Source organism: Poecilia reticulata, chromosome 16 (genome assembly GCF_904066995.2).
Source record: "Poecilia reticulata chromosome 16, P_reticulata-male-v2, whole genome shotgun sequence".
Lineage (NCBI taxonomy): Eukaryota > Metazoa > Chordata > Actinopteri > Cyprinodontiformes > Poeciliidae > Poecilia > Poecilia reticulata.
In genome coordinates this window covers 23,399,240-23,521,135 of record NC_088845.1, presented here as the reverse complement: position 1 = coordinate 23,521,135, position 121,896 = coordinate 23,399,240, and the positions used below count along the sequence as shown (strand labels likewise).

General features: G+C 38.6%; 3 protein-coding genes and 1 non-coding gene across 5 annotated transcripts; 1 reads left to right on the top strand and 3 right to left on the bottom strand.

Annotated features, from left to right (window-relative positions):
* Positions 1-697: 697 nt before the first annotated feature.
* LOC103478371 (terminal nucleotidyltransferase 4A-like) lies at positions 698-9,426 on the bottom strand. Its single transcript, XM_008432172.3, has 11 exons — positions 8,444-9,426; positions 8,197-8,320; positions 7,529-7,575; positions 7,065-7,185; positions 6,843-6,950; positions 6,635-6,763; positions 5,372-5,585; positions 4,729-4,852; positions 4,285-4,388; positions 3,961-4,142; positions 698-2,985 (listed from the first exon to the last, which is right to left on the bottom strand). Exons 1-11 carry the CDS (start codon positions 9,124-9,126, stop codon positions 2,404-2,406), a joined length of 2,418 nt encoding a protein of 805 aa, XP_008430394.2. The 5' UTR covers positions 9,127-9,426; the 3' UTR covers positions 698-2,403.
* A 1,138-nt stretch (positions 9,427-10,564) lies between these two features.
* Positions 10,565-20,747, bottom strand: ice1 (KIAA0947-like (H. sapiens)). 2 transcript variants are annotated; one of them, XM_081597213.1, is made up of 20 exons: positions 20,489-20,747; positions 20,281-20,339; positions 19,362-19,473; positions 19,170-19,246; positions 18,666-18,703; positions 18,502-18,584; positions 18,331-18,407; positions 18,177-18,214; positions 17,967-18,049; positions 17,837-17,873; positions 17,598-17,648; positions 17,409-17,492; positions 16,957-17,312; positions 14,444-16,792; positions 13,191-13,359; positions 12,848-13,008; positions 12,338-12,528; positions 11,571-11,671; positions 11,365-11,463; positions 10,565-11,228 (listed from the first exon to the last, which is right to left on the bottom strand). In XM_081597213.1, exons 1-20 carry the CDS (start codon positions 20,576-20,578, stop codon positions 11,047-11,049), a joined length of 4,437 nt encoding a protein of 1,478 aa, XP_081453339.1. In that variant the 5' UTR covers positions 20,579-20,747; the 3' UTR covers positions 10,565-11,046. The 2 variants fall into 2 exon arrangements, with proteins under 2 accessions (XP_081453339.1, XP_008430395.2); XM_008432173.3 differs by having other exon boundaries at positions 14,444-16,795; positions 20,489-20,746.
* Positions 20,748-21,413: 666 nt separating this feature from the next.
* trnae-cuc (transfer RNA glutamic acid (anticodon CUC)) lies at positions 21,414-21,485 on the top strand. The gene has a single exon. It is a non-coding gene; the product is annotated as a tRNA-Glu (tRNA).
* Positions 21,486-25,156: 3,671 nt separating this feature from the next.
* adamts16 (ADAM metallopeptidase with thrombospondin type 1 motif, 16) lies at positions 25,157-74,039 on the bottom strand. The gene is made up of 24 exons (XM_008432174.3): positions 72,970-74,039; positions 72,734-72,821; positions 68,335-68,693; positions 60,087-60,507; positions 58,963-59,165; positions 57,837-57,920; positions 57,252-57,411; positions 53,330-53,435; positions 52,733-52,870; positions 49,661-49,814; positions 45,986-46,081; positions 44,388-44,536; positions 42,577-42,749; positions 42,333-42,463; positions 41,899-42,022; positions 40,957-41,201; positions 40,734-40,875; positions 39,362-39,488; positions 28,329-28,533; positions 27,795-27,989; positions 27,621-27,677; positions 27,286-27,501; positions 26,737-26,884; positions 25,157-26,649 (listed from the first exon to the last, which is right to left on the bottom strand). The coding sequence occupies exons 1-24, from the start codon at positions 73,057-73,059 to the stop codon at positions 26,534-26,536; spliced, it is 3,927 nt and encodes a 1,308-aa protein (XP_008430396.2). The 5' UTR covers positions 73,060-74,039; the 3' UTR covers positions 25,157-26,533.
* Positions 74,040-121,896: the final 47,857 nt, after the last annotated feature.

Genomic DNA, 121,896 nt, shown 5'->3' with positions numbered 1-121,896 from the left:
TTCAGACATCAAGCCACTCTGGTCTTTATTTAATGGATGTGTTTTGCGCAGAATATTTCCTTTGTCATGTTTGCTGGATCCTGGCGTCGATTTGATTCCGTTGCAGCAGACCACGCTCCACTACTGCCCCCCTCAGTAATAATGAGGTATTACAATTGAAAGCACAGCTTCTCAGGACCCATGACAATGCAGATTTTCAAAGATATAAAGTAGATAAAAACTGAAATTATTTTTAAGAATATCGTTTCATTCATTTGTTCTTCTAATAACACTATTTGGAAATGTGTAGTTTGCGACATCTACCTACAAGGTTTTATAATGACCTACTTTTATCCTTTCTTCTACTTTATTAGAAATTTCAACCAAAAACACCAAGTTGAACACAAATTGGCATCATGCATTTGTCAATTGTGAAATCTGGCACCTGCACATTGCAACAATGTTTCAACTTTATCCAGAAAGTCAAGTGCAGTAAGACAAAGTTCATACATACTCACACAAACAACCTTGCACTTCTATCAGTCCAAGCATAAACTTCCGTTTACCAACTGGAAATAGTTTACTGCAGCTGTCCCTGTGAAAAAGTGAAATAATTCAATTATTGTAAACTCTTCAGCAGTAAATCATTGCCGCTCTTAAATGTAAAATTAAGTAATGAACATTGGTCAGATAAAAAGAAATTCTAACTTCACTCAAATTATAGCTTTTTTAAAAATGTTTATTAAAAAAATAGAAAACTTGCATTTAAAAAAAAGTTATGCAAAAGTTATGCAAGTTGTTTACACATTATAACCCATCCGTCATACAGAGATCTGGAGATTTGGTGTGATGCAATGTGGTAATAACCCAGATAATGGCTTGAAAAGCAGCGTTGAAAACCAAGGAATATTAAGAAAAGCATGTTGAGTTTGATACACAGGAGGCACATTCGACTTTCAAAACAAGTTCTCAAATGTCACTAAAAAACTTCCTTATTTCAGTAAACCGATGTGTAAACTGTAAAATATAAAATATTCAGACCTACAACCATTTCGCAAATTTACTTACCAGAATAATAAAAAATAAAATAAAAAAAAATTACATGATGGCAATACTGACATTTACCAACAGCAATAGTAGTCTGCTCACTGAGCTTGCACCTCGATAACCCTGGCAGTGCTTAATGAAACGTGTACAAAAAGCTCTGGCTTCACACGAGAAAAAAAAAAAAAAAGAAAAAACATTTGGTCAGTTAAGAAGGCAGTTAACCTGCTGCTTTAACAGAATCAGCGCATTCATAAGGCAGAAAACAAGCACTTTGCTGGTATAAAATAGCACCAACTACTTCTGAAATGTCATGAGACAAACATGGCTGAAGATGATTTTGAGATCTGCTAAACAGTACTGGGGCTTAAAATAAAAATGAAAACATTTTTGGACAGGCAGTTGGCAAAATTCAAGTGATAATGTGGAAAAATTCAAGAGGGTAAATGTTGAGTCAAGGGTTTTTGGCACATGTCTAATGTTATACCATACCATCTCCTTTTACAGGAAGGTCTCTCATACACACACAAACACACTTGCTTTGTCTAGGCCCTTGAATCAATCTATTGCACACATCAACGAAAGTTAAAAAATGTGAAATAAAATCTTGCAAATATTGCACATTGTTGCAACAAAAACATAAGGTGGCAAAGTCTGCAGTATTGATGGTACCAATGTGAAAACAAAACACTTTAAAAATCCAGGTGGGTCTTAAAAAAAAAAAAAAAAAAAGTTTATGACCAATATACCCACTCACAAAAAGTGTACATTCAAACCAGTCTTCACAGTGTATAAGCACTTGAGACAATGTCCGTTTTGTGCCATCGCGTCAAAAAACATTGTCAGCATTGCGCTGCATAGGTAGAAGGAAAGTGTAGTGCTTTGCTTCGGTCCAGAGTACAATTTCTAGAAGAGACGCCAAACTTTTAAGAGCTCCGAATAAGCATTAGAGCTAAAGAGGGAGACGCATTCAGAAGACCAAAACCTAATGATAAAAAAAGGCTCGATAAAAATCAAAAAGTTCAAGGAGTGTCAGGCTTAAATGAACCACAACAGCACTATGGCACATGATGTTCAAATTGCATGGACACTAAATACTTAACGGCTCTGTAATCTGGAGATGAGGCCAGTGAGGCAGGCCCAGTTGGCTGATCACCAATTCATTAACGGAGTTTATGCTGGTGGGAGGGCCACTGTGTTTAGACTGATAGATCAACATGAGCATGGTTAAGACCTTAAGAGTTTTTTCTGTTGTTCTTCTGCATCGTCCTAGCAAGCAATGGGGTACACGCCTCATACCAACTTGTGAATTGTAGGACAAGTGCAGATGCGCTTTTGGGGACCCTTCAACAGCAGAATGTGTGCTACGACTGACTTCCATCATTGGCTCTGATTCAGAGCTGGGAGCATGTCTTTCTTCCTGCGTCGCCACGTGTTGCGGTTGTACTGGTGCTGGTTCCTGAAGCATGACACCACGTTGTGAGCTTGGTGAACCAGCCTGTGCTGCAGACTGAAGTTGCCTTGAGAGATATTATGGCATTGGATGTTGCCAGTTTGGTTGTGCTTGGGGCCAAACTTGTGAGGCTCTATTGAGCCTTGGGAGTAGGATCTCTGGGCGTACGGGTGGCGCAGCGGCCCACCCATCTGAGAGTGGTGGAGGTGGGCGAGGAGAGGGCTTGGTGGCTTAGTTTGTTGGGGGAATTGTGCGGCGTGCGTCACGTGACGGTGCACAACGCCAATGGAAGGAGGGTTCTCGTGGTAGAACTGGAAATTGGAAGGAGGGATGGTGAGGTTTTCCGGGAAAGGCATTTGAATATGGGTTGCGGGGTGAGAAGAGTGCAAAAAGCTCACGGGATGTGTGGCCCCCAGGTCAGCAGCCACCTGGATCACTGAATGGATTGAAGCCAAGGTCAGAGGGTGGAGCTGGATAGAACTGTTGCTACTTTTTGGAGAGTCAGACTCCTAATGAAAGACAGAAAAACAGAAGGCATTGATGCTCAAATAAGGTGAAATTGAAGGCGGCATCTATAAGTGTTTCTCAATCAATTTGAATAACATCATCAGTAACCCAATTTAAAAAGTGAAACTCAGATTTCTTATAGTTACTCAGTTTTAAGCACACATTTCTGTTCAGTTTGATGATTATGGCTTAAAAGCTCATGAAAACCTATTGTCCTCTGAAAATCTGGATATTTTCAGAGGGTTTTAAACAGAAGTGTTACTGCCACTGTATAACCTCCAGACTCCAAGATTATCTGTGGAGGAGTTCAGAAGTTTGGAAAAGATTCGCAATGTGCGAACTGTGGCAGGTCTCAGTACTTCAATAGCTACCACAGACAGATGTATTAACTTATAGGCTACAACTTCTCTACGGTAGTCCTTTTGTCAAGTCATTTCTGAAGTAGAGAGATGTCTAACTTGGGTCAAGGAGAAAAATGTACAGACAAACCTATCGCTCAGTGGTTCAATGTTCTCTTTTCAGGTGCAGGTATATTGTGCATTTTATTGGGAGGTCAACAAGTGCAATCACATAAGTGTTTTCTAAAGGTTAAACTGGAATTGAGAGGTAGTGCCAACAAGAAAGGCCCTACCTGATCAACTTCATGCAAAACTGCTTTGCAGCAGAAGTTTGTGCAAAAAGGAGTCTGGACCACGCACCCACTGAAAATACTGTTCATTACATGAATGTAGTTTTACATTTCAGGATTAAAACTATTTTAAGAATTAAGATTTCAGCTTTTACCCGACTTGCATGCTTTCATCAGATGTAAGCCTTAATCACTTTACAGAAATGAGCATTTGAAATAAATCCGAGTTTCAATTTCTGTATTGAATTACTAAACCATATCAACTTAGTGACAATATTCCAATATATAAAAAGTGGTGCTAGCATTACATTTCTTCAAATAAAAACATAAATGGATACTGCGGCCTTACAATGTCGCTCCCAGAGGAAGAAGATGAAAGTGAGCACGCTGAGGAAGACGAAGAATGGTGTTGAGGGCTGGGAGGAAACACGGGAGAAGGTGAAAGGGAGTCCGAGCTCAGAGGAGAGGAGGAGTCTCTTTGATCCTCAATCAGCATCATTCTGGCCAGCTCCTGCTCACAGGTCTCCAAATCTTAAAAAAAAAAAAAGCACAAAATCATCTAGTTAAGAGATGTTCGTTATGACCAGGCAACTTGTGCAGTCCAACAAAAATGTCATCTTACAATAATAAAATTACATTTTCCAAACAGAACATAAAAGCAATCCATACTTACCATTGTTTTCCAGCGTGGCACTTTGTTTGACTCCCCACTTCTGGATTATCCATTCCCTGTAGGACAGCACCTCTGGGCTAACTTTAACAATCCGTCCTAAGGTGCTGCAGCAACCCCAAAAATATAAGAAAGGGCAGGTTACTCCCACACACTAAACCATGTAGATGCACAGGTGTCAAAGTCCAGTCCTCAACGGTCAGTGTCCTGCAGCATTTAGATGCGCCACAGATGCAAAACACTGGAATGAAATGGCTTACTTGCCTCCTCCTTGTGTAGATACGTTCTCCAGAGCCTTGCTAACGACCTAATTATTCTATGCAGGTTATTCTATTCAGGTGTGGTGCAGCAGAGGCACATTTAAAAGTTGCAGGTCACTGGCCCTCGGGGACTGGAGTTCGACACCCCCGATGTGGAGACATTAGTATTCAAATGCAGTTCACCAACCTGTCGTACTCTTTGTTTGGGTAAGCATACAGAGGAGAAACACCATGGCTCAAGACCATATATGCAAAATCAAAGACCTGCTTGACTTGCAGGACTCCGTATGAACTCCTTCCAACGTCGTTCCCTGTGAAGATGGGAACAGGGAGGTCAGCTATGCATCAGTAAGACAACATAAATCTGTCTTAGGATTTAAGTGAAGGCCATTCATTTAATGGCCATCACTTGAATGAAGGCCATATAACACTTAAGCAACTTAAAAAGTGTTCAAGCACTTTCTAAGCATTCAAGCAGCACTTTTAAAATGAAGGATTCAATCGGAAGAATTTCAAAAAGAAAATCAATGGTTAAAATAAGTTCAGAATCAAAATGGTTAGCTGCAAATGTTCAACTCCTCCTCCCCCCCCCCCTAATACTCTAAAGATGAATAATCCCCCATGTTGAATCTCAGAAATACTTAATTTTCAACTTTTTGTAACCGAATCACCCTGCAAATAATCACAAAACTGATGTTCATTTAGTTGCATATTTTAATTCCACCTTCAATCTGATTGCACTGATAACACTTTGACAGGGTTGATTCTGTCCAACTACAAGTCTAATTTCAACACTGCAGTTAATTACACTTTTTCTGTCCAATTCTGACCTGGCTGCACAGGATCTTCTATGCAGAGCATGGAAGGCCGGTTTCCGTGGTCCATCGTTTTCTGCATCTCTTCCTTGGACAGGTAAGCTCCTCCATTCTTCACTCGGATGCCCGTTTTCATGTAGTTGAAGTCACGACCATAGAGCTCGAAGAACTCAATCAGCAGGATGCCCAGGTTAATGTTGGTGCGCCGCGTGTCAATCCGAGGATGTAACTAGTTGACAGGATAGCAACAATAACAGTTAAAAGTAGAAAATAAACCTCACAAATTTGAGCTCATGTGCTGGGGAAAAAAACAAAACAAAAAACTTTTTATTGTTGCAATTTTCATTATCCCTGCTGAACCACTTTGATTCAGGAAATCATATTGTGAAATGTCTAAAATGTATTTCAACTTAATTCCATGACAAAATGAAAGCTCATATTTAAGCTGCCTCTGCCTTTCACAAATTGACTTGACCACACCAGTGTTAACCTACACAGTGACGCTGAGAAGAAAGCATCTGATGCTTCAGCTGAGAAGTTTCTTCCAAGTGCCTTAAATTTCTCCAGCATAATCTTTCAAAAATATCAGCAAAATGTATTTGCAATCTAAAGAAACTACATGCATTTGAGTATTTAAACTAATTATTCTGCTAGTCTGCACTGAAAACAGCTCTATAATATCAAAAGCGACCGTCAACTCTTTTCCCAACAAAGTGCTCTGTTGACACATTTGCTTTAAATGCTGCCACGTCTCCTTCCAATGCTGGTCAGAAATTAGCCCAGCTGGGTTACATTTGAAAATTAAAATGTCATTTTTATTAGGAGCTTTGTCACAACAAATCATTTTCCACTGTGGAAATTTTCAAGCAAACTGGAATCCCAAAGGAGCATTTTCTTTTTTTTTAGTTGATCACTAGGTTGGGTGCTGGGCTGATCAGTGTCCAAAGTAGGCAACATTTATCCTTACTCACTCAACCTTACCAGACCATATAAAAACCACTCGGTGTAGGCCACAGCATTCACAATAAAGTACCCCCATCACCATCTTCTTGGGTGGTTATTGAGATAATCATCATCAACTCCTGAGCTTAATCTTCTATATGTTATAGAGACTTGAGCTCCCTTTCTTTGACATCTTTTTTTACATTACATTTTTAATAGTATGACATTTTCCCTCAATAGATTATACAACTTCACAAAAACAGCGAGTCATTATTGGCATGTGACAATGGAAAGGCACATTTTTGTATCATGAATACTGCATGTGTGTTTGCGCACCTGCAAGAAGCTGATGGCCATTAGTATAAGGCTGTATGAGCTGATGCCTCCAGTAAAGACTTCGTTCAGATCCCTTTGCAAGAGAAACTGCTTCAGAACGAAGATCAAGGGTGGAAGAACTGTGTATTTCTACAAAACCAAAAGGAAGTGTTACAAATCCAAACATTTATAATAGCCCCTTTAAAAATATGAAGTACCCGAAACTGACCTTAAGGTAGCTTTTGATCAACTGTGCCGCTTTCACTGCAGTCTCCACGTTAAAGCTGATGTCCACTTTGACCTTGGTCTCATGATCAGTGAGTTTAATAATTGGAACCTGAGATCAAGAATTAAAGATTGAAATAATAAAAAAAAAATTGTGAATAAACTCACTTGTCAAAGTTAAAAAAATAAAAAAAAAATGTTAAAAGAAAATCTTTAGACTACTCACCGTAGCTTTGTCAAGGACTTTGATAGGATAATTGCCGGCCACATTGTGTTTTTTAAGAGCTTGTTCGAGATCCTGAAGTGGGGGATGATCCCACTTCCCAAACACCACAAGGTCAATGTCACTGAGGAGATAAAACATGCAAACATCAGCTACCTAAAAGGTTTATCTCTACCTGAGGTAGATATTGATACACAGATCTTATGGTGCTTCAAAGCAAACAACTGCACAAAATGTATATCATCTGTCTCATTTCATATCTCCACCACCACTGTGGAAAACTATATTATATAACAAACATCAAAAGTCAACTTTCTACTTCCATGCAGACCAAAGTGAAACAAGCAAAAACAAATGACACTACTTTTGGTATATCAGGATTTTGTGATGTCCCACTTCCAAAAACATAAAATTGAAAAAACAAAAACAATATTTATTCAGAGATGCAGAGACAAACAAAAAAATACCTCGTCGGAAGATATAGACCTGTGCTGAAGCTGCCAAAAATTTGCACCTGCAGAGAGATGAAACAATACAAACCGGATTTAAATTCTAATACATTTAAATCAATATAGACGAAGCTGTCAAAACATGCAAAGGCTTTCAGGCAGTGGGAAAGTGCATCACTAATAAAATATGCCAGTCTTGAAACCTATCAATTTCTGAAGCTAGAGTGTGGAGAATATTCAGGCATACAAGAATGGCTGGAAATCCAGACAATGCTAGAGAAAAGATAATTCAGTGGCATTGGTTTTAAAATCATTTATCAACACCGGTGGATAAATGAAGTGTTTTTTTCCAACAAAATTGACTTGTGATTTGCAAAGTTACATTTGTACAAAGCCATCCAAAATGAACTCTTGCTAATGCTCAAGAAGTCTTACATTAGTGTTATGATGACACCGTGATTGTGGAATGTTGCAGGTGAACGCTTAGAAAACGTTGAAGAGAACAGGTTAAAAATGGGAGCCATGTCATTTGCTTAGGATGTGAACAGCCCTACTTTTTGGTGATTAACTAGATAATTTTGTAGAGCATTTCAGCGTAATATGCCTCCCAAACGGACGAATCAAAGCAGGAATCACCAGAGATACTTCCAGTATTCAACTGTGCTACACTCTCCCGTCCCACTCACCCGAGCTGTAGGCCACAAATCCTTGATGACACCTTCTATTCTGTTCACTACATCCCTTCTCATGGCCTCCTCCTCGGGTCTTGGGGACATGAAGTTGAAGAAGTCCACTATTTCCTCGTGTAAACTGAAAAAAAAGGGGACAAAACTCAATTTAAACACGTTAAAATGCTCACATGAAAAAGGAGACAACGTGTTCCGTATTCATTAATACGGCAGCTGATGACGATAAACCATTATGTTCTCTTACCCATTAATGCCCGGGCTGTAGCGCCGGGTTTTCCACAGGCTATAGGAAGAGTCTACGTAGTGGCCATTGAAGCCGTAGGAGAGGAGCGGGTTGAAGTCGTGGAAAGTGTTGGCCCTGTTCAGCTGCCTCCTGCGGCCGGGTGGATGTGATTGATAGTGGTGCTGCTTGCTCCCTGGATGGTTCTTCATCCCTGTGGGGGTGTGGCCGCCGGGCTGTTGCATGCTGCGACAATGTTGCTGAAAAGCGTGAAAAGGCTGTCGGAGGCTGTTCTCGTTCACCTTCCGCTCACCGTAGTGCAAAAACTGCTCGGCCTCGTCCGCCGCGCTCAGACAGTCAATTTGAAGCGAGGAGCCGTGGGGAGAGGAGCTGTCGGCCTCCGAGTCCAGAGAGGAGGAGGACGGTGACAAGGAGCCCTTCCTCCGGACACTTCCCCTCTCTACGCCGCCGCCGTTTGCCCGCGGCAGTTTACCAAACACAGTCCCGGGTGTCGGCACTACATGCCTGCAGCTCTCGACGTAAGAGTCCAAGTTTGCATTTTGTACCACAAAGTTGCGCTGGTGGTGAGGTTGGTTGTCGAGGCCGGAATTTGCTCCGAATGCCTGCGAGGTCTCCCAAATCTGCATCCACAGGGAATTGGCCGGTCCCGTCTGCTCTGGTTGATTCCAAAGGGTCCTGGGATCCATTGGACTCGAGTTTACCGAGAACCGTCCACACAGAAACGGAGAAATAACCAATGCAAGCAACTTCGCAATTTGACACTTAACACTCTAGGACACGAAAAAAAATCATGCGGTACCGTTTTACAAGATTTTTCCACAAAGCTTCATGTCTGGAGACTGGTTTGGTTTGCCAAGCGGCTCGGCCAAACTCCTCTCCCCTTAAAAGGCAGGCAATATGGCGCAAGCAACACCACTACGGTTCACCAACCGCTCATCTGTGTGGGATTTAAATCTTTGAACACACCCCCTCTACGCTGGAGGAAGTGTCAAGTTACACACATGTAACCAGAAATACCGGAAGTTAGACTATTAAAGCTTCTCTTTACAAAGGCGCACATTGGTGTACCACTAAAATAACATTGATAATAATAATAAATAACAGTAAACTATAAAATATGCATAAGAAAATAAATTGGCAATAAGGTTACTTCTAAGCAATTTATTTTTTTTCTACTTATTTTGGCAGTCAAAACCGGAAACAAACCCGTTTTCTATGTGACAAATACAGGCGGTTGCATGAGCTTAGTGTCTGTTAACATAGACTTATGAAACCTAGATACAAGTCTGTAAGCAACGACTTCGCAGTTCTACCCTTTATCAAAGCTCAATCATAATAATTCACACTAGGCACATTTTTAAATGTTATTTCATTGATAAGAGTTTTGTCCAAAACTCACCAGATGACATCGCAACTACCTTTCAGAAGTGTATTTAGAACTCTTTGCTTTGCAGCTGATTTAGTGGGACCCTGGAGAGCAAGTTTCGTTTTTCTGTAAATGTTAAGCGTCAAATTCAGTTTACATTCACAACCTAAACCTCCCATAAACAACGAAGGAAAACCACAGATCATACTGGACAGTTTCCAACAGCTCATTAAAAAAACTTATAGGCTGAATTATCTACACTGATCACATCTATGGTTTGATCATATTTAAAATTAGAATCAATACCACCCAAACATTATTTTAATTGCTGTATCGGACAAAAATAAACAGTAAAAAAAAAAAAGAAACATCACATGGGCAGGGGTTTTATCCATTTTGTCAAATAATTTTTCCTTATTTCTACTTATTGAGTGGTGTAGTCAGTCTACCGGCCTCTAAAAAGGTTTGTTAGGATTGTCAATTCTCTATCCTCCATTGGTTCTTTAAAACAACATGTAGCTTGTTAATGCCTAAAGTCATAAAACACCAAAATCCTTGCAAAATACAAAACTGTATTTTTCCTCCTATTATTTGAGGGCATGGCTGGAAGGGTCAAACATAAAAGCACATCAAGAACATACTAATTAGAAATTACAGCAAAAACATCAATTTATACAAGATGTGTTCATTTTAATTAGAAAAAATAAAAGCATTTGAAGAAAAACTGTACAAAACATTTACTTTGGCAAAACAAGACGTTCAATATTTCTAATTAATATACACCAGCTTCACAGTTTAGTACACTGTACATATTATAATGTTTTATACCGTACTTTGTTGCCTGAAAATTGTACAGTGTCAAATAGTTCTATTTGTAGTTCTAGTGTGTTTTGCAGGATGTAGTAGACTAAACTTTAGGAAATAAAAATTCTTAGACTGCCCATAAAAGAAAATATTTACTCCAAAGACTTACAAATTTAAATTCAATTTAAAAACAGACAACATTTCTAAAGTCTGAAATTATTTGAAACAATCTTCTTTAAATGTGGACAAAAGTATTAAGATGGATTTCAATACACCCTGTAGCATTACAAAGAACACAAACCTTTTAGTTGCCACTCCTGCTTACATGGTAAACAGCTATATCAAGGATTCAGGTTGTAAATCAATATTGAGGTATTTGTCTTGTCTTAAAAATAGTTACATACACAATTGATGGTCGATGTGGTTTAGTACATTTTCAGCTCCTGACGTTTCTACAAATATATGCTATTTGATTAATGCAACTTGTGACAGCAGGAGGGACGTTCTGTGGAGTCTCGCATCTCCACTCAGCCAAAGCATCCAGGGCTTGTTTGGGATTGCAGGGAGACAGCTCATAGATGCAGTAAATAGCTGCTAACTGGACCGTCCAAGGCACCCCTGCAGGAAATGATATTGCATGATTAGAACACTTCTGAGAATCTTTCGTAAACCGTTTCTCTTAAAGTTTTTTGATCTGTCTGACTATGTTACTATAGCTGAAAAAAATTTGTCAGTTTTCGCTGAAGCCCCATACCTTCAGCTTGTCCATGCCTTCCAAATGTGTTGATTATATTGGCCACAGTGACCAAAGAGGAAACAGAACCTTCTTTAAGGCCCAGCTGACCGAGCCGTCCTGTTTAAACACAAATGTAATCAGTCTCTTCTCTGTCTAGTCATAATCCTTTTTAAACATTACGTCAAGTTGGCATTAATATACAAGCAAAGAAGCAAACCACAGACCTATGAGTCGAAGTACAGTAGCAACAGTCTCATCTCGAACTGGTTCTTGCTGATCTCTTGGCTGCAGAACCCAGGCGTTCATTAACGGCCACAACTCTTTGCTGACAGAATGAAATGAACAACAGCACCCATAAATAAGAATATCTTGAAAATGTATTCTTTCATGAGTATGTCTTATTGTCAAGTATTTATTTACTGTTGTGATTTTGGTCAACAACAACTAAAGGAACCCAATATTTTCGAAAACAATGTAACTAGATTAAATGCTTTGGCGCTTTTCTACTCATAGCACCCACTCCTAGCACTTTACGCTATTCATATTCACCAAACTGCACTCACAACACTTACATATTCATATACTGATACAAAGAAACACATCTTTGGGTTAAATACCTCACCCAAGAGCATATTGACATGTGGTGGCGGCAGCTGAATCGTCCATGATTTTGTATGCCATAACTGTCCCCTATTAAAATTCCAATTTCAATGTTTGTTTTTTTTTGTTGTAAAATTGTAATTTTCAGAGAAATAAAACTTGAAGTTTGATGTTTTATAAACATCAAAATAAGAAATAGATCCCAAATATATATATATATATATATATATATATATATATATATATATATATATATAGTCATTACACACAAGTGAAATATTTACACACAAGTGAAACAAATAATACAACAAAATATGTTTTTTTTTACTTAATGACCCTAGCCACTGAAATAAATACAATTTTAAAGTAAATTCTAATTCTAAGAGCATACCCCAGGATGTGTTCATAGGTCCATTTCCACTTTTTGTGTGAACACAGGAGGGACAGTGTGAAGATTTGTTCCCAGGCTCCAGCACAAAGGTCTTCTCCATGGTACACATGCTTCGTAAAAGACTGATTGTTTCCTGAACGGAGTTCCGTCAGAGTTCTAAGGATCAGCTGGTCAAGGTCACAAGGAGGATTCTGTGTTGATGACAGAAGGGGAGACATGGTTTCATTAAATCACAGAAGATTTGGATTGCCTAACATCAGACAACTAATGATGCCATCACTGAGCATCACAACTGATGTTATGTTTTTAACAGAAATGTAGTCAAATAAAGAGTGAGGCTCCTCTACTAATTAAGCCACTAAAAACCTCCAGTTATTATTTGATTAATAATAACTGGAGCACGGGTTAATTCTAAAATAATTGCTTACTGTGTTTTTATTTGATCATGTACAGGATTTTAAACTTGTTTGCAAAAGAACCCAATTGCATAAAGTAATTTAAGCAGTATACCTTCTCCCATCCAAGGAAAGCTGACAGGCAGCCAAGAAGCCCTTCTGTTGCTTTCAGTTGGGTAATAACATGAATGGCCTGGCACAGTAAGCTGCTGTGTGTCAGAACATTGGGCCATGTCGTCACCATAAACAAGACCAGTTTTGCCGAATCTGGGAAATCTGAAAAGGTAAAACAGCATAAAATAAATCATCACAAAATTTGAAAGTTAGATATAAAAAGACAAGGAAAAAAGATTTTAGGACTCACTTATATGTTAGATAATTTAAACCTAATTGTGTTTTAAAGTGGAAGTAAACAAATATGAATATTAGGTGTCTGTAGGGGGCGGGGGACCGCCTACCTTCAACAAGAATGCTGTAGGCTAGGATACGAGCCTTCTCCCAGTACTTCTTCTGTCTACAGATGCCTATGTAGACTCGACAGAGGGCTTGTAAGTAGTTTAGACAAAGGGCATTCTTTTCAGTCTTTAGTTTGGTCAATATGGCCACAATCATTTCATCCACCTGGAGCTGGTGAGAGGAAAGACAACATTTAAAGTTTGCATAAGAACAATATCTTTCTTTGTTAAAGGGGCAGTGTTATGTAAAGTTAACTTTTTTATTTTTTTTTACTTTATATCACGTTATAAGTGTTATTCCCTCATAAAAAACACACCTGGAGTGTTGCTGATTCTTTCATGCATGTTTGAGAAATCCCTGAATCTCCCGTTGTAGCCATTCGGGGGAACTTATCCGCCTGCTCATACAATGTATCGCCTGTTTACTCCACTTCTAAACTAGCGACAGCAGCAAGGTCAAACAGGAAGTGCAATCGCCATTTGTAACTTCGAAAAGAGCGTGCATCGTTCGGACTCTTCTCTGTGTTCTCTGCCAGACACTCAAAAACTGAAGTACTGCTACCCTATATATTAGGTTTTTATTGGGCATATCAAGGACGATGAAACTATTTTAAGAATTAATTTGAAAAAATATATGAATAAGGTTTCTATCTTTTAGAAAATAAAATAACTAAAATTGTGTTGAATCTAGGAGTGAAAAGATAAATTCAGCTAAAGAGATGAGACAAAACACTATAATTGGGAGGGACGTACTGACATGAACATTTACTCCGATACTGATATTCAATATTAATATTGTAGTTGTGGCCAATCACTGATTTTTACCAATATTAGACATGCATATTTCTCTATGCTTTTCGCACCTTGAGAAAATGACCCAAAAGCTGACTTTGCTCCCCTGCTTCAATTAAAACACGCCACAATCCTGTGCTGTATCACTAGCACACAACCAAACAAATACTATATGACCAACATCCTTCCCCTGCAGAAACTCAAACAAAAAATACCAACAAAATGGAAATAGACATTATTAATATCATTCAAGGAGAGTTTAAATTTGCTCTACATGAAACGGAGTAAACTCACTGCATGTTGCAGCTTGTTTGCTATGAACCCTAATTTAATTTTGTTGATTAATCACGGATTCCCTAAAACTGTGGCACCTCTTTCATCAAAAATGAACAGGAATAGAGCATTTAAGAAATAGTCAGCATCCCAGGCGTAGCCAAAGTCAGCCAATTAACGGGTATACTTACCAAGCTACATCTGCATATGTCAGAGATGACCTCTTTCTCCTCGTCTCTCAGGATAGGCTTTTTGGGCAGATTACCAACATAAAGGTGACTCTGGACAACAGGCAGCAAATCGAAGCATTGTTTTTTAATTTTGTTTAAATAGTCAACAATGAGATCCTGCTCAGCTGGTTCTTCAAATTCTATGCATGGAGATGCTGTATTGCTTTCTTTCTGATCTTTTGCCACAGTACTGGAAGAGGCTGCCTCATTGTCACTGTGTAAGGAGAAGGAAGACTCCTGTTTGTCAGTAACATCTGCAGAACTGCTGTCAAGCTTTGGGAATTTACTGTTTTTGGACTGGGACGAATCACCAGCAGGTCTTTTTTCTCCCCTGGTCTCTGTTTTTGTGAAGGCTGTGGAAGCGGAGCTGATGGTTTTGAAGCCTGATCTCTGATTGTCCGTTGTTTTTGGTAATACTCCATTCTCTGATGAACACATGCTAAGATTGACATTACCTTTCAAAATGTTAAGAGTCCAGGTACAGGCAGAGGAACCAAGGTCCATGGTATTTAAAATACTCATGGAGTTTTCTTGAAGTGGACTGTTTGAAGACGAAGGGGAAGAATTAACTGCTTTGGCAGGCAAGCGACCAGGAACTGGCAATGCATGTTTTGGAGTGGCTGAGCTAAACTGGAGCGGTGACGAGGGGACTCCATTTGGATGGGTTGGACTGGTCAAGGAAGAAGAACAGCTGAGCTGCTGACTGTTAGGTGTTGAAAGGAATTTCACTGGAGTGGTAGAAGCAGAGCTATCCATCGGTGAAGGGAATGAAAGTTTTCCAATTGCGTGGCTTGGGTTGATTGGCTTTACTGCTTTAGGAGGTGTTGTTACAGGGGTCAGGACAGGGGGAAGTGGAGGACCCATTTCCAAGAGAAGATGGCTGATGGACTCTGGTGTTTGAGTTGCTGTTGGACTGCCCATTGGTGTAACATTTTCCTCAACATTCGTATGTAAATCTGGCTGTTCATGGACTGGTGTAAACGTCTCCAAGATCTGGTTTTGTTCTTTTATGGCAGAATAAATATCATGGCATGAAGTAGTAGGATCAGAGTGAAGTTGGTTGACAATTTCCTTTTCTGAGGTGAGTAGATTGTTCTTTGCAACTTTCTCTTTGTCCTTAGCTTTTTCAGTGATTGGGTCAGTTTCCACAGGAAGCAGTTTTACTTGAGATAACCGACATGAAGGACTTAACTGTCTACAAGCAGAATGCATTTTGTCTTCCAAAGATTTAGAGTCAACAGTTATTTTTTCTGGGGACAATGAAGAAGCAGTATCAGGTGAACTGGTACTTTTTGCTTCCTCTTTGTCAAAATCCTTTGGCGACAGAGCTGTAGAATTTGCTTCTTCGTGTTCCGGGTCAGGACGGGGCCCCTCAACTTCTCTGTTCAAAACCGGAGAGTCTTTAGGAGACAAAGGTTTGTCACCGGCATTCAGGTCTGAGGGTGAAGCTGTCACATCAACGTCTCTAGGAACTTGCACTGCATTCCCTTCGTTCTCCCCAGAGCAATGGACTCCAGCATCTACTTCCATTCCCTCTTCAAGGTTTTTATTTAAGCCACAACTCATGCTGTCACTGCTGCTTGGTGGGGATTCCTCTAGCATTTCTGAACCTTTGCAGAGAGCCCCTGAGGCAGTGAGATTTGCACTGTCCTGACAAGAATCCACATGACCTTTTTGGTTGTCTGCGACACTGGTGTCTTCCAAAGATTCTTTGCTTTTAAATTGGGCAACACATTGTTCATTTTCTGCTTCTCCAGAGTTTGCAGTTGCATCTCTTTCCCCATAAGAAGCAACTGTTGTGACATCAGGAATGTCACCTGGACTCTCAGCTACATCCATCTTTGTAGCAGTATCCAAATTGTCTTCTTTTGCCTTTTCAAAAGCCGTTCCAGTATCACAGATATCCGCACTTTGATTGTTGGGATTTTCATTGTGGGAATGCTCCATATCTTCATCTGGTAATGGGAGAGCTTCTTCTGAAACATTACTATGTAATAATAAAGACTGTGGCAGTTCGGGCGGGGACATGTTTTTTAGAGAACTGTTGTTCTTGTGAGCTTTATCTGCGCTTTCATTCAGTTCAGCACCACCGCCCAACCCACAGTGTCCATTGTCTTTTTTATCTGAAATGTGTTCCAGGTTGTCTACATTATCATTTTTGTAAAGTGACAGAGATTTTGGACTGTTGAGATGTAGTTGTGATGCTTTAGAGCTTGAAGGCTGATCTTGTTTAGGAAGTTGAACATCCTCAGAAAGTTCAGGGCTGTCAGTCTTTTCCTCACCATCCATCTCAACATCTTCTACACTGGTCTGCTGAAAAATAGAAGCAAAAGTATAGCAGTGAAATAAACTTTATGTGTATAAAAACAGAATTATTTAATAGGTGACTGCATGCAAAAAGGGTGACTTCAGTTAGTAGAAGTATATGAAGCAGCTCATAGCTTAAAAAAACAAACAAAAAAACAACTTCTCACCGATTCTGAAAGCGGAGATATGCAGGGTGGCAGTGGTTTCAAAAAATCCATTATTTCATCAATAGATACACAAAGGTTTCCTTTGACGGGAGACGACTCATTATGTTTATTTTTCTTGGGTGACTCTTTCCTCTTTTTCAGTGTGTTGTCTTGATTCAAGTGGTGGGTAGATGCTTGGTGTCTGCACGTGTCCTGCACCCGAGGACAAGGTCTCAACTTTGTGAGAGCAGATTTGGTTTCGGCATGAAGAACGGACGATTCCCTGATGGTCTCAGAAGCAGAGGCTGACATTCGCCTTTCATTAGCCTGCAGTTTGGTTTGCGGCGAAGGAGGAAGGGCCCGTCTGTGACCAAACTCTAACATAAAAGGCAAACACGACTGTGAGCACATAAAAAGATGTGCATTTCTGTTTTATCATACAAGTGCAGAAGAGATGTTAATGATGACCTCACCTGGTGACAGGGATATGTTTGACGATTGTTCGTGCTCTGGATCCACACATTCCCATACACTCTGCAGCAACAGCCGCAACTTTCCTGTAAGGTATGTAGAGATTTTTTACAAAGACAAATTAATTTTGGTTTTAGGCTTACTCGTGGTGCAAATCAAACGAATCATCATGAAAAGTATCGTCATCATACCTTTGTCAACTATTGGTGCTGCTCTTGTTTGAGTTGTAGAGCTCCTATAATCTGTTTTATTTTTTTTTAAAGACACAATTAGATTATTTACAATGTTTTCATTTGATATTTCTTTACTTTATAAGTGAAAGTTAAGCAAACACTATCATACATTTGTTTTGCTTCTTAATTCTCAAAAAACAGTAAAAATGAAATGCCACCACAAATTAAAAATAAAATACAGGTTATGCATTCTGTACCTTTACATCTTTCTCTTTCCAGTTTTATCAGTCTCACCTGCAAAAAATGTTTAAAGACAAACAATCAGTTTGACTACTTGCCCCCCTCTCGTCCCCAAGTCTGCAGTTTCCTTTAGTGCTTTCACTGTACCTGGAGGTCACTAATGTTCCTTTCGAGCAGAATCTTCTCATTGGTCAGTTGAGATATTTGATAGTTCTGTTTGCAAATCGAGTCTGAAATAAGTTTAGAAGAAGTAGAATTAAGAACCCGCCCAAGACGAAAAACAAAATGTCTCAAACCAACAGACTCGGCAGATAAAGTTTCAGCTCATGTCAGAAAATACTAATGTCTAAAACTCACCTTCAAGCACTCTAACTTTGTTTTCCATTCTATCCTTCCTGTTGATCAGAAAAGAGCAAGGCGTAACCATTACCCACGACAACAAAAATACACACCAAGTGTGAGTAGCATGGAAATAGTTGTTCTTCAGTAACAAAACAAACTGAACTCTTACATGTTTGTCATGATGGCATTCTCCTTTGTCAATTTATCAATCTTCTTTGCTTGTTCCTGAGATTCCTTTAAAGATGCCTGATTTGAAAAAAAAAAAAGTTTACACAGGTATTGAGGAGATTAATGTTTTGGTCAATAAAATAACCATGAATTTTTAATGTTTATGTTTTACCTGAGTTTTTAATAAATCCTTTTCAACAGCTGCTTTCTCTCTTTTCACACGTGCATTTTCAAGATTTTGTCTTTCTGTTAAATCTAAGAGTTCAACACACACACAAAATACTTAGCAAAGTGTTAATATCTTAGAAGAGTTTACCGAAAATAACAGCAATTTACCTTTCAAACATTTCAGCTCATCTCTAAGCGTCTCATTCCTAAGAGATAAAAAGAGTTACAGTGAGTTTTTCCACCATAATGGAGACCCTTTTATACATACTCCCTAACAATACGTCAAAATAGTTGTTGGACCTCTTTGCTCATATTCTATTTTATTAGGATGTTATGTGACAGACCAGAAGAAAATAATGCATAAATATGACATGAGAATTCAGATTTTTTTTGTTTTGCAATAAACTGAAATTATAAAAACTATAGAGTGAGTTTATTTTTAGTTCTAGTCAAACTCCTTTATAGCTGCACTTATCGCTGCAAATCTTTTGGGGTATATCTCTCCCAAATTTACAAATTACAAGTCTGACATATTACACCCAAATGAATGGAAGCAAATAATACTTTGTGGTGATCAATCAGATACAACCCCAGTTACATACAATCCAGTTTGTGTATGCCACATGACACAATATGGAAAATTTTGGACCTGAAACTAAAACGGTCACTTACTCAGCCAACATGTTGCTCTTTTCCTGCTTTAATTTGTCCATCTCTTCAGACAGCTGTTCATAGGCCTTAAGTGCAACCTATAAAAATAAAAAAAATATATAGGTGAGTTAAGTTCTGTACATTAGAAGCAAAAGGCAGATTAATTTAAGGAAAACTATTTTCTTAATTTTTTTGAGGAGAGTTAAGATCTACCGTCTTCTCTTCCAGTTCGGCCTGTACGGATTCATAATCTGCTGTCTTTTTCTCCAGTGTAAACAACCGCATCTGCAGTTCCTCCAATTGCTTTCGAAGCCTGATGGAGTCACTGCAAACATTAATATGTAATGAAAAAAATGGAAGCTTTTATCAAATTTAAGGAAACAATGAAATGAGTTATAGTAAAAGCTGCTTTTCACTCATTATTACGATTATTTATTTTGAATGCTTTCATTATACATTTTGTTTTTAAAAGTTTTGATTTTTGTCTGCTTTTAAGTTCATACTTGTTTATTTTACTTCTGAGATGTCAGGTAACACTACTGTATTTATTCATTGTTGTTTAAACTTTATTGGTCTTAATTGTTTAATTCAACTTAATATTTTCTTTCTGTGGTTTATTCACATTTCATTTTGTTTTTTTTTAATTATATTTCCATATAGCTTTGGTAAGACTGTCTTTTCCGTAAGTTTTATGGATTCAATAAGAGTGTGTGTATGTGGTTTGTGTACAATCATTTGGTGAAGTGGGCTGGTTTGTTTTAATTCTTGTATTACCTTAGGCTTCTCCATAGCAGTTTGTGCCACATTTTCTTATGAGTAGTGCTGCTGGTAGACTGGCCGATTTTAAAAAGCAAAAATATTTATGCAAAGTAAAACTATCTGCATTAGCTGAGTGAAATATTAGAATGGAATCTCTTTTTTCCCCTTAAGTCTATTTTTGACTATAATTATGAAAGCAATGAAACATGTAATACAAGAACAACAATAACAATAGACAGAAATAATTTAGTCACGATAAGCTTAGTCTATCTTTTAAAACTTTTAACTCGGCTCCTGTAGCAAGCGAATTTATTTGCGTTTGGCTGTGTTAGGAAGTGTCACCATGACAACTCATATTGAAGCCGATACTCACTCGGTAGCTGCTATTTTCTGTTTCAGAGCAAGAAATGATGCGACGTACTCCGTTAGGCTCTGCTCAACAAAATAAGGGACACACAAAAATATAGAGGTGTAAGTATGTGTAATCATCAACGTGCTGAATTCAGATTTGAGACTGTTAACGTGGTTAATGACTAGAGAGTCTTTGAAGAGTATTTCCTGTCTACGAAACCAAGACTAACCTGGTGCAAAACAGAGCAGTTCTGACAACTCCCAACCGTCGCATCCGCGGCTATTGCTGCCGTTTTGGCCTGACTGTCTCCAGGCATCATGGCAGGACCATTAATTCCACTACGACGCACAATATACTTAATGAACAGTCTTCCAATCAAAGAGTCAACGCTCGGTGTCACATATTCCAAACGGCATCAAAACAACTTCACGTTTTCGCGTCTCCCACGTTGATCAAGGCCCCAGTTCGGACCTTGCAAGGAAGAGGAGCTTCGGAAAACGCCTGTAAAATTTGTAACTTAATTTTCCTCTCTATGAGGTATATTCTTCCTTTTTATTGTATAAAAAGAACAGTAGCATCCGTAAACAGGTTTAACGTTTTTTGTGCGTTAGTTCTGAGTGTAAGATTTGTTTTATGCCATGGTATTTTGATTCAGGCAGTTTGTTGTGGCGAAAGACTCTACAAGATACGATTGCGACTCAACATGTACCCAGTAGGGGTCGCATTAAAGTTTCATTTTACCGTGTGATTTATAATTTGCGGCGCTTAAACTTGACATAGTGTTTAAAAAAGAGATTCACTGTTTATATTAAAACAGCGGAAAGTATGTTGGTGTCAAACGGTATTCTTCAGTGCCATAATGCATCTCTCTGTGGCGCTGGTATACATTCGAAAAAAAATGTCAGCTATGGTTTATTTATTATATATTTATTGTTTTACTGGAATGAGAAAATATGAGGGAAATAAAGAACATATTGCAACTGTAGTTGCGGGTTGTGTTTAACTATGCAGTATTCGACAATGATGGTTGACTGTTTTCATGTCAGGCCGACTTGAAAGAGATGCTACCAAATAATATACTACAAAGGTGAAGTTGTACTACACTTGATATATGTCACCTGACAAAAATATCGAGAGAACAATTTTTATAACTGTCCCTGGTGGTCTAGTGGTTAGGATTCGGCGCTCTCACCGCCGCGGCCCGGGTTCGATTCCCGGTCAGGGAACTAATTTTTTCCCCAACACTGTGTGTTGTGTTTACGTTGACAATAGACAAAGTAAAATGAGCTAAAATAGGGTCCAGGATAGCAAAGAGTGCTGATAAAATTGAAAAACAGTTTAACATTTTTATTCTCCCTCACTCATTTTTCACAAGTTCTGTGAGAACGTTCTCAATGTGTTCTAAAGTCTGTACTAGAACATGCATAAAGAACTGTTTTAACCCTGTGATTACAGCAGATTGTTTTTTTAGTTCAAATTTCATTTTGAAGGTGACTCTGGCGCAAAAAAGTTTTAGACTATTGTGACATTAAGCATCCACCAGTGGGATACATGCTGAAAATATTGTGAGCATGGTAGAAAAAAGGTGGCATGTCTTCTACAGGCAGCAGACTTATAAGAAAAACTCTTGGTTTGTTCTTTGTTCAGTCTTGTTATTTGTCTATAGAGCTGTTACCAAATCCCAAAAGGATGCTCTGGGTGAGGAAACTGTCGTGGAGCAATGGCAGAAGAACAAAAGTTTTACTCAAAGACTGGCACTCCTTAGTCTTCTCAGAAAATACAGCCCCAACCTTATGCTTCATAAAAATTTGAATCAAGCCACCTTTATGTTGCCTTCTGGTTTATATGCAAACCCTAGTCTACATGATCATTTCTAAATACCAGTCATATTTTGTTCCATATATTGTTCCTTTGATTTGCCATTAGAGGGTGATATTGCATCGCTTACGCCCTTCTCCAACTCTCAACCTCTCTTTCTAAACACACAGGATCTATTATTGCATGGAATTATAATGAAAGACTAACACTTTGTGTTTAGATGTGCAAACAAGCCTAGCTGAAGGTAATTTCCAGTTACTAAACAACTATAATATAAGGTCTATGGCATTCTTATTTTGCATAATTTTTCCTTCCCACAAAGACAAAAGGCACTTTGATTCATGATTCCTAGTCTTTTTTTTTTTTTTTTTTTTTGGTTTTTAAAATCGGGTCCAGACATTTCCCACAGCATTTGATTTAGATGTACTCTACAGCAGCAAACTGTCTGGGAGACATGTTCTTAATGTTGTGAATACTGCAGAGTGGTACCTTGGGGAAGAACAGATGGGAGACGTTGCATGAAGAAAACAAAAGACACCTCAATTTCTGTTTTCAAAGGAAAACAAAAGGCTGAGTTTATCAACATCTGTCCCTGGGGTTTTGATATCAGCTTCTCATAATGCAAAGATTAAAATTAGAGCATATTGCTAAACCTAATGCAGACTAGCCAGATTAAGTGAATATAACAGTTTTGTTTCCACTTGCAACTCATGTAGGCAATGTGGAGAAAATGTCAAGACCTGCATTGTCTGTGAAAGTGAGTCATGTCTTTGTAACCCGGCCATATGGAACGATGTGTTGTTTTTCATTGATACTGTGCAATCACTGTAGGGGTATTAGCATGGAAAAATCCCAAACTTTGTGGATAGGGTAGTGACCTATGGCAAAAAGAAATAGGTATTAGCGCAATTTTACCTTTGAGACTAAGATTTTCCTATACTTTCCAAAATTGTTTAGGATGTGAGTTAATCGTGTTTTAGAAATAAAGGGACACATTGTCTTTTCTACCTGCTGTTGCTTTTTCCGCTAAAAGTTTTGAGTAGAAGGTTTGTCAGGTTTGCTGTAGGTGCATCCTGATGGAATGATAATAAGCCTGTAACTTCAGATGAACCTTCTGAGTGTAGCCTGAAGGCTAAAGAGCCACCTCTCTCTCCAAACAGATGCTGTTAGAGATAGTCCGGCTTCTTTCAAGTGGAAAGGTGAGTGCTGTGTAAGCTTCCTATCTTCCCGTCTGTCTCTCACAGATAATCTGTTGTGCTACCTGACATGAGTGAGGTAACATTTTGAATGTGGCCTGATTGGTATCTGTCAGCTTTGTTACCTACAGGAAGCCTTTATCTGACCACTATCTCTTAGTAAACACACATGCTTCAGCCTTCTCATCTCTTTCTTTTTTGGGTGGTTTGGTTTTTATTTTTCTTCCTTTTGGCTGACTATGAAAATAACAGTTTCTGCTTAAGAAGAGTCACAAGAAATACTTTCAAAAAGGTTAAGGAATTACAGAAGCGATATTTAACTAAGGGTGAAAAGCTACGTAGTTCTCCTACAAATTACCTGCTGAAAGAATCGGACGACTCAGGTAAATCGGCACTTTTCCAATCAGTGAGCGCTCGATAGAAAAACAACAGTGTGATAACCCCACCAGCTAAACCTCAAAGTTATCTGCTTTCAGAACCAATAAGGCGTTTAAAGATGAAGCAGATGGAAGCAGCACAGAGCTAATTAAACGATACTGCTTTTTCTATGACATGCCCACACACGTCTGCGTTTCCTTCAGGTTACAGTATAGGGGAGACTTGTTGTAGCAGATAACAGAAAGGCTAAATATAATAATCCAGAGATGCTCTGTTTTATCCCTTTAAGCTTTCAATATGTCTGACATGGAATATGATGAATTTATTACTTTTGGCCTTTGGGAGGTCTCAGGTTGTTCAATTAATCTATATTCTCTAGGACAGAGATGATTGCATTAACATGACCAATTTATTCAAAGTAATAATGTTCGAGCAAATAAACATTTTAAACATGTGGGACAGGACAGTCATAGCTACAACTGAGCATCCCTAGGGAATGCATTTGGAGATAACCGTTTTAATAACAATAGCCATGCTAGCCAGAGTATTACGTTTGGAGAGTTGTGTTGCGTTGTCAGCAAAATTTAAATAAAACCTTTCTTTTTTCACTTAAGACAATTTAGCAGATGGACACATGAAAATGTCTTTTTTAGTTCATAGGTTGCCTCCTCCTGGTTAATTCATCTTCATCTATGACATCACTTCCACTGTTTCTTTCTACATTCTGTCATCTCCTACTTCTCTTCCTCTCTCGCTCTTCATCTAAACGCCTCAGGACTGTGCCTGCAGGTTGATGACAATGGCTATTTTGTTTTAACTGTCTGCGTTTCTCCGACTAGAGCTGAAATGAGGAAAGAGCAGGGTCCACTCCAGACACAATATGTCATAGGTGCTGAAATTCCCAAAACCACATTGGCATCACCGTTAGTCAGAGTCCTGGCTTGGACATCTGCAAGTCGCCACGCTGAAAACTAGATCTAAGCATTAGGACTGTCCTGGTTTTGGGGTTTGCTGGAGAACACAAACTCTGGTATGGAAGTTTCTTCCCCAGTATCACATTGTTCGAGTCCCATCGAGAGGCTTAGACCAGTGCAACCAGAAAATATATATTTAAAATAAAAATGTCACAGAACCAATGGCGTTGTATTTCTAAAGCTCTGTATGATTTTGGAAGATCCCAATAAGTCAGCGCACCATGTCTCACCCTGTCAGCCTAAAGCAATAGCAGGATGTATTATATTAAACATACACTGCTGATTAAAATCTCAAGAGACAAAAATCAGAGTAGGCAAATGACTCAAAACTGCATTTAAAGTCAAGTATGCTGTTCATCAGCTGATCAAAAAAAGAAGACCATGGAGAAAAAATATCAACTGAATGTGTGCATGTAATTTATGTATTTCAAAGCAAAAACGAGATAACACGAGGGGTTTTAATGTGTTCAACGTGCGCCGCAGTAAACAATTACAGTGAATTGCAGGAATTCAAAATTAAAGAGACAAAGAGAGAGTTAGAACATGTTTATTTATTTATTTTTTATTTTACAAACTTAAAATACAATTGTCGAAACCAACTGGTAAAAGCAGAGTATTAAACTATGAAGTACAAAACAACAGACTAGCCCCCTGGGACGAAGATAAAAAAACAGACAAAAACTTCAACCCATTATGAGGGCAAGGTGACAGCACCCTGCTGTGTTTAAAACATAAGCCAAAGAAATATAACTAAAAAGCTCACATTTCTCTCCTGAGTTTTTCTCCACATTGCATCTGTCCACTTAGAGATTCAAAGTTTATACTCCCTCTAGGAATACATTCAGTCCCACTTTCAGCTAAACAGGATGACATCAGACATCATGTTATGGCACACAACTATTGATGTTATTTCGTTTTAAATGCACAAAGTCAGACAGCCGGATCATTAACCATTGCCTAATTGCTTGCAGACCATAGTGACATGTAATGCATTGCTGTGCCATATTTAAGACATATCAAATGTCGCAAGACAGTTTAAATAATATGCCAACAAACTACCGTTGAAGATTGAACTTAGTTGTTTATGTTAAACACAAGTTAGGATATAATGAAAGGCTAAAAGTTGTTGTTTGGTCAGTATGTGACGAAACGCATGAAAGTACACAGCTTTAGGTATTGTGAAAGAGTGTGTATAGAGCTTGATAATACAGTCTTTCAACAACGCTGTATTGTAAAGCAAATAAATAAAACAAACAATACTGTACACATGTAACACAATTCTTTCCTGAATCCTAAGGATATCACTGTTTCTGTGAAATCAAAGTGACAACTTGTAGCACCACTAAGTATGAAGGCCAGTTCACACAGATATGTCTTCTTTCAAAGTAGCTCTCTGATGTATGACGTTTGGTACTTGACTGAAGAAATTTGAACTTTTCGCCGGATGTTTTTTGACGTCAGTATTTGGCTACATTTTTAATTGTAAATGCATCTTTGAAGCATCCTTTTTTTCCTCATAAGACCATGTGTATTTCCAAGTCAATAAAGAAAGACTCCATAACACTTGTTGACGCCTTGCAGTGTTTAAAACCTCATCTTGTCGCTTTTTGTCCAGGGGATGGTGAATCTTCTAGGTAGGAACCATTTCTTCTGTTAGCTTGCATCTTAATATTTCCTTCCCAGAATTCTGTTCTCCAATGCATCCCAATCTTTCTGTCAGAATCAGGTCATTCAGATGTCCGGCATCACAGAGAGAACCAAAGCCACAACATCTCTTTTGCATCTTTAAACCTTTTTCAGTGCTCGCCACATGCTTCTGACAAAAACCATATCTTTTCATGCATGGGCATCAATATAGTCCGTTGACTATTCAGCTACATATGTACCACCGACAGTCGCTTTGAATGGTTATAGGTTGGAATTTGAACAGGAGTGACAGCACTGCTTGCCATAGAACTTGTGGTTGCAGACTCCGTGTTGAGGCACTAGGTAGCACCAGTTGAAGTAATCCCTACAAGTCAGATCTGTGGAAAAACAAAACAAGAAAACAAATTGTTCAGTCTTGTTTCTGTCACATTTTAGGGAAGGTTAATAAATTAGGGCTTCAGTACCTTTCTTCTCTGGTTGTGGGCAGAAGTTCGTGTTGCAGGCCTGGGACGATGAGGGTCGGAGGTGGAGGACACAGCCAACAGCAGGCTTTCCCTGGATCTGACACTGCACTGTCCTGACTTGCACTCCTCCTCCACATGTTACTGAGCACTGTGCAAGAAAAGAAGTCCCTTAAAATGAACACAATGAAGTAGACTTTTGCACCAAGTACAAGTTCCTTTACTGTCTTGTCTCTTGTTAATCCTCAACTGCTCATTTGCAAAGCATATTTATACTGGAGATTTACCCAATGAGATTTACCCAATTGGATTCCGATTAAGTCAGCCCTGATTAATGACCAACTGGTCATAATATTTCAAAGAAAATTCCGATCTTTTTAAAATCAGCAAACACCAATATGCAAACGCCAAATCCCGCTCTTCAGAGTGGGATCTGTTACTGACTGAAGGAGACTTGCGGTTAGCTATTTTAAGGCAATAATCCATATAAGCAAGTCAAAATTAGGATACCAAACTCTGATCAGTCCGTTTCTAATCTTTATGTCATCTTACCCGAGACCAAGGAGATGAGTCCCACTCTGGTGACGGTGCAGCTTGAGGGAGAGGCTGAGGTGGGTAGAGGTGATGAGGCGTCCTCCATCGGTAGAGCGGTGGAGTAGTGCGGGTTGGACACTCGGCCAGGAGGCAGGGCCTTTGGAGCTCCATTTTGGGCTTGGGGACATGGTGGCACTTTTTGGCAGTAAGTTCTCTGTACTTTCCTGCTGTGTCCTTCGTTAAGAAAAATGATATTGAAGTAGGGTCATTTTCAATAATGTTCGTGGTGAGTGAACTTAAACACGGCAGCGACAATTTTGTTGCTCACTAAACTAAACGCATACAATACATACCTTTTCAGCACACTTGATGAAGCGTGCCTGATAACCCCGGCCACATGTTGCCGAACACTGAACGTCCGCAACAAATCACAAAGAGAAACAACAGACCACGTCAGCACAAAATTAACAAAGTTTGCAAACAAATACAACAATCTAAAGAATGTTCTAAAATCATCGCCACTGTACCTCTTGCCATGTGGAGACAAACCACTGGGTCTTACGTTGTTTCTGACAGCGTTTGATGAAGCAGGATTCTTGAGTGGCAGGTTTCTGCAGGCCTGCACACTCGCTGTCAGGCAGCGTGTGCGTCTGAGCACCTGGGTTGCTGCTCGTGCACAGCACGCCCCTCTTCTTCAGACCGTGGCCACACTTGCGTGAGCACTGCCGAACGCAAAGCAGCGTGAACATGCTGTGTGTGCTATTTAAGATCATGTGGCAATAAATGGAAAACTTTATCAGATGTAGATTTTATTCGTGACCCAAAGATGGGAGGTCTGAGTTTGTCGTCATCACAAATGTAAGAAAGTAGGTTCATCAAACAACAGTCATGTTATTTTTATTAGGGTTGCACAGGAGTACTAGGTGCAGACATTATATGTTCCTTAAATGTGGACTAAAGCTTTATGCTATAAGAAAACTTCTTTATATTGACAGACATCTGTCAAAAAAAAAAAAGAAAGAAATGTCTTTCTCAGTGAATGTTATATTTTACATACTCACCTGAGACCATGGCCCAGGGCTCCAGACCGGTGGACAGCTGTGTGTGTTGCAGGTTTGCCTCGTTGCTGGAGCTGAATGTGGACACTGAGAATCTGCCAGGGTGTCTGCGTTGGTTTGACTGGTTTTCTGGACACACTGAACCTGCCGTGTCTGCTCCCCTCCTCCGCAGCTCCGGCTGCATGACCCCCACTCCCCTGCAGACCAGCTGGAACAACACAACACAACACAAGTCCACTGAGTAAACATGCGCAGCTCCTCAATCACTTACTCAAGACAAGCCTGAAGGGCTTCATGAATGAGAGCATGATCGCTGTACGGCAGCAGTTGCTGAAGACCACCTGGGGTGCTTCAAATACTTATTTTCCATTTTGAGAGAATAACTCAAAGGAAGGGTGACTGTAAATCTTACATGTGGTGCTTTATGCTTCTTGCAAAGCATATTTAGTACTTTAGTAGCAGTTTATAGTCATGTACAAGTCCAGATTTAACTCTGGAGGGCATAAAACAAAATATAGCAGTGTATGTCAAAACAGCATCCTAAATCCTAATTCAAAAACTTTGACCCCCTGCTTGTCCAAAATCAGCCTGCACTACTGCTGAAACTTAAACATCAGCAAATATTGCTGCTGTTATAACCTCCATTTGTGCTGAGCACGTTTAAGCAAATGTACACAAGACAGAAAAACATTTTCTGGCTTTAAATAAACAGTTTATTTAGCTCCCTTCAGTCTACTGTTCCTCAGTTTCCAACAGTGCAGTTCATGCTCGAGTCGGAAGAAATAAATTGCACAATCCCCAAGTGCTCTCTCTTAAAGTTTTTTGCACCTCCCGCTGACCCCAGATGCATGGTTCAAGCAGCTCAATCGCTGACCTCATCACGAATGTACCCGTACTGTTTCATACCTTTCATGCATGCTTAACCACGTATTTGACAGTCTGTTGAAATACACGGTTAAGCATGCAGGCATAAAACAAGCATGTAAATTCAGTAATGTGTAATGTTTATTGGGTTGCAATCGGGCTTTTGTGGAGGTTAAACAACATCAAGAATTTGATTTGATTTTGTTTAAGCTTCTTTTGAACTGGCTGCACTAAGATCTCTCTCTATATATTATGGCCTTTATTAACTGGCCACTTTCACCCCTTTTGGCCTTCAGAATTGCATTGATGGCAAATATTCCACAAGGCATAGGAAATATTCCTCAGAGTCCATGTTGATGTGAGACCATCATGCAGTTGGCTGCAAATTTAATCATTGCACTAAATCCCAAAGGCACTCCATTGGAAAGAGGTCTGGTGACTGTGGATTGGAGTACACTGTTCATGTTCAAGAAAGCAATTTGAGACAGTTTGAGCTTTGTGATACATTAAGAAACTGGGCACACTCTGGTTATCAAGTGATGAATATGGTTAGCAATGACACCGAGATTGACTGAGGTGCATAACCGATGTCTGATTGCTTCAACTGCGCATAAAATCTTCCAAGAGGCAAAAGCATTAGGTTGCTACCATGTGACTGGCTGGGTTATAGTTTCCGTTAACCATTTGAACAGGTGTACCTAATAAACCGGGCAGTGAGTGTATATCGTAAGCTCTCTCACAACACTGAGACAACATTTTGCAAATCGATTTAAACTGTGGCTGCCTTTCAAAAGGAATGCCATTCATTTCACAACATTTCAAATACCGTGGTACGTGCAAGTTCCAGAACTGGAGTGAAAAACATGAAATTTGAGCTGAAGTATTATCATTGGAATACATAAAGTGCATAAAGTAAGTAAACAACTGGAGATCATCTCATTTGAATTATTAAAGTGTTTGTAACTTTTTTTATGTTAATAAAATAAAACTCAACAATTTAATTGCCAATTAGCTGGTGACCTAAAAGTTGAAACATACCAAAATATTGAAACCTAATCACAGAACTTTAATATTCATTGAAGTCATTTTTCTTATTTTAGTCTCAGCAGCAGTCTGTAAGCGTGATCTAACCATGAGTAAGGGTCAAACTCTCCAGACAGAACCACAAGGGTCAGATGTCCAGTCGAGAGTGTGTCAGGTGCCTCTGAGGAGACGGACCGTAGTGGCATTAATAACTGCTAACAAGTGTTTATAGCTCTCCTGCTGTGTGTGTGTGCGTGTGTGTGGTTGGGGGTATGTGTTGGTCAACGAGGATCAACTTTCACGAGTGGATATCAGTGTTGTTTTTTTTTACCTGTGGTAGTCCAAATGCACAGCCACACTAAGAAATAGTATGATATCATGTCATAATTATAAATGGGCATCGAGAACCATTCCCCATGATGTAATGCACATTATGTACAAATCACTGGGAGCAGACAGCAAAATTAAATAGCTACAATGTCTCAAAATAGCATTACATGTAGAGATGACTACAGCTGGCTTGCTTTACCCAGCATGTTATGGTCAGCACAACATATGTTTAATCTTTGCTCTCAGTTCATCCAGGAAGGGGTCCAATAAATAAGAAAAAAAAAAATATCACATCGCAAAAGCTGTCCAAATGTTGGCTGCTCAAAATGAAAGTTATACACTTTTACAAAAACAATTGAAATTTAATTGCCTTGCAATGCATCTTTTCTACTTAAACTTTTTTCGGTTGGACCAATGTGATGCCATAAACTTGCAGTGCGGGGGGTTTCTAAAAATTGTAACAAAAAAAAAAAAAATCTGAAAAGTGTGACATGTTCAGTCAGTGGAACTGTATTCAGTTCATGGGAAAACGCCTGGACTTAAATATCAGGTAATGCTGAAAAAAACAAAAACCTGCTCAAGGCAGTAAATAACTTAAAAACACAGGGGAATTTTACTTTCTATCATGACGGCAACCGCAAACATACAACCAGAGCCACAATGGAATGATTTAGAGCAGACAAAACTTGTTTATACAACTGAAAAGGGATTAACTTGAGAACTGTTGTTCACAGATGCTCCACATCCAATCTGACTAAGCTTGAGTTATTTCCTAAAAAAGGGGAAAAAAAACATTTTGCCTTCAGATGTGCAAAGTTGGTACAGAGACCTACTTGAAAAGACTTGCAGTTGTAATTATTGTTCCACAAAATGCTAAGTCAGGAGGGCTGATATGAATTTGTAATTTTTTTTCTTTTCTGTCACTGTTGCCAATTATTTTTTTTGTGCCATTTCATTACATAAAATCCCAAAGAAAATATAAAGGACTTTGTGATTGTAGCGTGACAAATCCTGTAAACGTTAAAGGGCTATAAATACTTTTGGAAGATCTTGTCAGTTCAACAACTGAGGATAAAAGATTTATCTTGATTTAGGAGAACTCTTGTAGTATTATGTTACAGTAGTACATGAAATAAGTACAAAATATCAGGGTTGAGAAATTGACATATACAGAATTACAATTCATCTATTTTACTAGAGCAAAAGTTATGTCACGATATGTGAACTTTGGCTTATAATATTCACTATTGACTCTTCACTTTGATTTTATTTTGACAAATTGTAATACAATAGTTAAAAAATATGGGTGTCATTAAAATAATGGTCTAACCAATTATATAAAAAAAGCATTTCTGAATGCAATAAGTCATTAACCAACAATTAATTGTCTGTAATTGTCTTAATAATCTCTGGTTTTACAACTGTTTACATTCACACAAACACTATATAAATAGAGATGCATGTGTAAGCACACCTAAGTAGCAAATGGTGGAGATAATGAAGCAGAAATAGCCCAAGAAGATGACTGTAAACAGTTGTGGGATTACTTTACAGGCACTATCACTGCTTCCCAAAGCCAGTGTAAACACACCGGTCCATTAGTGAGTAAATCCTGATCGGAGCTGTGAGCGTCTAATGGCGGGGATGTGCCTAAAGAGAAAGTAGACGGCAGAAAGGAAAATAAAGTGGAAAGAAATGTGAGAGAGGAACATCCACATCTAAGATAAACACCAGTAAAAAGGCGAGAAGGGGTGTTGGTAGATGTAGGTGGAGGGGAGGGGAAGCTGTACATAGTTACGGGTGACTAAAACAATCCAGACAGTGGGGACAAGCACAGCAGCCCGAATGTCAAAAAGCCACAACACCACTGGGAGATTAAAAGTGTAGCGACGTGATCGCGACTAAAACTGAATGACAGTTATCCTTGGCTGAGCGCCAGCTGGTATAAGTTTGTGTACGCAGCTGGACAAGGCTGGACAGGTCATAAAGGGAGAAAAAAAAAAAGACAACATCAAAGGGCCCAGGCCATTAGACTTATGTTTACAGCCGAACCTAAAACCACCAAGATAATGGACACAGCAGCGGGGGTCGTACAACAGATTGTGTGTGTGTGTGTGAATGAATGAAGGTGGTTAAGTTCCTCATACTGATCTTTGAAAGTTTCTCTGTGGGAGAATCACAAACTTAATGCTTGCGTTTTCTTTTCCAAACACATTTAGTTTCAATGCTTCACAGTGATTCATTTACAAGTAAGAGCCTAATTCAATGTTCCACTTTCACTGTGGCACTGTAATATAATCCAGTATATGAACTTGCTCCGTGTGCACACAACATTCTTACACATTAACATGTCAGTTTGCATTATCTGATCTACTCAAGGACGTAATCTAACAACATAGCTAAAATAATTCAATCTGTTTTCACAGAGTTCTTTTAAGGATGTAATTTATAAGCAGTTTAAGCTTAGATAACGCCAAACTAAATGGCACGTATCAAAAGCTTTGCTGTGAACATCTTTTTTAATTACCCTCTGATTCTTGTCTGCTGTGGAGTTCAAAAGATTTTTAAAGAAAATCTACAAAATATAATTCAATATACCTACATAGGTAAAACTAACCAACAGATAAATCACTTAGAGTACAGTGAGCTCATGATGTTCGAAAAACACACTCATTGCATTTTATTCCAGGCTAATAGCAAGTAAATATAGCTCATCATGTTGTATAGAAAGCCTTTTATCCTTCCACAAGGATAAAGTGTTTTTTGACATTGGAAAAATCTTCGTTAATAGAAATCTCCCAAATACAGCCCTGCAGTTAATTATGTAGACAGCAGAAAGTAGTAGCCACCCTCGCAGATCATTCTATAAGCATTTTCACCCACAGTGCCTGACAACGCTGATGTTTGTCATCCTGCTGGAAATCATCTGTGCAGTTGGCACATGTGGGTAATGCTTAAGGCATCATTTTTTTTCCTCCCTTGAATTAGCTATGAAAACAAGCTGGTCATGACTACATGTCATACAACATATTACTACACATGATGCAGTTAACCACAAACCTGCCACCTTTGCTTAAGGTCTGACAAAAGCTCTGGGGAACACGTGCCACAGTTCTGAGTAAGCAATATAGTGAAATCAATAATTCATAGGTCATTTGTTTCTGTCACAGAGAATGACAGAACTCTGTGGCTACGCTTCATTTTCCTAGGATACCTTTTCCAAAATGGAGATATACAACACTAAGGACGATGGAAATATCCAGCCAGTCTCACTGCTATGCAGAGGGGGGCAATCCCCTTTGAACAGCTGTTTGTTACTATAAAACATGCTATAAATTCTAATATAACAAGATTCCATGATTTCATGGGTAATTACATAATATTGGTACACCAAATAATACTGCACATATCACGGAGAAAAACAAAAAAAGCAGTGGACCTACTGGTGTATTCAGGAAAATGATTTCTCTATTGGAATGCCTTTTAAAAGGAAAGTGACAATTCATACATTGAGACTAAAAAATTGCTGCGGTTGCAGTCTGCTGTGATTTGGAAGCGGGCTGCTGTTAAAAAATGACAGGAGAGAGACAGATGAGGGAATCAGAGTAACTGAACACCACTGCCATCTCTTCACTATGTTGCTCTCTTTCCACTTGTGTGTGTTCATGTGTCAGAAAGGAATTTTGATTTTGGGAGCAGCAGCAGCAGCAGTGTCACACATTATGAATCTGTTGCATTACACAGGCATCCGAACACAGACCAAACTTGTATTTCTGGCACTTGTTTCAATTTTGTGGTCATGTATGTCTCCTTGCATCATTTAACGCATCACACAGTTCAAATGCCTTTTTCCATTTTACTTCATTAAAGGCATCAATACAGAAAATAAGACATGATGGATTATGCACGAGTCACACTCTTCCACCAGCTAAGATGCACCAAAGCCTTTTTGTACCTGGTGCTTGGCTTTTTTCTTTTTAAGAAATGAGAAAGATTTTTACACAAGAGCAAAGATCACTATTCACTAATATGGCAGTCTACCTAAAATGAGAATCTGAACAAGGAGAACCAAAGACAGGGCAATTGTAGTAAGGAAGGACAATCTAAACGACAACTATTAGTAATTCACTCCACAAATCTGGCTTTTTTAGACAGTGCCAAGAAGAAAGCCATTGTTAAAAGACATAGGCATTACCTATGCAAGAAATGCACATCATACTATAGGTATTTATATGCAAATAAATAAAGCACAATCATGCCCCACGTTGTGTTAATCTGTCTTTTGAAATCAGAAGAAATACACCCAAGACTTTGGTTGCAATGTAATAAAATCTCAGGACTGCGAATACTTTTACTAGATGCTGTATCTTGGGATCCAGCGCAGTTTTAAAAGCAGGAAGACAAAGCCCCATTTGGACAAACTTTTTTTTCTGGACATTGCTGCTCTGAATCAAAATTACGTCAGCATCTCAACTTGAATCCCTCTAGGAAATCAAGACAAAACTTGTCATGATTGTCCCTTTCATTTAAATGAAGCTGACTGACATTTCATACCGCTTCTAAGACATGATATTTAGAAAAGAGACATGTACGAACTCTAGTTTCAACAACAACTGTCAAATGTTTTTTTTAGATAAATTCCCAATCGATGAAGACTAGAATCTACATTGCATCTCTAACATACACTAAGTGGTGACTTCAGCAAAAAGTACACATTTATTCGGCAAAGAAGCTTTCAGCTGGAATCAGTCAACTGTGTATTGTATTGTTCTGAATTGTGGTGCAAAACAATTCAACACTTCCTTGTAATATGAAACAACAAAATACAACAAAATTAGTATAATGTGGAATAGATGTCCTACCAAATACAGACGATTGCAACAACGCAAATTGCAGAGTGGCTTTTGTTTATATGTGGAACCTCACTAGAAAGGGGCACAAATCTTGCAGTTGGCCTTTCTGTCTAGAGTTTACATTGGTATTTCTCTATACAGTACAATTTCCCCAACACACCACTGCATGACATACATGCTAGACTGATTAGAAATTCTGTTAAAGAGTATCGCACATTTAATTGGACCGCTGACCTGTCCAGGGCAAACCCCGCCTTTTATCCCGTAACAGCTAAGACAGGTTCCAGTCTCCTGCAGTCCAGGCCATGATACAGTGTGTATACTTTAGAAAATTAATGAATGATACATTATATGCCTAAGAGAGTTCACCATTACTCACCTTCCCCATATGTTGCACTGGTTAAGCTCTTACACGAGTTCCAAAGGTTCATGATATTGGGTCGTATCTTGGGGATGCAATACTCTGAGAGCAACAGCTGCTTTACAAATGACATTCTATATCTCAGCTGGTTCCTGCACATATTTAACTGGGACGGTGCCAATAACCCGATATGAGTGTTATATACGCAATTGTCCAACCTCAGTGCTCTGTATGAGGTATTTTGGCTTTAAGAGCAAAACAGAAATGATCAAATTTGCTCTCTGTTAAAGACCACTGTTTTCCCAAGTGCGTCTTTCATTCATATTTTCTGTCCTTTATGCTTCCCTTCTTGACACTGTCCAGAGTGGTGTAGACAAGGGAGGAACATTCTTCTTGTGTGTGCATGACTTCACTTGTGACCTGTTTGTCATTGGGAGAACCACTCCCTATGATGTCCGCAACATCAGAACCCATTGACTGATCAACTGTCTCGTCCCTGACTGTTAGGAGTGTACGTCCCGTGACCAAAGCAATAGTTAAATTTGCCAAGATCCAACATAACCCCACCCTGAGACCTGAGGAGTTCTTGCGCCGTACTCTTGCTCTGTCAGGCATTGTTGTTCATCAAAGAAACTCAGACTGACACATACCAGTGACAGTTTACAAAGTAGAGGAACACCTGGTTCCCCACAGTCATTTCAACAGAAACCTCAACATGTCTGATCGCCAGCGTTTAGAAGTGAATCAACATGTCCCATCAGATAAACTGGCTGTGAGCACATTTCTAAAAGAGCGAGTTCACAGAACGATTGTTTCCGAAAGAGCTTGCAAACTAATGTGAATTTAGACACACAACTCCTTAGTAGGTAGATTTTGAAAAGCCACAGAACCTTGTCATCACTGTGAGATGCCATGCCGACATGATAAGAACATCTTATGAAAGTTTACTTTGTTACATCAACTCTGCACATATTTTTAACCAGAATGTAAGTTGCTTTGAAATACACAGCAGAAAATTTCATTCTCACAGAACATGTGCTTCACCTGCCTGACAGCTTTCATTTGCTTTCATGAGATAGCGTGGGAAGACTGGAATTGCCCAATAAGCATCTCTTTTGATACACCAAATCAAGAAACTACAGGTGTGAAGGTGTTGCAGGCAAATAATACACAGCAGTCAAACAGAATGGGGGAGAAACACTGTACAAGAGGACAGAAAGACTAAATGTGATACAATGAGGAGGGAGGTTCAAAAAGAAAAGTGCTGATGTCAGGAAAAAACAAGGACAACTTAATTAGGGATGAAGAATAAATAGATAGCTGTAGCAATCAAGTAAATAGAGTAACTCAAAAGCTGTGAATTGAAAGGATGAATAAACTACTAAAATTGCAACAGGACTAGCAAAGCACAAATTGAGATATAATGGATGAGTGTTCAATAAAAGGGGAACATGCAAACCAAAAATCAATATCGCTATTATTACAAAAACTTTTACAGGAATTAGAATATGGATTAAATGAATCGATAATGTAAATATAATACATCTAATGCAAATGATAGTAAAATAGCAAAACCGATGCTGATAAAATAAAAATGTTGATCTAAAACCCGATGACTACTCTTCAAATGGATATTTACCTGACTGCCATCATGCTAATTATGTACCTTCTTAACTTAGAAGACAAGTATAAACAAAACATAAAATAGTATGGCTGCCAGACTTTAAATTGAACCGCAAATGTAATGGTCAATCTTAAAAATCTAGAGGGACCACTGGATCTGTCTAAGTATATCAAGAAGATTAGAAAAATATTAACACAAATCATATAATGTTTTAGGCATGTTTTGATAGATGGAAGAAGTTGGTTAAAACTTCAGTTTTTCTACAAAGATTAAGTAATTGACAGTGTTTAGAAACTTTGTACGTTGCAGATTAGCAAAGATGAATTAGTGTAACGATGTGGGATATCTTGATCGCATAATACTGTAATGTTTTGGAGGTGTTTTAATATGTTATGTCCTGTTATTATCTAAGAATGTTTTATTCTTGAGCACTTATGATAGCTTTCCTTCTCCCAGAACAATTATCAGATTGTTATCAATGATGCAATTTCCCCATTTGTAACATAGTTACCGCATATTATACTCTTCATTAGTGTATTCCCTGTGTTCCTTGAGTTAGTTTCTGCCTCATGTCTATTGGTTTCCCTCCCTGAGATGGTGCCATGAAGCCTCAGGGTACACTCTGAAATGGTATCTAATGGTAATTAGTTAATTTTTGTATCACCTAATGAATTTGTAGATGACCCGAATGGGACCCTGGTTTTAACTTTATGACCAGAGGTAGGAATCTGGAGCAGTTACATTCCTAAAGATATTTTATCTCTTCATCCACCAATAAATAGCAGACAGTAATTTTGGATATTTTCACCTATCAGCTATAATATTAAAACAACTCATGTCTTTAACTAATCTTCAGTAGTTCCACCTTTTGCCAACACAACGTTTCAAGGCTTTCATAACAACTTGTAGAAAATCTTGCAGTGCTTGTTACTCTGACTTTAGCAGTAGATTAATTTGAACATAAAATTATGTCCTTTTCCAGAAATGCCGTCGGAAACCATGGGACTGTAATTGCAAAAGTTTGGAGGTTGAATGATGTGTTCTTTGGTACCTTCCTGATCGATATTGATTGGGACTTTGAGCTAGTTTAGTTGGAACAGTGGCCAATCGGGTAACCATTTTGGAAGGTGTTCATGTATGTATTATCTATCTATTCATGGTCTGTACCCATTTAGTATTTGTGTGAGTTGCAGGGGGCTGATGCCTATTGTATGCCTGTATAGCATTGTCAAAGTAACTACACGTTAATGTCAAGAAGGAGTGTATTAGAGTGATCAGTATTTTCTTTACCAAGATTTGGAGCCTGCTAGCATCTCTCGTGCTTGACTTGTTGTTGATCCATACCCTGTAGACCATCCATCCATCTGCCCTTTCTGAACCTGCCAGGTGCCCTATAGCTCAGGTTTCCAACCTTCTGTGAGGTGAGATTGCAGTCATGACATCCAGTGCCCATTTTTCCACTTCACCACTAGCCTTTTGTTTTGCCAGTGGAGAGGTTCTGCTTTGAACAATGACGTCTGGTCTGACTGTGCCTGAAGGCTTTACTTGATGCATTAGCATTTTCTGCCTGTTTACTTCTTCTATACATTGAATAGGTGGAGGAACGTATATATATAGGGTTAAGATGAGAAATGGCAGTAATTTTGTTGGTATTTATTTCAAAAACAAATCTTTATACACGTCATTAAGAATACTGCATCCATTAGATCATTGATAAGTGAGTTAAGTGGTACACAATCACAATCCTTATGTAGACCACGTAGTACTGATGTGATGCAGTCTTATTTTACTGCAACGGTTTTCAAACATTCACATGAACTTCACTTCACTGCAAAATTGGGACTTGGCATCAGCAAATCCTTGATCTTAAATTCTTACAAGGCACAACATTCTTTAACAAAACAATCACAGCTTATGAAACAACAACTGTATTAACATAACATGAATTGTATACCACATAAGCACTGAACACAACACTGACCTGGCAGGACATGGGTGGGTATTGCAGGGCATCATTCCAATTCCTGGTCTAGTTCTGGGACTGCAGTACGTCACATTAACCTGCACTCTCAAGTCTTTGTAGCATGCTGCCTTGGTGTTCATATGTCCTGTTTGGAAGCATAGACCATTAAGTACACATTTTTTGAATAACAAGTTTAATGTTTTCACAGATAAAACGAACTAACATTGAAGCAAAACTGTAATGTAGAACTTTACTGTACATTGCTCAAGCTTAGCCAGTAATGTATGTTCATGAAATATTCAATTATAATATAAACTGCACAAATGTATGCAAGTGAACATGCCACATGATTGTAATACTGAGAAAACAATATGTTTCCGTTTGACAAGCTAACTGTTGGGATAGGAGAAAAGAACATAGGCGCTCATTTCCCATATCTCGCTTTGCACATATGCCAAGAGAAGAAATTATTTTATTAGATGTTGGTCAAATTTTTTCCATTGTAAATGTGACTCTTCTTTATTGAAGTTAAACTACACAACATTTGCAAATGCTATGCCCTTTGCTTTAGTAACTTTTGTTGAAGGTAAAATCCTGGTGTTAAGTGTCCATGTACTCCAGTGTTGAGATGTTATTCACCCTAAGGCAAGGTCACTCTGCACATCTTTACTCAAAAAGGCCAGTTAGTCAGTCACACCCTTTAATAAAGCAGCCAGCCATCCACCCAACCCATCACAGCCTCCAATCAGGACATAAAGAGGTGGAGATGGTTAGGAGTGGACTGCAACAGACAAGAATGGGAACTCTAACCTTCAGGGTCAGCCAGTCGGAACGCTACACTGGGGGCTTTGTTCACACTTATTGAGCTAAGTAAGTGCACGTGCACATATATATGCACATGTCCAAGGAACTCACAAAGACAAGTGTATTTGAGCAAACACGCATGACCATGCAAAAACGCTCACCAGTGTCCCTTAACCTTTGCTCACATATTATTTGCCTAAGCAACAACATCTACTTGCATTCATGAGCATGTGTGTGCATGGATATTTGTGTACAATACCAGGCCTTGATGGGACTAACTGTAGTAAAGATAGAGAAACAAGCATGTGCATGCTTGCTTTGAGAGTGTGCCTAATAGATGGTCTCTAGTAGAGGAGCTCACTACTTCTAATGTCTTATCAATAATGATGGGGATACTCTCCTCTCCATTTAACCTGCAGGTAGAAGCCTTATTACATGTTGGCCAGGCTAGACTTTTTATAAGCTCATCTGTTAATCCTCAAATTGTTTTTTTTATTTTTTTGAGCAAGCAAAGATTCAAATTAGAATTAAAGTGCCTTTGAAATCTGAACTTTATCAAACTCGGCATTCAAAAAGTTAAACATACCTCCTGCGCAAGTTGCTGAGCAGTGGGAGCGTACGATAGCCCACGTATAGCTGTGTTTAATGTGGTTCTTAGCTGTTTTTTCATCTATTTTGTTTAGAGAATATTCCCAACGTATTCCAGGATTCCAGCCCTGCAGCAATACCTAAAAGAGGAATCATTTGTTGACAATCAGGTTTAATATCTGCAATCAAAACAAAATGTCCTTGTTCGCTTATCTGCTTACCTCAACCACCAGTGTCTCATTTGTAGGTCCTGCTGATACGAGACTCTCTGGTCTGTTATATGGTCTCTTGTACTCAAAAGTTGTTCCAGCAATGGGGTGGCGACCTGGCCAGTCCACTGTCCAGCGACCATTGAGATAGTATTGTCTCTGGGTGTCTCTGACAGCCAGGTAGGAGCTGGAAGTATTCATTTCCATGACACGGATACTCCGTGCTCCTGCTGGGATGGTGACGACCCCGTAGTACTCTACAAAACAAAATGCAATCTTTAAGCATATAAGCTGGAAACAAATTAGGGCTCCAACTTAAGAAGAGTAAGGCACAAAAACAAAGCTGAGAAATGGAAACAAATCCACAACTAGAAAACAGTTCATATAATTGCTCATTCCGTTAAGATGCCAAATGGAAAACTAATGGCTTCAAAAGTAATGGGATGGATTTTCAGTCAACCGATTGGCCAACAATGTTTGCAAAACACATGTGAAGTGTGTGAAGTTTTAAGCGAGCATCTGCTATTGATTTCTGCAAGCAAAGTATTTTCTGTTAACATTTATTTGTTAAACATTGTTGCCGAATTAGTTTACAACCAACCCTGAGCCTGGATTTTATAATCCTTGCAATATTAAGCGTATTCCAGTCAAAATGGATGCTTGCTTTTAACGTGACATAATTCCTTGAAATCCTATTCCTACGTGTAGTTTAGCAGGGCAAAAATGCCCAGCAGAGTCTGACATAAAAAAAAAATTTCCGGAAAAAAAAAAAAAAAAAAAAATATATATATATATATATAAATATAGAAAAATACATCTAACTTAAAAAATAAAAGCTGCTGCACTGTACTAACACAGTACGAGTACAACTGAAATTAAGAGGGTAATAGTGACCTTTTTTAAAAATAAAAACATCAAATGTAGTCAATGGAACAGTTTATTGGGTCGACCTACGGTTAGTATAATGCTGCTTTGTGTACTGTCCGTTATAGATCTTGCAGGTGGAGTTGTCTCCTTTACACACACCACAAGCATCAGGCACAGCTGCTGAGCCCAAGACACGGTCACACCCCACTCTCTGTGGAAAAAAAAAGACATACATATATATTTTTTAAGGCTAGGGACATAAAATGTCACGTTACATGACAGATGAAAATTGTCTAAAATGACAAAATGTATTCCGGAGCTGATGACATGTCAACATTTCATGTACATGAACATGAAAGTAGCTGTGAAACAGGGACACCGCCTACGTCTTAATCCTTTCGTAAAATTTACAGCTCAATCTAAAAGACCTCACTGTTGAGCTCACTCTTTCAGTAAGAAATACTAAACCAACTGTAAAAACTGAAAACTGAATTTCTGCTTTAACCTTAAAACAGCATTACCTCACACAGCCCATCAATACAGACATTGGAACTATCCTTTGAACAAAGCGTCCCGTCCCTAACTTTGCTGGCCAGGGCAAAGAAGAAATCGAAGCCCTCAGCAAGGCAGTAAAGCTTGCATATGTCTTGGTCTAGAAGAAAATGGAATAACCACAGGAGGACAAAAATACACATAGTGTTTTGTTGGTACATCTAATATTTCCTTGAGTACTGAAACAAAACTGGGGAAAAGTAAGAGTCTCACCATCCACTCTAGTGTACGGTCTCCAGGTGTAGTACCATCCTCTGAATTGCTTGCTGTTAAATTCAGCACACTGTTTTGCTCTGTAATCAGCAGCGTTGGTTGGACAATCCACAGTGTTGCAAAGTTTGTATGATCTAGTGGAGCCATCACAGAACTTCCCACCGTTGGTAGGTCTGCAAAGACAAGTGAAAACACATGGTATGTAGCCAAGGTTTCCATCGCTTGTAAATTATTTCTGATCAGACGTTTGGCATAGTCCTGAAGAGGAAAATCCTTAAGATGCTTCTGACGTGCACAGTAAGCAAAAATCTAAACTTAGGAATTTCACAAAGCACACTGGATTTCATTGTCCTGTAGTGACTAGTACATGAGAGTATATCTCCATCTGTGTATGAGTGTCTGTGAGAGTGCCTTTGTTGAGGTTTCTATCGCAGGTGTATATCCTGGGGCTGCATTTCCAAAAATCCCTTCCAAGGTACAATTACACTCTCTATGTGTCTTTCAGTTCACATTTTTGCTTATCTATAACTCAATCGCAAACTCTATTATTTCATAGCTTAACATTACTTCCTTTATTTTCTTAATCCCCTCTATGTAGACGTACCTCTTGTTGCCTGTCTGGCTTATTCTTGAGGCCTGTCTTTGTGCATCTTTCATCAGCTTTCGGTCCTTTGAATGTCTTTCTTCCCATCATTCTCAGTCAAAATTAGCTCACCACTTGTCAGGATCTGGGCCTGATAAAGACTGGGTCGTGACATTTGTGAGTGGGCTGACTGACTGACTGCCAGTGCAATTAATTATGTAGTTGATGGATAAGTAAGGGGACGGGTGAACCAAAAAGCAATGAAACACTTGTGAATGAGTTTTACTATTTTAATAACATACACCTATACGTTCTTGGTCCTAAACTGTGGATATTGAGCCATCAATATGCAGGAAACCAAAACAATGCTAAGCCTTATAAGTCAGGAACATCACAGAAAAGGTTAATGTTGAGAGGATGTTCTTTTATTCCCGTGCTAAAGCTGTTCAATCAATTTTACATCTCTGTAATACGGTGAGGTAAGATTAGCTTAGTTTATCACATTTTTTGCCATGACATCAACTTCAGTCATCTAAACACTCTCTGTTAGTGCCCCAAGTGGCCAAATAGGTTTTAGTTAAATTACTTAAAAGAAAGGGGCGTGTTGAAAGATGTTTCAGCAACTTGAAACAGCCTTTTGAGTTGAATGACTCTTTAATGATGCAGACAGGGCATCTGTAGAGAATTATTATTACTTTGCATTTCTTTTGGAGTTATTACTATGCCATTTCCTTTGGACTGTAGCATTAGATTTCCATTAGATGTGACACCTTTGGCTTCCAGTTTTCTCCCCAGGCAAATTCAGACAGTCAGTTTCTAATTCCAGTTTATGGGGATGTTTAGCTACACTCACACACAGAGTCTAGACTTTGAATTCATAAAGCAAATAAATTGTTCTAGAAACGGCATTTTCTTTCTCTTTATAATCACATTCCATATCTTGATAATCAAATAATTTTCTCATTTTATGACTGACAAAGACTAAACATGACGTCAAAACAAACGAAAAGATGAGAAGACATCGAAAAACCTCCAGGACATTTGAGATAGCTGAGGCATATAAATCAGATAAATTCAATGGTCAAATGTTTTTGTCTTTTAAAAAGTTACACGTATTCTCATAAGCCTTAGAAATTCAATTATTCAATTGGCACTCAAAGGTGTGACAGAGGGAGGGAGGATACAATACTGTCTCAAATTAGAGACCAAAACCTTGGATTTGCTTTACCTGGGGTTGTTACACTGCCTCTCTCGATAGGTCACACCACTTTCGCAGCTTCGAGAGCATGTAGACCATGATGACCACTCGGACCAATGCCCATGCTGAGGTCTGGGGCCTTCATCGCCCTGCTTTACACAGTGACCTCTACGACACCACTGAAGACGACGGACAGACGGAAGCAAAAAACAGAAGTTAGGGAATCTCAAAGTTTCTTATGGTAATGGAACATCCAACTTGGAAGGCTGTGTAATGCCACTATAAAATTGTTGTACAATATGCAAATAATTACCAAAGAGTTAGGTTATAAAACTCGCAGAACTTCTCTTTAAATGTCCTAAAATATGAACACACATGCACGCGCACACACACACGCAGACAAGCCTCTGAAAATATTCTCATGGTTCCACTAATCACTAGAACAGCTGATTTTCCCCCCACAGGTTTTTCCCTACAGCTAAGTGCCATGGATTCCTATGCAAGACTGTCATTGTTTGTGTTCACTTAATTGCATTGTGAGGGGAAAGAGCAGGATTAAAATTTCAAGTCTAAAACTATGAGCAAACACAGATGATGGGCCGTCAGGACAGGGACTCTTGGGCTTCACTTAGTCATGAAAGAAAGAGGCACAATTAAGGCATATGTAAGGAACCCAGTGGCATATGACTCCAGCAGCAGCTACAAACCAGCTGCTCCTTCAGATAAAGAAAAGTACGGGTGGTTTTTTTCTGTTTGAAGCAATGATTTAATCTTCCGTCACCGTCAAAGCGAATTAAAAAGTTCACCCTAGAATATAAGTGCGGTGTCACTAAGTTCAGGGCTTTTGTCTCTAAATGGCAAGACTCTGTGGAGGTATTAGCACCATATAACAGTAAAACACTCAATAAATTTAGTCTTTTATTATAGCATAGATGCAGGCTGTCCACAACGTAAATTACTGTTGCTTTTTGTCTCCTACAATTTACTGACTCAGGGGTCTGCGGTATCCTTTGGAGAAGGAATGTGTTTGTCTCTGTATGAGAAATCACTTTTTACAAGCTTTACCCCCAACTGAACGCAGCACAGTTCATAACAAAAGAAAAAAAAAAAGAAGTCTTGTCACAAAAGGAAAATTTACTCCTGAATCAGCTCAGTCTATTATTTCTGAGTGGAGACCTTTAAAACCGTCACTTTTTATGTTCTCGTTTAATTGGTGTTTTGCTATTGTACGATTTTCTTTTTTTTTTACCCAAACCACAACGCAATGTGTCTTAGAGGCTCTTGTTTGGTGCCTTTTGTTTGCCGATTTATTTAGTAAGATGTTGCCATGGAGCGATGGATTGACCCCAACAAAAATAAAGTAAAGAAAAAAGCTGACCTGATTTGATAAAAATTGAGTTTTCCCAAACATATGTCAAATGCAAGTTCGTTTTGGGTCAACACAAAGAAAAACGCATTTTATTTTCTTTTGGTATTTTTTCAAACAAATTTGATAGCTGTGCTCTGCGTCTTTTCAAGATGAATGAAAATTATGGTCACGTGATGTGTTTTTATAATGAAAAGACCTTTCAAAGTATGACTGAATTCCTCCTTACGCTCATGCAAACACACTAAGCATTTTCAGTCACCATATTGGGGCCGCAGGCAGAGCCTTCAGCAGCTGGCATGAATTTGGTTTCACATTTCCTCCCAACGCGATGGCACCAGAGAGCCTTGCAGATATCCTGAAACAACATTACAGAAAAAGAACAGAGATGGGATGTCCGGGATTCTCCATCCAACAGTGTTAAACAAAGCTAGCACCTGGAGGAACGATAATTCATTACTATGATATTTTCCCCCCTGGGTGCTTTTAAAGCATGTTGATAAATGCTTGGTAAAATAGAGATTGTGTGAATATATTATCATTTGGCAAGCTGTGGCTCTGCTGCAATCATGTATCTTCTAAATATTTATGCTTCTGTAGCAACGATAGCAGCAGAGTAGTGCATGTGAACACTTCAGAACTGACCTTTCACCCACAAGAACACGTTTTTCTTTCGTCTAGAACTCTAGGAACAAAATGTCCCCGAAGTACCCTTAGATATAGTCATACCTTGTTATTCCACACAAGTACTATCTCAGAAACTCTAAAATGTCAGTGTTTTTTATGACGCCAAAGAGTTATGCTCCAGAGTAGTTTGAACAAATTCAGAAAGTATTGAAAATAATCAAAATTATTTATAACTTTGAATATTGCTAAACTCTGAAATGTGATGCTGTCTTAGAGTCATAGACTCTCTTGTTCATATGAGTGTATTAAACTTATTAAAAATTGACTTGTGAGTAAATCTAAGCTTGATTTATAATGCTTTTATTTATCTTATTAATGTCCAAATCCTGGTGATTTTCTGAGCCTCTTTCTGTTTAACTTGATGTGCAAAAATTCAGGTATTGATCCTGAATCAATCCTAACCCTGAGAAATTCATAAAAATCTTCTGATCTTTAATGTGTAACAGAAATTGCTTAATGCAAAAAGAAATTGATTTTAAAAGAATATGAGACTGACTGCTTTTTGCTGACTAAGGTTTATACACAGTACGTGAGTATTGTCCCTCCCAGCCCAAAAAATGCTGTAAAAAATCTAAAAAAAAATTTCCACAGAACATAAAAATAACAGAGTTGCGCTCTGACAAAACCTTCATGATGTCATGGCTCAAGGTTCAGATGAGATCAACAGGTGGCTTTTCCTTGCTAATATTGCCTGAGAAATCAAGCCTTCTACTTTTTAACATGTCCACTTTGTTACTGTCTGAATGACTATATCAAATTTTGACAACTTTCTCCATATGTTGACAAGCACCTTGGCCTTAGCTTGTTGCTGCCAAGAGCCACCATGGAATTCATCCCAAGGCATATTAGTCCAGCTGTTTTGCTTGCTGAGGGTTTTTCAGGCCATAAAACTTACAGACAGGTCCAGTGATTGAATGAGGACACAGACAGAGACAGGGGTAGATGATAGATTAAGTCTGACAGAACCTGAAAAAGAAAGACATAACAACTACAGGGAGTCCGTTTTTTTGCTTTTTGTTTGGGAAACCCTTCAATATTTACCCACATACACCATGGAAGGTATTATTTATCTCCTCCTTATGTGTCATAAAAGGTTCAAGAGCATATATTACAAATGAATCCCATCAATCATCAAAAGACCCAACAATGAGCATAGAAAGTAATAAAAGGTTGCCTAGTCTGATGAAAACTAAGTGTAATGTATATTATGTATATTATGATATGATATATTGGTCACCTGGGAAACACATGACACAGTGATGTGACATGGGAAGAACACAGACTAGTGGAGGTGAAATGCTGATCTGGGTGATGGTTTACTGGAAAACCTTTGATTCTCGTCATCCACGTGGAGAATACTCTGACATGTACCTCTTTCCTAAACATTGTTGAAGACCATCTACAGCCTTCTGTATTCCCTGACGGCCGGGATCTCTTCCAGGAAGACAATGCACCCTGGCACAGAACAAAGATTGTTTCGGAAGGATTTGAGTTCGGTTGGCTAGCCATCATCCACAGCTCCTAATCTAATCAAGAGCTCGCGGGAATTGGTACATAATTGTATAAAAAGGTCTAACATACAGCTTTCAGGCCACTCCAAAACCTTGCTATGTGTTGTCTGTTCAGAGTTAGAGTCGCTGGTGTGCGTCAGATTATTATGCTGCCCAGTTTATGTGTGCTTGAGTTTAAGGTGTCAAACCAATGGCCAGACATCCATTGGTGTTTTCTGTGTGTCTAGAGAGTAAAAAACTGGAAGTTGCATTACTTACAACACTACACACTGCAACAACCATTTGACTCTTTGGGTAGAGTAGCCATCTTCCAATTGGAAAGTTGCACCTTTCGTATGTTATTGATCCTTGATTGAAAGCCAGTTAACCCTGATTTGCCTATAAATCTGATTATCAGCATAAGAAAGAGGGCAGGTTTGTGGCTCTGTGTAACTACAGAAGTGATATATGACTCTGTTCCATTTATAAATTTTGATGGTCAATATGATGATCTTTTTCTTAAATGTGTAAGTTTTGTTGCAAAATTTAGTATGACGATGCACAGTTTCTAAAACAATATATTTTTTTCTTATTTTATCAAAGAATATTTTCCAAAATGTCATGGGAATCATCAAAATGTTTTTGGCAAATGTGAAATGGGCCTGTGTGTTCTTTTTGTTCAGCAGTGATTTTTACCTCTTCTGTGAAAAACTGTTTTTTTTTCTTCCCCAGACTCATTTCTCATTGCTGAAACATGAACTCTTATTTTAACAGAGGCAAGTGAGGTCTGCAGTGCTTTAGATGTTGTACTTGTTTGAGCCATGGATGAGTCATTGATGCACTTTTGAAGTCATTTGCGTAGAAACCAGCCACTCCTGAAAAAAGCTCATCCCTATTTCATGTTTTCCATTGCTGCGTGATGGATTGCAAAAGCATTAAAACAGCTTTGTAACCACTTCAAGACTGCTATATAGTTAAAACTCGTCTCTCATCTATGGAATTCTTATTAAAGCAGGGCATGGTGTGTGTTGGTTATCCCCCCAAAAAAGCATATAGGTGCACAATGGGATTTATGGCAAACGTTCGTCATTATTCAGCACTCAGTTACTAAATAAGAATAACGCCGCTGTTTAGGGAGTAGAAAGTGTCCACCTACACCTTTTCCTCAACAGAGAAAGGTAAAAACTGTCTAAAACCAGCTTTCTGTTGAGAAATATGGTTTTAGACAGATGCAGAAAATAGCACAACTGACTATTTAATAGTTTATTGACTATATAATAAAATCAAAAATTGTAATTTACTGAATATGTACAAAGGTCAGTTAAATAGCAACATCAGCAGAAGTGGTACAATGGGAGAGCAACAAAAAGAGATTCCCACTGGCAATGTTCCAGAGTACATTTAGTCATCTTTCCCACAGAGTAAGGGGAGCATCTTACTGTTTGCATTGTGAGTGTGTGTGTGTGTGTGTGTGTGATTGCCTGTGTGTTAGAGATATTAAAGTCAAAGCGTACGTGTTTATAGACATGAGGACGTGTAATCCTAACCAGTTATTTCTTGCCTTTCATCTCCTTTTTACCTCTTCTTCATCTGCCTAATTCATCCCATCTCCCCCTCAACTTCTATGCATTTCCTGAAACACGCTACATAAAACCTTTTTTCTTTTTATGCCCTTGAGGTGCGTTGCCAAAAACGTGCTCAGGAATCACAGATTAGGTAATGACGTCAAGCACATTAGGTGTACACAAGATGGATTTTACCTTCTTGAAATCCAGGGTGCAGAGTTTGGCCTTCTCTCCAAACTGCCATTTGCACTGTGTGTCTGCGTCGTACAGTTCGCCTGGCAACTTTTCTGGGTACCGGTATTCCTTGACCGCTTTTGGTTCGTCTGACAGGCAGAAAGCCTGGGCGGTGCTAGTTGTTGGAAAATGGGAAAACACAGAGAAAGTAAGTCAGGGTATAGGAGATAAGGGAGAGCGGAAGAAACTAAGAAGATAAAGGTTTCCAAGAGGTGAAAATAAGAGTACGGTAAGATGAGACAAGAAAAAAAATGAATGTAGGACAAGATACAAATTACAACCCACAAAAGGCTTTCATGTCAGTCAAGGGTCCATGCGGACACATGACGGTTAAGCGGTTTTAAAGAAGAGACACTAAATCAAGCACCGAATTGTTCAACTCCTCCTAACACCAGGGGCAACTTTAAAAATGTTGCCATCGTAACATAACATGCTGCCAAACCTGAGAGACCATTTTAATGCATCAGACACTCAATTATGAGAGACATACAAACCCTTTGCTTATATTGCTCATATTCTTCCACGACCAGACTGGTTTCCAATGTTAACTGATATCAATGGTTTCTATAAAGAAATGTTTTACAGCTCAAACACAGCTGTAAGGGGAAGCTGATGCAAAAATATGGTGGAAAGAGGTTGAAAAGGCAAAAATATGTTGGAATATTGTTAGTGAGTGGTCCTGATTGCTTTAACAGAGTCATTGTGTGTGTGTGTGTGTGTGTGTGTGTGTGTGTGTGTGTGTGTGTGTGTGTGTGTGTGTGCGTGTGTGTGTGAGTGTGTCTACACGAGGTTATTCCAGGGCTTTATGAGTCCTATGTGTCTGCAGAGAACAATGACTGCTCTGCACATTTGATATTCTGATATTCTGTGATGTTCAATTAAAAGGGATCATGAAAAACAGATTACACAATAACCACGGACAGGCATGAATGAATTAATTCATTTATACAGACAAAATATCCCACAAAATGTTATTTTAAAAGGACCTCATGACAAAAATCACATTTTCATATTCACCAATGGCTCCACATGATCCTCAAAATAAAATGTTTGCCCCAAACTTTCAAATTTAAGAACACTGGAACACATTATGTGGAACATAGAGAATAATATTGAAAAAGATTCTTTCTTTTTTTTACATTCTCCACAGATCTTTTGACTCATCTCTGCCTGAGGGAATCGACTGGGCCTCTCGCACTCGACACAATTTGCTGGCGCAGGAAGCCAGATGCCAACAATGTCTCGTTAAATGGCAAATCAAAGAGCCTGAAAGATCTTGACAACAACTTCCAACCACAAAACCACCATAGGGAACACTGGCAAACACTGGTGCATTAGCTCTGTAGACCCTAATGCAGCCAATTGATGTTTGTTTGACATCAATTACTTAGCTGAGTCAGTAACTGATTAGCTATTTAGTAGCTTCACCTGGGAGCTGTTATCAATACAGTGATTTCGTTCAAAGCGTATTTATGTGATTTGAATGGACCAAATGACATAAATAAATCTAATTGAAAATCTATGAGATCTTGAAAAATGTTGCTTTTTAACACTTACATGATTTGAAGAAGAGAAAAACACATTTACATTTCTATCTGTGCGAAACTGGTATCGGCACGCTCTAAAAGTCTCCCAGCTGTACATAATGCCAGTGAAATTTGGAAATAAAACTATTATGGAGAGGATCAAAAATAAGAGCATCAAGCAAACACTTTTGACAAACATTTTCTCTTCAGTTGGCACATATGCACTACCTTTACTGTGCATAAATGTACGTTAAAGGCAAATAAATACCTTTACGAGATACTGTACTTATATTGAAACCTATGTTGAACTGAACACCTGTTTCTTAGCTAAACAGGAATTTCTACAGCACTAACGTGTGAAGGAACATGTAGGTTTTCATATTAGCCTCTGACAATTCTCGACATGACGGACTTTAATTAAATCTCCACACTTGCTCAGACCTCCATAGCAGCAGACTAATGAAACTAAGATTTAAGATGTCACTATGGTTCCTTCCATAGCACAGGAGGAAAACAAAAACATTAAGAAGTCTTACAAAACTCAAAGAGACTCATATATCCCAAAAATATTTATATATCACAACTTTCTGTTGATTTCAATAAAAGGAAAATGTTGAGAAACTCAGAAGTTATACAGGAAGAAGATCCTAAGCATTCGGTGATGTTCGGGGTCATTTTCACGTGGCTTGAATGGGTGATGGGAGTTTAATATAAGGCTGACAGGCCTAACAAGGTTGAGGTCACCCCAGCTCTAATAACTCAGCAAGGAAATACACTGTCTGTCTCCACCACTCAGAGAGGGGAGACCTGACAGGTCAGTTAACACACTGGTAAATTTAGTGCGGGGCACTGCCTCGGAGCTATCTAGTTTCAAGTACACACAAACATTCACACACGAACACGCTCACGCGCACACACGCGCTCACGCACACACCAGGAGACGCAGAAACACCGCCAGACATATGGACGCTATGTCAGTGGTGGTTGTTTTCCTGCTTTGGTGAGCACAGCCCGTTTGCCTGGAAATGCAGTCACTGCACTAAAACACACATAGCTCAACACATAATAAATATTCTTTGTGCAAAACATCACAAGCGAAGACCGTCAACGCATTAGTTCATATAGTTGCTATGCCAGCGTAATTGTGTACTTCAGCTGGATCAGATGCAACGATCCGGCTCGTCTAATAGCTATTAGATGAGTGCACGTCTTCACATAGACACACTGCCTTCCAGTTGGAGGATTGACAATTTTTTTTTTTCTTTACAAAAAGTACTCAATCAATGATGCATAATCCAAATGAGTGTTTATTCCCAGCTTAATATGACCTGAGACCAATGCAGTGCTGTGCATGTGCCACGTCGACACAAAACGTCTTGTTACACTTCCACTGCAATGTTTTGGAAAACTACAAAGCCTCTAACAAAGGAACATACCTTTAAATGTACATTTTAATGTTAAGAACTTCTTACATAGATCGGTAGCATTAAAGAGTAGAGCTACTTACTTTAGAAAGCGACTGAGATACTGGCGACTGCAAGGAGACCAAGAGAAGATACCATTGTGACCGGCTAATGTTGGAGACATAATGTTGCCCTCTGACTTTTTACAAACGTTGCCCTCACCGTCATGGACCATTCCAAAGCTGGAGAAATGACAAGTGCACAAAATATTTCCTTACAGGAACATCTGTGCTCTATAATAGAACAATGTGGAACAGAAAAATGCCACAGTTGGTCAGTAGAAGATATTTGCATTGTTGCAACAGCAAAGACCAAACAAACAAAAAAAGCTTTTCGTTTTTTTTTAAGCAAATCGTAGAGGGATGTAGAACAATAAGAATTTACTATGCGTGAGGAAGCACAAGTACAGAGATTTACAGTAAGTGAGAAATGTCATAAACGTCAAATATTTGTTAATATATTCCTTGTTTTATTCATTATGAATGTTTTTTTTTTCAAATGACTTATTTACATTACCACCAGTACTTTCCTTTTCATTGTATTCAAAATGAGAATAAACACGATTTTACTTCAGCTATTGACATATGCATTTTTCCAGTTTTTGAAATAATTTAATCTGAAGAGGTAATGGCAGTTCTTACTTGTGTCCTGATTCATGTGCAATGGTGAAGGCCAGACCCAGGCCAGTGTCCTCATTAACGGTACAACTGCGGTACTTGCTGCACATCCCACTGATTGGAGCAAAGCCTGCAAAAGAATAAAATCTGTTTAATTTCTTTTTAATCCACTTTATGTTATTATGATCTAATGTAATCTTTAAATACAAAAGCATTTGACAACATGAATGTCTTCATCTGATCCTAAGTATCAAAAAATGATTCCAGTTGAGCTAAGGAGTTCCTGACTAAGTTCAATTTACAAAATCTATTATGCGGTTCGTGACATTCCTGAGGCAAATTCTAAAAAAAAATCTCAGTCTATTTACAGATACATGGTTTACAAAACTATGACAGGTTATATATACTATATTGTCGGTTTAACAAATCTGTTCAAGTGTTTAGCTGTCTTCACAGTGAAAGAGAGACTGCATTAGCTGCTACAGATTTTCAGGTGACTTGTTCTGGACGAGCTCTACAGAGAGCAGCTAAAACTTTACTGAATAAATGTGTCAACACTCAACGCAAAGTTCAAAGCTAATAAGGTAAGAGTGCAACTTTTTTCGACAAGTTTTGCTCAAGCATGATGAAATAGAAACACACTGAATGTGTTCTGCAACATATTAGTAAGAACTCAGAAACAAAATGTGAACTAGCTGGTTTTAGCTTAACGCTTTAGCAAACTGCTCTAAATTAAAAAAAAAAGTATGCTGGAGCACTATCTGATTAGTTTTGGAAGATTGGATTTCTAATTTCTCATTGAGAAATTAGAACATTTCTCGATGAGAAAGCCATGGCTGTCAAGGTAGACAAATAGGGGATAATCCAGAATTCAGTGAGTTAAATGGGACACAATCACAATACTAATTCAAATTTTATAATACTGAAACGTAATGTGATATTTTACCGAACGTAAAATCTGATAAGTCTAAAGCATGTATAAGATTTTTATTTTCTTGGAACTGGGACTCTGCAGGCCTATGGATACATTTTAAATAGCTTTTATCTGTCTTCAAGGACAAATTAAAAAATGCAGATCCGAACATCCCTCATTGACAAACTGTGTTTCTTAGCTCAATTCACAAAGAAACATGACTTCCAAAATTGTAAAAAGAAATCTTGCACTAATTTCTACTGTCTATGAACTGTATGTGTAAGAAAATCAAACAAGAATTTTCTTACACAACAATCCCTCCCATATGCTACTTTTTATTCCACTTTAAAAAAAAAACATCCCAACCTCTTTCTTCTATGTCTCATTCTCTATTAAACTGCCTTTGTGCTCGTCTCTGTCCACTCTCCCTCCGTCTCTGCTTTCCTGGCAGACGCATATATGCCTGGCCGTGAATCAAACAGGATAATGCATATGGGGGCCCCCTAGCTGTTTTTGTCTCGGTGTTTCTTGGAGATATAGTTTCATGTTTTACTTAATTTATGACTTAGAGCCATTTGCCACGAAGTGCAAAACCCCAAAAGTAATGTCCTCATGTATATATCTCTACTGTGAGTAATGATATTAAACATAACTAGGCACATTGACTGTGAGAACTATGAATTAGTCTATGTCAGTGTCAGGAAAGGAGCAGGTCATGTATTATATACTGCTTTTGAAATATGGCCGAAAACATTGAGGGAAAGTGATGTATTATCAACACAAACAAACTTTGTTATATGATGACTGCTTTTATTAGGGGCCATGTTATCTTGCACCCTTGAGAATCTGACAGCACTAGCCTTTTTTGATTGACAAAAAACAGACACCTACACACACAATCACATATATAAAACCTTCAAAGCAAAAACCGAAGCAAAAGGTAAACATAGGGGTGTAAAGTTTGAGGAGCTGTTTGCTGCACTGAGGTCAGAATCAGGCTTAAAATAGGCGACAGAAGTCTCCCTTCACTAATAATAACGGACAAACTCAGTCCAGCTATCTTTTAATTGCCCGAGGAAATTCTTTAGACTTAAATTGTATCTCTTCTGCTTACTCTGCCAATCGAAAAGGATTTCTGGGGTTTGTTTACGCTTTTAAATCCTGCAGCTGGTTGTTCACAAAATCCTACATAATCTCCATACCACTCCTTCAATCTGCAAAGCTGAACTTCTACAAGCCAGCCGGTGTGCGGCTGTGACGACCTGAGTCAGCGGTGTAGCAAAGGTTGACTTCTACTATGCTAATTGCTTTGGTGCAACACTGCAAAGACACCCCTTAGTCCTGTCTCTGGGTTTTATAAAAAAGGATTTCAACACTAAAATTACATTTTCTTTTCTTTTTTTTCTGACAGCAAGGAAGACTAACAGTTTCCCCTTTCATATCATCCATTCATTTCTTTATCTATTATGTCTCTCGATCAGCTGTAAGGTCCCCACTTGAAATGGGGGTCAAAACTGATCCAACAATGTTACTCTAATGATCCATCTCTGGGGGCTGTAATAAACATGTAATCACTACCAAATGCATGGGGTGAGATGCAGTTGCAGAACAAGCTGACATCAGCTTGTTCTGATTCCAGCAGAACATCCTCCAGTTTCCATCTGATCTGAGAAAAATGTTGGTCTGCTCACTGATTTTAAGACTAATTCTGTCCTCGATGTTTTTTTTTTTTTTTTTTTTGGTTATTGTGGAACTTTGATGTGAAAGGTGTCTCTAAAGAGACGGTCCCAAGCCCATTTTTGGGTGTTGTGATTAGCATAATATCTTTCATTATGTCTAGTGGAAAACCTCACATTTATTCCCTCCAAGCCTGTAAATTGTTACCATCTGGTTTGGAACGTGCCATGCCAGGTCACAGATTGAGAGGTAACAGGAGCATCCTGGCAGATCACATCAGAGCAGATTTGTAATAGTAGGCTGGTGTGACACCATACTGTGCTGTGTATGTTTGTGATTATTTTAAAAGTACAGTCAGCTAGAATATAGCCCTAGATTTTTTTTCACTTTAGCTTCACATTAAAATCTAAAACTCTAATTATTTTATTACAATAAGATGATTTTTGATTGGATTTAGGTCAAATGTAACTTCTTTTACCGTTTTGTAAAAACGGTGGCTTTCTTCCTGCCACTTTTTCATGGAGACTAGATTTGTACATGACTAATAGTTGTCCTACCTGGCTAAATTTAGGATCTTTGCAACTCCTCGAGTGTTACTTTTGCCACCTTAGCTCCTTTTCTGATTATTACTTTCCTTACCTTTCTTCCTTACCTGTTTAAAAAAATATTTCCAGCTGGCCCACACCCTTTGCATTTTCAGTTTATAGATTGCCCAGTGATTTAAGGCCTGGGATCTTGATTCATAACCTAACCCTGCTTTAAACTGCTATGCTACTTAAACTCTGATGTCTTCGCTTTGTTTTAGTCTTTGTGATGCTGTTAGGTCACTAGTATTCTCTTACAAACCTCTGTGGCCATCAGCTGGATTTATATTTAGGATGAAACTACACACAGGTGGCGTCTAATTACTAATTAGTTGACTTCTGAAGACATTCCCTTGCACTGTTTTGTTTGGGAGTAACAGAGTGAAGAGGACTAATACAAATTCAGGCTACACTTTTTTTTTGTTAGCTCAAAGTGCTAAAAAGCTAGAGGGGTACGACTACTTTTGCAAGGCATTGCCTTGTTGTATTGTGGCCTCTGTGCAGCACACTGCCTGGCTGCCAGACGTCTCAATGTGGACAGCACATGTTTCCATTACACACAAAAAAAAGGCTGTCAGAGCATTTCTTTGACTTGAGAAAAACTTGTGAGTTGAAGTACCGATGTTTGTGTTAAGAGTGCATATTACGTCCTCTAGAGTTCATCGCCACACTACAATCATTACAATCACTACTCATCAAAATTTTAAAGTAAGCATTTGCTATTTTTCAAATTTTGAGCACTCCAGCTGCAATCAGGGCAATGAAGTCATACCAAGGGTATCGCAGGGCTCATTCTTCCAAGAGCAGATGTCGAGTCCCGTGAGGAGGATGGCATGATCGTGGTGTCGGCCTTCTCTGCCCCCGAGAGTCGACTGCCAGTGGCAGAAGCTGTTTAAAGTGTGGTCAGCATGGTGATTGATTACCAAGCCATCCTGAGAAAGACAGTAGATAAGACAGTAGAACATAAGACTGTATAGGCTTCACTGTTTTATTGCAACACTCCCTAATTCCACCAGTATGATCTTTGGATGGATATTAAGGTTTCATCCTTCTATTTTCAGGGAAGGATGACAATCCATTCCATGCACTTTTCTGTATGCGTGATGTAAAACGTTCTTCTCCCTACAAATGCGACTACAGCATGCGTTTCTATGCCTTTTGATGTTTATTTCTACTCCTGCCCTCACTTTTTCCTCATAAAACTTACAGCAATCCAATGAAAATAATCCTAATATTTACCCTTTTAGATTAAGAGACCTGACACATGCAGTCTTTTTCTTTCCAAGGCTCCATGCTACTTTTACGTGGCTCAGTTTTGATGATGTGTGGTCATTTTACTTGGCATGTATATCCTCACCTGCTCTTCATCCAAGAGTACGAGACCCACTATAACTATGTTTATATTGCCTCCTATGGTGCCATCTTTGAATAGACTGGAAACCTACAAGGAAGAGCACACAAAGAAGACAACACTTATTGACACACCTTGTTCGTGCTTTCTTTTGTCTGTGACTTGCTTTTCAGTGACGCGTTATGGCAGAGCAGCGGAGTTTGACAGAGGTTAAGATTTGCACATCCTACTCTGATCAAAAGAGTCCCGGTGATTCAGTATGTTTTGGCTGCCACCTGAAGGAAACAGTTTCCATGGAGCGTCTGTGTTTTCAGGTACACAACATAAAGTACAGTTATTTTAAATTAGTGATTATAAAACACATTTGCCTTTTCATTCTGCCTCAGGAAAAAACAGAAACCTATGTGATTACTTGAGTGATGTATTTAATTACCTTTTCAACAAATACCAAATGTTCTTCTTAACACTCCAGAGAGCTGGCAGGTAGAGTTAAGGATTTGGGTGTTTTCTGTGGATCTTCACTCTGTATTTAGGTGACTCCTCCGTGGCGGGCCTACTAGACAGAACTATGTTTTGCAAATAGAGGGATTATCTTTGGATTTGTCAGTCAGTCATTAAGTAGCAAAACGAGCATGACGGACCTCGCTTGCAGATGAGCTAAGATCAGCAGACGGACACTGAAAGCCGTTCCAATGACCTCACTCCGGATCAGTTTCATGTTTGTAGATGTGTGCTTTCTGATAGCTGCCTGTGTCTTTCAGGCTTTATAAAAGACATGGATATCCAGTTACTAAACCCTAAGCCTTCACACCTCAAATCAACTGCATGTTCAGCTAAAGTTACAATCTGTGCATTGACAACACATGAAAGGTCTCTTGAATAAATATACCCAAAAAAGAAAACAAACCGCTGCCAGCTCACAGCCTCGTATTTTAAAACTAGTCGACTGTCTTGATCGTTTTGAATATGATAGGCTGCCATGACTATGTTTTAAAAAACATATGACGGAATGGTCTCCATTTGAAGGTTAAATACTTCCCGTATTACAGTGCTATGATTATGTTGCTTAGTATCGATTTAATACATCAGTTTTAGTTTTAAGCTACAAGAATAGTACAGTAATTTCTCTCACCATGTTAAGCACAGTAAGAACATATGTAGTGATGTTCGAATGGCCGTGGTTGTCCATCATCTTTTTATCAACTACAACCAGCATCTCCACATTGAGCTTCTGACTGGGTTGATCCTTCATCAGCACTGCCCGCTTGTTCCTGGGGACAATCTTATACTCATCTGGAAGGATAAAAACGTCCTCCTCTGGCGGTTTAGGCATATCTGTGAAAAATAATTACAAGACAAAAAAGAAAATATATATGAGTAATTAAAATTAAATAACATTCCAATTTTTCATTTTGTCACATAATGTTAAGTAATTTGACTTAAGAGTCCTTATTCAACATTTACTTTGGTGAGCTATTGCAAATAGCTGCTTACTGATCTTCATACGCAAGAGTGGGTTTTGCATGCCAGGTAAATCCTCCCTAATTCCACATGCAAAACCTTCACACTGACTGTTTGTGTGTGTGTGCGTGTGTGCGTGTGTATGTGTGTGGGTGTGTGTGTGTGTGTGCGTGTGCGCGTGTATGCGTGCGTGTGTGTGTGGTTAAATTCTGGGCCTTAGTATGACAGAAGAGTTTGTTGCGTCTCGTGTTTGTTTGGTGATAGAAGACCCTGGTTCATGTCTGTTCATGTGGATGACATGATGCATATTGAATAACTAAACCTTAAGTCCTTAACGCCTCAAACAAGCGTCATGTTCAGGTAAAAATTACAATCACCATGGAATTTATGAACACTTACACCAAATCTTTAAATAATGATCCTGGAAAATGAAAGCAAGACACTTCCAGTGCAGAACCTTGTATTTTGAAGCGTTTACTGTCCTGATAATTTTGAATATTACAGTCTACCATGGCTGTGTTTTTAAATTTGTGAATGGAATTGACCAGTATAGAAATACACACAACTTAAACGTGGGGAAGAAGGTTACACATTTTGACCTAGTAGTAAATTTACTTACATCATAAGTGAAAAAAAAAGAAACGTTAAAGTGGTATTTCTGCAGTACTTCCTTCCAAGTCCTTCGTATAACATGTGGGCACAAAGCAATTGTAGAAATTCTAAATAGTTCTAAACACAACGAGGAAGATGAATGTTGCTGGTTTGGAAAATAAATGAGAAATTGCCCTTACATACATTTCTTCCTTCTGCCACAGAAGTGTTGCCTCTGCCTCTCCCCGTGTCTATAATCTCTGTGGTGACGGCTGCTTTCTCGATGCTTCAGTCGGTCTCCGGGACTCGTGCCGTTAATTTTCTCACCCGGGTTTACGTGGATGTGACTTTTTTGCTTTACGGGTGGTCTGTATTGATCTCCTTTATATGCCGTGTAGGTGGGTTCTGTTGAGGAGAGGAAGCTTCTGCGTGGTTTGTGATGTGATGCGTCAGTGGATCTCTTCTGCAGCTTGTGAGAGCTCTGCATTGACCAGGAGTTTCCATCGCTCCTGTAGAGGATGTGTGGCTGGTGGCTGACAGGAGCGGTGAAGTTCTCCTTCTCTGCCAGGCTACGTGACACCGGTCTTAGAAAGTAGTCTGCGTCCTGCGTTCGGATCAAACCTGACTAGAGACAAAACAAAAAGTTGACTCAGCTTATTCCATTACTTTTGGGCAGGCCGTGACTTTTCAAAGAATCCATCAGCAGTGAATAAATATGTCAGACTTTGGTGATTTTTATCATCAAAAAAATAGTTAAAAATGACAACAAGGGCGAAAATTATCCTGTCCTGCACACTTGGGAGGTAGATTTTTTTCTTCTAACGAACACGGCCTAAGGGCTGAACTCACTTAATAGCTACAACATGTTGCTTTGCTTCTGCTGTTGGTTGAGCTCCTCAACTTGTCTTGGTCAGCAATTAGACAGAATGTGACCTTTGGTCACTCCAGACCTGAACCCATTAAACTTCTGTGCAGCTCAATTATTAGCCTAGGCTCTTCACTCCTAACATCTGTTTTCACGTTTTAGGTCAGTTGCTACTTATCAGCAAGACTTGAGTAGTGCAAGAAACATTCACTCATTCACAACTCACACTCTTGTTTACAACTCAGCTTAGACATGTTTACTGCTTTGGCCGTGTTAAATGTTTCAAATTAAGTTCCAGAATACATTTTTTAAATAACTTTGCAAATCTTTGAAAGCAGCAGGGTTGTTGGAGCCAGATATGCTAGTCTGAGTATTACAAAAAAAAAAAAACAAGCTACAGCGATTTCTAAGATTTACAGAAAATGGTCTGAGGAAAAGAGGATGTCCAGTTATGTGTGGATGAAAATGCATTGTTGATGTCAAAGGGAAAAGGAGAATAAGGACCACTTGCTATAACCAGGATATGCAGAACACCCTCTCTGAGTGCACCGCATGCTGAACTTTTAAGTAGATGGCTTACAACAGCAACAGCCCGTATCGGGTCCTCTGTCAGCTAAGAACATTAAAGCTATAATTCCCGCCAGCTCACTAAAATTGGATACTAACAGATCGGAAGAATTTTTCCTGGTGTGATGAATTTTAATTTCCGATGTGACATTTCAATGGTAGAATTTTGTCGTAAAACATGAAAGCATGCCTTGTATTCATGGCTCACTCTTGTGGTGGGGTAATGCTGTGGTGAATATGCTTGGCTGTAGGCCTTTTACTACTAGCTAAGCATTGTCTAAACATCATAGCCTAACTGAGCATGGCTGCTGGCCATGTTTATTCCTTCATAACCACTATGTACCAGTCTTCTAATGGCTACTTCCAGCAGTATAATGTGCTACGTCACAAAGCTCAAGTCTTCCCAAACTAGTTTCTTGAACATGACAATGAGATCATGGTACTTAACTGGCCTCCAGATCTGAATCCAACTGAGAACAATGAGGATGTGGTGGTATAATGGATTTGCGTCACTGGTGTGTGACAAAAAAAAAAAAAAAAAAGCAAATGTTTGGCAATTAGCTCATTTTTTTTATCGAGTTGGCAAACATTTTAACACCCTATTTTCTACATCTGTGATTACAAGTTTCCTTGTTTTAGGATTAGGTAAAGAGGAAATGTTTAAGTTTTAGGTTTTGAGGTTAAATTCAAATTCTTAATCTACTGGCAAATTTTAGTGTTTGTCTTTTTCTGAAAAAAGAAAAATCCTCTAATGACTACTGCAGAGTCAGTGACTTGGATGCACTTTTCTCTCCTCTTTCATGTTTGTCTCTTTCAATCTCTCCAAAGATGCAGCATATTTGTGCTGACAGTCAGCTGGCTTTGGAGCATTAGACTTAACACATTTGGCAAATTCTGCCATTTCTTTGAAACACATTTAATTGACTGCAGTCCTTTTTTTTCCCCCTTTCTTTTTGCTGAGCAGAGTGTTAGGTCTTTTTGTCACTACAGACAGAAAAATGGGCTGAAACAGATAGTAAAACGTCTGACAAAAAGAGTGTTTGTGTAAGTATGAAAGTCTGAACACAGCATAACATTTATGTGCATCTGCGAAAAAAAAGAGGCAAAAACATTGTTAGAGTTAGATGATGTTTGCAAGTATACATGTAAGTGCATACTTTTTGAAATATGTACATTTTTATGCCCATAAAAATGGAAAGCAGTTCCTGTTTGCAGGTGTTTCTTTGTCAGCTGCAAGAGCAACCATAAAGTTACTGTTGTTTCCTGACAAACATAATCATAAACATAATCAGCATGACAGAAGAACGCATTTAGAGAGACGGAGCTGGAGACAATCTTGGACTGAAGCCTTGTAAAAAAAAAAAAGACCTGTAGATGGTAACTTCTCATTAGCGTCTTAAGTTTTATTTTTAAAACATTTCCTTGTCGCTACTTGAAAATGTAAAAAAAAAAAAAAAGTCTTTCAAAATGAATAATACCCTTATGCATATATTTTCACTTTCTTGCCTCAAAAAACCGAGAGCCACCTCAGCTTTCTCAATGGCTTAATAGTTTGCACAAAAGTGACTTTTTGTGTAACTCAGGAGACTGGGTCACACTGGTCCCAGTTCTACATTGCCAGAGTCATCAGATTACATACAGTCTTCCACTAGGTTCAAATAGCTGTCATAAAATGCTGAAACACTACTTGGGAGGGCGCAAACAGCTGGGCTCTCCAGAGTCAAGAGTCACATAGACAAGCAGCAACAGGAATGGGGGGTGGGTGGGTGAGAAAACTATAACGGAAAGGAAGGCGGCATTACAAGGTGCACCTGAATGTGCAGTATGTGTCTCTCTTATTTAGTTCTCCAAATTAATTGGGGATTTCCACCAGGACACGACTCTGATCCACCTGAAATCTATTTTACTTGACTAGGGAAACAATGATTGATATTCACACATGATAAAACAGGTAAGGCTGTTTTTTTCCCCAGATTTGTTCACGAATGGTATGCAACACATTGGATATAGCAACATGTCAAGACCACACTATTCTCTTTTCAAAGCTCTATCAGATCAGTAGAGCATCCCTCATATAATCCTGGAAATCCCAGAGGAGGGACAAGAGTGCAGCATGAAATTATCACTGCTTCTGCTGGCCTCAGGGCAAAAATAATACACCAGCACTTTTGCAGAAGTAAGAAAAAAAAGAGGTTTGTGGTAGAAGTGGGAGAGAATAACTTTGTACAAAGACTTACAGAAGAATTTCAAGGGAGAATATTCAAGAGAATTTGAAAAAAAAATCCTTAAATGCTAAATTTTCTACTCACATACCACTATTACTTTACACTATACAAACTAAATCCTATTTGGGGAAAAAAAAAGTTGTACATCAACTATTGATTTGTATAAGGGTTTTATTCCCAAAAATATTCCAATACTAGACTGATATCCAAGTTACAATATTTCTTTGTCATAACCAGTGTCAGATTTAATTATTCCAGTCTGACACTGGTGTTTTTTTTAGAAACCAACAACTCCAGCTGTTAACCATTTAGAGTTTTGTAAAATAACTACTTTTAAAATTCCTATTTTATTTAAAACATTTAAATAAACAATTTACAGTCTGTAAATGTATGTAAACCAGATAAAAAAAATATTTAGAAACTTCACCACACAGGAACATAACTGTCACAGCTGCTCTTCCCTCCTCACATTCAGTTAAATGTAAAATAGTTTTTTTTTTTCACTTTTCATTAAAGACGTAAAGAGTTTCCGTCTTCTATCTTTGAATATGGCCAAACTCCACGCAGAGGGACTATAAGATAAAAACTAAACAAAAAAGATTAATGTTGCTAAAGTGAAAAAATGTCTGCAAAGCACTTTGCTGACCCTGTAACACCCACCCCAATAAAAGCCAGACAAGACGCAGCAACATAAAGCCGACACAAAGGAGGAACAGAAATATGACGTTTCCTTTCACATGTGTGCGACCATCCAGAGTATGAAAATATTTGGCAGGTGGATCGTGAGCTTAGTGAGACTGACATGCTACTTTTCTTCCACCAATGAATCGCTTGTGAGAAAAAGGACTTTCATGGTTGATCTCTCTACTGTCATCAAAGCTGGAATAACCACTATCAGGGCTGCCAGAAGGGGAAAGTTGAAAAGGCGTCTTTTACTTTACTCCCGTAACTCGGCCTTGTAGGGATTTATTGTTGTAAAGACCCTTAAAACCTTCATCTCTTGATCTTCTTTTTTAAACTATGATTTCTTATGCTTTCTTTTTTACATTTACCAACGAGACACATCTGCGCTCCGTACGGGCTTTGAACCAACAATATTTTTTTTTAGGACAAAAGACCCAACAATGGTTAACAAAAAGCAGATCAAAGTAATAACATGGTAAATTGAGGATCACTACGGAGAGTCTGTTGCCAGTATTTGCTTGTTGCCAAAGTTCATCCATAATGAAATAGACTGTTGCTAAAAAATATAATTTATTTTAGTAATTAAATTTAGACAGAAGATGCAGATAGACTAAGGTTTTAAGGAAGCCTCAGTTGCTTTAACAATGGCGTTTGGCTCGTTTTTTGTTTTTTTTATAAGTCCAGTGTCCCATAAATTTCATCACTGCAAAGATATTTGATGGGGTTTTATGCCAGTCCAACAAGCATGATAATCTTGTTGTCATTGATTAATTCTGATATTTGAATCTTTGGCAGTTTGAATATTTCCCCAAGTCCTGTTGTAAAATACAAACAGCATCTGGACACAGTTTGTCAGCAGAGGGAAACAATAAGTGGTCTAAGATTTGCTGGTTGATAGCTACTTTGACCTTGGACTTAAAAAAACACGGTGAACCAACACTTGCAGATGAAATGTGGACGCCCCACACTAGACATCAAGCACCTGGTCCCAGTACTATGAGAACTTTATTTTGACATGAAATAGAAAATGTACAATCATGTCAGTCCTCCAAGTGTAGGGGCTGGCACAGTTAGAGCAGGAAAAAATTATCAATTTCCAAATAAAATCTTTGCATTTCCATGTCATAGTGCATGGCCCCCTGTCTTGTGCACAGTGCAGCAGTACCAGACAATTTGTCTGCAATGGCTGATGATCCAATTTCAAGACTGAAAAGACATTAGACCACCAAGCAACAGGCTGGTCCTTTTTTCTCCTTAACACAGATAAGACACCCCAGATGTTGTCTATTGCCAAGTAATTAAACACAAGAAACACAACAGTTGTAACCCATGTCCGTGCCACATCTTTGTGCATTAATTGTTAAAGTCCTGGCACCAGTTGCAGACCAAGCCAATCTGCTTAAAGGGCTTTGCATAGCACACCTCTCAGTGTTAGAATTATCCCTGTTAATCATGCACTTTGTAAGCACACTTTTTCCTTCCACTAATCTTTTTGTTGATATGCTTCAACATAGTCCTCTGTAAATAACCAGCTTCTTTACAAACAAACATTTAAGACTAATTCCTCCAAACAAACAGAAATAAATGATTGAAAAAGCATTACTTTGTGTGTAATGAATTGATGTTAGTGTCATGTTTTGACTTGAGTTGCTAGACTAAAATAACTTGTGGTTATGCTCTTATTTGTTGAGATGTACTTGTACATCAAGGAGCCACAGCATTAGAAGTAAAAAAAAAATGACCAGAAAACCCCCAAAACTTAACTAATGACTCTCTTATGGACTATTGTCAAGTCAGCAGTCTTCTCATTGCTTGTGTGGGCCGTGGCAGTATCTCTCTAATAAATGATGAGTAATGAATTAAAAATATATTCACTGCTTAATTATTGATGCTGATGTATAAGACATGCATCTATGCATTAAGACATGCTAATATAATTTCCTTCTAACCTAAAACTAGCCAAATCTTCTTGACACAAAAAACCCCTAAATCTAAAAATAATTAAAACTTGTGTTATAGGTACTTCTTTAGGGGAGTTTAATGGCTAAATTCATGTTAATACTTTTCTTACAACCAGTTGCTGTTGGTGAGATAATGTTGTGAAAATACGTGTTTATAAAAACAAAACAAACATGGTTTGGAGCCTGTTATGAGACATGTGGATATTTTGGGAACTTTATCCTTATCTTTCCCCTGAAGCTTTAATATCTTTGATTGCAGACAAATAATTGCAGTTCCCCAACTTGCACCAGAAAAATTCCAATTCCCTTTGGATGCAATGGCCCACTTTGTCCTGGCCAATATCAATCGTGAGAACCACATTTATGGGCACTGCGGCTCTTCATGGCTACATTTTTTTTTTTGGAACTCCTCTGAGCAGATACACACGTACAGATGAACAAGTGTCCCCTGAGATGTGTCATTCGAAACCTCTAGTTTCAAAGGGCAATTCTCAGACACAGCAGTGGTTTCTACAAATCTAAATATTACCAGTATGACTCAGGCTTTTAATACGGTTAAAGACAGAAAAGCGGCAGGCTGTGGTTAAAGTGAGTCATGTTATTATGTTAAGAAATGTTCCTTGTGAAAACCGAGAAAATGATATGTATAGGATTTTAAGACTAAGAGGATTATACCTTTGTCCACAAAAGTTTAGTTTTTTTTCGGGTTTTTTTTTTTATTGAGATGGGCTAAGAGGGCTCAAATAATACCAGAGGTCAGCACTCTGACTTACCAAATGTCATTATTATTTTTTGTATTATATCACATTTGTGAAAGACAAAACCGAGGGTGGTCACTGTTAAAATTAGGCCATTCTTCTGCACAAACTAACAGCATAAGTATAAAATTATCTTCAGCGATGCAGTACCTCACATAAACTAAATTGCCTCATTAAACCACCAGAAAAACAAACAAACAAACAAACAAAACATGCAGGTGGTGCTTTTACAACCTTAGATGGGATTAAACACAGTTTATGGTTTCTGAATGTACATTGTTTTTGTTCTGAAAGGTTTGCATGAACAAGTGTCACTTCTATAAGGTGTTTCAACTTTCCACTAATATTACCTCGCGTAAAATGCTACTTGGGGAAAACCAAATTAAGTTTTTGACATTTCCACTGAGCATCAAGTATTCCAGTGCCTATGTCTATTAAGCATTTCTGGGTTAAATGCTACTTGTCTTCTCTCAATTTACAAATATAACTATAATCTGACCCTGTTGTCTGATTTACTTTTGATTAAATCTTAGTCTCTCATTTTTCAGATGAAAACTGAAATGGGTTGCTAACTTCTTTGTTTCTTGATGTGTGGGCTTCAGTGTGTTTATATTATCACACTATCGAGACCAGTTGAGTTTATTTGGCTCCCAAACTCCTGATTTTTTTTGTAGTTCGGGGAGTGTGATTAAAGCACTCCATGACGAATGTAAATGCTGCCAAAACCTAAACTAAATCAAGATTGTCCCAAGAGGTCAGTTCAACTGACCTCTTGACAGATAAAAAAAACAACAATATTGCCATATTGCAACTTCAAACATTGAAGTATTTATGGTATTTTATTTGATATTGCAGCACAAAATATCACATAATTGTGAGGTGGATGGATAGATTTGCAAACCTCTTGACAGATAAAAAAACCCCAATATTGCCATATTGTAACTTCAAACATTGATGTATTTATGATATTTTATTTGATATTGCAGCACAAAATATCACATAATTGTGAGGTGGATGGATAGATTTTCAAACTAGTTTACAAAAACTAAAATCCTTGAAAGAATGGGTGGCACGTGTATTCGATTCAGATCCTGCTAAACAAACACAGGTGTAGCCAATTGCTTAGAGAACACATCTAATTAGTAAATAGAGTCCACCTGTGTGTCATTTAATCAGCCTAAACCCAGATGTTCTCTGAAGGTTTCACAGTTTACCTAACGGACACGAGAGAACAAACAGCACAGCGATCCCAACTAAATACATCACAGTGTGCGGTTGTAAGGTGAAAAAGTTAAATAAAAGTTCTTGCATAGTTCTGCTAGGTAGTGCATATTCTCCCTTCTTTCCACCCGGCGTAGGCTGCAACCTGATTCTGTGCGTGTTCAGACTCACCATTCCCAGGCATGTGGACAGAGCCACTGAGGAGTTGACCCTTGACCTCAGCGACCCCTGGTAAAAGCAGTGGTCGTCTTGGTGGTAGGCCCTCAGGCTCTTTGTGCCGTTTCTTCCCAGGACCTGAACAGTGAAGCCAGGTGCCATCAGGCTCTCTGAAGCCTCACTCAGCTCCAAGTGGAAATCCTGGCCCAAGCCCCTGAGCTGGAAGTGGACTGCTTCGTGGCTGCCGCCAGTTTCTGGATGTTCCGCATCTGGAGTCAGGGATCGACGTCGTCTTCTACGCTTATGATGGGCGATTTCGTGAGAGATGTACACACCTTGGTGGTTAACCTCATATGGGGTTACTATTTCATATTCTGGGTGGAAAATAAAAGAGGACAGGAACAAATGGGGAAAAGAAAATCATTTATGCAAAATTGTATAAATACTGAAGCCTTTGAATTAGAATGCAGTCTAAGCAACTACACAAGTCCCAGTCACTTAACGACAGTGTTTACTCTTTGGACATAGAGAAGGTGTGGAAAATGTTTTTTGTCTGATTACCATCCCAAACTTCAGACTTTTAAGGAAGCCTTGAACCTAAACAAGTAAAACACAATTTGAGAAATATGTGGCAATATAAAGCTTGGTCTTTTACTCAGTGCGAGAGGCAAAAATAAGACCAAATATCTTGGATGTTACTATAATGGATTCAAAAGATTTATGATGCTGTAGGGGAATCTAAGCATAAAAAAATGCAATAATGATTCAGTCTGCTTAAAAATAAAAAAAACCCAACAATTTCTTTCTAATTTTTGCTATGCAATCCCCTAAATTGCTATGTTGGTTAATGTTGGTGAATTTTCTTATATGCACAGCAAATAGTTGCAAACCAGTGCCATTTGATTCAAGTTTAAAATATCGTAATATTTTCACGGCATTGTGTGTTTGAATAAATTTTGTCTGTCTAGTTCTACATTTATTTTAGAATTGTATGGATACAAGAACTTAACTCAAAAATCCCTGCAGCATCAATGCTGAATAATCATTCAGCTGCGGCAGCAAAATGGATCCAGTGTGTGAACCTACCACCTCCATGTTTCACCATGGACGGTTGGTTTTGATTTCCAAACATACCTCTGCTTCTTTAACTTGTTATAGACACAAGTATATTTAGTAACCGGAAAACGTCCAGTATTGAGAGAAGTAATTTTTCTGTAATGATGGGGTATTTGTGTGTAGATGCTTTATGAGAGAAATCAATACAATTTGGAATACGGCTGTAACACAACAGAATGTGGAAAAAGTGAAGCGCTCTGAATACTTTCCAGATTCTCTGTAAATAGGCCGTAACTGAAACAACCCTAGGTCTTAACAATACTGCCAGTCTTATATGGTAGACTCTGGTATATAATTTCACACAATATCGTTTTTCACATATAAATCTACTTTGTTTTCACACTTGGTCTGTTTAAACTCATAGGACCCGACTGCCTACCTAGCTACTAGAATATTTCCTTTTAGATAATCCTGTCAAAATCATTGACTATAAATTCTGACCAATTAAGTTCAATATTAGTAGCTTTGATAGCGACTCAAATACAAGAAAAAAAAAGAAACACTTTTTTAATTCCTTGGCAAGAATGAAACACTTTTCTCCTAAGTCTGTGGTGATTACAACAAAGTGAACATTGTTCTCCTCGCTGTATTTCATCTAGAATAAAAAGTATAACATTTTTTCCCATTTCTTTTTTTATGTTCTCCTTGACCTTACTCGTATATTTCTACTGGCAGGGTCAAGACATAATTACAAGTAAAGCAGGCTTTTCCAAAACAGACCCTTCTGCAGAATGTGAGTTATGTTAGATTTAGTGTTTTACTGCATTTCAGACTGCAAAGCTGCAGGTCATACAGGAGCATGGTAGGGGGTCACAAGCCTGTCCCCTCAAACTTTTATACACACAATAGTCCTTTGGTAAGAGAAACTAATGGACAGTTCCCCAAAATTTGATGATCGCTTAGTAACTCCCTTAAAAGCACAAAAAAACCAAAAAATAACAACAGTTCTATTGTTAATTGTAGAAGAAAGTTGCAATTTAAATTGCCTGGTAAAAGTATTCCTACTCTGTAGTTGTAATGTTGCATCTACAAAGTTCAGAGTAGTTAAGAGTTTTATGTGGTTGACCAATAGAAAATGAAGCATGATTTTGTTTAGAGAGGTAAAAGATTTTTGGTTTTGAAATAAAAATCTATTTCAAAAGCGCATTGTTCATTTGAACAGTGCAGTTTTAAGTCTTCACTGTGATACACCCTCATCATGAAGGTCGTGTTGTTGCAGTGAAATTTAAAACAGGGTTATGTCATGAAACAATGTTCCAAGTTCTGGATGTATAATAGAGTGATGACCATTGGGAGCAATGCAAACATAGGACAGAAGATACTGTAAACTAGACCAAACTTAAAATGTTTGCCTTACATGCAAAGTGGGACAGCGAGCTAACTTGGCAAATCACCGTGACATGCCTTCGCCATGTCAAGAGTTTTCATCAGCAAGGACAGGCTAGCTGGTCAGAGTAAATGGTTAAAAAGATGGATCTAACCACAGAGAATACTGGAAGTAAAGCTGCTAGAGAACGGAGTGGAGGTTCACCTTCCAGTAGGACAATAATGACTAGCAGCTAAAATGTAAAGGTTTAGATCAAAGCTTGACATTTGAGCTAAACCTCTTATATCAAATGTAGTCAAGACCCTCTTGACTACATTTGAGTAGTCAAATGTACTACTCAACTACAACAAGTAGTTGACTACAGGTCAAGACCTCTTGTACTCAAGAGGTCTTGACTACAAAGGACTCAGTATCGGTCTGTCTTACAAAAACACCAGAAAACATGTTGAAGTTTGTGGTTACAACATGACAAATACAACTGTTAATGTTCCAAGATGTTAAAACATCTGCAAGATATTAAACACATTATTACAGTGTAGCACTGATGGAGTCATGGGTCATTTTGTCAGGTTAAAAGATAATAATAGTAATCTTGACTGTATTGTGAGTTAGAGTCATTTCTTTTTGGTCATGTGCAGTGTGAGCTGCTTTAATAATAAGTAAATATAGTCCAGACACATGGTTTGGCTCTGCAGGCTGGTAGACGGTGTGTCATCACAAACAGTGCGACTGACTGGGGATTTGAACTTTGTTGTGCGGTCCATCTTGAGGCAGTCGTAAAGATCTTGCCCACAGAATGACATACATCCACTCTCATTAACACATGCACATATATTTTAAGCACCTGGCTTTGCATAGACTGCACCAGTTTCTAGCTACAGCGGAAGGCAACCATCGAGTCTTTACGTATTAGCCATTGCGATTAATCTGTTTGACTGAGTAGAAATGCAGCGATTAGGTGTATGGCATGTAGATGTAAGCAAAAACAGATCCTCTCTCACAACTTTGTCCTGCATCATCAGCACAGGCGCACATACACAGCCGTATGCAGACACCCCCCCCCTCTTCTAGTTAGCAGTCCCACTCCAAGTAAAAAAAAAAACAAAAAAAAAAACAGCTGCACTGACCCGTGTCTGACAATAGTCAAACAAAGAGTCTGCGGGAAAAGTGCACACAGACACACAAAGTTTGTCTGCTGACGTCTGCTGAACTGAGACAAGATCTTGCAGTTTGTTAGTGTGTTGGTTTAGTGAGTCCTGACGGCCATTAGCACTGATAAAACAGTGAGCAGTCTGACTTAAAGTCAACACTGGTGTGAGCAGTGGATTTATATCCTCCATTATTTCCATCGTGTCAGTGTCAAATATGTTGTGAATGTTTGATGCAGATGAACATAATGAGGAAGTAGAGTACCACACATAGAAGTGACAATATGATAAACAAAATATTTCTTCAAAAACAAGTAGACACAGCCTTGAAATCCAAACTCAAAAAGCAGACGAATATGTTTGCTAAACACTAATAATTAGCTAATAGCTAATTAGAGAACCAGTACATTGTAAAACCTTTTCTCAGATCTTTGGTACAGCTTAGAAGTCTTTGGGCAGTCTATTCGATAGTTTTAGTTAACATGTCTCGTATTATTAACTTCATTCATACAGAAGGTAAATCATTTTAATCACTAAAACAATAATGCGGATAACAGGGATCAGCTGCTGCAGCAGCAGCAGACACTGGCTATTTTCTGCCAGGTTGTGTGTCGCCTCCCTGTGGTGAAGAGAGGAAACGCGCCGCACAGGTGAGCGCTGACTCAAGAGATGCACGGAGCGGAAGAAAGACTTTCTTGGATTCGGACACTGCAGAAAAGCTCGCTATAATAAACGTATGCCTGCACGCGCACGTCACAACACGAAAATTAACATTTGGGATTTAATCAGTCAGATATTTATTAGCTTTTAACACCTGACGTACCTGTGTGGAGAGGTAAATTAAGCGATCGAAGAACCGCCGAGGCACCTTGATACCCGGCACGGTCTGCACCATTATTCAGAAGCACGCTCTGCGAAGAAAAGGGAGAGTGAGCTTGTCTCCCGGAAACCTATTGGTATGCTTTCAACAATTACATTATAATGTGATGACTTAATAGGATCTGCAGACGTGTGCGTACGTGCGCAAAGGAGATAATTAATCCAGTGCAGCAGACTTACTTTGCTCGATGTGACAAAGCAGATAAAGCACAAAATCAACCACCGCGTCAGGCTTATATCTACTCCATGAAAAAGGCGCAACAAAGCCATCTCTGTGGATCACCTTTTGATGAATTACAGCATATATTTTAAAAAAAGAAGAAAAAAAAAAGACTCGGGAGATCTTCCAGCAGCTTGAGTTGAGAAGTCAAACAGCGGCTGCAGCAGTTTGGTGAACAAAGCATCAACCAGTTTTAGATGTAGTCTTCCTTAGATGAACCACTTTGGTATCCATTCCTCTCCAAGCGCAGAGTCCAGATGGAAGAAGAAAGTGCATGAACTCAGGTTCTCTCCCCTGTTAAGTCATGTTTCCTTTTCTCCCAACCACAATCATTCCCCCCCTCTCCTCCCAAGTCTCCCTCAGCACTCACTCCCTCTGCCGCGGTCTGCGTCTCTCGCTGCCCAGTGACCCCCTGCGGACCACTCGGACTCCCAGTGAAATCATGTGATTGTCATAAATAGGCCGTGATTCTTATTGGCAATAGCAGACTTCTGCGAGAGTCGCACTGAGCCCTTTCCTCAGCGGAGTCTGCCGAGGCAGCACTGAACGTAACAGTGTGTGTTCAGAGGAGTGAGCGCAGGGGGTGGCGATAACTAGACTCCGGCTTTCAGCCAATCACGTTTGGCACCTGCGTTTGTATCGATCGCTCCCGCAACTCATTCATAACACGCTGCAGTGACTGACGGGGGGCGGAAATGTCGCCATCAAATCAGTTGGCATTAAATATAGTTAAAACTTGTCATGACTACTTGGTGATATGCATAACCAATCACCAATAGCCTACCATTTTACTCATAAAAAAAAGCTGTTGTTACACAATGTTCCCAAGATGTTTGTTTTTAACTTCCTGAGACCATGTGCAGTTGTGTTAATTTGATTTCTACTAGAAATTAAGTGATTTGTCAATATTGCACTGAGCTCAAGTCAATGACATTCACTTGCCATACTTCGTTGCAACTGAATATGTTTTAACTGTTAATTTATTTATTTTAGTACAGTGTGTTTATCTAGCGGCAATTCACAATTAATATAATTTTAAGACATTTTACTAGACAATTTATTTGCAGAAATAAGTCTTCCAGAGATTTAAATTCTCTTGCAATTTTGGTTACAATACAGTGCAGTCAAATTTCATTTAATGCCAATTTACACACACACACACACACACGTCCATGTATATACTGTATATATATACCAACAGATCCATGTTTTCACCTCTCACCCATTTCCATCTTGTTCCAGTAGCCCATTTTTCATCAAGGTGCTCTGGTTCCCCAGCACCTGACGCAGACCTTGTTTGGCCGGGCGACGTCTGAGCCGGCATGTCGTGCTGATCAATGCATGAACATCTGTGCAGAATATGGACTGGAAGCCCCAAGATCAACGTGGGGATCCCCCCCAAAGGTGGTGGAGAATGACCGAGCTAAGATCCTGTGGGACTTCCAGATCCAGACAGACAAAATGGTAATGGCGAACCAACCGGACATTGTGGTGGTGGATAAACAACAGAGGAAAGCCGTTGTGGTAGATGTAGCAATACCAAGTGATTATAACATCAGGAAAAAGGAGCACGAGAAACTGGAGAAATACCAGGGCCTCAGAGAGGAACTGGAAAAGGCCTGGAAGTTGAAGACCACAGTGGTGCCTGTGGTCATCGGGGCCCTCGGGGCAGTCACCCCCAAACTGAAGCAGTGGCTAAAACAGATCCCAGCAACAACATCAGACATCTCAGTCCAGAAATGTGCAGTTCTAGGCACAGCCAAGATACTGCGCAGAACCCTCAAGGTCCCGGGCCTCTGTTGGTAGAGGACCCGAGCTTTATATATGTGTGTGAGTGTGTGTGTGTGTGTGTGTGTGTGTGTGTGTGTGTGTGTGTGTGTGTGTGTGTGTGTGTGTGTGTGTGTGTGATGTTATCCAGCCATGGAAACCCAGCCAAATAAATCAAGTTATGAACTGTGCCACAATTCTTTGTTACAAAAGAGCAAATTAACTTTTAACAGGAACTTGAATCCGGGTCAGTTTGAATGGCTACCTGTTGCAACAGGACCTGAGAAGCTAGAAGACACACACACACACGCGCACACACACACGCGCACACACAAATGAAACACAAGAAGCAGTGTGAGTTCACTTTCTATGTTAACAAAAATCTACCTTGCAGCAGTAGCTCCCTGTAGTGGCAGCTAATCAAACTACATGTAGTTTGTGGCTACGGTAACTCCTTCAACTGCTTTGTCCACAATAGAGACAGAGCTACAAAGGAAATGACATGGCCAAGTGCACCATTTGTATGGTCTGATATCAGCAACACATTTCAACAAAGAAATAATGTGTAACGCTTAAATGCAAAAACAGAAAAACAACTTCAGGAACATTTCACAGAGAGCAAAGTTTTCATTTTCATGAGAAAAGTAGCATCTCTTGTAACAACATACATGATGTTTTGTCAGTCTCCTTAGATGAGGTAACATGAGAGTCGAAATGGGCGGCACATAATTATAAAGTAGTCCACTACTCACATTGTGTTCAGAATATAAACTCAGGTCCTGACCCTGCCTGAGTGAGCGAGTGAACATTTCAAACTCAGCAACTCTCACCATAGGCTTTCTCATTTTGACTCCGACTGGCACAATCTCCTGCCTTTGGTGTGAAGGAGTAACTACAGTTACTTTACAGGCACACTGTAAAAGTCCTTTTCATTACCTCTGTAAGGCCAACTTTACAAGATCTCGCGACAAAAAAACGACAGCATGGTCCCTGCCAGCCAGACTGACATTTTGTCTTGTTGTGCACATACTGATTTTTTCCCCCCCACATTCAAGGTGAAAACTAAGAAAATCTGCTTGAGAACAAAACAAAAAGTAAAATGTAATTTCATAGAGTTTAATTTCCATCCCTTAGCATCTATTATAGTGAATCTGATTATGGAGAAATAAGAGTTCAGTAGTTCTAATAGAATCCTTCTGGTTATTATACAAATGCGGCATATTCTATTAAAAATGAGTCGTAAATAATTTTAGAAAACACAGAATACCAGAGACAAAAAGTGGAGCCTTTGCCAGCATGGACAAAATGACAAGACAAAAAAAAAAAAACTTAACAAAACTTTGAATGACCTAAAACTTTACACAGAAAGCTTGAGATGAAGATTGATTTTTATGTTCCAGTGTCGCAGTGAGTCCAAGCATATGTCCACTTCAACAAAAGAATGACTTCATAAGAGGAAAATGTGTTTCTTCAAAAGATTTGAATTGGCTTAGCCGGAGTCCAGAACTAAATTCAGCAGAAAATCTGTGGTTATCAAAAGACTGCTGAGGACAAGACGTGTCCTCACAATGTGTTGAACAACTTTTGCCAGGTTGAGTGGGCAGATATCTTCAACTCAAGAGATGGTATGCTGCCAGGCTGTTACCAACAATGACAGAATGAAGGACTCAAATTAAAAGCTGCTTCAATAACATTAATGGGTTCTAGTGCAGGGGGGTCAAACTTGTTTTCATTTCAGACCACATCCAGATCACCAATGTCCTCAAACTAAGGTAAAACTGCCCTTTAATAAACTTTTAAAATGTAGCTTTCTCTGCATTCAATTTGCATTTTTTTAAGACTAAATAATAACAAATCGACAATATTACACAACGATTTCATTGCACTTCCTATATGATTTGATTTGAGTGATAAAATATTATTTAAGGACACAACCGTCATCTTGAATTTCTATTTCTGTGGGCCTCTGAAGTCTTGAGGGCCAAAGAAATAGCTGGTGTTCCCTGGTTGTTGCATGTTTTCTTTTTAACTTTTCTTTGACACATGTCACATCATAGTTTCTGATCAATCAGAGCACCCCTCCCCAGTGTTTTTCCCACTCAACTACTTAAGACTAGCAGCAGGAGTGGCTGGCCTGCTGGAACTGTGCATCTGCTGAGCTCATCATACAAACTACTTCTCAGTCCAACCCTTCTTCTAAGAATGGTTGTAAACAGCGTAATAGAAATGTGTGGTTCTGATGACGCGCTAAAGTTGGAAAAAGAGACAGAAAGCTGACCTTAAATTTTCAAATTGCAAAGTCAAATTTCTTTTAAGTCATGTTTCATATACACAGCATTTTTTATAACAACTGAAGGGAATGATTGTGCTATAAAATGTCACTACATGCCTGGAAAACACAATAGCGTTGCAATTGAATTAATTTATTACTTTTGTTCCACTTGATCGTTTGGAAACAATTCTTTTCAAAGCTTAGAAGAAAATATCTGAGCTTGAACTTGGTGATCTGGAACTTGTAACCCAAAGTTGATGTGGAAGTTACACCCTGAAGCAGGTAATTAGTAATTTGCAAGGGTTTAAAGCCTAAAATGTAACATTTGACCCCGTTTAATCTTCTCGTCATTCTCCTCGTCTCAGCTGTGTTCCACAGCTGCACTGATAGGCAGCATGCCAACGTCTCCTAACTCCCTACAATCATTCATAGAAGTGCTCAGAGTGTGGGAGCCAAAGGACCGTAGAATGATTCTTGAGCATTTTACTCTCTATAAAAGAAAACCAGATGAGATTCTTTGCTGCGTGGCAGCAGAAATAAATGTGGATTAGGTTTTGTTGATGAGTTGCTTTTAGCTGTAAATCTGAATATGTGCATCAAGGTGAAAGGAATCTGGTTCTGCTATAAACACAAGTCAGCAGAGTTTAACTCAATTTTGACTCTGTAGCTAATAGTTTATTTATGAAATGGACTTTTGTCATTGAATATGGACCGATATTTTATTATGTTGTTTTATTAATGAGCACTTTAACATTTTCTCCCCATTTCTTTATTTTGTGTCTGTCAGATCTCCTGCTTAAGGTTGGAGAAGATTTAAATTTTATTCCATTAGTCATTGGGAAAAGAAGTTAGGTACACTCTGCACAGGCTGCCAGTCCATCACAAAACCAGCTAATCACTGAACCAACAGGTTGACTCAGTCCCACAGTCAATTTAAAACCAGTAGCTTGACAAAATATTAAAGGGAACTCATAAAGCCCACACAGCTGTAAGAGTAATAAAAAATGCTGACGACCACAAATATATAGCGCCTTCCAAAGGAAAGCTTTTAGGAGATAGACCTGGAAAATGGCTTACTAATGGAAAGAGTTTGAAATTCTACAAAATAGCATAGCATACATTTTAAAATAAAAATACAGTAAATAAAGTACATAGCGATCAACTGTGTTCCGAAGCAACCTGTTTGTTAAAAAAAGGCTGCTTATCTGTGCTTATTTGTGAATATACTGAACAAATGCAGATGACGGAGGAGTTGAGTAGGTATAGAAGAATTTTAATGAGAAAATACAACAAAAACTACAAAATACACGCGTAGGAAACCAGCAAGGAAACACGAGATAGAACGAGGAAGGGACGGAAGTACACAAAAGGATCTGGTGAGTAGTGACTGAAAATGAGAAGCTTAAATACTGACGAGTTTGAACGCTGAACAAAAGAGCTAGGCTGATGAGCTAACTGATGGCACGTGCAAGTGGAGGGAACAGGAGGCAGCCTGATGACAGGGAGAGAGAAAGTGGCACAGGGTACGAGATAGAGTACACCGGGGGTCAGGAAATAATAAAGAATAACCAAACTGAAGAAACCTAGAAAAACTAAAGTAACAAAGAATAACTATAAGAAACACACGGAACAAGACAGATCTAACCAAAATAACACAGAAATAAACAAAACTAAGTCAGACAATATGACAAAGACAGCAACTGTTTCATGTTTGTAAAGAGATTATTTATGCTAAAGACAAGCAACTACCAATCAAATATTTAATTCCACTGAACCTTAAATATTTATAAAAAATAAAGTAGTCAACCACAAGTTGACTTTGAATCTCAACCTAGTGATTGTAAAATATACGACCAATTGCAACAAGCCACAATGAAGAACTCATATAGTAAGGAGATGAATGAATATGATGGAGATATCAAAGCCAAACAGCTAGCCTTTTTATGACTAAAACTCTTCTAAAATAAGTGAAATGATAAGTAAATATGAAAGCATTGACATCTTCAGAATGATATGTTCTAAGCCTGTAAAACTGATATGAAAAAAAAAAAAACATTGCCTAAGTTTGCCAAATACTGGATTTAATCAGTGTTAAAATACCACAATAAAAAAACAAATTTTAACCATATGTTTGGAGGCTCAGGAAATTTGGGCTTTTACAGTGTCAGCAGCGGCTCACACTGTAAAGCATCCCTTCTTCTCTGACATAGCACACGCCAGGCACACATGTGCGCTAGCTGTAGTGCAACACTTACTATGTATCTATGGAGCAACTGGTGTGACATGACGTTGTGAAGCAATACCCTCAGTGCTCTGCATGAGCCAGTTTTTCCTATTTGTTTTGCAAATCCAAGACAGCTGATTGGGCCGCAGCCAACCATTTGAACTTTTTAACTGTCTCAGAACTTTGCTTTGGGGCGTACAGAAGTTTATGGGGGTGTTTGGGTTAGATCAAATTGTGAGATAAAGAAATAAATAAAAGATGCTGAAGTAAGCGCAGCACATCCAGTAGATTGAACTCCTCTAGCAGCTGGGAGTGTTTTTGACCTTTGAGCCGGACAGCTCCTGTAAAAGCCCCTCTGTCTGTCGGTCTGACTGCTTATTCTTCTGGCCTCTTGTCTCTATCAGCTTGGCTATTTGCCAGAATGTCTGTCTTCAATATCATCTGGGATGTACACACGCAAGGCACTGATCCAGAAAGGAAGTTCATTCAAGAGCATGAATTTTCTGGTGGGTCAGGTACATAGTAAGAAAAGTTGGGGTTAGGGTTTTGAGATCCGGTGACTGTGGAGGACATTTATTCATGTTTTCAAATTGTTTATACTAAATTATGACTCTAGTATCCAAATGTTTCAGGTGAAATTATTTGTAGTTATTTGGACCATACATTGTTTTCCCCAATCTATTCTGCTCCAGGAATGGGCAGCCCATGGGAGTTCTCAGTGACACCTGGTAGGGTCTCCCAGTGTTGTAGTACTCGAAGTCGGTCTTGGTCTCGAGACCATTTTTTGATGGTCTCGGTCTTGTCTCGGTCTCGGGGGCTGAGGACTCGGCATTTTATTTCAAGACCGCAACTGTGAAAATATCACTAAACGTACAGCATACTGTCCAGTTTATTTGTTAACATATTTTTTTTCAGAGGATGCAAAACGCACCGATTAAAATCAAGCAATTACGTGTTTCTGTTACTTCCCCCTCCCCTCCTCTCCCCACCTTTCACTCGCACGCGGCGCTCTGAGACATGCGCAGTGGTTTCCTCTCAGCGGCAGATGTCTGTCTAACCGTCAGTAATAGAATAGCGCTGCATAAATCATAAGAAATCTGATGGCCACTGCTAACTCAGCAGCGCTTCGCTTTCACAGACGGTGGGGACAACGTCTAACTATTTTCGTCATTTAGATAAGAAGCTCAAAGAAAGCTAAGCTCCGTTGACGTGATGCTAGCAAAGCTAGCTGTACAGAGACACAAGCATTTGTGATGAAAAAAAGTCACTCACTGCGCTGAATTATTGTGCGGAGGTGTTGACTGACTTGTCGCATATATGGGACAATGCTGTGACCAAAAGTCTGCAATATAGTGGCGTGTCATTCAGGAACAGTCCGATGTTTCTGAACAGCTCTTTACTTAGAAGATAGGACTTGAGTGTCACTGAGAGCCGTTCTATCAAATTACCATACGCTGTCAGAATAGCATACATGCAGTGAGTACCATGCCTGCATGTGCATTAAGAAGTCCGACAGTCAGAGGAGTTGTCAGTTCACCATACGCAACAAGTTATGACAGAAATAAGTCATTAAATTGTTTTCAATGATAACTACATAGATATATATGCGTTGTCATGGTTTCAAAGTGTATTTAAAGCTGTGGTTCACAAACTTTTTCTTCTGGGCCCCCCAGTGGTTTCAAACTATCTATGGCTTACAAATAGCTGTCTGATTGAACGACATGTATGGGGCTGGGGGGTGGGGTGGATTCTTAGAGACTCCCTGTTCTACCTAGGCCCGGCTCCAGACGAACAAGGGGGGGGAATCAACTTTTTTGGGGGCAAAATGAATCGTAGCTGAACATAGACAACAATACCAGTAGCCTACAAGCTACTTGTTAAGTTTAAGGTGCTGTATTGATATTAGCTAGTCATCTTTTGGATAACTTTACCTGCATCCAACAGCTTTACTCATCTCAGAACTGTGAAAAGTTCTTTGCGTTTTTGCTGGTTTGCTGCCATGATTCTAACACAGCTGCGTAGCTCTGCACAGCAGCAGCAGGTCTCCTTCACTGCCGCACAGGTCTATACCCAGCGCGAGCGTTGCGTTTTAAGGCGGCTCGGAAAACGACATGTTAACAACGGATTAAACAGTTTTAACTGCTGATAAAATTCACAGAGGACACAGATATGGGAAGTGCAGAAGCCCCTACTGTATCAAACTGACAGAGGAATAACAGAGAGTTGGCCATTCTAAGGTAAAAACACAGCGCATACGGCGTTCCTGTTTTTTTTTTCTTCCCTCAACCCCTCCCATGCAATGGCATGGTGCTCCCTCTAGAGGGCGCGCCACACAGTTTGGGATCTTCAGATTTAAAGCAAGGTCTGGCTGGAGCTGCAGTCAACTACAACACACAGAACAAAGTTTGTTCTGCTTTTAGTATTGGTTAGATTTATTAAATATTTAATATTTAGGTGTTTTTATGGGAATATGGATCTTTCAGATCAATTTGAGAAGCAATTTTGATCATATTTCTCATTTTGTCGCGTAAGTTAACGCGGGCCGCTGGTCTTGACTCGGTCTCGACTTCCCTCGGTCTTGGTCTTGACTTGGTCTCGGACCCTAAAAGTCTTGGTCTTGTCTTGGTCTCGATACACTATGATCTCGGTCTTGTCTTGGTCTCGGGTTAGGTGGTCTTGACCACAACACGGTCTCCTACTCATCTATTGTAATATTTGACATGATGTGCATTTAAAAATAGTAGTCCCCATATCTTAGTTGTAGCAATTGCTTCTTCGAACTATTCTTACCTTTTTTTCATAGAAGTTTGAACCAGTCTGGAAATTGACCGCTTTCCTTTATGGACACAAAAATGGGACACACTGCTGGTTTTTTTTTCCTTTTTGGATCATTCTCTACAAAACGTGAAAGATGGTTGTGAGTTTACTCAGATCAGCTCACCTGGCAGCAGCAACCATGTCATTTTCAACGAAGCCTAAATCCACTTTCTGATCCTCACTTCAACAAATTGTCTTCTTAACGTTTAGATGGCTGAATGCATGGGGTTGCTGCTGCATGATTGGCTGATTTGGTGTTTCCCCATAATCAGTAGAGGTGTTTGGTTGGGGACACTTAAACTGAAGATGTTGGCCATCAGTATGACTGACTGCATAAATTACAATTTGCTGTATATAAATACGCTTTTAGAAACAATTTATGTAGTTTTACTACTTTCCTGTTTTGGCTTCTTCCAGGTGCTTTGAGTCATCTAGTTAGCTAGCTAATACTATCATCAAGAGAACTCGTGTGTGCATACATGAGTGCATACACCCTCAGTTAATGCACTCTCGTGATTTGTGTGTGTATGTGTGAGTTTGACAGACAGTCTGTTCATGCGTGTATTTTTATGCTTAAGAGTTTTGGTCTTTAAATGTGTGTGTGCAGCTGACAGCAGCTCTGAAATTCCTTTCTGAGCATCACAGAGGGGAGGCTAATGGGAGCTGACAAGGAGCAAACATGAAGGGAGGCAAGAAAGGAATATGAAGGTGAGAGTGAAATGAGAGGAGGTGGTGGCTTCCAGCTTTGCTCATGACTGTGGGCTTAGTTAGTTTTTGAAAAACTCAGCAGTCTGTTAAAAAACACCGACATGTTTAGAGCTTTTATCTGTTTAACCTATACACATATCGACTCTTAGTAAATCAGTTCCAAACCTAAATACTTGCAGATGCTCAAGTTTTACTCTTTTTTTTTTCTCAGAAGACAAACACTGATTTCATTCAGTTCCAAATTATGCAAAAACACAACAATGGAAATTAAAGTCCAGAAGAAGACTCACGAAAAGGTCAAATAGCAAGAGTACAATACTTTTACAATATATATCTATTTTTGAGTTGTTTGGATTCCCTGGTCCTTGAATTTAATTTATTGTTTAGATTTTTTTATTGTTCAGATTGTCAGCAACCTCCATAGGTTCTCATAGTGTGTTTTTTTTACCCCCTTGTTTTCTATGTGTTGTCAGTCACCACCTGCTCCCTGTTTCCTTCAGGAACACCTGCATCCATTTACCTTATTACCCTTCAAATTTGAACTCCAGTTTTCCATAAGCTGCTTCCAGCTCCTCTGGTCAGCTTCCAGTTCAGCTCAGTGGTCCCATAAGCCAGCTGTGCTTATACCTACTTTGCTTTTAGAGCCTCTTTCATTAATTCCCCTTTTCTAATTTTAATTCATATTTTCTTTTCCCAGCACACATAAAATTATCTTAATGTATTTGCTATGGCACCAATTATTCAATCATGAACACAGTTACTTCAGTTGTTTGAGAACTCGGATTCACAAGTGGATGATTATTGTAACCCAGATCAGTTAGAAAAGATACAGAGTAACACAACAACGGGTTCAAAAGATTATCTGACAAAGAAAGGACTGGGGTTCATACACCATCACTTGCATGGTGGTTCAATTGGTGATCACAAACTGGTATGCACAAACAAATCCAGAGGCATAAAACTGTGGGTACCCATGCGTCAGTAGTTTATCATCTTTAAGATTCTAAGCATAACAGTAATGTCACAAAGAGATTGTGCTTTCATTTCTCAGAAGGCTTTTAAGACCTCACATTTGCAGATTTCCTTTAAATCCGGGATTTACAATCCCAACACTGACACCTTGTCTTGTGAGGGATCTGTGGTGTTTTTTCTTCTTTTGCTACTATAGTTTTCCATCATGTTGCCATAATCATGTACACATTCTATTATGTTTGTAGATCCACAGTTTATCTAGTCCTATTGTGCATAAATGTGTTAGGCTTTCAGGAATGATTAGGGCAATTAGAGAAATAAATAAACAAAACAATGTATTGTGCACGACAGAGTCTATAGTCTTTGCAAACCTTGAATCTGTTTGGACCTCTCAACACCTCGGTGACAACTGAGAATCGAGACGTGTTGCTGTTGTATTAACATTAGACAACATTCGGGACACTCAGACTCAGGATTTAGATGACTGATTAGTAAAACTATTGTGCTGATGTCAGCGCTCAACGTTGGTTGGTTCACAAAGTGTTGCAATGTGGGAGGTCTTGTCATGACCCCGCTTGACCTCAAAAGTAGTTATAGTTCAAACTGGGATGCAAGTTGACGTTTGTCCTGATTAATCTGATTAATAGCAGCAATCATCGTAGTGTTCTTTCTCTTTCCAAGTAGTGCTTTAGGTAATTAGTCCCAATTATCTGTGTGTTTATTTTTAGCAACAGTTTTACAAGGAAAACACTGGCTTCACTGTAAGCATGTGACGTGTAGTGTGTATATGGCTGAAGACAAATTCCTTCACGAAGATGCGAGCTATCAAATGAAACGGGATACATTTCCTCTACTTTCGTTATAATAAACGAGAAGAAATAAAGTTGATTACGTTTAAACAAAAACCTTTTTGCTCAAAAGCTGCATGTCAAAACCCTGCTACCTACTCAGGCTTTTCTTTGTAGATTTGCCCAAATTATAAAATGAAGGCCAGAGGAATTGTCCTAATTATTGGGAGTCAGCTGTATGTGTGATCAGTGGGGCAGAAAGAGCATCTCTGGAGGGGTGGATCATGAAAACAAAGTGGCTAGTCTTATGACACTCTGCAGGGGTGAAAGCTTGCTGAAGTTCACCACCTCTCTATTTTGTAAGCAGCCCTGTTATATGAAGCTGCTTTTATCTTGGGCAGGCAAAATGTGCAAATATTTTATCAAAGATGGCAGTCTAGGCAAAGCTTTTTTTTTTTTCCTCCCAAATTGGGGATCGTCAACATCTTAACTTGAAGCGATACTGAGTGCGTAGGCATCAAGAAGTATTTGCATTAGTCTGTAACTCTGGAAGCTTTGCCCAAACCATGCAAAAACGCAGGCTAACTGCGGTGTCTGTTCACCGGGGATGCAAATGCCAGTCTCTCCTCCTGTGCTGGACAGTGGGTCTATTTTACTGTGCCAGAACCGAAGGAAAGTATTCGTCTCTGCACTCGAACTTTTGCATGTGTGCAAACCAGTAGGAGTTTTCTGCCACGTGGGAATTAATATTTTGGACAAGAACCTTGGTACTGAACAGTCCACTAGTGTCCAAGGGACATGTGGAGTGGGATCTGATGGAGGACAGATGAGAGAAAGCACAAACCTCCTGATTTAGTTCAAACCTCATGCATTTAAAATGTCCTGCTGAGAAGGATGGCAATTGCAAAATGCATGTCTTGTTGCAAAAACCACAGTCTCTTTTTGAATAAGTTATATTTTAAGCTTATATGTATAAGCTAATAGACTCTTTATGGGATAAAATGTATATTTGCACAGCATTTTTTAAGGAAAAAATATATTAATTATTCATGAACTCATTCACTATGTCCCCTGCAGTGCAGAAAGGATTGCAGGGAGGCCGCAATTTTTTATCTACGTCTTTCAAAACTGACCCAGTGAGATTCACAGTAATTTAAACTTTAAGGTTTCGACACCTTTTCAAATCTGGTAAACACTTGTGTTGTACCAATATTTTGCTCCTTCTACAAATGATTAGTAAAGTCAGGTACATGTACAATAGATGCATTAAAATTTAGTAGCTTTGAGAAGCAGTATAATAACACAATACCTTTCACCAATATTACATAGTCGACCTTCGCTCACTCGCTCACCAATGTGTGTCCTGGTAGTTGCCATGTTTTGCCCCCAAATGGCAGCCTTGATCCAAATCTCTTGTTTCACTACGTCACAAATGTGCTCTGTTCTACTGCATTGGGATCTGGTGAATTTGGAGACCTATGTGGACAACAGTGAACACATAAATGAAACACCTTTAAACACTTTGCATTGAAAGTTTTAACTATCTTTTCTCTCCCCAGTGATTTGAACAGGTCAAATAACAAAGTCTGGCTTAAAGCACAAAGTACGTTTTTTCATGTCAGTGAAAGTGGAAGAAAAAAAAAGGAGAAAAGTTAGATTGCTAGGGACCTATCTTAGTTAAGTGAAGAAAAAAAATGTTAATGGTCTCGCAAGTCATTAACATAGAAATACACTATGATTAAAAGTTAAGAAAATGAGACAATATTGTCCAGCTGATAAAATCCAAAATAGTACTTGGGTGGTATTGGGAGTTACGTTTAGTCAGGCATTCTATCACTGATCATTGATAAATACCTTGTTTGGGGACATGATTCAATACCTATCATTGGAAGGACATCTGTGCTGATCACTGTCAAAACGGGAATGGTAATAGTCTGTAACAATTGCTCCCTCTCATTAGGAGAACACATTCAGAATACATGAGGAGGAATGAGTCACACCACCAGACTATTCAAAGCTGCACTGTATTTGCTCAAATGGATTAAAATTTTGTTGGCACATAATACTGACAGACATCAATTCGCCACCAGTCACCAAACCAGCAATCCACTTCTGCCACCAGTGGAAATCAAAGAACAGAACATTTTCAGACCACCCAGGAAGACACTCAGCCACACACAGAGACACACCATCACTATGTGACTCAGAAGTAATTGTCTTTCGAAATGTGAAGTTTGTGTTCACCTGCAGGTCTTAAAAAAAAAAAGAAAAAAATATCTGAATTTAGGACTATCAAATAAATGTTTTGGGAGTTATAGACGAACAATCCCATTGTTACGTTCTGACTCACACCGAACTGGCACAAAAGTTCTCCTGCTACATGGTGGCATAGCTCTCAAGGAAATTATCCTGCAACTGAATGATGATTCCTTTGAGCCTCCCTGCTTGTTAAATATCCACAACCATTTATTTGTTTCTAAAGTCAAAGGATTGTGTTTTGATCACACAGAATTTGCTAAAAGTGCTTGTTTTTTTGTTTTTGTTTTAGTTAGAATACGCTTTACTTTCAGTCAAGCAAAGATTTCACAGTGAGGAACTGTCAACGAATAAGAGACCTAGCAGCACAGTACTAGGTCTCTTTCGTGGCTTTGTTTTCGTACACAGCCACGAAAACAAAATGATGTTGAAAATACATTGCATAGCTGGATGACGTTTGATTTTAACCTGTAACCTTGAAAGTGTTTTGTCAAGTCTCTCTGTAAAAAAGTGGCTCCAAGTTATACTGAATGACTAATGTGGAAGAAGGGCAAGAAGGTGATCTGGTTAGATGAGATCTTGGGTCAATATACAAACTGCAAATCACCATGAACGCTGCACAAACCTGATGGTGGCTGCATCGTGCTGTAGGGATGCTTTTCGATGGAAAGAAGTGTAAACCTATAAGTTCTGGGTAATCCTGGAAGAAAACTTGTTGAAAGGTGAGGATGATTTTAGACTTTGGAGGTGATTCACCTGCCAGCAGGACAACGATCATAAATATAGAACCACATTTAATGTAGAATGTATACTAAGACTTGGGTTCTCTCTTTTAAATCTGAGTTTTAGCTATTTAGCAAAGAAAAAAATGCAGTCTTTAGATTAGCAAATGTATAAACTTGCCACTGGCATTGCAGCAAAAGTTAAGAAGTCAAAGTGTTGACTCAGGGGGATTAATATAAACCAGATGCAGGTAATTATTTGTAAAACATTTTTACTACATGTCCTTTTTCCTCCCACTTCATCATTATGAAATTTGAGCTAGTCTAACATAAAATCTCCACAAAAAACATCAAGGCTTGTGTGACTGAATGGACCCCGACAGGTCCCTCAGAAATATTTGCGAGAGAATATGTTACGACTGTCACTTTGCACTTTAACCTGCAAAACCCTCCACAGTGGCAAAGCTCAAAGTTGAACGTACTTCCTTCGCTGTTGCTCATCCAGACTCTACAAACAATCTCTTTTGGATCACTCATCTGACACAGCCAGACACACACACACACATACGCACGCACGCACGCACGTACAAAGAGAAAACACCAACACTCTGTGTGCAACGGACAATCATCACAGGTCACCACCTCTGTCAGCATGTGTTCTCATCAGTGACAGAATAGGTGACCATTTGTTGCAGGAGGGAAGTTCTATTTTGGTTGCAATGTTCAAAGATACTGAGACGCAAGTTGGCAGACACTGCAATGGCTGCCAGCGCGGCGGGGTCAGTGAACCAGAAAATATCTATGTCGGGTTAGTATCCGCTAACAGAAACCCGTTGGTGGGAAAATGTGTTTCTAAAGTAAAAGTAAACATTTCTGTGAAATCACAGAAATTTGTCAAAGTACTTATATTCTGTCAGAGAAGCTAAAAATTTTATGTACCAACTCTGATGGGTGCTTGTGTTTATAATTTTTTTAGGATCTTTCTCAAAAAGGAGAAGTCCACTTTTCTAAGTGTTTGAGATTTGAAATATGACAATGGACCATAAAAAAAAAAAACTATCTCCCATAAATCCACCAATATATTTCTGCTTTCAATATTAGGGGGTTCCTTTGGAATGCGGTCTGCCCTGTGACCCCACAGTGCAGGGAGTTTACATATCCATGTCTACACTAGTTAAAACCACATTCCGTCCTCTGATCTGGGTCAAAGATAAAAGATGACAGGTCTGATGCTGGCAAGCGAAACAGATCTGACATTCAGATGGTTTTTCGGAGGAGGCGGTTGGGGGGGTTAGGAGGGAAAACGCTTACATACAGATGTCATGTAATTTATTGCTTAAGCTTTTGATCTGTGTTTCCTTTAACCAGTTCTTGGAGCGTTTTAGTTTTTCTTTGCACATCCTTCCTCTTAATAACAGTTTCTACGTGGAACCTTTAAACATATTGTTAACACTTGCTGTTGCTCTTAGACCCAGTCCTACTATATGTATGCTGTCTGGATAAAATGGGAAGTGCCTAGATCTGCTTTTGCTTAGGGAGGCATGCATAGGGGAAAAATGCTTGAGGCATCTTTGCACTGCTCCTACAATGCTACAAAGCTTAGAGCTGCCAGTCACTTTTGGTTTGTAGTGGCGTTATTTAATAGAGTCCTGGACATGAATATGGAGACTGTTTGGCTGAATCAGATCATTATCGGCATCTGACGTGTGCAGCTAAACGTCCCATTTACTGTGCTGAAGCTACAGAATCATTGTCACACTCCTGTAAAAAGTGAAGTCATTCCGCGGTAGCCATGTCTCCACTAATCAAAGTCTACCACTTTGTTATAAGAACAATTATATTAATGATCTTATTATAAACGTCTGAGAGTACAGAATTTCGTACCGTACAATGGAGAAAGTAACAAAACCTTTCCGACTGGAGACACAATGGGTAATGCTGGCTGCTTATCCACATGAAATTAAATTTAATGCCTACAATCACTCAGTTATAATTAGATAATGTGCCCAAATTAAATAAATGTTTTACCAGGCAGACTGACAAAGACTTTTATCCCAGACGATGGCTTAAACAAAAGTCATGTCACATGTTGATCCTCTTCATTCACTGTTCATCTCGATCAAAACTGTGTGAAGACGGCAATTGCGCCCGTTCAGTGATCACAGACTACAGGATTAATCAAACCAATAACAATAAACTAAATGAATCACTATTGGCTTTATTCTAAATTATTCTATTCTATATTATTTCTATATCCATAGTCTGGCTATTGCTATCCTATGCAATGCCTCTCAGAAAGAAATTCTCACTTACATCACAGTCTGGACTTTCTCACCCTTACTTGGATTGTCTCTGGTAGATTCTCTACAAATCAGCAAACAGAAGGAGAACATATGACATTGATTTTCTGTGTTGTTTTAGAATTATAGTCTGACTGTAGTTTTAGCATCGACGGTGGAAGAGGTGAACAAAGCCACTCGGCCCATGTTGGCCACGCTTCTAAATATTGAATTAACATTAACAGCCGCCTCGTTCGGATCGGCATGTCTTTCTTTCAGTGGAGGAGGCAGTTTCCAGTAAGATTCTTAGCATCGAACTGACACGTTACATATGAAATGGGCAAAAGTTTGCGATTGGGACTGTGTTGAGGTTTTAAAATTTAAAACCTCAACACAGTCCACGCCTCCAGGAAGCCCAGAACCTCTGTATGAAGGAAACTGCATAAAACCAGGGGTTGTTTTTTTGTTTTGTTTTACCAGCATCAATAAATCAGGATAAGCTTCATAATGCAACTAGACAGACCTGGTGTGAAAGAAGCAAAGAAGCATAAAACGATTTGACACAAAAGATTTCAGTCTCAGATTCTTCATTGACGATACGCAGATGTTTAATGTCACTAAGTACTGTAGGTCAAAAGAAGAAAAGCAACCATTATATTATGGCATTATTGTTGTATAATACTGTGAACTTTATTACTGAATGCAACACAGGTGAGTAAATCAGCTGATGGAAAACGGGTGTCGAGAGGCAGGAACCACAAGATGGACCAAAATAGTCAAAATAAGCAAACTGAGCTCAAAGTCCAACAGATCATGACAGATTAAGAAAATTAGCTTTTGAAAATGTGTGTCAGTTTTGTTTTGTTGTTGTTCTTCAAAACTGCGACTACTTTACGCATGAAGTCACGTCGGGCCATTAGCTGGACCCACAAACTGTTGCCTAGATCCGATTGCTTGGAAAACAATTGGTAAACAAGGGGAAATAAAAACCACCTCATTCTTTTGCGCTGGTTATTTGTCATAACCAACACAAAAGAAGGAAAAAAAATATATTTACTTGAGCCTTAGTTTATCAGGCAGTAAACTGAATCAGCTCCCATCTGCTCTCCAAAAAGTCTGTTTGTGTAAAAAGTGTGTCTGAGTGGGCAACTCCCGAAGTTGTCAACTTTTTCCACGTTACTAGGGAAAATAAAGGACCATTATCTGTAAATGTCAAGCATTTTGTCTCCTTGTGCGATTAGCCTTCTACAGCAGACTCCACATTAAAGAACTCTGTAGATTCAGTGGGAATCTGCAGAGTTCCTACTGGGGGAAAACTGGGACCTTTTAATACAGTCTGAAATAAAGAGGAAGAGCGCTGCTGGGAAGACAGGCTATAAATCTGTCTTCCGTAAATGTCTAGAAAATAGAGAATGCCCTGTGCTTCAGAATCTGTGGATTTTCAAGTATTTATGTAAAAATCAATTGATCAAAAACCATCCATTACAGAGAGATTTCCCTTCAGAACAGTTTATTTTAATTGTTTCACATCTGTAGTTAAATACAGAATTGAGCATTGTTTTTTTTGTTGTTTTTTTTGCAATGGCAAACGTATACAGAGCAATGCGCTGATGCAAGATTTTCACTTGCATTATTATCATATCAAGAGAGAACTCGGCTGCCAATTTATAATTCAAGGCTACTTTGTACGCATGGATGTTTTTTTCTTTTGTTATTGTTCCCATGACTCATTTTCTACTGACAACTGGTTTTCTCTAATCTCTGCCACTTGAAACAGACTCCTTTGGTAGCAGCTGGCACGGCTATGAGTTTTCAAGAACATGTCAGTCAATTAAATAGGAATAAGAACTGCTTTGTCATGGTTTTTAATTCACCACTATGGAGACAATATAAACTCTGCAGTTGCCAGTAACCGAAGAAGACCATGGCACTTGGTGCGTATGTTTTTTAGGGAAGCTGCGTAATGTGTATATTGTCAACTGTGGGTCTGAATGTTTCAGGAATTTTGAGTACACCTGGGTATTTACCCTGCTTATTGTATCACAAGTAAAAGTAGGATCTTTTAGCTTATGCTAGTTTAATTTTTTGTGAAGAGATATGACATCAACCAAAGAAGATTTTTAAAGCAAAAGTGCAATTTGTATGTCAGTAAAGTAGAGGCTCCTTAGTGGTGCAGTTGGTAGCTCTTTTACCCTAGGGCAAGATTATAAACAAGATTACACCGGTAAACTCAGTAATACTGAAGATTATATTATTGTACCTAAGGTTAAGAAGGCAGGGCATTTTTAAGTAAGTCTACTGAATCCTATGATCCAATGTGGTGGATGGTAGCATCACCACATTTAGAACTGAGTCACTCTCCATGGCATGATATCACTTTATCATTCGGTAAATAATGAACTTTTAGCCTATCTTTTTTGCCTATGTACACAGAGTACATAAAGGGAAATGAGTAAATAGTCAGTGAAGTCAGACGTATTGGACATGTGGGTATGATTGTGTTTATGATTTTGTTGTCGTTTTTCAGAGTTTTTTCTTTTTTTTTCTGACAAAGAGAAATAAGCAACAGAAAATGTGTGTGTGTGTTTTTTTTTTTTTTTACAGTTGGATACTGGCTGTTGATCCTTGGGCCCGTGGAAAAAATCCAAATATGTTCATAATTTCCACATCACTGTTGGGGTGTAATGAGACAATCAGTTCATGAGATTAAATTATACACTGCATTGGATTTCAGAGAATGAGATGGCAATTTTCCAATATTTGCCAACTTCAAAGGTGAAACATGTGACTGAGAAAAAAAATGTTTTCTTAAGAACTCATGGGGGCTTTGCCACAAAATGCAACTGGTTGGCATGTCTGCATAAGTCTATCCACGGAACAACAATTTCTCATTAAAGATGTACATAACCTGTCCTAAAATATACCAAACAAAGGTAAGTAAACATTCCTCATTCTTATCTTAAAAAGGTAAGAATGAAATATAACTGCAATTGTCTTGTCAACGTTTAATGGCCACAGAGATTGAATATATTTTTTATAGATAAGTCAAGAGATGGCCTAAGAGATACCCTAAGAGATGGCTGCACCTCAAACTGCTGTTTCACCTCAAACTGCTGTTTGAATTGATCAAGATCTTTACCAAGAATTTCATTATGTCCACCTTCACTCAAACAGCCAGTTTCAAGATCAAGACCTCCTTCATACGTGTGTCCTCTCCAGTGCAGCCTGTGGAGTGCTGCAAGCAAAGACCTGAGTTTTGCAGCTCCATGACATCATGGGGATTCCAGCTGTGACTCCTCCTTTTTGGAAGCTGTCATGAAAATAGGTTAATACTATTTGGGTTAATTTGGGGATTCAGAGTTTTTACAAGGCTCTTTTGTTCTCTGTGTGAAGTTCTGTTGTGGTCTCCGCCCATGGCTAGGCCTAACAAATAAAATGCAGTTTTCAAATGATCATTTGATTTCTTCAGGGGGAAAATAAAGGAGTTGCTCTTGGCGGTAACGCCCAAGAGATCGAGATAACTTGCAATGAGTTTATTTATTTTTTATTCTTTTATATATATCTGTGGAAGAATTCTGGGTCATTTGTCCTTGCAAAACTGTTTTAGTTTAGGTTTTTAGAGCAAAAATAGCCTGATTATGATCATATCAAAGCATCTAAGTGAAGGCATCAGTTCAAGTTTTGGTCTTTCATCTTGTTTGTGTGACACTCACTTTCTCCTTGTGCATGTGTTTCTTTTCTGGCACCTTGACTTTCTTTCTCCATCAAAAACCAAGCAGTCTGAAACAATCCTTAAGCATGAACTTGATGTGGATGGTTGTTAGTCTGATGTGTTAGTGTTGCGTTGTGATGACCTGGTTATCTGACCAGCAGGCACGTGCAGAGGGGGGGTGTGGGGAGCTCAACGTAGCGAACGTTCCAGATTACAGAACAGTTTTTGGTGAATAAAAAAAAAAACGTTCTTGATGAATAAAGTGAAGTAGACTTGCTGCTTGTCAGATGACGGAAAAGGTTGAAGTATCGTTTCTGCTTCAGCTTGGAGTCGCGGTTTAAGCAGAGAGGTAATGAAATACGACAGACACTGACAGGCCTCTGCGTCTGCCTTTCTCTGAAGAACTACTGAGCGGGAGGAGACAGCCAGGTGAGGAAAAACTGTTCTTATCGATTGATTCAGTATTTCTATCATACAGACATTAGGCTGTTGTTGTTGGGATATTAGCTATATGCTAGCTAACGACTTTGCTAGCAAAGCTCGATAACTAAAAAGCTTCTTCCCTGTACCGTTAATGATATCAGCCATTCTTTAGTATTTATTATGCAATAAGGGCACATCGCCCGTCCAAAACCGATCATCTCCATAATGGATATATGTTCCATCTAATTTCCTTTATAATGTACATTTCATTTATTCTGGCGTTAGGTAAATGTATCTTTAAGGAGAATAACACTTAAATAAAAGACCAACAAGGATATTCATTTAGAATTAAAAATAACTCACCCTGAATTACCATAATGTATGTATAATAATACATTTTTAGTACATAATGTATGTAATAAAAGTGTGTCATTAATGAAGGGGAAAAAACTCAACCCAGACTTTAGGTTTAGGGTCTGGTTCGCAGAGTATAAAGTTAAATTTATTTTCCCAATTATTCAATGGGGGAGAAAAAAAAACTAACCTCAGTTAAGTAAAATAAAATTGTAATCAAAACTTTTGGAATTGTAATGATTTTTAAAAAACAAATCGTTTTGTTTAAAAAACTTTTTAATTAAATAACAAATTTTTGTCTTGTGAACATAAAAAGTTATTTGCCAAACATAAACATTTATTTGCACACATCAGAAATATTTTATTGTGATTTTAGGCCGTGCCCACGACTCAAGCAAAACTTTGAGTCACAAACAAAACCTTAGAATATTAAGAAAATACATCATAGGAAGGCAATACGACTCGGAACATTGGGAGAGTATTGTAAAAACACAATAAATGCTCACATTTTCTCACTTTGAAAACAAAAAGCTGATATCTTATTTGTGCTTTGTTCTGCAACAAAATTCCAGGATACGTACATTTCAGAATTAGATCAGGTTGAGAAGAGAAAGTAAACATTTTTAATAGCAACAATTTTTACTTCAATGATCAAAAAAATATTAAAAAGTGCCTCATCTCACCCACCTCCAAAAATTATTTGCATGCTTTTCTATTAATAAGGAAAAACACAGAAGAGCATCTGATACTTCAGATCTGCAGATTCCTTTACTACAAAAAACATTTATTTTTTCATTAAACATCCAGTGTTTAGTTTATTTATGAGCAGATAAAATAAATAAATAAATAAATAAATAAATAAATAAATAAATAAATAAATAAATAAATAAAAATCTTTGTGTAAGATAAATCATTTTTATTGTTTTCTTATGGGAGACAACTAAGTCCCCACCAGATGTTTAAATGAGTGTGTGGAACAGAAGATTTCTAAGGAGTAGGTTAGATAATAAACTATAAGAAACCAAATAATAATGCTTAGTTTATTCTTTATTTCGTGATGTTTAAAAATTGACACAAAAAACACCAAATATTCAAGATATCAGATTTGATTCATTTTAAATTTGAAAAGCAAACATGAACCGTCTTGTACATAAATGTCTGCTGTCGTTTACTTCCTGGGAATACTCAGTAAAGGACAATTTCAAAGCATTCAGCCATTTAAGCTACTTGAGCATCATTAAACCTGTATGATGAGTACATTACGCATGTTGTTAGAACGTTGTAAAGCTACGCTGTTCATCAATAGACTGTTTAAACTGTGGTCAGACTGGATGGAAACTACAACAGAACAGTGGAATAAATGCCTTTTTTCCTCCTGGACAAACAGCCTTTGTGTAACAAGTGGAAACCTTTACGTGATAATCCAAGGCTGCATTTCAATTGGTCTAATTAGGATGCTAACACATCTTGGGTCTGTGCCAAATGTTTGAAGACTGACATCGTTTTATTCTGTGTCGGGATTTAAAGTAAAAGGCATGGACACAGGCACATCCATGTTCATGCACGCACGCTCACACACAGTCGCAGAAACACACTGACTTCTAGAGCCAAGGCCACATTCCACATTGACTGAAAATGTCGGGGAGGGAGGGAGTGTGGGCTCTGTAATTTTGTTTTCAAAGGAGAAAATTTGATTCTCTGATTGTAGGATAATAGGAGCTGCTGTACTGTAAAAAAAAAAAAAAAAAACCTTGACAAGACGAATGACCAACACCTGATGTTGGGCAAGCCTGCACAGAAAATGCATTCTATTTGTTCATACAATTTAGAGATCAGTGATAATGCATGATCTGCCTGTGGTGTAAACTTGAAACACTTAGAATAATTCCACTTTGGCATTAAATCACATTGTTGTTCATGCATAACTGATAAAATTTCAGTGTCTGAGCTAATTTCAGAGCAGGTTGCGACCTGCCACTGACTGCCGATCAGTTAAATCGTTTTTATATGTTTTCCTTTGTACAGCGTCCCATACAGTTTGAAATCACTTTGTAACTGCACGCTCTGTGGCCACTAGAGGGTGCAAACACTTTGGAAAAATTACAAGCCTTACGTCTCCTCCCATTTTAGAACGTCTTCTCATAACATTTGCAATGCGTCAATAACACTATTAGTACTTTAGTGATAACCTAATGATATATACAGATAAAGTAATAATAATAATAATATTGTATGAAATATACCAAATTTAGCAGGGCATTGATAAATACCCCACCCTGTTCACATGCAATGTGCAGGACAAGAAGAAAAAAAAAAAGCAGCCTAGATTACTACTCAAGCTTGCTATGAGGAATGTCTGCACTTTACTCTCTGGGTGTGACATGTGCTCTGTCCATGGGGTGAAAATGACTGAGAAAAATGCCTTCCATTTCTGCTACAGATCCTGTGAACAGCTGGTTAGGGTTTGTTCTTACACTCAGAGCCCCCTAGAGTCATATAAGGATCCTCACAGATATGCTCAAAGCTGCACCACCAGAAACGTAAGCCTCGGTAAAGATATCAGCCCAGCCTTTCACAGGCCATTAAAGTGAAAATATGTAGACAGTTGTTCTGCCATCTTTTTTAGGAAGGTTTGTTTACAGTTCAACCAGAAAGTGTCCTGTGGTGGATTTGGGAGTGGACTATTTTTCTAATTGGTGTTGTAAAGAGCTTGCTGGACTGTATCCAAATGAATTAATCCAGAGTGCAAAAGACAAAAAAAAACACATCAGCTAGAATTTTATTTCATGAAGGATCACGTCTAACAATGACACACGAGTAAAGCGCTCTACAAAACCAAGTGAAGGAGCAACAAAAATAATAGCCAAGACTAACAGAAGTTTAGTTTTTCACAAAATGTATTGCTTTCAGGTCTCCAGGTCTTTTTACCAGATAGTTCAATGGCATGCTGGTGTTAGACAATAAACACTGCATACTTTTAAAAGCTTCTATTAAGAAATACACCAAGTTTCTAGAAAGCTCTAATGAAGTCTCAGTTGGATTAAGATTCTGAGAATTTCTTGTCTGTGGCCTCCATATTTAAATGTTTTAACCCCTGGGCCACTCAGTTGTCACTTTCAACATGTGGCATGATGATCTACTGTGTTAGAATATTTTTCACCAGTAAGTTGACCCAAATCCTTTATTAATGCCAGTGAATAAAGTATATATATTCACAGTCAACTCTGAGAGAGAGACTCATCTCTTGAATGAGAATACCAGACACAAGTGATCTCAGGTGATATGTATCAAACAATCTGAGCTGGACTTCTACAGCAAAATTACTTTTATCCCAGCTCTCTGCTTTGTCTATTCTTGGAACATTCTGCAGAATTTGCAGGATTTTCTTGAACATATGTTTCGTCATAGCAACACTTTTTGACATCAGGTCAGCATGCTAAGCTTTCCAACCTGCTGTGCAACCCACAGCAAGCTCTTCAGCCAGTTGCTGGCAGTCAACAGTTCTTTCTGTGATATTTTGGCTGATTTTCTTTGTGATATTCCACAAGATAGCAGTGGATTTTAATTGCATGTGTACTTAACAAACGTTGTGAGTCAGAAGCTTATGTCACCATCTGGGCTTTCCTAGATTGTTTAAAGACATTGCAACCTTACTTTATGTAATCATCTGAATTTAAGGAATGCCGTCAAACATTCTCCAAAAGGTCATTTCATTCAGTATTCCGACATTTAAAAAACAAACAAAAAACACTGATCTGGGAATATTTAGTCTGTCCGGACATTTAAAAAATATGCAATGTCCAAAAAAAAAAAATCTAATTTAACATTAAATTATTTCATCTTTACAATTCTATCAATTTTGATTCCGTTCTTTGAAAGGATAAAACAGTCACACATGAAGTGATCAGTGATTTCAAACAAACACTTCTACAAGAAGTAGAAGCCTTCCTTCTTTATTAAATGTGAGAGAAAGAACGGCCTTCCTTTTCTTGGAAGTGTTTATTCGTTGCGCCAGGCTCTGCTCTGTCTAATGAATCTCACAGCAGGGAACCGTATTATAGCGCTGAGTCTTTCAATTAACAGTGATAACAACAAAGAGGATTAACACTGTGATTCTTTTTTCATTCTAAAACTTCACTGAGTCACTTCGATTTTTATTTTCCTCTTTGTGGGTTTATCTGAGTGAGCAGTCGTGCTACTAAATGTAATTGGACTATACTTTGTTGTATAAGCCACCATTGTATCTGAATTCAGTTAAACACTTTTCTATGTTCCCGAGACTTGGTTTATGTTACGTGGAATTTTGTGCGCCTATTCACTGCAGCGTTTCCAGTGACAGGAAAAGTAAAGATAGCTAAAAACATAAAGTGCTTCTCTTTCTACACAATGATTGCTGGACTGGTTATAATTCAGATCTTTTGCTAGGTCTACAAATAAAGGTAATGCAAGAAACTGCATTGATTTTACAGCCTAGAAGAGATCATCGAAGATGCGATATTACTGTAGATACTTGAGAATGGTAAATAAATAAGACTGATTATAAAGAATATTGCAGCTCTCTTTAACATAAATAAATAAATAAATAAATAAATAAATAAATAAATAAATAAACAAACAACTGGCATTAAGTCAAACATTTTTTTTTTATATCAAAACTCCAAATGATTTCTGACCAGAACTTACAGAAGGGAGTGTTTTAATGTAATTTAGGATTTATGTTACCTATGCCATTTTATCTTATGTTGTTTTAATGTTTTTAAATTGTCTTAAAACAATATATGTCTCCCTACCTGCGGAAGAGTATTGCAAAGTATGTAAGGCTATAAATGTTAGTGTTCAGTGTTTGTTTGTACTCATCTCTTGTCCCAGTTCAACTAAATAAAGAAATGGAGCACATATAAACTGTAAAAGGTTCAATCTCTCCCTCTAGTGGACATATTTTGGTAAAGACTTTCCAAATATATGTGTAGAGACCATCAGTCACCATAGTTTTAGAGCTCTACACATCAAACCTTTCAGACATATAGTTTTACTGCTCCTGGTATAAAATTAATTCATTTTAAAAAATTCTACAAATTATTATAATTTATCTTATTTAAATCCACAATTTATGTAAGAAATGCTCAAATAAACTAAATAAATGAGATGAGGAACACACAAAGAATACTAGTAAACAAATGACATACAAATAACAACAACAACAAAAAAAAAGACTCAAAAACAAGAAGACATCCTTCTGTCTGGAATATCATATTTGACAGCAGTGATGGAACACTAAGTGGGCCCTGATGGAGAGAAAGATCTATATAAGGCAAACATGAGTAAGAAGGTCTTGTGGGAACCCTTCGTCTTTGACCAGTCTAGTGTTTCTCAGTCAATTTGCCTCTGCTACCTTTGACCCAGATCAATAGCCATCATTGGAGGAGAAGTGATAAAAGAGAGGAGTGACATCATCTTAGCTCACTGGGGAAAGTGGGTCTTTTTTGGCTGTTTGCTTTTTATTCTGTCTGCTGGTGCACGTGTTAGAATACAGCAACAAAATGTAAAGGAAATGACATTAGCATCTTTAACGATGGACTTCAGATCTTAATTTGCATAGTAACAGACTAGTAACTGTACACCAAGTTATGGGTATGTTTATAATTTTATTTTGATATATTAAACAAAAACAAACATTGATCTCTTTAAGTGTTAAAATACATGTCTCTACCTCGAGATGAATATTTAATGATGCGTAAACCCTGAAAGAAGAAGAAAAAAGAAGAAATTCAAGCAAACTGTCAGCCCGGCAGAGACAGTGTGCAGTAAAAAGAGGGGGATACAAAATGCTTGAGCCCTCTCGTCATTACGATAGCCCCTGGTACCCGGAGCCACCAAGGAATCCCTTAATTCCTGCAGCATTATGCACTTCAGACTCTTTCATGTCCTCCGTAAGGGAGACAGCAAATGTGGATAGGGGGTAGTGGGGTCGCTGGAAAAATTCTAATATGTCTCTTGCTATGAAAAAATATGCACATACATTTAGCATTTAGATTCTCCAAGGGCAGAATAGAGGAGATGGGCACATGTCATAACGTGTGCGTGTGTGTGCGTGCGTGTGTGTGTTTGTGTATGATTCGCCCTTGTGTATATGCACAAATGTTTATGCGATCAGTCCATCCCTTTAATGGTTCTGTCTTATTGTGTTCATGGTGTGTGTCTTGGCCCGCTGTGGTTACCATGGTAATATTAATGATTTAGCTCCTCGACAGCGGAAGAAAGAAAGGTCATGTGTGCTCTCCAGCCTTGCTTAATGTATACAGTGCTAAACTGACAGGTGGAGTATTGGTAATACTGATGGAGCAGTTGACTCATCAGGAGAGGTTAACTGGTTTCCTGTGTGGGTGGCTGAGTGACTGACTAGATATCTGAAGTTTAGACTGGCTGCCACTTCAGTGGATGTGCGAAAGTAAATTAAATAACTGGTTGATGTGCAGGCATGTTCGCTGACTAACCTTATGAGTGGCAGGCCGACTGGATGGCTGACTGGCTCGCTGGCTGTTTAGGATTAGGTGAGCATCTAAATGGCTTGTTGTCAGGACAGAGGTCTTTATTTTGCGCTTTTTTTTTTTTTTTACAATTGTTGAGATGCTTTGATTGTGTCCAAGATAATATGTTACACATTGGTTTGGTTGCTGATTGACTCACTAATTGAAACACAAGACGAAAAAATGTCACAGTAGGTAATTTTTATTGTTGCATTATTGTTGGAGGTTTTGTGTGAGTAGAACTAGGTAGGGCATTTTTTTCGTCTTATTTTTGTTGCAGTAGTGACACATCCAGTCGCAGTCAGGATCTTTTTTCTTTCCTTTAGTACTTATTTTAAAAATCATCCTATCTTTGGAACTTTTTAAATCAGCATGCTTTTAAGTACTTAGTAATATAATATAATATAATAAAAAGATGGACTGAATAGACTTTTGTTTTCCAGTGCAATCAGAACCACTCTCCATTATGCACTTCTCCAGATTAATGGCATCCAGAGTTGCTGCAATTAGTTGCGGGAAGGGAACTGGGACAGGTAATATTTCACTGGTTTGGCCACAGGAGGGCACAGCAGGCCCATCTCTCGCCCTGCTGTGTTATTAAGATGGAAACGGCACCAAAGGAGCAATGATCTGTATATCTTCCTCTTCTTCTCCTTCTCATTCTGCTTGTATCTCAAGCCTTTGTTAAAAAATCTTTTCTCTATTTAGACGTGTTCCTAATTAACCACACAATTTGGGATTGCCATTCAAAGATATACAAGTGTGCGCGCACTCAAGCACGTAGCTGTGCTGCTCACCACAGGCTGAGGACTTCATTATGAGTAAAAACACCCTCACATAATTTTAGGGATTTCATCACTGGGAGTTTTTAAATGATCACCCTGTGTTTTTTTTGTTTGTTTTTTTTTTTTATCAAAGAAGATCATGGAAATATTCTGATTCTGTCAAAAGTAAAATATTATGAAGCGGTAACAACCAGTTCTTAATTTCAAACATAGTATTACTGATGCACAATTGTTTGACAATACAAATACAAAATTTCAAATATTTTCTAGACTCCTGTTCATTTTTCTGGACACTTGAGAAGAGGATCTTCATAGTTGTCATATGTTAACATCTGCACATTCCACAGATTTTAAAACAAAAATGCTGAAACTGGCTTTAAGTTTTCAAAGTGTGTTGGACCATTATTATTATTTATTTATTTTTGCTATTTGAGTCATTAAGTGTTTGGTAATGGACTCAAAATGCAGACAGAAGCTGGGAGCATGGATCATCTTGAATGTGTTTAACATAATAAAAAATGAAAATGTACAAACTCAGGGAATGCAGGTAGCCAGAGCAGAACAAAAACACAAATCCAGGGGAAATACAAATGAGGAAACATCAAGAATGACAGAAGAAACCAGCAAGGAGTGAATGACAAAGGTGTGATTAAAAACTGGGAGTGTGACTGCTTGAACAAAGGACTAACGGACTCACAGGTTGCAGGTGTGAGGAGAGACTGAGCAGAGAGAGAAAATGGCCTAGGATGTGAGCTAGATTACACAACAGGGAAACTAAGAAAATTAATCTTAAATTAAAGAATAACAGACTTAAACATAATAAAACAAGAACTAAAAACAAGAAATAAACATAGCTAGAAAAAGTAAGATTGACTGAACTAAAGTAAAACAGAAACAAGACAGATCTAATCAATGAACAAGACAAAGGGACACAGAGTGATCAAAATAGAATGAAATAAAAAAAACACCAAAATAAACCCACACTCCTAACAATCTGGACAAACTTGGAGCACATCTAATTCAAAATCTATAACTCTTGAACCCAAATAAGTTAAGTTTCCTGCACTAAATGCAGATTTATTGAAGGACATTTTAAGAGCATTTATACATTTTATATCCTTTTCAGGACTTCAAAAAACACACATTTTCGGTTTTCAGACTGGTGACTTGTCCGGTGCGTACCCTTCCTCTCTCTCCATGGCTGCTGTAGATACTTGTGTTGTTAACTTGTGAGGCATGCAAAGTTACTTGTGCCAGTTGTGCAAAAAAAAAATAAAATAAAGAAAAAGAAAAAAAAAAGTAAGTGGTCACAGGAGCAAACACAGACATCTGCAGTATTCATAAAGATATGCACCAGGTGTTAGAGCTAAACAAACAGACTCCCTTCTTGTTTATGAAACATGGAAGAGTGAAGTGTTGCAAACCCTTGATAGTTCAGAAAGTTGTCTTCTGTGAATAAAAAATGAACATAAATCTGACAGTCAGGCTTTTAGTCACGACACGTGTCTGTCTCAGCTTGTGGACTAAACTTAATGCGCAGGTTAGAGCTGAACACCACAAACTTTGCACACATACATTTACTGGGCCGTCCTTGTAAGCCATCAGCGAAGGGATTTTAAGGTTCCTAATCTAAGTAAGCAGATTTTTATTTATGGATATGAATAATTGAGCATCTATTAGAATATCCCTCACTCATGCATTGATGGAGGTACACATTAATATTTCAAGATATTAGTGAGACCTGGCCTGACAAGACTTCTGTCTATACCATTTAAAAGTCCATTTTTCCTGACAGCGCTGCCTCGTGTCTCTTTAAAATGTGCATTTGAATGACCATGATGACAAGGGCATTAGTGAAATCTGCCTTTACATGACATTCACTTTATTGTGCAAGTGCCAGCCTCAGATCACTGCAGTTATCCATGCCGTGACCAAACAGAATTGTCAATCCTTTGTAGATTTCTTGGAAAAAAATGATCTTTGCACCCGTCTCAGTGATGTTATTTTGCAAGCAAGTAGGCGTTACCCACAGATGCCCCATGTGGTTTGAAACTTCACGGGACGTCTCTCGAGTAAGTCTGGACTAATAACAAATGTTAAGGGCTTTGTGCCACTGATGCAATTGTTGTCACGACACATTCATATATCAGTGATGGTGCATGAAACTGTTGATCAAGTATCTTACCTCAAAGGCAAACTGACATGTTATGCAGAAGGCTGGGATCAAACTCACAAGCTGCAGAATGGAATGAGTACTCTTTTACTGAAGACACAGTGAATATAATTTTGCATGTCCCAATCATTATTTTTAAAAGAAATCAGTCCTCTAAAGATGGGATACATAGTAGTTCTCATCTTAGAAGCAACACCAAGTGACAGAATAAAACATACATTTAGATTTTTAGTGAAACTGAGTCAAAATCATATGTTAAGTTTAAAAACCATTTGGTTTTTAAAAGTTTTATCAGTCTGGGTTGTTGGTGTGATTTGCAAAGCAAATTGCAAACGGGAGTCTGTGTATTTTCTACACACACACAAAAAAATATATATCTGTATGCCTGTGAAAGTGTTTAACAGGCTGCTAACATTTCTGAATCAGTGCTGCAACCTCACGGCTACAGGTTGTAAAAAAATATTAAATAAATGAAGCAATGCCATCGTGTTAGCCTTGCTGCTGAATCTGAAGCTTGGTCACATTATTTGATAACATGTTATAAGTCTGGTAACTTGCTCGAAAACATTTATTTTTTTTTCTCAGAATGCCAAATTTTCCCCTCGGCCCATATGCACCGATGTGTTGTTTGTGTGTTTATTTATTAGCTCAAGCTACAATCCTGAAATGTTTGTCTGCAGGTTTATATTTTGGTACCTATGTGGATGTGTGTCCCCCTGTTTCATGTGTGATAGATGGCAGCTGCTGTCACCCGGTGGAGCTGACAGTAGTTAAAGACAGTAAAGCTGTATGTGAAACAGGCCTGCTGTCACTTCCTTCCCTGTGTTATTTTACTTCTCTCTAATGGGCTTTATTTCATTGTCAGCTGGCAGTCTACCTCCTCCTCCATTTCCTCTTTCTTTCCCTTCTTCCATTCCCTCGTTCCTCATTTTTTTCCCCCCCGTGACACATTCCAGGCTGTCTTCGGAGAGCAGCAGAGGGCCAGAGACCCCCTGCCAGCTGCAATAATGTGGTTAAACAAACCGACAGGCTGAGCTTGTGTGGCTGTGTGCATTGACACATGTGCACACATGCATTTGTTTTAGTATTTGGCTATGCAGGAACGCATCAACGTGCGAGTCCGTTTCTCGTCTTCGTGGCCATAACATGTCTTCCCCTGCATGACTTTTGTTGCATCCTGGAAAACCTATCAAAGCCTCCCCACCTCCCCTACCTATTAAAAAGCTTTTCATGGCACGTTATTAGCCCCCGTTACAAGGGCAATCTATCTAAGCTCGAGCTAAAGGGAAAGGAGAGAGAAGGTGGGCCGGGTTTTGGAGTTGTGAGGGAGATTCCTGTCAGCTCAGAGAACATTACCTGTCCCAGAGTGCTTGTAACCACAGCGGGTGTGCTGACCCACCAAGACCCTCCAGCCTCCTGCCTTTCTCTCTCTCATACAGCTCTCCCCTCCCCATCACATACAGAACCCAGCTCTGATGGGGACGAACAAACAAATGGCATCTCAAAGGGTATGAATACACAAATGTGCAAACATTATACGCATTACACTGATGTAACTGCACGAAAAACTAAAATCACTTAGTTAGGACGGATCCTCGTTTTAGATCCCCTGCAAAAATCTGAACTTTGCTGGAATAAATGCATCGTTTATTTAGTTGTTGTCATACGGCGGGGAATAGATGCTCTATTGATATTTTGTTATATTAAACACATTCAAGATGATCCATGCTCCCAGCTTCTGTCTGCATTTTGAGTCCATTACCAAACACTTAATGACTCATATAGCAAAAATAAATAAATAATAATAATAATGGTCCAACACACTTTGAAAACTTAAAGCCAGTTTCAGCATTTTTGTTTTAAAATCTGTGGAACGTGCAGATATTAACATATGACAACTATGAAGATCCTCTTCTCAAGTGTCCAGAAAAATGAACAACAGGAGCCTACAAAATATTTGAAATTTTGAATTTGTATTGTCAAACAATTGTGCATCAGTAATACTATGTTTGAAATTAAGAACTATTTGTTACCACTTCATAATATTTTACTTTTGAAACAAAGGTTCGACTAACGTACTAATAACCCAAAACACCATAAAATCCAAACTGTGTCTGTGTTTTTTGCTTGTTTTTAATGTTTGCTAAGTAGGTTTTCTAACTCATAAAGCCGTTTCCTACAGTCTGAAAGGTTTCTGTAACACATGCATGTCACAAAGCAAAAAGAATCGCAAAACACGAAAGCCAATTTGAACTTTCCCATGTCTATGGATTATTTGGTGGCTTTTATATTCTCCACGACCGCTCCTGGGAGAATCATATGTATCGCATCCTATTGCATTCGACCTGCTCATTTGCTTGAGAAGTACAAGTCAAAAAAAAAAACTAAAGTATAAAAGGTTTGCTTTTTACCGTCAGCAACCACTGCGCGATTGTGAGGGAAAGTGATGGGTGGGGTAAGGTGAATGGAGACGCACGGGAATGGGAGGAGGAGGGTTGTAAATGCGGAATAATGTAGCAAGAGAGAATTTGCATGGTCAAGTGTCAAAAAAATAAAGTCTTCCCCTGAGCCTTGTCAGGAAAAATAACATAAGTGGCACGCTCCTGCACTGGCATGCCATTAGCGGTTAGTTCTGCCTGTCATCAGTCACTGAGAAGAAGAAATGGTCGTCATTATCCCCAAAAAATGGACTGGAAAAGATGGATCCACCCCCCAGCTCTCTCTCTCTGTGGCAATGAAGCATGTGCACTTGCGATGTGTGAAAGGGCACTTGCAAACAAAACACATTTAAGCCCAGAAAAACCCAATACACCTGCACGTGTTTCTGTGTGAGAGAGACTATGCATGTCTCGCCGAGACTAAACAAAAATGCACCGAACACATGTACGACTGCGGATCTTATTTTACTTAGGGACAGATAAAAACTGCCACTTTGAAGGAATAATAAATAAATACCTGCCACTCCTTTACAGTTTATTAAGCATAATATACATGGCAAAGAAGGGCAGATGACTGCTTTAACATTGATTTAATTTTGTATTTTTAAGGTTATGCCTATTAAATACAATAGGAGTAGAATCGGCCTGATGTATTTTATTTTTTTCTTGCTTATTTTTTTATACATAAAGGTCTTGGATTATATTTTCAGTACAGTTTCCATAGTGTTGAAAGAAAAGCCTGGCATATAATAAATATGCTAATCAGCTTTGCAGTACCCCACCAGTGAGCTTAAAAATGTAATTTTTAATTCATGAATGCCAAAACATAAGTTACTCTTATGAACAGTTTCAATTTATTGACTTTTACAGAACTTAGTAAACTATGTTTATTATTAAAATAATGACTATGCTTTAGTAAGACTATTAATAAAATAAACCAAAATAGTACTGTACAGGACACCCTAGGGAATCTCGACAACATTACTCTTTCCTTCTGCTTAACCGTTCAAGCAAAAACGTTTTGTAAATTTTAAAAAATCTCTAAAACTCTGTAAATGAGGTAAAGTCCTTAAGGTTACAGGTCAGAGGAAACTGAACAACTACCATCCAAATGTAAAAGTACAGCGCATGTTGTGTAGTCCTTTACAAGATAGTTTGGTAAACCTTACATGTATCAAATTTGAGAATTGCAAAAATAAAAAATAAAAAATTCAACAATATCAATTTAAAATAACAGTTCTGTCCAACAAAATATTTAAAAGGACAAAACAATACTGATATAAGTGTGATTTGGCCTTATTCCTTCTTTTGTGACTTCCATACTGAAGAGTGTTGTTGTAAATGCCAAACTGTTACAGCTTGGATTGTGAGTTAATCAATTGAAAATAAGCCATATGTTTTAAGTTTTAGACTTGCCAAATCTCTAATTAGAATTGGTAAAGCATATACTGACAGTTTCTGAAAAGTAACCAATTTCTCGACGCATCGTTACACACGAGTCATGGATTGAGGTTTTCATCTGGTTTTCATTTTACGATCTACTTCCAGGTAAAGACTAGAGATCACCTCAGTCTTTTGTATAACCCACATCCCCGCCAGATGACTTTGTTGCTCTGTCTCGGTCACCAGCTCTGAGCAATTTGTTGAAAACAGAAACTGCTGCAAACCTTTAAAGGCTTTTCTCTAAAGGATTTTGCATCTGTTTGCCCACAGAGCAACAAGCAGTACACTTCCACCAGTAATGTTTGCAGCTCAAGAAATAATTATTTATTCAAGCAAAGATGTCCAATTTCCAAACATATATTGCATATTGACATCATATGTATCGTTAAGCACTGAAGAACATCAGAAATTCTAGACAATTAAATGCACCGACAGCTGAGTTAGTGGAATGGATAGTGGATAAGGATTTCATACAAATGTGGATTAGAGGACTCATACGTTTGCCTTTGATATGTGTGCACACACACACACGCATACACACGCACGCACACAGACACACACAACACAGAAGCAAACTCATTATGGTTCAGCTCACCGCAGGAAAGAGGCTCTGGCAAGCAATTATATAATAAGCTTAAGCACCATAAAATTTGCAGTAGCAAGGACAATTAGCCATTACATACCGTGGAACTGAAAGCCACACATTGCCATCTGAAGATAAAAAAAAATCCACTCCTGTTTACATTGTCTGGACACCATGTTGAATTGTTTTAACAAGCGTCGACAATTCAATTATACTTTCTTATTTATTTATTTTTTATTTAAAGAAAAGATATCTCTGTATTTGCATACCGTACCGTCACTGGCAGGAATTCAAAAAAAATAAAAAATAGATAAATAAATAAAAAAATCTAAGACAAGTTTACTTGATTATATGGCAGCTTTGTGCCATCTCCTAAATTTGCCCTTGAAAATATTGCTCTTGACATTTAACAATGCAATTTCCATGTGGCAATAGGAAAGAGAGGGTGACGGCCGGAGAAAACGGGATGTAGGTACGTATCGAGGAGAAGTCCATGAATTTTAAGACAGGGAAATTATTGAGAAGCCTTGGCACCAGACAATGAGAGAGCAAGAGATAGAGAGGGAGAGCGGAGGAGAGGGAGAGAACATCCGAGCAAGAGATCAGCATGGCAGCTAATGTAATGAATAATATCTCAAGTGTAAATCCAGCCAATTGAACCCAGGGCTCCCTTTTCCCTCCAGCTAGGCTAAATGAGTTTCCATGGGAATGTGGATAAAAGGAGCACAGACGTCTAGGTCAGGGATATTTGGAGAGGAAGAGGCAGAGAGATGCTGGGAGTATGAAATAGAGTCCTTAGGGTCTGGTTTGGAGAGATTTGCACTCGTGCTAAGCCACTTCAGATGTGAGTGGAGGGTCTAACAGCCTTAGACTTGAGCATCAAGGTATGTGTGTAGGCCTGTTGTTGAGCTGTGTAAGCACTGAGGGCAGAATATGCCTCAGACATGGGCCAGAATTTCACACAAGTTACGCCTTCTCCGTGCTCAGTTCAACTTATTATTGGTGAATGACAGCAGCGGTGCCGAGCGTTGAATACGTTTCCTGTCAAACCGAGAAAAGGCTACAGACCAACGTAAATCTACAGGGCAGAAAACTGCATCACCACAGATGATACACCACACAATTCAAAGAACATCCCCACTTTCTTTCATATATTTTCCATCTTGACACGCTCACTTTAATTGAAAAAAATAAATAAATAAAAAATACACGCCTAGCTGTTTCTCTCTCCTTCGGAAGCTGTCTGCGGCACTCCTGAAGCGGCGCTGACCAAGTTCAAAGTGACACATCTAGGACATGCGAGCTGCACATTACCTTGACATAGATGGGCTGTAGAAATTAGCTGCTGTCTAAATTATTAAAATAACAAGGGACATTTCATGTGACTGGGCAGGAGAGACATACCCCGCCCCCGTAATTCTAATTGTCCACTTTAACAAGTTTCCATAAGCCTCTCAGGATCCGTCAATGTAAAAATATTGGTTTGCAGATTTCTTCCCTCCCATTAGGGAGAAGGAACGAGGCACGGCTGTCCACTGAGCCCACCTCATTTATTATAATGACCTGCCAGGCCCAGACATGAACATTTTAAAGTTATGGGAGAGTTGGACATGACAGGTGCACACAACCTTGTCAGATCTGTGTCGGTCTAGTTAGAGCATAAAGATCGTCCACGTTAAAAAAAGACAGACAGGTAGTTTGGTTGATAGCAAGTGGAGAAATAAAAGGCTTATTGCCTTTATTAATCCACATATTTATTTTTAAAAAGGTTAAAATATTAGCAATTGTAAAGAAACATGCATTGTTGATTAAAAGTTGCTTAGAACTAAGCTTTTGAAGACATTGAAATATGTTGAAATATAGATAATACTTTCAGCTGCTATGTAATGAGTTTGTTTGGACTGAAAACAGCATGAGCTAAGTGGTAGCCATGTATTACGTCCAGAGTAGGTAAACATAGCCAACACTCTCAAATTTGACCATTACAATCACAAACTTTGATGGGTTAATTCCCTTTTTTTTTAAATTTTTCTTATTTCTGACCAACTGTGTCACAATTTGTAAAACTAACTTTTGAGCAATTATAGAGTCGAGTCTTTAATTCGTTACGTCCCAACCAGTTTTGCATATCTAGGAAGTAAAATTTCAAAATAGCTCAAATTCAATCAGGTAAGAGTGTCTGTCTGTCTGTGGACATCAATTTTTAAGTCTTGTCACGTATTCTCAATTTGATTTTGTCTAATTTAGAATTATTAGACTCAATTATTAGAATTCAATCCAAAACATTAATGTACTTTTATCAAAAACCAAAAGACCTGGTGGTCGAGTGTCCTAAAGGCTTTGTTCCATACACCTAAACTAGATATTATCTCTCCAGCAAGCGTCCATGTTTCAGAAAGTCCTGCAAAGGACTAAATGACTTGGTTGTGTGGATTGTTTATTATCTTTCAGTTGAATGGTTTCACACAGTGTTTCCAGTGGTCGTTGCGTGACAGTACAGACAGATGTCCTTTGACAGAATAAAAGCCACTAGAGTTTGAATCTCAGACAACAATTCATTAAGCCCTATATTGTCAAAGTGAACTCAGTTTTGATCCTCTAAGTCTCCATAACGAGGCTCTCTGTTTACATTTACCTGTGGTTCTAGCTGTACGTTTGAAGCCGTGTAATACACAGACACAAGAACACTCACTGCATCTGTAGTTTGTTTTTCCTCCCATTGGAGAACTAACATCCAGACTAGTCTCTATAATCCTCTGCCGTTCTTTTAATCATCTGACACGCAGAGAGGGCAATATCTATTTTCATCTTGTCCTGATAGGATCTCTTTAGGATTTAAAGAGGGGCCTGAGCATGCTGTGCCCAGCAGCTCAGCTGTGATCTGGAGCTTCTGGGAGTTCTCATTAGGCGCTAGCAGCCCCCAGATCGAAGAAACCCAGTTCTGACTAGTGGATTTTTAATCCTCCTATGGCGTGTGTTGGGAGATGGAGTTATTTAGAGCCCTTTGATTAGCCTCACAACTCCACTTTGATTAAGAGAACTTCTAAAGATCCTGCTTCCAGGCTGCAACTTTAGAGGTGGCTGTAATCTTTTATTTTTTATGTAAAAATGCACATTACCTTATAAGAGTAAATATCTTAACATATGTGCATGATAATGGAAATGGAGTCTTACATTATATATAAACTCAGATATACAGTAAATGGATGAATTTACTGTATATCTGAGTTTTATAATGCCACAAACACAATAACTGGAAAAATAGTTTGTCATTTGAAACATCTTATATTGAATTATAACAAAGTTTAAACTGCAAAAAACATTGCGGCAAGTCATTGTAACATTGAAACCATTTAGTACTGAAGCAGCCTTTTGAAAATAGGTAAGGGATTGATCCAAGGTTTTTCTTCTGGATCATCTGAAGTAACAGCACCCAGATCAATTAAAACGTGCCAACACACAGGAAAGAACATTTCATATTTCATATGCTAATACATTTGTTTAATGATAGTGAAAATTACAATGCATCTTATGTTCTACTTCATTCTACTATGCTTATACAATTTGTATTCAAAGCAATGCATAATACGCTCACATCCTAAAAAAATAAATATTCAAAATGAAATATGATGATGATTGCTATTGCTTAAAACAATAAAGCAAGAATTGTCCAGAGTATTGAAAAATATCAGTGGATTATTACATAATGTTAGGTATAGTATTTTTGCTACTCGTATTTTAAGTCATCGATGAGGAAGAACGTAAACATCTGTTAAATGTCCTAGTAGCTTCCCACTGCTTTCTACACAGAATTTTAGACATTGTTGTAATTCTGCTTTTTAGCCAGTAACACTTGTATAACAATCTGTTTAATTAGTTGGGCTGCCTGCCCGGATAGAGCCTGCATTTAGCTGCTTTACAGTCGTACCACTCGTGGTTTGCCAACTGCAGTTTCAAAACAGTCTTAACTTCATGTGACGGGTTGGTACTCCAATCCATGACAGTCTGTGTTGTTCCTGGCTGGAAATATTTCCAAACTGCCAAATGCATTTTTCTTGTAAGCTAGGAACATGTGTAGCCCTCTTTCAGTGAAACTTAGCAGGAGTGGTTAGCAACAGGTAGCGAAAGAGAGTCCTGTGCCATTTTATTCTTCAAACAGGTAGAAAACACTTGTCGTACCCAAACTTTCTCTAGCATTTCTTCGGAAGGACTTTAAACCATGTAAACTTGCAATCAGGGTGGGAAGAGTCTAACCTAAGTAATCTACAAAAAATAATTTTCAACATCAACTTTTGTTAAGTAACTGAAAGTACCATCAGGCAATAGCCCATCAGTGTCAGTGAATCGGTATAGCATTTCGGCAGTGTGCAGTGAAGGCTGAAACTGTTGTTTTGTGTCTTTATGTCAAATGTTATCTTAGGGATTTGCTGTAGCATGCACAAAATGTGGAAGTACATGGCTCAAAATGTAAGCATAAAGGCAGTCTATTACCCTGACTCTGACTTTTTTATTGGATACTTAAAGTTCTGGTAAAATAAACTTGCTAGCTAGAGCCAGAATGCTGCTAAAATTATTTACTTTTTTCTCTGATCTAAAAAAAAGCAGCAGCTGAAGGGCCAATGCCTGGAATAAGTAAGCTGTTTTCTCGTGAAATGTTTCCTGTATCATCCAGTTGCTTCGGGTATCCTACCAATTTGAAAACTCAGGTGAAGAAGATATGAATCTTTCTTTGCAGGGTGTGATTACTTTAAAGACTGTATATTAATAACCCATGCTTCTTCACCATGAACACAAACGGTTTTTGACAGCTTTACCTTAGTTGCTACAGTAAGGACAATAGATTCTCCTTGTAGAAAACACATGGTGCATCTACATTAGTTAATCCAAAACTATCATCAATTATTGATTCTGATTGTGTCACATACTGTTCAACCACTCTACAGTGAAAATAAATAAAATAGACCGTTATTAGTTGGTTTTTTTACAGGTAAAGAAATCTAAACACGTTAGATTTCTAATCTTGTCAAACCCAGTAAGAACTGCTCACCAGTAATAATGACTAGTGGATGTAAATGTAAGGTTTTCCTGATCTGTTACCACACGAGATGTCCGACCACACCCTTTCAGTGTTCTAACAAGATCCACTGCATGATCATGCTTTGTAAAGAACATAAGCACGTCTTTGCCTTCCCCAGTGCTAAAAGTTGAGAGATGCTTTAGTTTACCGTGCAGCGATGTCACTTCTGTGAAGATACAAGGCGAAGTGGTGAGCTGGTGCTGCCACCTTAGCTTTGATTTCAAGGCTAAGTATGTACAGATATCTAGGGTGTTGACACTTCACCCTCTAAGCCCTATTTCTTTTCTCTGGGATCAGCGGGGCTCACTGATAACAGATTATCTCGGCAGCATTTTGTGGCCCAGTTGGCACCCTCATTTGTTATCTGCTCACAGATACACTTAGGTGCAGTCATATGGGTTGACAGAAAGGCCAGAATAAAAGCTCTAAGACACCTTTGCTTCCTCTTTTCTTTATTTGACAGGACGCCTGTAAAAGAGCTAAAGTCCAGCAAGACAGTTATCTGTTCGTTGATGGACCTGTCAAAGAAAAGCAATTCAAAGTCTCTGCAGTGTGGCTGGTGCCTCTGATAACTGCTGCAAATACTGTCTCTCTGAAATAAATACAATTAATCCATAATACAACAGGTAAAAACGGATTCATTGCTTTAAGTTAAGATAAATCAGTGTTGTTGCTAGAACAAGTGCAAGTTTTTCACTGGTTGCTTTTAATAAATTCACACCTGTTTCACCTTTTTGTCATATTACAACCACAGACCTCCGTGGCTTTTGAAGAATTGCATAGCTAGAGCCAAGTGTGATAGTGCAAAGGCAATAGTGCAATAGGGACAAAAAAAATCTTCCATTATTTTTTCACATACTCTAACCAGCTTCCCTTTCATTTTCAAGGAATGGATTCCCAAAGCATGATGCTACCACCGCCATGTTTCACAGTGGGGATGTTTCTTGTGTGTGTAGTTTTGCATGTAGACCAAAATATTTGATATTTAGACTCACTTGGATTTCATTTGGGGGTGTCGGCGTAACTGGGGCTGTTCCATCCATTTCACAGTTACACGCTACTTTGTGTTGGTTATTATTTATAAAATTCCAATTAAATATGTTTTTAGGTTTGTCCTTGTAGCATGACAAAATAAGTCATCACATCAGCACATCAGTTCCAAAAACTACAGTGGGAAAGTGTGAAACACAAGAATGGATCTGCCGAGTTGTGCGTATCTAAAAGATCTTGTTCAGGTATTACACTGAACGCACCTAAGTTCAAATCCAGCGTAAGTGTGCTTTAGCAACAGCGATCTGGAACACGTCATGCCACGTCCCTGTGTCTGAACATTTTGTAACCTTTGATTCAGTCACTCTCTGGAGTTTGTTCCCTATATTTCTCACAACTTCCTCTGTGAAGCGCGAACAGCATGTTGGAACACTGGTAAAGTTAGTCTGAGATGAGAAACATGTCAGGCCCAATTAAAAGGCAGCCCACAGGCCGCTTGACACAAAGTGACAGGATTCAGATTCAGTAAACAAAACTAAGAGGATCCAAACATCTCAAAGTAGTTCATGCTAAATGTGTATTTTTTTATTTATTTATTTAATTAATTTTTTTTATTTTATTTTATTTTTGCCGCCTCACTCTTCGATGTGTCCTCTTGCTCCTGTGCCACTTTGATATTGGTGGGTCTCTGGAGTGCTGACAAGCCTTTGATACTAGAAGGGCACAAAATAATATCATCCCTTTGAAAAACAATTTCAGGGAGAGGGGATCAGTATAAATAGGCCTTTTTATGTGCTCCTGGGGCCGATGTGAAACTGATGGGGAACTGGTGATAGGCTTTTTTTCCTTTTTTTTTTTTTTTTAAATTGCAATGCAAAATTGATGAGTGGAGAGGCCTGGGTTGTTGTCGCGTGGATGGAGATGTGACTGCATAAGGACATCAAGGCCTGACAAACACACGCAGACACACACACATGCACACGCACGCACGCACAACATGCAAATGCAAGCGATGCACAAGAATAAACACAGCAGCAACTCGTATGTGCATGCACAAATACGCAAACTCTCACTGATGAAGGCGAACATGCACCATAAATTCGTGTCACACTCTGGCGGGAGCTGAAGGCTAAATCGAGATAAAGAGCGAGTGCTTTAGAGGAGAGGAGAGAAAAGTCTGACCACTTGTTTTTCTTTCTCCTTGCACCTCATCCTTCCATCGCTTTTCCGCCCCTACTATCTCTTATCTGCGCACGGCCGCGCTAGTCTCCACCTCGCCCCCTTCCCACCCACCTGCGCCACCCCCACTTCTTCTAATCTCGATGGATATTGGTAGAATGTAAGAGAAGAGTTTCCTGATAAAGCTGTCTAATGAACATACAGGAACTTTAGTAAGTTAAGCATCAAAACATCGAAGACTGTTTGAACTTTGACTCCCCCTGCATTAGTGCAGTCCTTATCAGGCCTTTCGAGCGGAGAGATTAGCCACTTCCTAATGAAGTGGTGAAATCGTAAAGGTCTTACTCCAAGGCAGAGTGGATTGCTTCCAACATTTTTCACTCTGTTATCTCCCATACCCAGATTGCCATTGCTGGTGAAAAAAAAAAAAAAGGTAAGGTAAGGTTTCTCCAACTCCTCCTCCACTGCTTGCTCTAGATTTAGGTAAAATACACAAAATATGACATAAGATCATACTCAAAACAACCTGAAAAAATCATCAGACATGGGATTTTGGAGAATTCTGTGTTATATTTCTAAGGTAAAAACCTATAGCAGAATGCTTTTTAGTAGCATTTCTTTTTTTTTTTTTTTTTACTTTTGACTTAAGCAGTTGTTTGGAGTGAGGCTACATTATCTAAATGTTCCCCTGTGTTTTAGTCAATCAGGGGTGCTGCATATGACTTATAAATCTTACATGCCTCCTCTTCCGTGCCCGCCGAGGTCAGACACATATTGCATATTTAAAATCCGCATTAAGACACCCACCCTCTCTCTCTCCCTCTCCCTCTCATCCTCTGCTCCTTTCGGAGCCCCCGATCAAAACACGGCCACTTTTCGCCAAGCATCTGATTATCATACAAATAGATGAGGTTGTTATATATTCAAATTAACACAATTTCGAGCGATCATCTCTCTGCATAATGAATGCGGTCTTTGTTTAATGGTCACAGCGTTTACCATTGTTTACACGTGTACCGTTGCTGATGGGCAAGAGGGAGCGATGATGATCTTCTTGACTGACTCGCATGCCATATTAATATTCTTGAGGGGAAGTTTAATACTTTGTCTGGTAAATTTATGTAATTAAGAGATTCAAAAGTAGAAAAAGTATATTAATAAGCTTGTAACTCACAGCTGCTTAGTTGTTTACCGTTTCAATAGGTGTTGAAACCATATGCTGTGTTTGGTCATTATGACTGACTGCAAACTTTTGACTTTTTCCACTTCAGGAATAATGATAATACGATCCCTGTCTATCACATTTAATTATATCCAGCAAATGTTAGCAAAAAGCCTACATGGAGACTTTGAAAAGTTTCTAATGTACTGTCTGACTCCCATGCACATTTTGGTATAATGCAGCCTCTGCTGGATGCATTATTCAGAAATTAAGAGGCAGAAATTTTCCGATTCCGCCGTAAAATCTGACTTCCCCGACAGGCAGGAGAGAGTGAGAGTACAAGACGTGTTGTCAGCTCCGGCCACCGTACTGTACAACATGCATCCCAATCCCTGTAATAGCACTCCTCATTCTGACACATGTTAATAATTGATTGTTAAGTGATGAACCTCACCCAAGCATGAGAAATAGCAGAGGTCCAGAAATAAATATGAAAACGCATCACAGGATAATTCATAAGGTTGTGTTCGATCAGTGTAGCGGTCTCTCAGGGTTCTCTATTATTCATAATATAGCCCAATATGCTGCATATTTCGCCTGTCCTGACACAGTCATTAATGCTCTCTTCGTTTGTGGTTTAATTCGGGGACAGTGGCGGTGATCATGCAAAAGATAATGTGAGGCTTAAGACCGCATTTTCTTCTAAATGGATCAAAGCATGAAGAGTATCCATTTTTCATTTTGAATACGCCACACCACATGCTCTTGTAGTCATGAAAAGTAGGACATGGATGTGAAAACTGTGGTGAAAACCAAAAAGCTGCGACTTGATGTGGGTTGGTAACACCCTGTTCGTAACTAGTGCACAGTTCATTTTTCCATAAAAGGGCATGACTGCACCTAAGTTGAAGAGTTTCCCTTTTAGAAGTGTTCTAAAATAGCATCGCAAACAGACAATTAATGAATTATTCCTTTGTCATTATGTTTTCTGATGTCTTCCCTTCATGTCCACATTTTGTAGATATAAAATACAGAAACACTACTTATTGTCAGATTAAAACCTGCAGCAGATAGTGAGGGGAATTAAGGAGTTCATTGGATTGCTCTCCCTATCTCTCCAGGCTCAGTTTGTTCTTTCAAGGTAGTGCAACATCAAAACCATAACCAAGGTTACAGTGATAACAGTAGTGGTGTAGTTGTATTAACTTAATTTGTAGTCAGGGTTTGACTTGCCCAAATATTGCGTTTAATAGTTGTTTAATTCTACTAGTTACCATAGAAAAAGCCTTTGAAAGTACACCTTTTTGGGTTAAATGGATTAAAGTTTCATAAATATAAAAATTTCTGCTCAGCATTGAATCGTTCAGTTTATTTTTGGTCAGTATAAGGATTTTAAATTACTAGAGATGACAAGAATAGATCAAATGCAATCTGGGTAAAAAAAAAAAAAAGTGAGTCTCACAATTCTTACTAATTATTTGTTTCATGCCCGTTACTCTGTCACCATGTCCTTTTTTTCTTCCAAAAATCTGCTGGATGAGTCTTACTGTATGTAACTGAGTCTGTTACTTGTCAACTGTCATTGGATTGACAGAGTGGGAGTCAAATAGCTATTTCCTTTGTTACTTCACAATAAAAGTCAGATTATAGAATCTTAAGCCTAAACATCCATCTTCACATCTGGTGCCTGTAAAAATAGCAACACACAGGAACAGGAAATGGGCAGCAGTTTATGAAATAAACCCTAATATTGATAAGAAATATAATGATGTTATGTTGTTGCCAGATATTGAGGCAACATTGTTACTCTTTTTTGTGTTTTATCGTTTGTTTTGTTATCTATTTTGTCTTTGTTGAAGATGAGCACAAGAAACAAAAAGGTCCCAAGGAAATGATGTTGTCGTATGCTGAAATAACAAAAGAAAGCTTTTATTTGTTGTTTTATTCATTTATTTTGTATTATTGACTTAAAATACATTACACAGGATTTTTATTTTTACTAACAAAGCCTAAAAATTCCATAAAAGTTGCAAAGATATTGTATTCTTCACCCCATTTGCAATGCACAAGTTACAAAAATAAATAGCCATAAGAAAAATATAAATAAAAAATACATTAAAAGCGTAATTAACTCAGACACAACGCATTATTTGCTCTGTTTACCAAGCTTGTGAAATAATGAATGGCTGAGGTAAGCTGACAAACAATAAGCCCCGTTCGCTGGACGTCTGATTATTCGATCTGTCACTTACCCAAACCTGCTGCATCCCTCCGCTTGACAGCCTCTTCTTCTGCTGGTAAATTCACTATCGTTATTGCCTCTCTCTGTCGGCCCTCATTTACTTTTGTTACTTTCATGTAGGGACTCATTGCGATGTGAGGGGCTCGTCGTCTTATTGTGCTTTTCACATGACACGCACCAAACATCCTGTTAGCGCTCGTCTGGAATTGGTACGCTTTTCCCAAAGACATACTACTTATCACTACTCATTACACCAATCCTCGGGAGGGTTCCTAAGTTTGATTTGTATCCAATATCAGGAGGTGAACCCCTAATGAGATTTTATGGACTTTTCCTTCTAACTTCATTAGGTTTTTATGAGTGAGGGCGGGTGAAATCCTCCTCCCCCCTCCCCCAAATGCATCAAAGAGCATACGACGCGGGGCTGGGATGGAAGTAGGAAGGGACAGATGTGTAAGAGAGGAAACAGAAATTTTTCATGGCAGGCGAGAAGCTCTCTCTGGAGACTCAAAGATAATCCTGCGAGAGGCTCCCATCAGGCAGAAGCTGAGGAGCCTTAAGTGTTTTATACGAATTCAATACGGCGGTTAAAAATACCAGAGGGAATATCACATTCATATCTCTGTCGCTCGCCTCACTTAATACTGGGATGGTTGGCTGGGTGAATGGAAGGGAGAGAGGAGAGGAGACGGGAGGAAAGGGGATTCATTTGGCCCTCTCTTAGCCTCTGCCGAGGAGGTGACAGTTAATTCTTGATGTTGCAGTCAGCAGCTGCTGGCGAACTCCTTTCTGCACGGGCTCTTTATTTAATGAAAGCAGCCCACCGAATGCAATTACATTAAGACCAGTTTAAGCTATTAACTGAGATGATCTATCAATTTTTCACAGTAGTTTGCTTACTTATCACATCCATCATCGCGAGTGGATTTTCTTGCTTTGCTGCTTTCTTTTGTTGCTCAGCTGATACAGCTCAATCAAGGAAAAGTCAAACAAAAGAAATACCTTAGAGGAAATGCAGTTGCACAATTGTTCACTGCAAAGAACAAAACAAATCTATCAAGTAACGCCGTGGAAGCTTGGGATGTGGAGCTTTTACATTGCAGAGGGCACTTAGTTCAGTGATGCAATACACATCAGCAACCAAAATGTCACAATTAATGTGGAGTTGTACGTTTGTAGCAGTGGCTTTTTTAAAATTATTATATGTGTCTCAGTGTTTGGCAACAAGTCATTGTCAAAGTAGAGGTGCACCAAGAAGATGAATGGTGACCAGAACTGGCTGGTTTACAGCTTGAAGCCCCAACTGGTGAGCAGCTGAGTGCAAAAAAAGAAAAAGAAAAAGTTTTTACCAATCAGTGAAAACACTACACTTTAAAACTAGCTGCCAGGTCAACAATGCAATTGATGCTGAATGAAAAACAATCAAAGTTTAAAACTTTTAGCACCAGTAAGAGGAAGAAAAGAGATGTGAGGAGCTGTTGAAAGGAAAACGTAAGTTTGTCGACAAGTGAAATTGTCTCTGAGGTCTGTTCAGGAAGCAAAGATGAGAGAGAGAAAACTTCTCTGTTTTACCCTGTTGTTCTTTCAGTTATGGGGCATACTGTATGTGGACACGTTGGCAAGCCTTTGGAAGTTTAGATTCAAGATAAAGACCTTAAAAACAAAAAAAATAAAAAATAAAAAATAAAACAGATTTTGCTTTTCCAGCAATCCTGACAGCGACTCCTCTCACAACTTACTATACTCCTGGTATAAATAACAAAGGTCTGCTAACCCCATAGAACTATAAAAGCATTTTAGATGCTTGTTTAAAATATGTTCTTCTATTATAGCTCTTACAGAGAAATGTGAATTGGTTGAACCTGCTCTTGTGAAGTTAAAAGTTTTGGAAATCAGCCTCAAAAATCCGTACATTTCCAAAAGGTCTCATCTTTAGCTGTTAATTACAAAGTGATTAAGCACGTTGGCCTCTTTAACTATTTTTGTCTTGAATATTTAATCTCAGAATACATCATTGTTTAAATAAACCCATTGTTTCAGAATGTGACCTTATCATATACATTTTGACTAATTTTATTTGCTTAAATCAACACTATAATTTCAGTTCTTTTACTATTGTTTTTATCAATCTCCCCTTCTCTATCTATCTATCTATCTATCTATCTATCTATCTATCTATCTATCTATCTATCTATCTATCTATCTATCTATCTATCTATCTATCTATCTATCTATCTATCTATCTATCTATCTATCTATCTATCTATCTATCTATCTATCTATCTATCTATCTATCTATATCAGTAATTTGGGGAAAACTGTTGTAAAAATAAGAATTTTAGTGAAAAAGTGTTTACTGTCATTGTGTTATTGTGAGCATAATTATTGCTTCTACTAAAATATTTTTTAAATATCTTAACTGGAATGTTTTTACAGTAAAAACACTTGTTAGGGTTTTAAAGTGCTGTTGTTTCCCATACAGATCTGTATGGGTAGACATGTAACACAGTACATGCTGAATTGCAGAATATTGCCTCGAGGGCTCACTTTTCTTTGCTTAACTTCCCTTATGTTGATTACACACACACACACACACGCACACGCACAAAAAAGAAACATAAACCGCCTGCGAGCATTGTGCCATTGTTTGGCATTATCAATTAAATTAACCACCGTTCCAAATCCGCCCATTGCTACACGCAGACAGACTCTTATCAGCTACTGTATCATGACAGTCAGGGGAAAATGAGCGCTGCCTTTTGTTCCTCAACAATCTAAGCATAAAACAATGCGAAAAAGATGCTGTGCATTTCCTCTTCTTTCTTCTTCTCGCCAGCTTCTTTTTGTTCAAGCCTCTGCACATATCCATGTCTTTCTCCTACCCTCCCTCTACGCCTCTTTAGCTGCTCTTGGCTGCTCTTCAGTCTCACTTAAACCCATTAGCTCTATTACTGAAATTATTTTCCTCTCCGGCCTTTGTGTATAGGGAGTGAA

Coding starts and splice junctions, on each gene's coding strand:
- LOC103478371 (XM_008432172.3), bottom strand. CDS start 9,126: ATGGATCCCAGGACCCTTTGGAATCAACCAGAGCAGACGGGACCGGCC. Junction 7,186..7,528: donor GGTCTATATCTTCCGACGAG/GTATTTTTTTGT, acceptor TTATCTCCTCAG/TGACATTGACCTTGTGGTGT. Junction 4,143..4,284: donor TGCCACGCTGGAAAACAATG/GTAAGTATGGAT, acceptor TTTTTTTTTAAG/ATTTGGAGACCTGTGAGCAG.
- ice1 (XM_008432173.3), bottom strand. CDS start 20,578: ATGATGCCTGGAGACAGTCAGGCCAAAACGGCAGCAATAGCCGCGGAT. Junction 18,215..18,330: donor AATGCCATCATGACAAACAT/GTAAGAGTTCAG, acceptor TCTGATCAACAG/GAAGGATAGAATGGAAAACA. Junction 17,874..17,966: donor GGAACATTAGTGACCTCCAG/GTACAGTGAAAG, acceptor CATTTTTTGCAG/GTGAGACTGATAAAACTGGA.
- adamts16 (XM_008432174.3), bottom strand. CDS start 73,059: ATGGCTTTGTTGCGCCTTTTTCATGGAGTAGATATAAGCCTGACGCGG. Junction 72,822..72,969: donor GCTTTGTCACATCGAGCAAA/GTAAGTCTGCTG, acceptor TTTTCTTCGCAG/AGCGTGCTTCTGAATAATGG. Junction 60,508..68,334: donor TGTCCACATGCCTGGGAATG/GTGAGTCTGAAC, acceptor TTTTGTCTCTAG/TCAGGTTTGATCCGAACGCA.